Source organism: Anopheles moucheti, chromosome 2 (genome assembly GCF_943734755.1).
Source record: "Anopheles moucheti chromosome 2, idAnoMoucSN_F20_07, whole genome shotgun sequence".
In the NCBI taxonomy this organism is placed as follows: Eukaryota; Metazoa; Arthropoda; class Insecta; order Diptera; family Culicidae; genus Anopheles; species Anopheles moucheti.
This window is the reverse complement of record NC_069140.1, coordinates 33,011,542-33,145,986: the sequence shown is the minus strand read 5'-3', so window position 1 is coordinate 33,145,986 and position 134,445 is coordinate 33,011,542. Positions and strand designations below refer to the sequence as shown.

General features: G+C 46.2%; 9 protein-coding genes across 9 annotated transcripts in view; 6 read left to right on the top strand and 3 right to left on the bottom strand.

The window, feature by feature from the left end:
* Positions 1-13,760: 13,760 nt before the first annotated feature.
* LOC128308073 (uncharacterized) lies at positions 13,761-27,971 on the top strand. The gene is made up of 19 exons (XM_053045459.1): positions 13,761-14,112; positions 14,189-14,414; positions 15,990-16,360; positions 16,438-16,539; positions 16,608-16,714; positions 18,737-18,802; positions 18,879-19,107; positions 19,180-19,275; positions 19,370-19,545; positions 21,770-22,034; positions 22,102-22,330; positions 22,694-22,904; positions 22,970-23,198; positions 23,267-23,486; positions 26,357-26,435; positions 26,660-26,872; positions 26,947-27,190; positions 27,354-27,440; positions 27,521-27,971. Exons 1-19 carry the CDS (start codon positions 13,761-13,763, stop codon positions 27,763-27,765), a joined length of 3,747 nt encoding a protein of 1,248 aa, XP_052901419.1. The 3' UTR covers positions 27,766-27,971.
* On the top strand, positions 18,689-19,621 carry LOC128309200 (apolipoprotein D-like). Its single transcript, XM_053045586.1, has 5 exons — positions 18,689-18,802; positions 18,879-19,107; positions 19,180-19,275; positions 19,370-19,502; positions 19,591-19,621. Exons 1-5 carry the CDS (start codon positions 18,689-18,691, stop codon positions 19,619-19,621), a joined length of 603 nt encoding a protein of 200 aa, XP_052901546.1.
* On the top strand, positions 20,498-22,474 carry LOC128309193 (apolipoprotein D-like). The gene is made up of 4 exons (XM_053045580.1): positions 20,498-20,638; positions 21,770-22,034; positions 22,102-22,330; positions 22,414-22,474. Exons 1-4 carry the CDS (start codon positions 20,498-20,500, stop codon positions 22,472-22,474), a joined length of 696 nt encoding a protein of 231 aa, XP_052901540.1.
* Positions 27,972-41,587: 13,616 nt separating the features above from the next.
* On the bottom strand, positions 41,588-44,296 carry LOC128298628 (mitochondrial import receptor subunit TOM40 homolog 2). The gene is made up of 4 exons (XM_053034398.1): positions 43,867-44,296; positions 43,474-43,799; positions 41,995-42,219; positions 41,588-41,696 (listed from the first exon to the last, which is right to left on the bottom strand). The coding sequence occupies exons 1-4, from the start codon at positions 44,182-44,184 to the stop codon at positions 41,588-41,590; spliced, it is 978 nt and encodes a 325-aa protein (XP_052890358.1). The 5' UTR covers positions 44,185-44,296.
* A 34,406-nt stretch (positions 44,297-78,702) lies between these two features.
* LOC128298466 (hatching enzyme 1.2-like) lies at positions 78,703-79,970 on the top strand. Its single transcript, XM_053034216.1, has 2 exons — positions 78,703-79,027; positions 79,102-79,970. The coding sequence occupies exons 1-2, from the start codon at positions 78,703-78,705 to the stop codon at positions 79,968-79,970; spliced, it is 1,194 nt and encodes a 397-aa protein (XP_052890176.1).
* Positions 79,971-113,826: 33,856 nt separating this feature from the next.
* On the top strand, positions 113,827-122,197 carry LOC128310869 (inactive rhomboid protein 1-like). The gene is made up of 7 exons (XM_053047609.1): positions 113,827-114,632; positions 115,150-117,826; positions 117,905-118,129; positions 118,216-118,557; positions 118,619-118,873; positions 118,951-119,208; positions 119,307-122,197. The coding sequence occupies exons 1-7, from the start codon at positions 113,827-113,829 to the stop codon at positions 119,841-119,843; spliced, it is 5,100 nt and encodes a 1,699-aa protein (XP_052903569.1). The 3' UTR covers positions 119,844-122,197.
* A 440-nt stretch (positions 122,198-122,637) lies between these two features.
* Positions 122,638-130,713, bottom strand: LOC128309874 (proteasome activator complex subunit 4A-like). Its single transcript, XM_053046361.1, has 9 exons — positions 130,397-130,713; positions 130,185-130,325; positions 130,003-130,119; positions 129,699-129,833; positions 128,696-128,740; positions 124,387-128,618; positions 123,782-124,322; positions 123,562-123,709; positions 122,638-123,480 (listed from the first exon to the last, which is right to left on the bottom strand). Exons 1-9 carry the CDS (start codon positions 130,711-130,713, stop codon positions 123,346-123,348), a joined length of 5,811 nt encoding a protein of 1,936 aa, XP_052902321.1. The 3' UTR covers positions 122,638-123,345.
* A 1,217-nt stretch (positions 130,714-131,930) lies between these two features.
* On the top strand, positions 131,931-133,854 carry LOC128309876 (FAST kinase domain-containing protein 2, mitochondrial-like). Its single transcript, XM_053046363.1, has 2 exons — positions 131,931-133,574; positions 133,647-133,854. Exons 1-2 carry the CDS (start codon positions 131,980-131,982, stop codon positions 133,852-133,854), a joined length of 1,803 nt encoding a protein of 600 aa, XP_052902323.1. The 5' UTR covers positions 131,931-131,979.
* Positions 133,855-134,134: 280 nt separating this feature from the next.
* Positions 134,135-134,445, bottom strand: part of LOC128309875 (polyubiquitin-C) — a 3,671-nt gene continuing 3,360 nt past the window's right edge. The window contains exon 2 of the mRNA XM_053046362.1: positions 134,135-134,445. This exon is cut by the window's right edge and continues 2,190 nt beyond it. Within this exon, the coding sequence (XP_052902322.1) occupies positions 134,349-134,445 (97 nt within the window). The 3' untranslated portion in view covers positions 134,135-134,348.

Here is a 134,445-nt window from a genome sequence, read left to right as displayed (position 1 = left end):
CATCTTGTCCGCCATCTTGTCCGCCATCTTGTCCACCATCTTGTGTCCGCCATCTTGTCCGCCATCTTGTGTCCGCCATCTTGTCCGCCATCTTGTGTCCGCCATCTTGTCCGCAATTTTGTCCGCCATCTTGTCCGCCATCTTGTGTCCGCCATCTTGTGACCGCCATCTTGTCCGCCATATTGTCCGCCATCTTGGCCTCCATCTTGGCCGCCATCTTGTGTCCGCCATCTTGTCCGCCATCTTGTCCGCCATCTTGTGTCCGCCATCTGGTCCGCCATCTTGGCCGCCATCTTGTGTCCGCCATCTTGTCCGCCATCTTGGCCACCATCTTGTCCGCCATCTTGGCCACAATCTTGTCCGCCATCTTTTTCGCCATCTTAGCCGCCATCTTGTGTCCGCCATCTTGTCCGCCATCTTGTGTCCGCCATCTTGTCCGCCATCTTGTCCGCCATCTTGTGGCCGCCATCTTGTCCGCCATCTTGTCCGCCATCTTGTCCGCCATCTTGTGTCCGCCATCTTGTCCGCCATCTTGTCCGCCATCTTGTGTCCGCCATCTTGTCCGCCATCTTGTCCGCAATTTTGTCCGCCATCTTGTCCGCCATCTTGTGTCCGCCATCTTGTGTCCGCCATCTTGTCCGCCATCTTGGCCGCCATCTTGTGTCCGCCATCTTGTCCGCCATTTTGTCCGCCATCTTATCCGCCATCTTGTCCGCCATCTTGGCCGCCATCTTGGCCGCCATCTTGGCCGCCATCTTGTATCCGCCATCTTGTCCGCCATCTTGTCCGCCATCTTGTCCGCCATCTTGTCCGCCATCTTGTCCGCCATCTTGTCCGCCATATTGTCCGCCATATTGTGTCCGCCATCTTGTCCGCCATCTTGTCCGCCATCTTGTCCGCCATCTTGTCCACCATCTTGTCCGCCATCTTGTCCGCCATCTTGTGTCCGCCATCTTGTGTCCGCCATCTTGTCCGCCATCTTGTCCGCCATCTTGTCCGCCATCTTGTCCGCCATCTTGTGTCCGCCATCTTGTCCGCCATCTTGTCCGCCATCTTGTGTCCGCCATCTTGTCCGCCATCTTGTCCGCAATTTTGTCCGCCATCTTGTCCGCCATCTTGTGTCCGCCATCTTGTGTCCGCCATCTTGTCCGCCATCTTGGCCGCCATCTTGTGTCCGCCATCTTGTCCGCCATCTTGTCCGCCATCTTGTGTCCGCCATCTTGTCCGCCATCTTGTGTCCGCCATCTTGTCCGCCATCTTGGCCGCCATCTTGTGTCCGCCATCTTGGCCACCATCTTGTCCGCCATCTTGGCCACAATCTTGTCCGCCATCTTTTCCGCCATCTTAGCCGCCATCTTGTGTCCGCCATCTTGTCCGCCATCTTGTCCGCCATCTTGTGTCCGCCATCTTGTCCGCCATCTTGTCCGCCATCTTGTGGCCGCCATCTTGTCCGCCATCTTGTCCGCCATCTTGTCCGCCATCTTGTCCGCCGTCTTGTCCGCCATCTTGGCCGCCATCTTGTCCGCCATCTTGTCGGCCATCTTGTGTCCGCCATCTTGTCCGCCATCTTGGCCGCCATCTTGTCCGCCATCTTGTGTCCGCCATCTTGCCCGCCATCTTGTCCGCCATCTTGTGTCCGCCATCTTGTGTCCGCCATCTTGTCCGCCATCTTGTCCACCATCTTGTGTCCGCCATCTTGTCCGCCATCTTGTCCGCCTTCTTGTCCGCCATCTTGTCCGCCATTTTGTGTCCGCCATCTTGTCCGCCATCTTGTCCACCATCTTGTGTCCGCCATCTTGTCCGCCATCTTGTGTCCGCCATTTTGTGTCCGCCATCTTGTCCGCCATCTTGTCCGCCATCTTGTCCGCCATCTTGTCCGCCATCTTGTCCGCCATCTTGTCCGCCATCTTATCCGCCATCTTGTCCGCCATCTTGTCCGCCATCTTGTCCACCATCTTGTCCGCCATCTTGTCCGCCATCTTGTCCGCCATTTTGTGTCCGCCATCTTAACCGCCATCTTGTCTGCCATCTTGTTCGCCATCTTGTCCGCCATCTTGTCCGCCATCTTGTGTCCGCCATCTTGGCCGCCATCTTGTCCGCCATCTTGTCCGCCATCTTGTCCGCCATATTGTCCGCCATATTGTGTCCGCCATCTTGTCCGCCATCTTGTCCGCCATCTTGTCCGCCATCTTGTCCACCATCTTGTCCGCCATCTTGTGTCCGCCATCTTGTGTCCGCCATCTTGTCCGCCATTTTGTGTCCGCCATCTTGTGTCCGCCATCTTGGCCACCATCTTGGCCGCCATCTTGTCTGCCATTTTGTCCGCCATCTTGTCCGCCATCTTGTCCGCCATCTTGTCCGCCATCTTGTCTGCCATTTTGTCCGCCATCTTGTCCGCCATCTTGTCCGCCATCTTGTCCGCCATCTTGTCCGCCATCTTGTCCGCCATCTTGGACGCCATCTTGTCCGCCATCTTGTGTCCGCCATCTTGTGTCCGCCATCTTGTGTCCGCCATCTTATCCGCCATCTTGTCCGCCATCTTGTCCGCCATCTTGTCCGCCATCTTGTCCGCCATCTTGTCCGCCATCTTGTGTCCGCCATCTTGTCCGCCATCTTGTGTCCGCCATCTTGTGTCCGCCATCTTGTCCGCCATCTTGTCCGCCATTTTGTCCGCCATCTTATCCGCCATCTTGTCCGCCATCTTGTGTCCGCCATCTTGTCCGCCATCTTGTCCGCCATCTTGTCTGCCATCTTGTCCGCCATCTTGTCCGCCATCTTGTCCGCCATCTTGTCCGCCATCTTGTCCGCCATCTTGTCCGCCATCTTGGCCGCCATCTTGGTCGCCATCTTGTGTCCGCCATCTTGTGTCCGCCATCTTGTTCGCCATCTTGTGTTCGCCATCTTGTCCGCCATCTTGTCCGCCATCTTGTCCGCCATCTTGTGTCCGCCATCTTGTGTCCGCCATCTTGTCCGCCATCTTGTCCGCCATCTTGTCCGCCATCTTGTCCGCCATCTTGTCCGCCATCTTGTGTCCGCCATCTTGTCCGCCATCTTGTGTCCGTCATCTTGTCCGCCATCTTGTGTCCGCCATCTTGTCCGCCATCTTGTCTGCCATCTTGTCCGCCATCTTGTCCGCCATCTTGTCCACCATCTTGTGTCCGCCATCTTGTGTCCGCCATCTTGTCCGCCATCTTGTCCGCCATTTTGGCCGCCATCTTGTGTCGGCCATCTTGTGTCCGCCATCTTGTCCGCCATCTTGTCCGCCATCTTGTCCGCCATCTTGTCCGCCATCTTGTCCCCCATTTTGTTCGCCATCTTGTCCGCCATCTTGGCCGCCATCTTGTCCGCCATCTTGTGTCCGCCATCTTGTCCGCCATCTTGTGTCCGCCATCTTGTCCGCCATCTTGTGTCCGCCATCTTGTGTCCGCCATCTTGGCCGCCATCTTGTCCGCCATCTTGTCCGCCATTTTGTCCGCCATCTGATCCGCCATCTTGTCCGCCATCTTGGCCGCCATCTTGTCCGCCATCTTGTCCGCCATCTTGTGTCCGCCATCTTGTCCGCCATCTTGTTCGCCATCTTGTCCACCATCTGGTGTCCGCCATCTTGTCCGCCATCTTGTACGCCATCTTGTCCGCCATCTTGTGTCCGCCATCTTGTGTCCGCCATCTTGTGTCCGCCATCTTGTGTCCGCCATCTTATCCGCCATTTTGTCCGCCATCTTGTCCGCCATCTTGTCCGCCATCTTGTGTCCGCCATCTTGTGTCCGCCATCTTGTCCGCCATCTTGTCTGCCATCTTGTTCGCCATCTTGTCCGCCATCTTGTCCGCCATCTTGTGTCCGCCATCTTGGCCGCCATCTTGTCCGCCATCTTGTCCGCCATCTTGTCCGCCATTTTGTCCGCCATCTTATCCGCCATCTTGTCCGCCATCTTGGCCGCCATCTTGGCCGCCATCTTGGCCGCCATCTTGTATCCGCCATCTTATCCGCCATCTTGTCCGCCATCTTGTCCGCCATCTTGTCCGCCATCTTGTCCGCCATCTTGTCCGCCATATTGTCCGCCATATTGTGTCCGCCATCTTGTCCGCCATCTTGTCCGCCATCTTGTCCGCCATCTTGTCCACCATCTTGTCCGCCATCTTGTCCGCCATCTTGTGTCCGCCATCTTGTGTCCGCCATCTTGTATCCGCCATCTTGTCCGCCATTTTGTGTCCGCCATCTTGTGTCCGCCATCTTGGCCACCATCTTGGCCACCATCTTGTCTGCCATTTTGTCCGCCATCTTGTCCGCCATCTTGTCCGCCATCTTGTCCGCCATCTTGTCCGCCATCTTGTGTCCGCCATCTTGTCCGCCATCTTGTCCGCCATCTTGTCCGCCATCTTGGACGCCATCTTGTCCGCCATCTTGTCTGCAATCTTGTCCACATCTTGTCCGCCATCTTATCCGCCATCTTGTCCGCCATCTTGTCCGCCATCTTGTCCGCCATCTTGTCCGCCATCTTGTCCGCCATCTTGTGTCCGCCATCTTGTCCGCCATCTTGTGTCCGCCATCTTGTCCGCCATCTTGTGTCCGCCATCTTGTGTCCGCCATCTTGTCCGCCATCTTGTCCGCCATTTTGTCCGCCATCTTATCCGCCATCTTGTCCGCCATCTTGTGTCCGCCATCTTGTCCGCCATCTTGTCCGCCATCTTGTGTCCGCCATCTTGTCCGCCATCTTGTCCGCCATCTTGGCCGCCATCTTGTGTCCGCCATCTTGTCCGCCATCTTGTCCGCCATCTTGTCCGCCATCTTGTCCGCCATTTTGTCCGCCATCTTATCCGCCATCTTGTCCGCCATCTTGGCCGCCATCTTGGCCGCCATCTTGTGTCCGCCATCTTGTCCGCCATCTTGTCCGCCATCTTGTCCGCCATCTTGTCCGCCATCTTGTCCGCCATCTTGTGTCCGCCATCTTGTCCGCCATCTTGTCCGCCATCTTGTCCGCCATCTTGGGTCCGCCATCTTGTCCGCCATCTTGGCCGCCATCTTGTGTCCGCCATCTTGTCCGCCATCTTGTCTGCCATCTTGTCCGCCATCTTGTCCGCCATCTTGTCCGCCATCTTGTCCGCCATCTTGTGTCCGCCATCTTGTCCGCCATCTTGTCCGCCATTTTGGCCGCCATCTTGTGTCCGCCATCTTGTGTCCGCCATCTTGTCCGCCATCTTGTCCGCCATCTTGTCCGCCATCTTGTCCGCCATCTTGTCCGCCATCTTGGACGCCATCTTGTCCGCCATCTTGGCCGCCATCTTGTCCGCCATCTTGTGTCCGCCATCTTGTCCGCCATCTTGTGTCCGCCATCTTGTCCGCCATCTTGTGTCCGCCATCTTGTGTCCGCCATCTTGGCCGCCATCTTGTCCGCCATCTTGTCCGCCATTTTGTCCGCCATCTTATCCGCCATCTTGTCCGCCATCTTGGCCGCCATCTTGTCCGCCATCTTGTCCGCCATCTTGTGCCCGCCATCTTGTCCGCCATCTTGTTCGCCATCTTGTCCACCATCTGGTGTCCGCCATCTTGTCCGCCATCTTGTACGCCATCTTGTCCGCCATCTTGTGTCCGCCATCTTGTGTCCGCCATCTTGTGTCCGCCATCTTATCCGCCATTTTGTCCGCCATCTTGTCCGCCATCTTGTCCGCCATCTTGTGTCCGCCATCTTGTCCGCCATCTTGTCTGCCATCTGGTTCGCCATCTTGTCCGCCATCTTGTGTCCGCCATCTTGGCCGCCATCTTGTCCGCCATCTTGTCCGCCATTTTGTCCGCCATCTTATCCGCCATCTTGTGTCCGCCATCTTGTGTCCGCCATCTTGTCCGCCATCTTGTCTGCCATCTTGTTCGCCATCTTGTCCGCCATCTTGTCCGCCATCTTGTCCGCTATCTTGTCCGCCATCTTGTGTCCGCCATTTTGTGTCCGCCATCTTGTCCGCCATTTTGTGTCCGCCATCTTGTCCGCCATATTGTCCGCCATCTTAACCGCCATCTTGTCTGCCATCTTGGCCGCCATCTTGTCCGCCATCTTGTGTCCGCCATCTTGTGTCCGCCATCTTGGCCGCCATCTTGTCCGCCATCTTGTGTCCGCCATCTTGTGTCCGCCATCTTATCCGCCATTTTGTCCGCCATCTTGTCCGCCATCTTGTCCGCCATCTTGTGTCCGCCATCTTGTCCGCCATCTTGTCTGCCATCTTAACCGCCATCTTGTCTGCCATCTTGGCCGCCATCTTGTCCGCCATCTTGTCCGCCATCTTGTACGCCATCTTGTCCGCCATCTTGTGTCCGCCATCTTGTGTCCGCCATCTTGTGTCCGCCATCTTATCCGCCATTTTGTCCGCCATCTTGTCCGCCATCTTGTCCGCCATCTTGTGTCCGCCATCTTGTCCGCCATCTTGTCTGCCATCTGGTTCGCCATCTTGTCCGCCATCTTGTGTCCGCCATCTTGGCCGCCATCTTGTCCGCCATCTTGTCCGCCATTTTGTCCGCCATCTTATCCGCCATCTTGTGTCCGCCATCTTGTGTCCGCCATCTTGTCCGCCATCTTGTCTGCCATCTTGTTCGCCATCTTGTCCGCCATCTTGTCCGCCATCTTGTCCGCCATCTTGTCCGCCATCTTGTGTCCGCCATCTTGTGTCCGCCATCTTGTCCGCCATTTTGTGTCCGCCATCTTGTCCGCCATATTGTCCGCCATCTTAACCGCCATCTTGTCTGCCATCTTGGCCGCCATCTTGTCCGCCATCTTGTGTCCGCCATCTTGTGTCCGCCATCTTGGCCGCCATCTTGTCCGCCATCTTGTCCGCCATTTTGTCCGCCATCTTATCCGCCATCTTGTCCGCCATCTTGGCCGCCATCTTGGCCGCCATCTTGTGTCCGCCATCTTGTCCGCCATCTTGTCCGCCATCTTGTCCGCCATCTTGTCCGCCATCTTGTCCGCCATCTTGTGTCCGCCATCTTGTCCGCCATCTTGTCCGCCATCTTGTCCGCCATCTTGGGTCCGCCATCTTGTCCGCCATCTTGGCCGCCATCTTGTGTCCGCCATCTTGTCCGCCATCTTGTGTCCGCCATCTTGTCCGCCATCTTGTCCGCTATCTTGTCCGCCATCTTGTGTCCGCCATTTTGTGTCCGCCATCTTGTCCGCCATCTTGTCCGCCATCTTGTCAGCCATATTGTCCGCCATCTTGTGTCCGCCATCTTGTCCGCCATCTTTTCCGCCACCTTGTCCGCCATCTTGTCCGCCATCTTGTCCGCCATCTTGTGTCCGCCATCTTGTGTCCGCCATCTTGTGTCCGCCATCTTGTCCGCCATTTTGTGTCCGCCATCTTGTCCGCCATATTGTCCGCCATCTTAACCGCCATCTTGTCTGCCATCTTGTTCGCCATCTTGTCCGCCATCTTGTCCGCCATCTTGTGTCCGCCATCTTGGCCGCCATCTTGTCCGCCATCTTGTCCGCCATTTTGTCCGCCATCTTATCCGCCATCTTGTCCGCCATCTTGGCCGCCATCTTGGCCGCCATCTTGTGTCCGCCATCTTGTCCGCCATCTTGTGTCCGCCATCTTGTCCGCCATCTTATCCGCCATCTTGTCCGCCATCTTGGCCGCCATCTTGGCCGCCATCTTGTGTCCGCCATCTTGTCCGCCATCTTGGCCGCCATCTTGGCCGCCATCTTGTGTCCGCCATCTTGTCCGCCATCTTGTGTCCGCCATCTTGTCCGCCATCTTGTCCGCCATCTTGTGTCCGCCATCTTGTCCGCCATCTTGTCCGCCGTCTTGTCCGCCATCTTGGCCGCCATCTTGTCCGCCATCTTGTCCGCCATCTTGGCCGCCATCTTGGCCGCCATCTTGTCCGCCATCTTGTCCGCCATCTTGTCCGCCATCTTGTGTCCGCCATCTTGTCCGCCATCTTGTTCGCCATCTTGTCCACCATCTGGTGTCCGCATCTTGTCCGCCATCTTGTACGCCATCTTGTCCGCCATCTTGTGTCCACCATCTTGTGTCCGCCATCTTGTGTCCGCCATCTTGTGTCCGCCATCTTGGCCGCCATCTTGTCCGCCATCTTGTCCGCCATTTTGTGTCCGCCAACTTTTCCGCCATCTTGTCCGCCATCTTGGCCGCCATCTTGGCCGCCATCTTGTGTCCGCCATCTTGTCCGCCATCTTGTGTCCGCCATCTTGTCCGCCATCTTGTCCGCCATCTTGTGTCCGCCATCTTGTCCGCCATCTTGTCCGCCGTCTTGTCCGCCTTCTTGGCCGCCATCTTGTCCGCCATCTTGTCCGCCATCTTGGCCGCCATCTTGGCCGCCATCTTGGCCGCCATCTTGGCCGCCATCTTGTCCGCCATCTTGTCCGCCATCTTGTGTCCGCCATCTTGTCCGCCATCTTGTTCGCCATCTTGTCCACCATCTGGTGTCCGCCATCTTGTCCGCCATCTTGTGTCCGCCATCTTGTGTCCGCCATCTTGTGTCCGCCATCTTGTGTCCGCCATCTTGTCCGCCATCTTGTCCGCCATTTTGTCCGCCATCTTGTCCGCCATCTTGTCCGTCATATTGTGTCCGCCATCTTGTCCGCCATCTTGTGTCCGCCATCTTGTGTCCACCATCTTGTCCGCCATCTTGTCTGCCATCTTGTTCGCCATCTTGTCCGCCATCTTGTGTCCGCCATCTTGGCCGCCATCTTGTCCGCCATCTTGTCCGCCATTTTGTCCGCCATCTTATCCGCCATCTTGTCCGCCATCTTGGCCGCCATCTTGGCCGCCATCTTGTGTCCGCCATCTTGTCCGCCATCTTGTGTCCGCCATCTTGTCCGCCATCTTGTCCGCCATCTTGTCCGCCATCTTGTCCGCCATATTGTCCGCCATATTGTGTCCGCCATCTTGTCCGCCATCTTGTCCGCCATCTTGTCCGCCATCTTGTCCACCATCTTGTCCGCCATCTTGTCCGCCATCTTGTGTCCGCCATCTTGTGTCCGCCATCTTGTATCCGCCATCTTGTCCGCCATTTTGTGTCCGCCATCTTGTGTCCGCCATCTTGGCCACCATCTTGGCCGCCATCTTGTCTGCCATTTTGTCCGCCATCTTGTCCGCCATCTTGTCCGCCATCTTGTCCGCCATCTTGTCCGCCATCTTGTCTGCCATTTTGTCCGCCATCTTGTCCGCCATCTTGTCCGCCATCTTGTCCGCCATCTTGTCCGCCATCTTGGACGCCATCTTGTCCGCCATCTTGTCTGCAATCTTGTCCACATCTTGTCCGCCATCTTATCCGCCATCTTGTCCACCATCTTGTCCGCCATCTTGTCCGCCATCGTGTCCGCCATCTTGTGTCCGCCATCTTGTCCGCCATCTTGTGTCCGCCATCTTGTCCGCCATTTTGTGTCCGCCATCTTGTGTCCGCCATCTTGTCCGCCATCTTGTCTGCCATCTTGTCCGCCATCTTGTCCGCCATCTTGTGTCCGCCATCTTGTGTCCGCCATCTTGGCCGCCATCTTGTCCGCCATCTTGTCCGCCATTTTGTCCGCCATCTTATCCGCCATCTTGTCCGCCATCTTGTGTCCGCCATCTTGTCCGCCATCTTGTCCGCCATCTTGTCCGCCATCTTATCCGCCATCTTGTCCGCCATCTTGGCCGCCATCTTGTCCGCCATTTTGTGTCCGCCATCTTGTCCGCCATCTTGTCCGCCATCTTGTCCGCCATCTTGTGTCCGCCATCTTGTCCGCCATCTTGGCCGCCATCTTGTGTCCGCCATCTTGTCCGCCATCTTGGCCGCCATCTTGTCCGCCATCTTGTCCGCCATCTTGTCCGCCATCTTGTCCGCCATCTTGGCCGCCATCTTGGTCGCCATCTTGTGTCCGCCATCTTGTGTCCGCCATCTTGTTCGCCATCTTGTGTCCGCCATCTTGTCCGCCATCTTGTCCGCCATCTTGTCCGCCATCTTGTGTCCGCCATCTTGTGTCCGCCATCTTGTCCGCCATCTTGTCCGCCATCTTGTCCGCCATCTTGTCCGCCATCTTGTCCGCCATCTTGTGTCCGCCATCTTGTCCGCCATCTTGTGTCCGCCATCTTGTCCGCCATCCTGTGTCCGCCATCTTGTCCGCCATCTTGTCTGCCATCTTGTCCGCCATCTTGTCCGCCATCTTGTCCGCCATCTTGTCCGCCATCTTGTGTCCGCCATCTTGTCCGCCATCTTGTCCGCCATTTTGGCCGCCATCTTGTGTCCGCCATCTTGTGTCCGCCATCTTGTCCGCCATCTTGTCCGCCATCTTGTCCGCCATTTTGTCCGCCATCTTGTCCGCCATCTTGTCCCCCATTTTGTTCGCCATCTTGTCCGCCATCTTGGCCGCCATCTTGTCCGCCATCTTGTCCGCCATCGTGGGGGCGGAAGGGGGGGAGGGGGATGGAAGATGTTACCTCTTGAACAACATGCTCTCCTGGTATCGGAAATCTGAAAACAGCTGGTTTGTATGAAAAGTTAGTGTATTAACATTGCATACCTTACGGCGGAAAATTGGTTGCAAAGTTAGTGTATAAACATTGCATACCTTACGGCGGAAAATTGGTTGCAATGTTAGTGTATAAACATTGCATACCTTTCGGCGCAGTACCAGGAGCTACCTCTTCTATGGATGCTCTCCTGGTACTATAAATTCGGAAACTGGTAGTTTTCGAAGAAATTTTTCACGACCAACGGGAAAGCTTGTGTTTAAACATTGCATACCTTTCGGCGGTTTTTGAGCGAAATTGCTGCAAAATTTGACTCTAGCAACGGGAAAGTTAATGTTTAAATATTGCATACCTTTCGGCGGTTTTCGACCAAAATTGCTGTACAAGGTGCTACCTCTTCCGTGGATGCTCTCCTGGTATCGGAAATCGGAAAACAGCTGGTTTTGTATGGAATTTTGTACCAACCGACGGAAAGTTTGAGCGAGATGAAGGATGCTTTCCGTTTTATTTATATTACTTATTAGCGATCGTTCTCACGTGTTTGTAATAGCAATTGTGATGAGCAAATTTGTCCCAAGCTGCAGATGTCACCACTTGAAAAACATGCTCTCCTGGTATCGCAAATCTGAAAACAATTGTGTGCATTGATTTCTTCAAGTATCTTTTTTCGTGTTCTTTTTTTAATTTAGATCAACGATTTCGCGGCGATGATCTTAAACCGTATGGATTTAGAATTGGAAATTTTAAAACAATTTCAGTCTAACAACGATGCAAATGTTACCGAGATTACAGTAATGTAGTTTGATCAGTATTCTACACGGGGATATGATGAAGTGTTTGGACAGTTTGGGATGGGTGGACATAAGCTGGACCTACAATCCAGCTTCGATTAAGTAATAATCAAGAAAGACAGAAATGGTATTCCAAGAACCATGAGGTTTTAAAATCAAACGGGAAAGAGAGTTCGAATGATTGCAATATGATTTTATTCATATTCTATAACAATGTTAGCTATGTCGTAGTACACTGACAGATTGTTTGGGTAAAAACATCAATACCGGCTTGCAAACTTGCAGAAATTGTGACAATCGAAATACTAAACACAATAATCCACCACAATACTGTTACGAAACACGTAGGCTGGACATTTTCACGGTTCAATCGGGGAGAGAAAACAATACCACACCACGAGTATCGCAATGGCAATAGCTGGCGAATATTGCGGAAGTGAAAATAAGCATGGTTTCTATTCTAGCATCTAACGGTAGGATCATTTACGAACAGATGAAAAAATCCCGTTCAAGAAATAAAATACATGAACAGGTTGAAGTAAAAGGGCATTATAAGGCCATATGGTGTATTGGTAGCACAGTCGGTCTGTACAAGATAGGACCACGGAAAAATTTTATTTGGACCACCAAACCTCCGTACGCAGCACTGACTGTCCTACGGGTAAATAAAGTAAAAAAAGCCAGAAATGGTAGGCTTAAACATCCTGAAGATGTCGTGCCGATAAAGAAGAAGGAGTTTGAATACACTGCATACTTCTCTTGCGTAGCCGTGTAACCGGGCCGATATAGCTAATCAAATAGAAACAAATGTTTTATATAACCAAGGAAGATATTTTCGATCAATTTTTTTACCTTTTTTGTGATATAAATTAACTCTGCTGTTAAATTTCCAAAAATCGCACAATCAGCACAAATTGTTTGGGGCCCCCAACACGGCGAGGCCCTAGGCGACCGCCTACTCCGCCTACCGTTTGATCCGCCGCTGCGTACAAAACGGAATTCTGTTGCATAGCCCTGTAACCGGGTCGATTAGCTAGTTTAAAATAAACGCATTTGGAAAGCCACTATTTGCTAAAAATGTGTCATTCTATTGCCCATAAAGCAATCGATAATTTTGTTAAAATCATAAGAATGTCTGTTGAAAGTTTCAAATCTATCGGTTCACAGGTTGCCAAGCAGTACTTGGAACAGATTTGTAAAACTTTGTTAATTAATTTAATTCGCAACAAAGTCCGCTCAAATTTCATATTTTGCTCCACAGACATCGATTAACAGATGGAGGTTATTAATTTGGATGAGAAAAAACGAGAGATCGACTAGCATCGTCCGGGAAAGTGGAACAGCAGTAAGGTGCACCTTTCTCCAACACGGCTTACCCAAACGTAAGTTTGATTGGTGTAATTTTTGCAAAAGGAAGAATTTTCGAAATAAGTATAATTATTGTCATAAAAAGAAGGCTGGCTTAATTAAACGCTCTCTGTTTAATACGGAAAGTGTGCGTCATGTTACTCTTGAAAATGTTTAAGCATTTCAATTGCATACTTTCGGGAGTTTGTCTTTTCAATCGAAAGCAATAAGCACTCCTAAGGCTAATTACATCAAATTGGCATTAATATTTACGGTACGTAATCCGCTAATCTGTTTTAATAATGAACTAATGAAGTAAAACTTCAGTTGTTTATCTAAAAAAAAACATTACATCAATTATGTAACAGAGAAGAATTAGAAAGGCGCCTGTATTTCACAACATTAACACATCTCTTCCGAAAGGAACGCCGATAGGAGCTAATTACCCGATAAAAATGCCCCCGCGGTCTTCTTAAACTCAAGTGATTGACAAGAGTGGAGTCCACAATCAGACTTCCCAAAATAAAACAAACAAAAAACAAGCAAGGCTGGAAGATTCCCACGCGCAAAAAAAAAGGTGTTAACCACGTGCTGTGCATTGAAATCAATTTCACAAATCAATGAAATTGTCCGATAATGCATTTCCCCTTTGCCGATCGCGATAGATACGATCAAGTAGTACAACCATTCGTTCTAGAAGCTTTTAATGTTTACGTTCAACAAAAACACAGCGGTCCACGGTCCACGGCCCGATAACATGACGGTACGACAACTTTCCTCATTGATACCGGAAAATCTGATTTACAACTGATAGAGTGGTGCAGATTGAGTTGCGCGACAGGGGAACTTTCCAGAAGGATACATTCCGCCAGCTACCGAAAGCAATCCGAAATCGATTGCACCAGTCCGAACGCCCGTTGGTGGTTGGTGGTCGCTGTTCCGGCCCCGAGTTCCTTATCGATTGTGGAGTGCAGAATTACTACAGATAGATACGCTTTATCAAGATCGAGAAACGAGCTTGCTGCTACGGTTCTGGCTTACGGTATGCGGTTCGATAACAACACACGCGGTGAAGGTTCGTATAAAAGTCTTCGGCCTAGCAATGTTCACCATCAAACTAGCCAGTGTCTTCCGCCTCGCAGCACACGAAAGTAAGGAAAAACAACCTGCAACATGAACTCCATTCAATTGCTCGCCGCAGTCTTCGCGCTTGGCCTGGTTCAGCTGGCCAGCGGACAGATTGTCTCGCCCGGACAATGTCAGGACTATCCGGTGCACGTGAACTTTGACGTGGCCCGGTATCTGGGCCTGTGGTATGAGATCCGTCGTTACGAGCAGGTGTTCCAGCTTGGCGGTGAATGCGTTACGGCCGAGTACTCGCTGAACGATGACGGTAGTGTGCTGGTGTTCAACTCGATGGTGGTGCCACCGGCACAGGCCCGATCGGCCGACACTGGCCGTGCCGTGATTGCCTTCCCCGATGAGTCGCCGCTGGAGGCTAAGCTGAACGTTACGTTCGATGCGGGTAAGTCGGACGGAAATGGGTTTAGGGTAACTCTCGCAGAGTGCTTCTAACGCTTCACCAACCGTTGGGTCTACAGCTGCCGTCGATGTATCGGCCAACTACTGGGTGCTTGGTACGGACTACGACAACTATGCCGTCGTTTGGGGCTGCTTCGGAGTGGGCACTACTCTGCGTGCCGAAAGTGCCTGGGTGCTGTCCCGTACGCCCCAGCTATCTGCCCAGGCTGAGGCCGCGGTACAGCAGTACGTCCGTGAGTTCCTGAGCGAAGCCGATCTTCGTCCCACCATTCAGAACGCACAGTTGTAAGTATTTCCTCGCTGTAGAAGTACACGTTTCGTTTATTCTAATTCACCTTCTCCGTGTGTCGGTACAGCTGCTGCTCGGTTGATCCAGAAAATACCTCATACCCTCCGTGCTAGTGATGGTGACCCACGATAGGGTGCATTTTATTCCATGAATAAGAATCCCAACCTACGCTAAGGTTTAGTTATAAGGATGAACAATAAAGACATTTCTAATTGAAATTTGTATCGGGTGCTTAAATCGAATGCTGTGCCGAGAGAATTTGAGGTTGAGGTTGAGCTCTTCCCTTTATCGAACTTTTCCGTTTCAATCGATCAGAAAAAAAAACTTCACCTTTGTAGATCAAGCTCAACCGATTTCAATCTAAGTAGGCTACTACTAGGAGCTCCTACGCTCAAAGATTCGGTAAAGCGGCATCATTCTTGTGGTAAGATCAAGCCATACTACTTCAAAAACATGTTGCTGTTGAGAGATCCTCCAGTACTGCACACGATCTTCTCGTAGAAATCATTTATGGTCATCAGGTGGTAAAGTACTTGTATGAGCATAGGGTCTCGTTGAGCAGATAGGTGGAAGACCCCAAAAGAGCGGTCATCTTCCTATACATCACTGTACATCAATTTCATACATTTATTTGGGATACCTTGCGATAGTAATTTCCGCGATCTACACCTTCAAATGAAATAACTAGCGCAATGTTTAACGAAGCCATGTTGTGTCAGGTGTCTGCTACCCATTTAGGACACTTCAAGAACTGTCGTCGAAATTGAGCATCTTCCCGCTGTCTGTCTCTAACAGAGTTGCAATCCTGCTAAACTCAAAGCAAAGGTTGGTTCTTTTAATCCGCACTCGGTTGTTATGATTAGACGATTATGCTTTTGCTTGCTCAATTAATGCGCTTGATAAGTTTGCTAAATCAAAAACGCGTCAGGAAGTATACGATCAGACTGATCGTTGGGCACAACATTCGCTTACAGTACAACACACATTTAAATGTGGTTCTCATGCCGATTGATATGGCTTTGGGTACCGTGAAGTGAAAGAACACTGGAGCGATAAGAGCGATCGGCTGCTTTGGCACACACGGCGAATGAAGGGATCGTATTAATCAAGCACAAAAAAACACCCTCCCCAAATAAACGGGTGGTGTACCTGTTTGTCGCTATTTACCAACATGCTTGAGGTTAGATGAGTTAGGTTTGCTTGTGTAAACGATCGCCACCATCAACACCTGCCAGGCGGCATAATTCTAGTCGTTTCTCGCGATGATCTCAAGCTGCATCACGACGCCAAGAGCGATCTTCTTCGTCAAACACCTTTGTCTTGCTGGCCAAAGTCGAGGTGAGGTGTGATGAGGTTATCGCGCTTCGGATCGTTCTCCCGAATCTTTGCTGGCCAATGTTTCTGTTTGTTGATTGACTCCCCTCTGGTAAACACACACACACCTCACCCTGTGCCGTGGTCATCGCGCCATCGCGATCAGCGATGCGTTAAGGGTAATTTCTTTCACTGTCAGCACCCGATCGTCGATCAGTGTTGCTGTTGGTTCCACCGTGAACGGATCGCCTCTGAAGTGAAGCTGTGAACCCGAGACAAATGATTGCCCGTGTGGTCGCGATTGTGGTGGTTGGGTTTGTGGCCTGTGTTGCCGGGCTGCTGACGGATGAGGCCTGTCCGCAGGATGTGACGGCGATGAAAGACTTCGCGCTGAACGATTACACGGGCCGTTGGTTCGAAATCAAGCGTTACGAGCAGTTCTACGAGAAGGATCTGGATTGTGTCGTGGCCGAATATCAGAAGACGGCCGACGGTAGCATTTCGGTGAAGAATGGTGCATTCAGTCTGAGCAACAACACACGAGTGGTTGCCGATGGTACGGGGGTAGTATCGTTTCCGGATGACGAGACTCGTCCTGCTAAGCTTAGTGTGGCCTTCTTCGGAGCAAGTGAGTGTTCGGTGCGGGGAGGTGCCTCTTGGAGGGATACTAAAGAACTGATTCCCTCCATTCCTATATATATGTAGAGCCGGTACGAAGCAACTACTGGGTGCTGGACACTGACTACACCTCTTTCGCCGTCGTGTGGTCCTGTGAGCCGTTCTTCAAGGATCCTTCCAAGAATGTCCGTAAGTATCGCGGCAGGAATAGACAGCGAAGTGAGATGAGATATTGAGCAACTTTCTTCCCCTACCAGTGGGCTTCTGGATTTTCTCTCGCAATCCAACCTTCCCAACCGATGAGGCTGTGGTGAAGCGTGTCGATGAGCTGGTCAAGAAGCATGCCGACGCGTCCAAGTTCGAGGTACCCAACCAATCCGACGAACGATGTCCACGATCTTACTAACCTGCACGTCACGAAGCGTCACATAAATGATTAAAAGTCAAAATTACTCACAATTGGTAATAAATGTTAAATTAACACGATAAGATAAGACACTCTTGGTGAGACGATAAGCCTCCAGGTCATCCGAGTAAAAGCATTCGAATCAAGCGGGGATATTAACGTTATAAAAAGTTTATGTTTATTGAATTATACTGATACGTAAATATAGAAACAAAACACAGCGACATCAAGAATAGTGGGTAAGTTACGCTAGCTTCTGTCCACTAATGGCAGATCGTAGATCACATTAGAACACGGGACATCTAAAAAAACAGGCGTTGAATAAGTGGTCGATAATGAGAAGGGTCAACACAGCTCACTAACTCTGTATGACTTACCGATCATCTAGTTGCCTGGTGAATCGCACCTGACTACGATCGATGTAACGTCGCATGATGCTTTGGATGCGGAACATTACGTCCATGTCGGTGGGCAGTGTCGGTGTGCGGGACAGTACCCAGAAGCTTTCCTCCGACTGATCGTCACCAAGCGGCTGACAGTTCCAGACGACTGAGAACGTCTGGTAATCCGTGTCCAGCACCCAGTAGTTCGACAGATCATTAGCTGTGACAATGGACATTTCACATTTCACGGTTATATCTCGCAGTGGACACCACCTCCAATAAGCTCCAATTACTTACGAGCACCGAAGAACGACACATTGAGCTTGCCCTGAATGATCTCTTCATCGGGGAAGGACAGCACTGCCCGCCCGAGCGCATTGATCGACGATCCATTGAACAGGTTGTAGGCCGAGTTGGACACCTGCACCGATTCGTCCTCGTTCAGGGTGTAGCGTACCTGCACGCAGTCATAGTTCTCCTCGAACTCACTCTCATAGCGCTGGATCTCGTACCACTTGCCGAGATAGCTCTGCACCGCGAAGTACTGCATCGCGTCGATCCCTGTTGGACAGGCACGATCGAACACGACGCTGGCGGATACCGGCCCAATGACACACGCTACGGCGAGCGATAGCGCCACGGTCACGAACGTGGTCTGCATGATAAGTTCCTTTCGGGGGGGGGGGGTGGAAATTGCTTCTTCGCCAACTTCAAGACACACCTGTACACTGAACCATCGGAAAGGCGACCGTAAAGGCTTTATAGTTCGGCATCGCGCACCGTATCTTCCGCTCGATAAAGAAACACCATTCTCAAGCGATTGTACGTCGTACGGTCGTGATTACGAATCGTACCGATTGCTTACGCCCATCACGAACCCAACCCGTGTGGGCTACTCTTTTGCACCGACACAAACCACCCTTCACCCCCGGGAGCGTTTCCTTTCGACATCAACGGAGCATAAAATTGGTTCCGAAACGCAATGCAATTTGGGGTTTGTGCTTATCGATAAGAACCCCGTCGGGATGGGGATGGTGGCCGCCGTGGAGGCTGTTGTTGAATTTATGTAACGTTCGTTTATCATACCGTACCGCCTGATACCGATACACCCCGACCTACCTGCTGCGTCGGAACACAAGTTGGCTTCATGGCTTCCGGTTGAATGATATTTCAATTTTCGTACCGTGGTTTGTTTTTGTGCGCCGTGACTCAGTGAGAATTTGGGTTCTGGAACAAACTCGAGCCGGGTGTGGGGTTTTTGGGTGGTCGGTTTTAAAGTCATCCCCCTCTGCTTTATCGTTTACCGTTTTGATTAGACACCACGCTTGTTGCTTGTTTGACATCGACATTGATGATTATTCCCGCGAACCAAAACGATGATAGCGACGAGCATGATGATACATGGAGGATGCATATGAATCAAACAAGATTCTCTTATCACTTTCGATTCGGCCGTTATCTATGCAAATGATATAAAAAGAGATGCCCACACCGAATCCCACCGAACATCAAGCATCGGTTGTAAGCCTTTGAGAGTTTGAAAGTGAACATGTTTAAGCAATTGGTGTGCTGTGCGCTGCTGGCCACTTTGGTTCAGGGTACCATCTTCGAACGGCCTTGCCGTACGGATGTGTCGGCCCTGCAGGACTTCCAGGTGGATAGGGTAAGTGGGTGTCTCCCCGCACCAGGTGTACCAGCGCGGGCCAATTAAACATTCTCCTTCCCCGCACCGGTTCCAGTATCTCGGGCTGTGGTACGATCTCGAGCACTACGAGGCAAGCTTCGAGCAAAACACGGATTGCGTAACGGCCGAGTACAGCCGCTATGCGGATGGGTCCATCCGCGTGTTCAATTCCGCCGTCCGGCTCACGGACGGGTTGCTGTACGCGGTGGACGGATTGGCGCTGTTGAGCTACCCGGAAGCGGAGGTGCTTGAGGCTAAGCTGAACGTATCATTCTACGGTGCACGTGAGTATACCGTCCGGGAACCGGTCGTTAGTTCGCTCCGCCACTAACGTTCACCCTCGTCCCCCCGGTTAGCGAACGATGAATCGAACTACTGGGTGTTGGATACGGATTACGAGCAGTACTCAATTGTCTGGAGCTGTGAACCACTCGGACAGGACCGATCGCTCGGTAAGGTTGACAACAAGGACGCACTGCTTTCTTGTGCTGGTGACATAATACGTTATCCTGTTTTATTTTTACAACCCTCTATTTGTGGAAATAGAATACTATTGGCTGCTTTCCCGCACTCCATCCCTGCCGGCAGATGAGGAGCTGAGGGAAAGAATCGAAACGCTCAAGGAAGTGGCTGGAATCGTAGATGATGAGCTCATCGTTACGGAACACTTTGCCGAAGGGTATGCGTTAATTGAAACGGTGCTGGGATTTGGTTTCAGCAGAGTAATTCTTTGTTTCTCGTTTCTTTTGCTCTCTTTACTCCCACAGATGCAACAATAAACGCCTTAGTCTATTGTAAAAAGGATTCGTATATTACAACATGCGAAGTGTTGTCGAGAGATTTAATAAAATAAATGATTAAAGTCAACAATGAAGTTCTGGTTTGTTTTGTTGGCAGTTAGATGATTAATTTAATTAATGTTTGAATCATGCTCTAATGTAACTAAATCATTAAGGATTTACAGGTAAGTTGTATTAAAAATGGCACAAGAATAAAAAATGCGCCCCATGTCTTGTAACAGAGCAATTTAAAAGTTAAACGCCTGAATGTATGCAATGTTAAATACATTTCTTCGCACTGTGGCGTAAAGTCTACGACACGAGTGGGCATATAATTTTTAAAAAACGTCAAACACTTTTCCAAAATGTAAATTCCGAAAAGAAGCATAAGAATTATGTTTTAAGATGTTTTTTTTTTGTATTATAGAAATTATATTTCTAAGAAAATTTATAATAAGTTAAAAAATCAAAACAAACATCACTTTAAAATTCGTACCCAAATCACAACCTTCCACGTTTTTAACACATATCGCAGCTCATTAGAATTTTATTCCTTAACACTTTACCACTTTTGCACTGGCTAGACTTATCCGCGCGATAATACAACCCAATAGGCCACCGTGAAACATGGGCGCAGATACCACCAGCGTTCGGGTTTAGCTGAAGATGCTTTGCGTAATCGATTTTATCTTAAGAGACGTCGGATTTGCCAAACCATCTTCAGTGTGTCGCTGGAGTTCGACCGAAACGGATCAACGAGATCGGTGCGCGGTCTCGGTCTAAAACGTGCCACGGGTGCAAGAACACTTTTGAACTTTAGAAGAATATATTACACGACGTTTGGTGTTTTGTGTTTTGCAGTTGTGACACAGAGTGTTTTTAACAACTTTGAAAGATGATAAGTAGAGTGTTGTTCGTTTTTGCCGTGACGGTACTCGCAAACCGGCTGGATGTGGATGGTTTCTTAGTTAAGGATGGGAACTGCACACTGGCAACAGTTAATGTGCCGTACGTGAAAGACTTTGAAGTGGAGAAGGTAAGTTTGCGGTACGGTTGGCAAGTACCAAAACAGCGAAGAAAGCACAATAGCTTGAAGATGAAACATATTACGGGTGAATGAGTGCCACCGCACAAAATGTCATCTCGTTTAGGTAACCTTTACGAAATGGGTCGAAATTGCCCGCGGATATTACATAAATATTACGCTGTTACTTTCCTACCGCACGACCACTAGAGGCGACCACAGGCTTGGGTTCGGGTTTTTGGCGGGACGGTAAAGACACGGTCGGCGATGTCACCGATTGTTACGGTTGCCGTGATGCGCCCAAGTGGGCGTCCAATCGGCTTGGCTACACGGGGCACCTTGGTTAGCCTGAAATGGTGCTTCCTTAATTATGCTGCGGTGTTTCGGTATGCTCACCTCTGGACCTAAACCCCATCTAAGCGCGACCATAATGTCGCTAAAATTGCATAATCTTTGGTGTTCGATGTCCGCTCATCCGCTGCGGCTGCTTGTGTTTGATCGTGTATCTGCATCGCAGGAGATGGATTTTATGGCGCCAGTCCAGCTTGATGCGTACCTGCCTGCGCCACATGCCGTTGGTATTGAAGAAGAAAATTCGACCTCTCGATGCGTTGCGCCTGGAACTGCCTGTTATTGACGACCTGGTCAAGGCCGCATTCGATCATAAAATTTGCATAACCTGCCTTGAAACGGCCAACCCCGCTCAGCTGATTAACGTGCTTGGCAGGTGCTCGAAAGAATGCCATCTCGCGCGCCTATCGTAAGCGTCACTTTTCTCTTGATCATCTGTTGCCGCGGGGTGCTAACGATCGGTGTGGCGGGCCGAAGCTAGCTGAACTTCAGCCTTACGGACGTGATTTATAAAGACCCCGCATCCCAGCGCTAGGTGAATGGCAACGATCCATCGAGAAGGGCTTGTGGGTTTTGTGCGTCTCGTGTGGGGACGGCGTTAGCTCGTTTCGTAAAAGCCTTTCATTGTCGTTGCTTACCGGTAGCTAATGATGAACCGTGATGCCAATGCCGACCGCATTGCATTAAATGAATACCTTCGACATTGCCATTTCGTCCGTAAACCGTCGTCCGTTGTCGAGTTCAAATGAGTAGAAGATTTCTAATGTCTTTTCTCCTTCTCAACATGCCCAGTACCTTGGACAATGGTACGAATTGGAGCGATACGAGCAAGACTACGAGCGGAACATGGAGTGCGTATCGATCGTGTACCGCAGAGGACAACCAACCGACATGACGATGGAGGTTAATTACCGTGGGTATCTGCCTTACAATGAAACCACCAGTACCTTCAGCGGTACCGGGGTGTTTAGCGAAGAACTAGTACAGGACAGTACCAACGTGACGACCACCAGCTCCACTACTACGGTTGGGAAGATGATCGCTTCCTTCGGTAAAGGTAGGTTCCGCAAGGTGGATCAATAAATGGGGACGATCGCTCATATGTCTCTATGACTTCCTGACAGCTTACAATGCAACCCACTACTGGGTGGTGGATACGGATTACGTCAACTACGCGATCGTGTACTCCTGTGCGGCGTTTGCCGAGATGAACCAGTCCGTGGAAGGCTACTGGTTACTGTCCCGCACACCCAATCTGCCCAACAATCCGCAAGTTCTCGAACGCGTTAAGTACCTCCGATCGACGTACTTCGAGCTGGCCCACATCCACGTTACTAACCACACGGAGGAGCTGTAAGTAGTCAACCGGAACCGGAGCTAGAAGCGCCACCATTGCACCATTGCACCACAACTAAACACTCTCGTTTCTCCACCAGTTGCCCAACGGAACAGAAATTACCGACCGAACCGAGCTTAGTCATTTTACCGCCACTGTGAACGGGTGCGATCCACTATCGATTCGCATGGGCCCTCCTGCCACCTAGGTTAGTCCGCCATTTCCAGTGCACACAGTCCCCCGGGCGAACGAGCGCGTGTGTGTACAGCGTTATCAGTAGATAAGTCAGCGTAATCTCTTAACTCCACTGTATAATAAAGAAACGATTGGAACTAAAACAGAAAATGAAAGTGAGCTATATTTGGGTGTTCGCTCCATAGCCCGTGCCAGTTTGCCGGGAGTTGTGGTAGCGATAAGGTGCGTTTGGGTTTTGTGTTCCGTTCCATCATCATGCGGTTTGCAGCCGACGCCAGGGAGTTGTTTGTGGTGATAGTAACACTCGGTTCGATCGCACTGGGTCAACGGATCGTCAATCAACCGTGTCCAGATTCGGCTAGTCGTCCGATCGTACAGTATTTCGATCTACAGAGAGTACGTATTCGCTGTGGCCGAGTTGCACCAATTCGTTGCACTGAGCAGGTTCCTTCCATTGGCAGTATGTGAACGGGCGGTGGTATGAGATCTCACGCTACGATCAACACTTTGAGAAGGATTGCGACTGTGGTTATGCCACGTACACACCCCAAGCAGATGGATCCGTGAAGGTACAGAACTGTTGCGAACGGTTGCCCAACACAACGGTCAAATGTAGCATCGGGAAGGCGGTCGTTAGCTTTCCGGACGAGTTCCCGCTGGAAGGAAAGTTTAACGTTACGTTTGGAGGACGTAAGTTTGGCGGTATGATAAGAAGACCATGCGACATCAGACACTCACGATGTATTTGATTTTGGCAGCACCGAAAACGTCAAACTATTGGATACTGGACACTGACTACGATAACTACGCGTTGATATACTACTGTAAGAACCTTTCCGAAAGCAAGTCTGCCGAGGCGGCCTGGGTATTGTCGAAGCAGCGTACGATCAATGCTTCAGTTCGGGACGTGGTCGACAAGCTGGTGGATAAGTACTTCGCCCGACAGGATATGCGTGTGACGGAGCAAAGTCAGAGCAAGTAAGACATCTCAAGCGGCTGCAAACTGTTTGGAGGAATCAAAGCTAATAGCTAATTTGTATACTTTTAGGTGCCAATATCCAGATACTAATGACGTTTAGAGCTCATAAAGTCTTTCTTTCTCGCTTCCAATTTTCTCCAACTCCCACGAACGCCCACAACGCATTGCTCATGGAATCAAGAAACCCAATTTATGCAATATTTGGAGGAAGAATCTCGATCCGTCAGTCTGCAGACCAAACAAGCAATTGCCTGCTATTCTAAACATTTTTAAAATAAACACTAAAACCACTCTGGAGAGCTTAGATCGCTTCCGACAGCAGATTTCCAAAACAATGTAAAAAAAATGCACAACTTCAACAGTAATAAACTCAGCATCTTTAACGTTCCCTTCCTTCAAAGCTGCATCATAAGCCTGATTGTCCACAGTGCTCAACCCACAAGTCGGACCAACTGTTCGATTCGTTGTACTTCTAACGATCCACCCATCGCTCCTTTTCCTTCCCCGACCTCCATTCTGCGAGGTCGCATCGCACAAACTATGATGATGAGTGGAAAACTTTCCCAAAAACCCCCGGCAACCGAGAGCTGAGAGGAGCGATCGCGTAAACGTAAAGCCATCAGAACACTTTGGCTAATTTTTACGAGCAGTTCGAGTTTTGCAGCTGGAAGCCAAAAGCAAACAGCGGTAGAAACCACGAAACCGATCCGTCCATCCGTTGGCCGCCGGTGGCCAGTGAAACCTGGATAGGACGGGCAAAGTTTCAAATGAAAATGAAAAGTTAATGAAATCAGTACTTCAGCATCGAATTGCCAAACGGATGCGCGTGTCGTCGTTGTACGGAAACGGGGTGGAAAGATTTTTCCAGCTGCACTCTTCACTGCTGTTGATAATTAGCGTTTTTACAGCATTGGTTGAGGTTATTTTGGGTAATTTAAAGTTTGTATTTACTTCTTTAGCCTGGTTGCTGGTTTCGTGATTTACTTTGCGGAAAAAAAATTAAACGATAGTGTATGAAGATTAAATAAAGAACAGTTTATTGAATCTTTAAAACCCAACAGGTGGAGTAACAATTATTGAAAATTGAGTTATCACCACGTTCGGGGAAAGATGCGGTTTATATACAAATCGGTATTGAAATCAGTGGAGGATCAATCCCCTTGGAAGCCCAGGGCGGAATTTTTAAAGGGGGGCCTATAATTTTGCTACGGCATTATCGGTGTTAGGGAGGTATACTTCAAACATGATTTAATAACATCAGCAAAGTCTCGGAAAGAAAGCTCCCTTTGCGTACATCTCAGAGTTCTGTTGCGTAGCCCTGTTAACCGGCCTAGTAAGCTAGTCTATATATAAACGTTTGTATGCGCTAAGGAGAACCATAACGCCACTACTTGGATCAAATTTTCTACGATTTACGTACATTTACGATTCCTGATTAGTCCAACGCCTGCTACGGTTTTTCACCCAAGGAACAGTTTTCAATCGGTTTACTTCTTCGGTAACAATCAGAGAAATTTCTTAGAAACCTGTTTCGCTCATTTTGATGTTTTAGGCGATGAACAACACAATTGTTTTCAGATTTCCGATACCAGGAGAACATGTTTTTCAAGAGGTGACATCTGCAGTTTGCCCATCACTATTGCTATTGCATACTATCAAACCCGTGAGAACGATCGCTTCGATTCCATTCAAAACCAGTTGTTTTCAGATTTCCGATACCAGGAGAGCATCCACGGAAGAGGTAGCACCTAGTACAGCAATTTTGCTCGAAATCCGCCGAAAGGTATGCAATTTTTAAACACTAATTTTCCCGTTAGTCCAGAAAAATTTCTTCGAAAACTACCAGTTTCCGAATGTATAGTACCAGGAGAGCATCCACGGAAGAGGTAGCTCCTGGTACTAGCGCCGTAAGGTATGCAATGTTTATACACTAACTTTGCAACCAACTTGCAATGCAATGCGCCGTAAGGTATGCAATGTTTAAACACTAACTTTTCATACAAACCAGCTGTTTTCCAATTTCCGATACCAGGAGAGCATGTTTTTCAAGAGGTGACAGGATGTTGCACAACACATGTTGCACAACACATGTTGCGCAACATATGTTGCATAACATCTGGCATGCAACATATGTCGCGCAACATATGTTGCGCAACATCTGACATGCAACATCTTACATGCAACAACTTGGGATTGCAACTACTGGGAAGCGCGTGATTTGTGCTTGCTCGGCTGGTACTAGGTGTCACCTCTTAAAACATGCTCTCCTGGTATCGGAAATTGGAAAACAGCTGGTTTGTATGGAAAGTTAGTGTTTAAACATTGCGTACCTTACGGCGCATTGCATTGCAAGTTGATTGCATACCTTACGGCGTAGTACCAGGAGCTACCTCTTCCGTGGATGCTCTCCTGGTACTATACATTCGGAAACTGGTAGTTTTCAAAGAAATATTTCTCGACCAACGGGAAAGTTAGTGTTTAAACATTGCATACCTTTCGGCGGTTTTTGACCAAAATTGCTGTACTAGGTGCTACCTCTTCCGTGAATGCTCTCCTGGTACTATACATTCGGAAATCCTGGTGCAATTTCGTTTATACTTTAAAGTCACAAAGTCGATATTCTTCTCTGCATTTAATTTGTCAAATAGAAACAAATGTTTTATATAGCTATGGAAGATATTTTCGATCAATTGTTTCCCTTTTCGATTAATTTTTTTGCTATAAATTAATTCTGCTGTTAAATTTGGCCCCCATCTCTGGACGATGTAGATACTTTGTGAGCCAGTCCTTAAGGGACCGAACCTTTGTTAGATTGCTTAATTTCTTGCAACATCAGCAAACATTTATCAACCCTGTGTTGGTTTCACAGTGAAATGATTGTTTCTCTATGGAAGCTGCAATGCAAATCACGTTCCACTGATAAGCCCGCACAGCGAGAAGAACTGAGCGTAGATCACACACGATCACTCTCCTTTCTATCGCTCTTTCTCGTACGGCTGGTTTGACTTTGATATTGTGATTTTTGAGAGAAACTGTACTACTAGCACAAGGCGACTTGCCATCTGCCTGCCACAGGCCAATTGGGTCAATACGGTTCCGGCGTTCGGTTGTACAAGTGAAACTACCAAGTGCGACGATCGTTTGCTTTTAGCGCTAGTTATCAATAATTTAGGCATTAGACAAACAAAATAACACAAAAAAGGGGGCGTTTGTCCTGTACGTTGCCGAAAACGAAAACCCAAACACTGCGTGCATGATGAAACTGATCCCATTTTGGATGGTTACAATGGCGTACCTTTGGTGTGCCATTGGCGTGAGTCATGGTAAGCTTCTAACGACGGCCTGCATGCAGTTCGAAGAAGATTACAACTTCAAAGAGGATAAGGTAGGCGAGTGTGTGCAATCCCTCCCGATGCACCGAGCAAAAGGACTAATGCTCGGTTATTTTTTTGTTGATAGTTTGTCGGAACATGGTACGACGTACGGCGCTTAAACGATCCGGCCGTTCCACAGCACGAGGATTGTGTGGTGATGAACTATCGGCTGGGTGAAGCGGGTAGCTTCAGCATACGCCAATCGTACCAGATCGGTGATGAGAGCGAACCGATGTATCGGAGCGGTAAAGCGATTCCGAAAGTTTTCCAGGACGCCCGCATACCGAAATTTTACGAGCGTTTCAACACGACCGACCCGGCCGATCCGGGTAAGTGGCCTTCACTCCAAAATTCGGAGCTAATCATCATTGCTAGCGCTGTGATATTCAGCGGATAAAACGAACACGCACACAAAACAAAGCGCTAGCGACAAATGGTGGTCGTTTCGCAGTGATTCGCTTATCACAGAATAAACTTCCCTTTTTTTTGCAGACATCTCGATCGACATAGTCGCGACGGACTACAGCAGTTACGCCGTCGTGTACTCTTGCACCTCGATCAATTCCACCCATCAGATCGGTAAGCACGAAACATTGCGTTCGCTGTGGTCGCATATAAAACATCCAACCAACTCGCTCCGAGTTTCACGCTCGTTTCAGAATCTGCCTGGGTACTATCGCGACAACCGGCGCTGGCGAAGAATGTGGTCGAGCTGGTGAACCTCTTCCTCGAGACGCGCTTCATCCGGAAGGATCATAAATGGCGTGCCACGATACAGACGGCCGATTACTGCAAACCAACGCTCGTGGAAGATTTGATCACCCACAGTGCGGCCAGTTGCATCCTGTGTAGCATCCCGCTTGCCACCTTGCTCGGAGCTTTGCTGGTGAAAGTGTTTTACTAATGCGTTTCTTTTGTTTGTGCGTGTTCAGAATATCCTTGATGTAGCATGCATTCTCGCTCGCCCCATCTCTAGGAGCACTGGGCAAGAAGGCGAAAGCAATTGTATGCTGATGGTAGTGTCCGTTTAGTGTAAAATCAACACGACATTCGGTTGACTGATTTGCGAAGTAAATAGCGCCATAATCCGGCATCAATCTGCTGAGTGAAGACGCGACTTTGTGTTGATTGTTTGTTTGACATCCGAGGAGAGGAGTTTTTTTTTACATTCTTCTAATGTAAAATACAAATCTCGAGGTGAGAAACTGTCGCTGCAGTTGCATTATTGAGCATTAATCTGTGATAGACGATCGCAAGTGTTGCATCGCAAAATAGGTGTTGATTGTTATGTATCCGCCTGTTCCGACGTCGGTTTGAAAGGGAAAATGTTTAGCGAAACTGTTATCAGTACAGTACCAACGGTCTGACTACCTTTCTTGCCCGATTCTTGGGGTGGGTGGGTAAAACCCACCGGAGTCTACTGCAAACTAGCATTGCAGCTGATTGTATTGTTGCAGTAGAAGCATCCAAACAACCTTATCGAACGCGGCACCAGTATCCACCAAACATACGAGGAAGAAAAAAAAATCCCAATCGGACATAAACCCCATTTCCACCAGGATTGCATTTGTCGGGAGCTTGAGAAGTTGTTTGAAATTTAAATGAACCATTCACCGTAACGATGGTGGCTGGTTTTACATTCTGCTTTTTCCTTGCATGCCCACGTTTGGTTGCACTTAACGTACGGATGGTTTCGGAATCTGTGCCTTTTCCACTGTCGTTTCATTAGCATCTCAACCAAAGGCCACCACCTCCACGAACCAGGAACGCATTTCCAGCTGGTGGCGTGAGTTACTAACAAGTTCTGGCAGGTCGAAGCGTAGTAGTGGCGACACATCTGGCACGGACGCCATACCAGACAGACAAGTGACACCACACAGGATTCTAATTAATGTTCATTATCTGACGAACGTTTTGGACGGTTTTGGATACGGTTCGGTTTGCGCCATCATCACCACCACCAGTTTACCATCACAATCTTGGGACCAAGCGTGCGTGCTATGGGTTTGCCATCCCGAAGCCCGAATGGTACGATAATTAATGCCTCCGTTGGATTCGTTCAAGCGAAACACAGCTAAAGCTTCCTCTTAGCGTCCGTGAGGTGAACCTTGAATCGGTTGCACTGGTGAACCATCTTCGGTGAAATGGTAAGTTCTTTTGACTCTTATCGGGCACTCCGTACTCGGGTAACGCCGAAAGTGTCGAAAATTTTGACAGCACCGATTTTTGAAGCCTCTCAAACATTTTTCAGCTGCACGAAGCGCAAGTCCTGCTTAATGGGAGACTCAAACCAGCCAGGATGAGGGCACCGGTTCCGTACGCGACGGCGCTACGGGAAAATGTAAATGATTTTCCCATCACTTCTCGGCAAATGGCATCAGCCCCACCACCATCAGCTTGTGTACCGGGGTGGAAACTTTTTCCTTACCTTCGGCAACTGTCCAATGGGATTATTGCGGACAAGAAGTTTGCCGAAGCATTTCGGCACTAAAAGAATCGAAAGTAAGTGAGTAAAGAGACAGAAACACACACACACAAAAGCGGTAAAAGAAAATCCAAATGCAAATCAACTGGGTAGGTAAAAGTTGGGCCCTTTTTTTTGTGGTGCTGCCGTTGCTCGCTACTTCCATCTTTGCGGAGGGTTCCGATACGTACAAAAAGTCCATCACTGGAAGGACTTCCACACGCACCACGACGTAGTGTTACCCCGTGTCAGGTCTTTGTATGGTTTTTTCTTTACCATTCCCTTCTTGTTGCTTTACCGAATTCGATACAACCGTAGAAATCGACAACTTTTCGCCCATTTCCACAGGTAAATGCCGGCACCGAGGGCGAAACACCGATTTGAATTGTAAACGGGATCGCTTTGCACGAGACGAATGGAAACGATGTTAAGATCACTTACGAAGCTGGTGCTGTCGATCGAGCCGGCCCAGTGCCAGAAGCGAACCCCCCCCCCCCTCCAGAAATGAGACTGTAATTTCGGGGTTTGCCATCGTGGTGAAGCGTGTGTACCGCATTGCAGCACATCGAATGGGAAATTCGGCAAAAAAGAAAGAAAAGCGTCAACGATACTCTACAACACAACCGCCCATGGACGCGCAGCACGACTGTGCCCACTCATTTTGCATTGCGATGTGATTTGAGTTTTTTATACCATAACTTTCAACATCACCGGAACCCTTTTCGGTCGGTCGGCCATGTCTTGAAGTACGTAAGAAGTGTACTTTTTATTTAATGGATCGGGAAAACAGCCCGAAACATGCGCAGGGAAAACTGTTGCAGGGAAGTCGTCGTCCGTCGTCAAGCAAAAGTTTCAACTCATTCCGGCAGCAGCGACAAAAAGAAACGCACAAAGAGGTATCCATTTTTGTCCATTCACATGCAGGACGAAACCAACCTTGGGTGGAAGCAACAGCAACAAAAAAAACACAAGAGCCTTCCATCGTTGTGCTTCTTTAACTCAAACCCTCCAGTAGCGTATGTCTTCCGCCCCCAAGGGTATTATCTATTGTATTTTTGCATAATTTATGGTAAAACCAGCTCCTTTTCCCAACCGTAAGTAGTAGCGTTCGCGTTTTCCCTGCTACTTTTCCCTCACTCAAGTTTTCCCACTCCTTGTGCGACCAACAATAAAAGTATAAAAAGAATAAATGAAAAATCGGACAAAAGTTTAGTAAATAAAAAAGAAAGACACAAAATGGCACATAAATCCGGTTCGGTTAAAGGAAAGCAAAAGTGCTGGAACACTGAAAGCGAAACGAGCAGGGGAAAGCGAAGAAAGACAAAGAACAGAACAAAATGAAATAACATCACACAGTAGAAAAAGTACACTCACACAAGGGAGAGCAGAAAAAAAGAGTAACCGGTGCGGTGAAGTGAAAAGATTTTAATCTACTTTACATAAATTATGTCACAACATTTCGCTGACGGTACAACACCTGGCAGCATTCTGCTTCATTCACGTGTCCACTTCACGCTTTAGCCAAACAACGGTTCGGGGGCCCGAGACCGGCTCGCGAACGTTTCGTAAAAGTAATTTGTCGTGTAAAGCGTGAAGACACTGGCAGCATCGCCCACCGGTCCAAGTGTGTGCGAGTTGAAGATTTGCATTTCAAATGCTCCACCATCGAACTACCTTGCAACTTGTCTTTCTGGCTCAGGCGAATCGTCCGCACCGATCGTGCCTAAGTTTATCGCTTGTGCGACCAAATGCTACATTTAAACGGGCATTACCATAATAAAAACGATTAAAATATCCTTCCGGTAGAGAGCAAGCCGGCAACCCCCTGTGATTGCTTTCCATGTTTTCATTAGCAATAACATTCGATACAGAGTCACACAGACACTGTAGACCTGCCTGGCTGTCCGCTAACACAACACACATTGAGTTTTCGAAAGGGCCCCGCAAAAAAGGCCCTACTCCCTTTTCTAAGCCTCGCTACCGGGACGGGTGTATAGGGCCGATACAAATGACCCACCGCCGTAGCAAATCGCATTACGGAGTGCACCGCCTGTTGGCCACAAAATTCGATCTACCTTTATCCTTCAAAAACCCTCACCGCGCCCTAAACGCTTGATTATCTTTCCCGCAAAACAACAGATTGTACACTTCTCAAGCGGATCAAACTGCACACGGCCAACCGAAACACATCCGAACACCACCCCACACGATTTGGGTTGTACCGAAATCTCAATTTGTTTCCCATCTACATTTATGGCTAGCATACCGGCGTTTGCTGTTTTTTTTCCGCCCGAAACACCATAAACGTTTTCCTTTAAATTGTAACAGACACAGAAGCCGTAATTTCGACGACCATCCGGTGGAAATTCTCATCGATCAAATGCAATTTATTAGGGAGCAACCGGCATCCAACGCCAGCATCAGCATCAGGAAACTTCACAGGTGAGTTATTAATTTTTAATTAACTTGCCCATCCACATCCGTGGAGTGCGGGAAGGCTTTTGTTCTAATATTTCAACAAACTATTTAGAAGCCCTGACACGCGCCCATTCGATGAATAAAGCATATTTGTGTGCCCACTTTGAAGCGAGAGAAGAAGCGCATTTTTTTTATTGCCCGCTTATTGGGCGCATGGAAACGTGGTTCGGTAGGAGACGACCGACCTAGAGGCGTCGGAGTCGATAAATCGTTGGCATTTTAATTAAAATTTAATTCATTATTCTGCCGTCGGTATTCATTATGATTTCTACGAAATTAGACCAATGTTTGGGACTACGGGTAAATTGGATTTAGTTTTTTGTTATGCTGAGCATCGCGCTTCTAATTGGCGTTTGAGTTGCTGTTGCTGACAAGCTTCTTAGTAGTGAAGAACAATTTTAATTTAGTATGATAATAAAAGGTGCAATTTTGCTGTGCAAAGTGTATAACTTTAGGCGGGTGAATTGTTTTTTTTCTCGCAGTGAGAGCCCCGTAAGATATGCAATCCACACAAAAATTGCGCCTAAAGTTATGTTAGCACACAATAGCGAAAGCTAGCAAAACGAACTGGTGGAGTGATCATCACATCGATCACACTCAATCGGTTTTGTACGTAGCGACCAGTAGACAAACTTTCTTCACTTGCATCTTATGCTGATTTTAACGGTCCAAACAATCATTTGCTGGCAGCCACACACTTTCGAAATGGTGAATTATTTAACAGCAACTGTACCGCTCGACGCGCTGCAAACTTTTTGACAGTGGTTTCGGCTTCGGATTAGATTCAATTTGTCCCGAAGACACTTGCCGCACGCACATGACACCGAATGAACCCAAGCGCACAACGCTCCGGTTACATTCATTTAATCAGCTAACTTCGTCTGACGACCGTAGCGTCGTACCGAAAACGGAAACCGGAAGCGCGAAAGACACAGCCATCTTACGCTACCATGCAGCCTGGGGTTTTGAGCAGGGCTAAGGGATGGCCATCGAGGACGTGCTGAGCACGCACATCAGGGATGGTAATTGAATTTAACGTGTCGCCAGAGATGAAGGACATCGCATTTTCCACAGAGCAGAGTGGCAACATAATTAGTCTCTGCCGCCTTGACGCACACCGTCCCCGGCATGATGAATCGCGGGCAGCTCTCGGTTTCGAAAGTAATTCATAATTCATCGGGGACGCATCGTCTCCCACGTACATTTCGGTTCCGTTCGAAGCACTGGAGAAGAGTTGTTGTTGTCGTCGGACGCCCTTTACCGCCATGGTGAGCCTCGAAAGTGGCTCTTTTAAAGAATTGTAACTCACACTCCAGGCATGGAGTACTGCACGGCAGCAACCGTACCGCACCGCAATCTCGTGCTCGCACTTGACTTGGTGTACGTTTTTAGCGTGGCATAAGCATTTTTCGCACAGTTTTTGTCGCTTCCACTCGTGTGCCTAAATGGTTGGAGCAATACTTTTTTGCTGTACTTCATCTCACCATTTTGAAGGATTAAATAATTTTACCACTTTATGGTAAAGACGTTAAGAGGAAATGAAAGCGTTAAATAACGACAAATCAAGGGCAAACTTACAAGCGCATAACAAGGGAAGTGATTACAACCTGTTACACATCGTTTGTGGTAATATGTTGTTGTTGTTTAATAAGAAAAGGTTTTACGAATATGTTAGGCACTACTAAACGTTTACTTTGCTATAAAATTTGTGCGATTCGATACCGACATTTAAACACTTCAAACATTGTGCTTTGCTCAGTTTATATAAATAGAAATGCATTAAATCGTTTAATTGCATTCAGCCAGTCTTGAAAAGGTGTATGCTGCATTGTTGATTGCATACTTTTAGGCGTTTTCCCAACCACATCTCCATCCCATCGGTATTTTATCCGAGCGAACATACCCATACATGTTTATAGCAGCTTATTTTTAACGGAAACTCAGAATTCAAATTCTATATTCATAACAAACAGCGTATTGTCCTTTATTGTGCTCCATTCTTGGTACCGTACATAGCCATGATTTGGTAAATAATTCTAGTTTATTTAAAAAAACATCCACAGTGCTGTTGTTTGTGAAACCAACGCAGTGAACTTCCTCTTCAACAACATTGTGTGTGTGTGTGTGTATTATAACAAGCACAAACGCATTTCCCCGACCACCTGCTGGGAAAGCTTAAGCTAAAGGAAATTTTCTTTTATACTGCCGGAAAGGTCGAATCAGTCGGAAGAAAATTTTAAGCGCTAGCATCTGTTATGAGATTGTCGTAAATTTTTCCGCTTCTCCGCGCACACTCGAGGAATTCATCCGCGCGGTAAGTGTGTACGCCGCCGGGGCCAGGTTTCTTTGAACCTGAAGCGTGGACGCTCGCAGCCAACGCGCCAGCGATGCGGTAAAGGAAAGAAAAGCACTGCTTGCGGTACCGTGTGGCACCCGCATAGACACAAGCCCGGGAAAGAAACCACTGCATGTGTGTGTGTGTGGAAAGCTTTGCTCCCCCAATGTCCATGTCCTTCGCCCACGGAGGGAACCGGAAGAAGCGTAATGCCAATTCCTTTGAAGACGCATTTTCGCTCGAGGGATGCAAGAAAGAAGCGAAATAGCCCTCCCTCATCCGCGACGTAACATAATTGTACCGTCGAAGCATGACGAGTGAGCGCCGTCAAGATCCGGGCCTTGCTGGAGGAACGATCGCTTCGAACGATGTGTTCCTAACCGTGCGCTCTCGTATGCTTCGATTATTAGCTTAGCCCGTTGATGCGATACACGGTTCAGAAAACCTCAATCATAACACAAACGATTACGAAACATAATCAAACGAGGCTGTCCCGACGGGCTTGGGTGACCCCATCCGCCCATTTGGTGTTCAGCCCACGGTGGCTTCCCGTACCACTGAAGCCGGCGCAAAGTCACAGTCAAAACTTGAAGATGCTCTCGACTGAATAATATGTGGAAATTTATCTGCCCAGTGCCGGAAGCTTCTTCCTTACGGCAACGCTCGGGTACTGCCGGTACCATTAGTCATAAAAGTGCTTCAGTTGGGGATTTATATCGTCTACGTGCTTCCGCTGTCGAACGTATCCGAGGTGAAATAGTATCCAATCCTTTTCAGTGCTCAGCACCATGCACGAGCTTGTCTCGAATGTCTGTTTGCTCTCGATACAGCATGCTCGAGCGCAACGTGCACTGGCGGATCATCAAATGCATTTACTTGGTGCAGGGCGGTAGAGAGGATCACAATCTTACAGCACGACACAACCGTACGGTGCTTGCATGCTAATGGGATGTATTGATTGCATTCCGGATGCTTTGTGTGAGGGGACTCAAACAAAACAGTAGTGGAATATTATAATTTTTTTTCAATATAAATTATTTTAAGATTAAGAAATCATGTATCAAGGCCTGTAAAACAATTTTTCATCTATATTGCAATGTGGAGTTAAACCCCGATTGTTGAATTTGTTGCCTATAAATTGAAAAGCAATTTATTCTGTATTCCAAAAGCATTTTACCTAAATTGTTGAAGAATTATTAAAAATAACAATAATGAATGCACTCGTCATGTACTTGTGAATTCTGTAAAAAATATGTTGTATAGTATCTACAACTAAATAAATGTTTTCAGGAATCGTTAAATACCGATCAACAAACGGTAGAGTGTCTTTTACCATCTACTCCTTAAACTTAGAGCTTCAAGAAATAGAAAAAACAAGTATTTTAAAAGTTTTTCCCTTAAGTACCCACCCAATAAAAAGCGTATTAACCCTTGTACTACTAGTACCTATTGTATTTATATTATATGTTGTAGAATTACGTCTTTTTAGCATTTTCTTTCCGTCGTTTATAAAATTGAGCTAATGGTTGAACATCGTAATGGTTGAACATCGTGTTTTGTTTGCTAGATGAATGTGTCATACAATTTGCATACTTTTAGGCGCAATTCTTTTTAAATTCACCACTCTGAAGTTTCACCGCCGTCACGAAGAATGTGCTTCCCGACTACAGGCATCGTTTTCGAATCGGGAGCAAAACCGCGGGATAATTCATTCGCTTTCCTTAGACAAAATATGCCACCACGCTGTCCCATTAGCTGGCCAATTCTCCGTTCGTAATTTTTACTTTCTTTCCACTGTGTGGCAGTAACCCTTCACAATGTGCTTCTTTTTTGGTCCTCCCTCCGCTGGTGCCATCCTTATCCGCGTGGGGTGTTTTGTTTCCTTTATCGGCATTCTATCAAATTTAATTACCGACGAAACGCTACACCGTAAGGAGGGGGGAACAAAAGGCGTCTCCTCTCATTTCGTCAACGTTCCAAAGCCAGTCGTAAAAATGTTCGCCCGATGGTGTTCCGACTGAATTTATCACCCGTTGGGCTTTCGGGCAGCAACGGATAGGAATAGCCTGGTTTTTTTTTGTGTGTGCCATTCGTGGAGGTTGGCAAACATGGACACATTTTCGGGAAGAAATTTATCGCTTCATTAAATTTTCACCAAAAGAAAAATCGAGCATCGTGAACGACAAACGGTGGACCGGGTTGTCGGGGAGAGGGACGAAGACTCCGGGATGGTGTTGGGGTGTTTTCTTCCGGCACAGGCAGGTGCTTTTTTTACGAGACGCCAAACTTTGCCTTTGCACAATCTTTTCTCTACACGGAAAGGTGCTGAAGTGACGTGGGAAAATAAGGAGCAACGCCAGATAAAAGCTTACAAATGAACCATGAACTGAATGGGCGTGTGGAGGTGATGTAGCACACGTACCGAAAAGAAAACTCGACGTGTAATGCCGGAAAAGCGCTTTCTCATCGTTTTGGTAGCAGAAGGTGGGATGAAGAAAGAGATAGAGCAAGGTAGAAAAAAAAAACGTTCAAGAATGTTTAGAAACGCACCAACACTCAAACACTTACACACTTTCGGCCGATTTTCACCACTTGTCCCGCTGTCCTCACTTTCCGAGCCATTTCCCGCCCCGTTCCCACCCTTCGGTGGCGGGGATTAATGAAGATAATAAATGTTTAATTTTTTAATCGCACCAATGAGAGTAATTAAAGAATTTTCCCGTTCGCAGGGGCCACTAAACTTGTTTGGAATGGTCGGTTTTTGTTTCTTTCTTCTAGCAACTCCCTATTTCATCATCCTCGACCTAACGCGAAAAGAAAAACAATCTCGGCTGGCAAAACACGGCGAAAAAAAATCCAACATTTGTTTGGTGAAACTTTGTTAGGCACACAAAATTAGACAAAAAAAATGGTGGGCTGAAATTTGGTCCCCACAATGCAAAACAATGAAACAAAACACATTGCGTGGGCGCTAGGTTTCATAGCGATTTGGGGGGGGGGGGGATGAATTTGGCTTTGCGTTTCGCGTAATAGTCCTTACGTTTCCGTTACGTTTTCGCTGTGCCATGAAGCAGCGAAAGATATTAAACTCCACCCAAACACGTTAACGTTTAATCTTTAATGTTTCTTTCCCTTGGCTCTGCGTAAGACGAGACGCCACAGATAACAAGCGCCCAAGGAACGTGTAAGGCAAGCGCGGATGGATGTGGAAGGTGGAATGAAGGCATAAATAACGGTGAGCCATAATTCTTAGCGCCCAAAAGCCAGCGACAAAAGGGGTAACAGATGAATAAAACTGTTTTAAAACCAAACAATACTATCAACATTACAGCTCGATGGGGGGGTGCCGTTTAATTGTGGTCATAATGCGATTATGTTGACATTTCCTGTGCGCCATGAACTGGAATGTGACGACGGCAACCACACGACAACGAGCAATATACAAAGAGGGGAAAACGATCACAAAATGTTTGTCAGAAAAGTTTATGTCGCGGTGGGTTTTATTTGCGATCTTCAAATCATGATGCATCGTTGAATTATTTCTTCAATCAATGTACCTATCCCTTCTGTAAACAACCTTGCAAAGATGTTCGAAGAAACCTCAACGGTGTTTGATGTGCAAACATCTAGAAAACGTAGGACAAGTTTGGAACGAAATTAAGATAATTACAGCACCCGAGCTGGGTGGGAAAGCATACTGGAGCTTTCTTCAAAAACCACTAGCTTACCACACAACTTCAGTAAAGAAATTAAACAACGAGCACTAAAGAGTCCGGGCTTTAAAGGAAAACTTTTTTCATCCACCTGATGACATATTGGCATTGGTTTGAATATTACCAATACCGTCCCACCCGGGGTGGAATACCCTCCCTTTAAAGTGATGCTTAAGTGAAGGCAAAAACCCTTTTCGCCCACACATAAATCCCTGCTCACCCATCCGCCCGATCGATGGAGCGTGGTCAGTGACACATGTCGGCTGTCCATTTTTGGCCACGCCATTTAAAACTGCATCCAGTTGGGAAGGTCGGGCGAACGGCCAAACGGCCATAGGGGGAGAGGAGGTGGTGAAGAAAAAGTTTCCCAAACGTCACCCGTAACTAAACCACCGGAACCGAGCTGACATACAAGTTTTGTGCCGGTACGGTTGGACTTCTGCTACCAACTCCATCGTCAAATAGCTCGTTTACGGAAGCACCACTCCCGGAGGCCACACTGCAGTGTATGTAACACAAAGCCAAAGCTAGGCAAACTTTTTCCCAATCTGGCCCGGCTCGGCCAGAAAAGAAATGTTATGGGTTAGGTTATTTAAGGGGGACACTATCTCTCTTGCCGGTGAGATTGGTTCGTTCTCGCACTGAAGGGGGATTTTATCGTTTCAAGCCGTGAGCTAAATAAATCCCTTTCAGTGGGTTTTTGGGTCAAATTGTGAAACAAATGCCCAACATATTACAGAACTGCTAACACAGCGACAATGCCTGCCAGCATTGACACTTCAAACCAATCGGGCAAAACATATCACGCGTCGGTGGTAGTATATTTGCCTACCGATTTAATCTAAATTCCATTCTAAGCTTAATCAATCATACATCGGCTCGTGGCACATTAGATAAATAATCAATAGATCAGACCTAATAGGATGTAAAGAATTGATTGTGAAGCATTCTGGTGTGAACAACCCAGCATAATCACTAATCATGCAAAAAAGCACGATAAACAAAGAAAAAAACAAAACTTGCACAAAAGCACAATGGAATTTGATACCACACCACTGATATCTAGTTAATTTTCATCGGATCGTTTATTAAATTCAATTTCCAACGGGTAATGTTCGGCCGGGTCGAGAGGTCATCGATGCTGAGTGGGGAGCAAACCACCGATAAGCATCAATTGCCTCGCTTTCCACCGCTTTCCCAAATACCTGTCTATAGGAAAAAAGGGAAATCATTACCACTTCCATGGCACTAATCGATTGGGAATTAGAGCACCATTGCATTGCACTATTGACGAAATATCTCAACAACTCTCTCACGGATACGCACGGATTCCATTAACCAAGCGTATAACACTGCGAGGTGTATAGGGGTGAATGGAGTCACACAAAAAAACTGAAAGCTTTGCCAACCCTTCATTCCATTTAATTTAAATCAAATGCAGCAATGAAACCACGGACCTGGAATCAATTAGTGCACATGATTGTCTGTTTTTGCATGTCACCAAACGGAATGCTTGCTTCCGGCGCGCACTGTTTGATAAGTTATTTGCCAAAAATGCCAATTATCTTGAGTTTATTGCTCGCATTTACCCAATGCCCAAGAAAAATATTCGATAACTACGGGGTTTTTTTTCGGGTTAATTGAAAGTTGTTTGTTTGTAGCTACAACATTTAAAAATAACGTGTCTCAGATGTCCTTTTTTTGGAAATTATTCCATTGATGCTGGAAAGACCAGATGATGATAAGTCGCACCTCATACCCCAACACAGGTTTTGAGAGAGACGAAATCATCTTGTATGTATATAAAAAAAACTAATCGGTAAGTGGTGGCATCAAGGAACTTTCTAAGGCACGCGTCGAACTCTACTACACTTAAAACAATTAATCTCCTTTGTACTAATTCCGCGATGTCCGTTAAAGATGTCTGCCGAGTACCATTGATTTGGTAATGGTCTACCAGCTGTTGGGACTGTTTCATGCATATGGCTGAGTACACAGAAAGCAAAAGCGTGTGTGTATCTTCCGGAAAAGGAGAACGTCCTGAGACCTTGCCGGACTGCAAATAAAACGACGGAGCCCTTGAGTATCCCTCGAATGTCCACTTTAACGCGTGCGTGTCTCAAACTGTGTTGTCTCATTCTTTTTTTTTTCAAACTAATTAATAAACTAATTCATCATTCCTGTAATGATGCGTAAATTCAACGATTATGCATGCCACTTTAATTAATTAACGCATTAATAAATATGGTGCATTCGTTTTTGTGTTTGAGTACAGAAATTGCCACCACACTGTAGAACGACCTGACAGCGCGAATCTCAACATTAATGTTGTTATCGTTACTGACCTTCTCTGCTCAAAACACCTGTCGTGACGAACGAAGCTGGGACTATATAGAGCTTATATAGTTCCCGTAGTCACAAACGCCTATAAGATATAGATTTTGTCCATAACTGACGATTTTTGGCTCCTTATGTGTGTGAAAGGACAAAGACCACCAGGCTCCGGTGGGCTGGTCAAGTCATGAGAATGACACCGGACGACAAAGCCCGTAAAGTTCTTTTAGGTCATCCATATGGACAGAGGAAGCCTGGTGGGTCCAAACTGAGATGGAGTGATGGCGTTGACGTGTCCCTACCAGAAAGGCAGGAATTATGGATCGATTGGCGATGACGGTAGACGATGACCAGTTCAGTAGACTCCTACAGCAGGCCAAGACTGTGGAGCAGTTACAACGCCTGAAAAGTAAGTAAATAATCTTGAGGCGGACGAAAGAATAAGTTTAATAAACAATAAACTATTGATGATATCAAAGTGCAGTTCAATGTGAAACAGTCATTTTCCAAAGATAAAAACAAAATGGGGTAACAATATGGTAAAACGCATTGCATAACTTGAAAATTATTATGAGTGTAACGGGGTGCAATAGTGTCATTTTATTTAAAAATGTTTTATAATGTTTTAAATTAAATGTTGAAAATCATGAATTGACTTGAAAAAATACCTCATTTGTTTAGAAACACCAACAAATGTAGAACAAGAGCGTGTATGCGCCAGTAGGGTGGATTTGAATTTGAGCAAGCAACCTTTCAACTAATGCCGCTTCGTGCTCCGGTCAGGGAACAGGCAGCGTGGTGGCGTAAGGGTAAGCATTTGAAATTAAATCAATAGAAATGACCTATTCCAACCCTTTATCTGTCACTCATATCTCGTACACTGAACCGACGAAATGGATATACTGCGAGGCACCAACGAAGCAGGAGGGGAAACACAGATTATGATATTCCAATTGGTTGCTATGGCGTTGCACAAACCGCCCAAAACGTTAACGCACAGTGACAGTTTGTGGGTGGTAATGGCGGTTACGGCAAGCTCGCACGTACCGTAGGTTTACTTTTTCTCGCGCGTATCACACAAAAACCACCCCAATATCAACCCGAACCGGATCACCGGTGGATCCGTTGATTCGGATGAGCTATCGGACTAATTTGCGCCACACGGGTTGCAGGAAGTTTGCGTCCCGGGGTTTTGCGGTTGTGGGGCCGGATGGAAGGTGTGAAGAGTGCCTGCCACTGGTGTCATTTAATCTTCCCATCGTTCAACTGCACGCCACCGACACCAGCGAATGCGTTGATGCTTTTTTCGATGTTCCTCTCTCTTGTCCACTTCCAATCTGCGGTCGTATCGATCGTGTACCGGATTGGGGTCAAAGCTCGGTAGCTGCCGGGTTTGGTCGGCTCACAGCAAATTAGAATCCAAATCAATCCGAAATCCACACTGGAACGTGTTTTTCGGCGCGCAAAACAACAAACTCACACAGGCGGTGAATGCGGCCGGCGTAAGCTTTCTGCATTCGATTTTCGCGCGATATCCATCATCGGGATGTGTCGGTCATTAACATCATCGTCACCGGGACCATCCACCCGGTCCGTGGCGTATGTTGTGGGTGCAGGGGTGGAGCGAAGAGGTGGGATTGAATTTTTCCAGCCCGGTGCGCATGAAAAGAGAACCAATGGAATGAGCAAGTGACCCAAACGCAGCAGGGGCAATTCGGATTCGATTTCCGATTTAATTGCTCCGAAATTTACCAGCCCCCGGGTTTGTGCATTGGGAGTGTCCTTTTTTTTTTGTTGTTTTGTACTAACCTGCCGTAAGTGAAGCCGATGCTCCAATCGGAATCGAACGACCCACGGATCACGGTGTCCGCGTGCTCCAGCCGATAGCAGACGCTACCGAGTGCTCGGTTCTGGCGCTGATTCACAATCATTGACGAGCCCATCTGCAGCGTGTTGGACACTTTTTGCCAGTAACTCAAATCGAACGCATCGGGAGAAACTGTGGCGGCCAGTGTGTACGTTTCCCGATTATATCTGAAGTGAAACCGGTTACGGATTTATATAGGAACATGTTAGATTGCTGTAACTGAGTGTTGTACTTTCAGCCGAGATTGATTACAAAGTATCCACGTACAGTGTTGCACCATTGGGGCGACATATCAATTTTACTCGGTATTTATTTTTCGTGAGACTTTTCCCTGGGATTTTTATACCAATTTAAGGGCATTTTTAACGAGCACTGGGAATTTTTAATAACATTGAATATTTGAATTTCTGTGAACAGGGGACCGCAATCATGTTACACTGTTTTTTACAAATCTTGAATCATGTTTGTGCTTATATCTATATCTGCATTTTATTTGTACGATTTTTAATTAAAATAGGAATAAAGTATTTTTTTTCGTGGATTTTTCTCGAGCGATGCAACATACGCGAGTAAGCGGACCAAAACGAGTCCGCGTAATTTGTGCAAATGTGTGTTTCTATTGTATGTGTAGGGTTGGGCTACAATTTTGAAGCAGTTTTTAAGTTATTATTTATTAATTTATTTATTCTCGCACTATGAAGGCTTTTGCCACGCGTTTACGATTTTTATTTAAATTAACACTAGAACTACCGGATTAGTTATTTTAATTGGTGCGCTTCATAATATTTAGACTAATTTCCCAGCGCTTCGCCATATATCGCCTTTATATCGTATCACCATCCAATAACAAAAAGTCATTTCCCAAAAACCGCGTATCCAAGGACCGCGTATCTCGGGAACTGCCTGTATACGTAAACCGCTTGGTACGGTTCTAGCGTTTAATTGTTTTACAAATTTTGTACACAAATGTCAGATTTGTTATGGAAAGAATTGACAATTTTGCTTAAAATATGCCAATTATTTAATATACTTTTAATATTTTTGTTTACTCTTGGGTCTTTTGTTTACTCTAGAAACCCCAAATTACCCTCTAAAATAACATCACTGACACACCGGGTATTATGCTAGAAAACTTTTCTTATAACAAAAATTACCCTGATTGGTAGATCACTACGTACGAGCAGGCAACACCTCGCAAACTAACCACAGGCAACAAACGATTCTAAATGCCATTTTAATCCATAATTAACAACCCATGGTTTGCAATTATCTAGCAGTGTGCAACATACAACGCCAGCAATGTCGTACGACGCCTCTTAACCTGTAGCATTAATCCGCTGTATCCCAGCGTGCACTTATCTCTAAGTAGCCGGTGGCTTTCCCCTGCCATCGTCCCATTTTCCCTCTCCCCCATTACCTACCTTCCAGCAAAGGCCACATTGGTGTTATATGTGCCCCGGTAGCACTCGCACAGCAACTCCACACCGAAGCACAACCGATCGTTCAGACTGACCAGATGATCCACGCTGACCCGGTACGTATCGGCCGTGCCCGGCGTACTGCAACGCACAGTGGACGTCCGACTGCGGCCCGTATACTGCAGCGAAAGCTCATCCACGAACGGGTCCGCGCCCGGCTGCAGCTGTAGCGCTAGCTCGAGCCCAACCGAACGGACGGGCCGGTACAGCATCAGCAGGTTCGCGCACAGCGTACCCGGATTCACATCGAACGCTACAAGTGGTGTGGTCTGGAATTAATTCACGGCGACAGCACGTTACGTCGTGGCGAGCTGGAAGTGGGATGTAGCATCTTACCAGCACGCTATCGCTGCATCGTCGCCGGAAGTGTCCACCGAACCGGAAACCGGTCGGTGTCACGTGGCTCAAGCTCCAGCTGGCTCCCATCGTACGGTTAACGCCACAGCTCCGCATCACGTTCAGCTGGAACCCTTCGAACCAGTGCGGCCGCAGGTGGTTGATGCGCTCGTGCAGATTCGCCATATCGCCCGGGTTCAGCGGCGATTGCCGGACGCCCGACGTCCACGCGAATGGCCACGGAAAACGGGCCCCGTACCGTGGATCCGGCTCCGGTACGCACGATGTCCCATCCTGTCCGTTGCTTTCCATCTTCATCGTTGTGCACCTGCTTTCGCGAGGGGGTTATGTTTGTTCGATGCTGGCAAAGGCACAAAACAGCGACTGATGAATGAGCGATTTCACAGCCAGCTAAGATGGCGACGAGCCAACTGCGATGCAAGCAGCTTTCATCATCCGGTGGGGAGGTGTTTTTTTTTTGTTGTTGGCACAAACAACACACAATTCAATTTAGCTCAACACCAAAACACGTCTCGCCAACTGGGATCGGTAGCGAAAAACAAAAAAAAACGCGAACAGCTTTTGTTTTTGCACCCCACAGGAGGACTCGCCGGGGAGCAATTTGCATAAGTAAGCGCCAAAGTGTCAACGTGCCAAAACTGACACCGGTGATGACATTTACGACGATATGAACCAATGGCGGCCAGCTTTCGATTGCGCAGCATGCTTTCCAATTCCGTCTGTTCCGAAGTGCAACCATTTATCAAAATGCATTTTTCAATATTGGCACGAACAGAAAGGAACTCCCCGATCTCTGTGCACCGCACTGGTACTGGTAATGCTCGAAAACGTCCGCATTATCGAGTGTGCGGACGGGCAAGTGCGAAGTACCACTGCAGTAAAATGATGAAAAATCACTTCAACCTGGAAACACAGTAGCAAATTCAGCGCCCATGTAGTGAGCGAGCAGTTTTTCTTCCTCCGAGGCATCCATTGGAATTCGGGCGCTGAAACGAAGGATAAAACAATAAATGCCACCACACGGGGTGCGCACTTGTCGTCGGGCAGCGTGAGGATGAGCTTAACTAAATCCAAAAAAAAAAGAAACCCTTTCCGTACCGCTTGTGCACATTGCTCGATGCAGATAAACAGTATTTCTTGTGAGCGATTCACACGATTCGATGGACCATCGACAGTGGTTGGGGAAAATCTCATTCTTCTTGTGGCACGACCCATCACACGATGGTACAGCGGTGGACATTTGATTCAAAAGGAAGTTTTAAAAATTTAGAATTGATGCTCTATTAATTTGTATGATAGAATATTAGAAGTTTGGTAGAAAATTTACACAAAATTTATTCATATTTCGTTTGGTTAGCATATTATAATAGACAGACTAATAAAACCATCAATTGCTTAACTTTGTTTCAATAAATTTTTGCTCCAATTTTAAGAGCTATATTTTAACTTTAATTTTCTTCCTTAACTCTACTAACTTTAATTTTTTTTTCTATCTGGACTTGTGGTCACAATTGTTCCAAAACCCCGCCAAAAATGATGTGGCTTTGTGATGTCGATGGCCAATATTTTAGCTCGGATCAAATTTTGATCACTATTGTAGGCAATTTTACTTTGTGGCTGTTTTGAAAAATGTTTGAAAGCTTAATAGGGTAACAAGGGTATTACTACGTATTAAACTAAAACAATGTGTGAGAGATTATTTAACATGAAATATATCATTTATTTATATACAATGCATCTTTAGTACACTTTTCCAATGATTCAACGTTTCATTTTACATGTATACCTGCTTTTGTGCTATCTATTGAGATAAACTTCGTACCATTCCGATTGTCCGGATCATATCGTGCCGTGTTATCATATCAAAACGCATAGACAAACTAAAACCTTCACCTCACTAAGATAATTTATTATTTATAAAATATTTTTTTGATTTATTTATTAATTTATTTTGATAAGACTTATAAACGTTTGACTAGAAATTTAACAAACTAATAGGTGAATAAAGCTAAGTAATTTTACTGTTTCAAACAATTTCATAAATGTATTTATTAAAACTTGCAAGAAAAATACAGCCCTTGCATATCCGGAGCTACACCAGCTCCATGCGTGGACGATCAGAACAACACTTTACGGGGGTCGTTTGGTGTCATTCTAATGAACTGACTAGCCCACCGGAACCTGGTAAATGTAATTCTTATCTTTTGACATCTTTGTGTGATCAAAAACTACCACAAAATGTTTGAGACGACCACCTTTCCGCCTGAACTGAACCACTGTTCACTGTTTCGTTCAAAGGAACAAATAAAAACAAAACCAAAGGGCGTAATATACAGCATTTCATCCCTGCTTTTTTCGTCTGTGTGTGTGTTTGCTAGCTGGTAAATACTGCTCTGGAGCTCTGGCCCATCCCGTCCGATGCTAACTGAATTCACAATCAACGATGCATCAATTGAGCGAATGGTCAAGATGCTGGAGCGCAGCGTGTCCGTGCGAAAAATTTCCATACCGAAATCGTGAATATTTTATTGTGATTTTATCGCCCGAATGTCTGCAATTTGTACTGCCACATCATTCTCGCAGTGGGCATTATTAATTTTTGCCTTTTACTTTCTTCAATCAAAGCTCACTGCTTCATAAAACAACATATTGCAGAGGAAAACACGAGGGACAGTTAGAGGTAAAGCGCTGAAGTACACTTTCATGTTCATTAAAAAGCATTTCTACATCGTTCTGCCATTCGATGTGGCGTGTTTCAAAGTGTTAAATATTCGTGTACTTTGTGCCATAAAATCGCGCGAAACTATTAAATGTTAATGAGTACAATTTAATTGTAACTTCATTGTGTATGTGTGTGAGTGTAAGCAATTTCACCATTAACGGTGCAATTACACAGTGCTTCTTAATGTACACCCAACGCGTAAAGAGTGCAATTAATGTGCGCTCATCGGAAGTAATCGTACGTGCAATGATGCAACTGCAGCAACGTTGTGCAAATTTCGCCATAAATTTCCAATCCAATTGAACAGCAAAACCGCCACAAAGAGTGGGACAATTGTTGCCTTGCTGGTTACCCTGGTGAAATCAATTCTCAATTTTCCAGGGCCATCCAGGAAGTTAAAAAGGCAAGAAAATAGACGAACCGAACAGTAAGCAAACAAATAAAACAAAATATGATCAAAAGAACAGCACGTCAAACACATCCGAGCCGCGGCATTTCACCGTAAAGCTACGCCATTTTTATGAGCGAATTATATTGATTTACGTACGGGGCGCGTTTCGGCAAACAGCAAATTCGTACTGGGAGCTTTTCGGACATAAAACCCACCCGCCCGGAACCGCCCAAAACCCCCATCCGGTGACGGCATTTTAATTGGTCCGCATGAGAGAGAAGGGAGAAAAAAACAACGATCCCCGTGTCCGTGGTCATGGCTCGTTCGCTTGCTGACCGTTGCCCGGGGTTGGTCCATAATACGAAACGACATTTCCGCTTTCCGGTTGATTGCCGTTGTTGCACATTACTCATAAAATGTCGGCTATAGCTGGCCGGTTTTCCCGCACCATCCTCCACCAAATGTCAACCGCGGAACCTCACCCGACCGCAGCCTGGTTGGTTCAACAATGGTCAGGTGACCTACTTTGGGTGTGTGGGGGGAGGTGGGGAGGCTTTGAGTAACGGAAACGTTGCCCGGCCGGCCCGGGAAGGGATACGTTCCGGGTCGATTTAATGACACCGATATCCGGTCCAAACGGTGGTCCAGTAACTGGGTGAACGCGTGTAGAGAAGAAGCATAAAAATGGCGAAAATCACGAACACACCCCAGATACCGAGACACGGCTATGAGCCGCCCAAATGTCTGTGGCGCGTACCGACTGCTCCCTGCGGTCGATTGTCCGTGGCAAATGGTCCGATCCAAAAGCGACGATCGGCAGAACGCGCGTCCGAACGGAAACTCGCGCCAGGCTCGGTAAAGTTCAACGGCAGGAAATGAAAAAGCCATTTCCTCTGGCTAACGTGTGAATGCGTGCAGTAGTGAAGGGAAAATTAGTTCCAGCATGTTCTGGAGGACATGTGTGTGTGTTCTTTATTCTTCCCGCCTGGTTGGAATTCTGACACGCCTAAACAGTGCACTGTGCCTGTCCAGAAGAACCGTTTCGACTGTATAATTGAGCCATCAACACGCCATTATGCCCGGGCACTTGATGCCACTTTCATCTGCATAAACACACACTTACTTCATCGCTCAAAAATTGTCCCCATTACCGTTTCTGCTCCAACGCTTTACAGCTCACAGCAAAACTCACCTCACCCTGAAACAAAAGTGCTTGCGAAATACTAAAACTGAAACTTTCTAATGCCACGTCAAAGCACAAGCTCTGTTTCGGCAAACCTTTCGACCTGATCACCTCATCCGAATGGGAGATCGTCCAACATAAAAAAACAAAACGGGAAAGTTTTTCATCTGTGCTGAAAATTGCAAATTGCACATCAACCACCGAGTGTGTGCATGTGTGGGTGGGTGTATGCATGTGGACGATAAACTTCCAGCATCGACAGCAGAACTTTCCCATGCAGGCAACTCAGCACAACCATCAACTCCTCTCATGACCGATGTGTATGGATGTGTGTGTGTGTGCTTGAGTTGCATAAACTACTAATAAACATCATCGCAGTAGGCAGAACGGGCTGACACGGGCCATCCGACACCACTACCACTATGCAAATCACGATCCCTACCCACCCCTGTACCACGCAATTGCATTGGATAATTAGAAATGTCCTTGCAGCATGGGCACCCGCCCCGGACCCAGCGGACTCGATCATTTTTACCCGTAACATCCGTTAATGGTAGCGCCGGGCCGTTCGGTCCAGTGCAGCCGTAGAAATTGTTCCATCATTTACCCGGGGCACGCTCGGCACTCGTAAACTGTACCGCACCAACAATGAAACTTTGATGAACGATGGGAATAATCGTGTTTTATGATCATGACGGTATTAAAAGTTGTCATCCGCTGTTCGTTGACCGTGATAGTTGGAGCCGTGATCCTAGCCGGTAAGAAGTTCGTTCCTATACCTCGCATGGGTTCAGGTCAGTTTTTTTGATGGATTAGGCGGCGGAGATGGAGGGTTTGCGTTCGCATCCGGGGTATGGATGTGATGGAACTTTTCAGCAAGCGACTCAAAACGATCGCTCGCTAGGTAGTTAAAGTTTATACGATAGTTTACAGTTTGGTTGCGTGGCATTATTTTGAGCAAAAAAAAAAGAAAAGAAAAAACCAACGGACAGAAACGTTTTTATTTTTCCTACATTATTACTTCACTGTTGATTCGCGCTTGAAATTGATTTCATTTTGAGCGCCATTTTATGGACGGCTGTTAGTGTTTGGTTGGGTGGCGTGATAGAGGAAAACAATTATCATGTGAGATGGGGATTAGTAACAGAAAAATGGAGTGAAATAATAAAAAAAACAACTGTGATGCACTGTCGCTTTCAGACGAACAGGAATGAGGTAACCTACAGGATTTATCATTAATGTCGGACACCTGCTAATGATCTAACTTTTGCACTAAAACAAATGGTTTGATTCTAGGGATTTCCATACGAGTTCCCTTCCACGTAGCCGGATAGACAAGACCAGTTAACTTGTCAGTGGAGGATCAATCCCCTTGGAGGCCCAGGGCGGAATTTTTCAAGGGGGGCCCATAATTTTGCTACGGCATTATCGGTGTTAGGGAGATGTACTTCAAACATGATGTAACAACACCAGCAAAGTCTCGGAAAGAAAGCTCCTTTGCGTACATCTCAGAGTTCTGTTGCGTAGCCCTGTAAACGGGGCTAGTAATCTAGTCTCTATATATAAACGTTTGTATGCGCTAAGGAGAACCATAACGCCACTACTTGGATCGCCATTAGCTGGTACGAAATTCCATACAAAACCAGCTGTTTTCAGATTGCCGATACCAGGAGAGCATCCACAGAAAAGGTAGCACCTAGTACAGCAATTTTGGTCGAAAACCGCCGAAAGGTATGCAATGTTTAAACACTAACTTTCCCGTCGGTGGAGAAAAATTTCTTCGAAAACTACCAGTTTCTGAATGTATAGTACCAGGAGAGCATCCACGGAAGAGGTAGCTCCTGGTACTGCGCCGTAAGGTATGCAATGTTTATACACTAACTTTGCAACCAACTTGCAATGCGCCGTCAGGTATGCAATATTTATACACTAGCCTTGCAACCAACTTGCAATGCAAGTTTGATGCTTGCAAGAAACTTGCAGCAAGATGGCGCGCAAGATGGCGCCCAACTTCGTACTTGCATGCAACAAACTTGCATGCAAGCTTGCATGCAAACTTGCATGCAAGTTCTTGCAAGCAAATTCTTGCATGCAAACTTGCATGCAAGTTTGTATGCAAGTTTACATGCAAGAACTTGCATGCAAGTTCTTGTATGCAAGTTCTTGCATGCAAACTTGCATGCAAACTTGCATACAAACTTGCATACAAGCTTGCATGCAAACTTGCATACAAACTTGCATACAAACTTGCATGCAAACTTGCATGCAAACTTGCATGCAAGTTTGCATGCAAGAATTTGCTTGCAAGAACTTGCATGCAAGTTTGTTGCATGCAAGCTTGCATGCAAGTACGAAGTTGGGCGCCATCTTGCTGCAAGTTTTTTGCATGCACCAAACTTGCATTGCAAGTTGGTTGCAAGGTTAGTGTATAAACATTGCATACCTTACGGCGCATACCTAGTGTATAAACATTGCATACCTTACGGCGCAGTACCAGGAGCTACCTCTTCCGTGCATGCTCTCCTGATACTTTAAATTCGGAAACTGGTAGTTTTCGAAGAAATTTTTCACGACCAACGGGAAAGTTAGTGTTTAAACATTGCATACTTTTCGGCGGTTTTCGACCAAAATTGCTGTACTAGGTGCTACTTCTTCCGTGGATGCTCTCCTGGTATTATACATTCGGAAACTGGTAGTTTTCGAAGAAATTTTTCTCGACCAACGGGAAATTTAGTGTTCTGGTACTGGTGCAATTTCGTTTATACTTTAAAGTTACAAAGTCGATATTCTTCTCTGCATTTAATTTATCACATAAAACAAATGTTTTATATAACCAAGGAAGATATTTTTTATCAATTTTCTACCTTGTAAATTGATTTTTTTTGCTATAAATTAACTTTGTTGTAAAATTTTCAAAAATCGCACAATCGGCATAAATTTTTTGGGGCCTCCAACACGGCGAGGCCCTAGGCGACCGCCTACTCCGCCTACCGTTTGATCCGCCGCTGTAACTTGTGATTGCCCTCATGAAAACTGTAGCCAGTGCTTAGAAGTGAGACATTAGGTGACACTGCAAACTTTTTAGTTATATCCGATCTAGCGGCCCGGTGGCATGATGGTAGTGGCGCCGGTCTTCACACGAACGTACCGGACCGAAATCCCATGTGGATCAATCCGCCTAAACAGAACTTTAATCCAGCTACGAGTAAATACATCCAGAGTTAGAGAAATCCAGGAATGACAGGCCTAAACCTCTCTTGAGATTGTTGTGCCGATAAAGAAGAAGAAGCAGTAGTCTTGTGCTGGTCGCTTGACAGTAGACATCATCCTGAAGTGTATCAACAACATCTAAGGATAAAGATCGTAGACATAATGCTCTCTTTGTTTTCCTTGGAAGTTGTAGCAATTGGTCAAACAGTGAAGAAGTAACTGCACGAGATGGACTTGTTTGAAGATTCCGTAAGTTCTGGTGAAACGTTTCACCTAAAATGGTTAAGGAAAACGTTTTCTAAAATTAAACAATCCTCCGAATGGTTTGTCTTATTTGAAGATTATTACTTTTTCGGGTGAATTTCTGAATTGGCAGGTGGATCTAATGCAATAGTTTCGAAGTAAAAGCACGGAAAGGTAGTTCATCTCAATTAGCGAGAAAACGTTAAACTAAATACCAACTTTTTTATTCAAGTAGCCTTTGCCAAGCTGCAGAACAGCTGATGTTTACCACACAATATTACGTCCTGCAGGACAAAAGGATTGAAGCAAACTTAAGTGAATTCAATTAGTTTTCATATTTCCTCATCGCCATTCAAAATCAGTTCATTTTGTTTTGCATTTGTATGCATTGCCTAAAGAAAATCTATTTATTTTTTATATTGTAACTGCTGTATATATAGTGTGACAAACTCTGGTTCTAGGTCTATAACTGTTTTTGCGAACACTGGTATGCAATAATATATAGAATTGGTACAAACGGTTTCGGAAATATTCTTCAAATGAATAGAGATGGTTTACACATTCGTCTGAACTTATGCAATTCACCGAACAGACCACGATGTCATTCGTTGTAAAATAAACTAAACTAGCAGAATAGAACGTAAAGCCAGCACCCGTACGGTTTGTTAGGCACATTGCACAGCTTCCATCAACCTTCAATTTTCGCTGTTTTTTTACCGCAATCATCGTATGGAAACTAACTCACTGCCTGCGGAAAAAACCACTTATGAAGTGTGGTACCCGATACCTATAGTGGCCAGATTGGTTTCTTTACACAAAAAAAATTTTTCCTTGAATTCCCACAGAAAATACACCAAACTTTTACGCGTAAAGGAAAACGCCAACCTGGAAAACCGTTGAAGAACCTTACCGTTTTACACGGTTGAATTAAAACAAAACGAAACGAAACTCCAGTCAACTTGCCACGGAGTGCCCGAGTGGAAGGCAACATTTTAAAAGAAGTTAAATTACACACAACACCAGCATTGCGGTGGGAATCGGTACCGGAAATGGTGTAAGTAACTGGCACAAAACAAGTGCATTAGCAGCAATCTCCACCACAACCTGGCGCTCCCTTGCCCTTTGCTTGCACGAAACCCCCCGGGGAGGAGTAATGCTGTGAATCGGAAAAGTTTTTCCATTACGAAAGCTTCAGCATCTCGCGCGTACTGCTGACACGGTTTGGGCTTTGAATTGTACCATGTTAGGTGTGTGTGTGTGTATGTGTGTGCTTTTAAACATCTCACTTGTGTTTTGAGTTTTCAATTTTTGCCGCACGAGAGCAGGTACGATGGTGTGCACGAGCGAAACAACCGGCAAGGATTTGTTGGTACCACAATAGGGACAAATAGACAAACCACCACTGGTAACTGGTTGGTTGGTTTGACGCTAAGCAACACAAACAGAAAGAATGCAAAGTGGGAATTGTTTTTGATGAAAACATTACAAATTAATGTTGCCTTTGAACGGGGTTTTCGCTTTCCTTGTAGTACATGAAGGTAGGTAAAATAGGGGGGATTGCTTTGTTACGGTAATCTATTAGTAAGTGGAAAATGATTGTTTTAACAATCTTACAAACTTGTTTAGTTGTGCAAATAATTATATTATGCTATACGGTTTGCATACTAGCAGGCGCAAAATGGATTTCTTATAGTGATTTTCATATAGGGTATAAGATTTTTCTTATTCATTTTATAGAGGCTTTGTGGCTACCGACTGATATTCGTCTCATTGCTTTACATCTTGTGTACATTTATTCCTTTGTTTTCCCCAGTTCCCTTAGTTCATCACAATTTACTCCATAATTCAATATCCTTAACAATGTTCAAAATTTTGCTTTCAGTTTTATCGTTTTTAGCTAAAATGGTATCTTAATTATCTATTTTATTTTTTTCTGTATCTTTGACATATTCTGTGCAGTCAGCAAGGATATATGTAACTGTTAAGATCCGTCTTGTCCGTTTTCAGTAACCGGTGACTGTGCGTGTGTCGTGTATGTCCAAATCTTAATCTGGTAGGGATTGCTTGTTCTTTGCTACTCCGGTTGTTCTCATTCTGAAGCGATTGGATCATTCTATTCGAAATCATAACAATTGTATTATTTAATTCCTAATGAGGTCTGGTCAAATAAAATTATTGTAATAGATAGAAATTCAAATCTTGTAAGAGACGTTGTTGTACTGTAAGTTTGAATGTTTCAAAGTTCTGTTTGCACCTTGTAGATAATGATTAACATAAATGTTTAAAATATCTAATAAAACAATCATTGGTTACTACCCGAACTATCGGACTATTAGAAATCGTAAACCTCTCTTATATTACTTGTGTAGACGCTACGTTTTAAAACTTGTGAAGACGGAATTCCATAGTCGGATATTCAACCCTGCATGTAAAAGTCTGGATATGTGCAAATGACAGAATTTGTTTACAGACTCGTTTAATTACGCTGTAGTTTGGCAAAATTTGAAAAATTTCATTACGAATACAGAGTAAAACAAAGAACAATTTGCGCAATATAAATCGGCGGTAAAAAATCACTCGTCGGGAAATTTCACCCAACAGCCATGTGCATGTGCTTTTTTGGTATTAACTGAATTAAAGTTTCAACTTAAATGAACCGTTTTTAATTTTTATTATTTGTTCCTCCAAAAGCCCTAAACAGACCCCCCCTTCCCACACCCCCGCACGGTCCTTCAAAATTGCCAGCTCGGATACACACATTGGTGGTATGGGTGAATGCCAGCCACAACAAACCACTCGACTCGAGCCGGTCGGAATGGTTGTCGTCTGCAGTGCAGTGGCAACCCGCTCGCACCCGGTTCCACGCCCCACCGACCGAACCGACTTTTATGTTAATCTCCAAATAACAGCTGGAGGACAGTTCGTTTCGAAGGTCCCTGGCACATGCAAATGCAAATCCCGTCCCAGTCGGAACTTTCACTTTCTTCCATTCGACGGTGACGCTCCGGAACGGTAGCCGACAAACGTACAAAAGGACCCGGGTTTTGGTCGGAAAGTGTAATCGTAAATAAATCCCAACCCACCACCGCCGGTGGTTTCACGTGATTCACGGAACTCGTCGGCAGAGTGCTTCATCGTACGGTCGCACACATCGAGATGAAGGGTACATGTGGGTTTTATGTGACGCGATCGGCAGCCATGGGAGGTGGCAGCGTATCGTTCGTCGGATATGTAGCCGCACCGGATGAGTCTGTGGTTTTCTTTCGAATGTTAAACTTTATACAATACCGTACATCCTCGGTCGCTTTTCGACGGTTTTCGTGTACGGTTCCGGCTTCCGGGAACGACGCATCCGAAATTGCTTCAACTTGAGCAATGCAGTTGGGGACAGAGAAAACGAGCTTTGCACGAGGAACAAAGTGCAGTAATTAAAACCGCCAGACTGTCTCGTCCATCTTCACGATGGCGTTCGGAGTAGTCCGTTTGTTCAATGAAAAAGCAGCATTAAGATAGTAAAAAAGATAATACATTTTAGTGAAAAAAGAACAATATACGCGGTGTTGGAAATATTTTCCAGCTGATTTTTTTAGAGACAGCGTCAAACAAAAAGATGCGTTCTACTCAAACACTCCAATCCGGTTTCATTTTCCAAACATCACCCGATACAATATTCACTACCAAAATAAGCCCCAATCCGTAACGGCTAAATGTGTGCGATAAAACGGGTCACTTGATACTTCGGCATTCCATTAGAAGCAATTTTGCAGGATACATTCCGGCTGATTTCGAAACGATCTTCATCCCGATCGGTGCGTCGAAAAAGGGATACCAATTAACCAAATTGTACGCCCATTTATCGTCACCGCCACCGTCAGCAGTTGATTTTAATTTCACCTAATCGCCATTCGACGGTTATTTACGATTCCATTAATCGACAGCACACCTTCCATTCGATGTGTTCTTTTTGGGACGGAGGGCTTTTTTTCTCACTCTCGCTCCAAGAACCGTATTTAATCATGTCACTGTGAAGGAAAGGTTCATTAATGATTTGCCGGGGTGGTTTTAAATTGCAAGCCGTTAAATTATTCACACCCATTTTGCTGCCAAAGGAAACAACAAAATACATCTAATACAAAAGTAAGAATAATGCGTTAGCAGCAAGTGTTTCATGCATTCAAACCCCAACACTATAACTCAAATATAATGTTTTAAAATCACAAAAGAAAATACTAGCTTTATATCAATGGCGCCTAGAAGTATGCAATCTACTCTGGATCATAAAACTTTATACCAGCTTTAACAAAACTTCTGCACACTAATAAATATAAAAACAAGTAAATAGTATGAATAAATGTGATTAAGCACATGCAACAAAAATTCTCCGTATCTAAATAAAAGCAACAATATCCAGAACGACGCCTAGAAGTATGCAATCTGCCACACAAAACTGCTTCACCATTTCTCGTACTGTGTTGCTTATCCTGTGGGGTTCATCCAGTGGAGGATCAATCCCCTTGGAGGCCCAGGGCGGAATTATAGTTGGGGCCTCTAATTTTCAAAACGATGCAGGAGAAAAGGGGGACATTGAGGGGACTTAAAATGAGACAAGGCGAAAAGCGCAGTAAGAAGGGGCCTACTCCGCCTACGGTTTGATCCGCCGCAGGGCCGTCCCTAACCATGTTCTTCAATGGCCAGGGCCATCAACATCTTCGAATTTAATATCGGAACCGGCTATATCACTACCAACTCCAGTTACCACTGTAACTGTACTCTTCAAAATGGAGCTACAATCATACGTGCGCCAACTTCGAGAAGCTGCACGTGGTGGAATTTACAACTACAGCATCCAAGGAACACTTTGCCATCGAATTGGTTCGCTCGCTGTGCTTCCGGGGTATTCGCCATGCAACACTCAGTTATACTTCTTCGATCTTAACTTAACTTAACCAAACACTCAAGCACCAGCATTTGGTGGTGAACTTAATCGCTATTGTCTATCCTGTATCCTGGGTATTTATCATACGCAATCCACTAACATGGCTGTTCAGTCATACGTATGAACGCGTGTCTGTTCGCGATGAACTGCGCCTTTGCCTCCTTTCACGTAAACCAGGTATTGACCAGTGCCGAAACAACACACCGACTGCAGGTGAGATGGGTCATGTGTGTTTGTGATGATATCACCGTTAGCACGGAATATACACGGGAGATTGTGCTACATCATCGTGCTACAGGATCCTTAAGGCCAGTGTATGAGACCAACCAGATGATGTGTCCTCTACAGTACCCGTTCCTGTTTCGACGGAGTGAAGAGGGTTTTCCACCACTCATGGTATGTATAAGATACACCGCCGAAGAAGACTGCCGAAACAATCGAGCACTGGGACAAACACAGATAGTGGTGCCGTCATCAATGAGTATGATCCCCAGATGCAGCCGAATGCAGAAGAAAATTCATCCAATCAAATTACTCCACGTAAATATGCCGCGTATATGTTGCATATCCTGGCGGGAGATCGCTCATTCTCTGATGCATTGTGAAGGGTAGTCACCCATCATACGTTTTGCAATACAGAATAAGCGAGTTACTAAGCTGTGAATTTCGATTTTTTTGTTTATTTATTATTTAGTGGATTGTTTAACATTGTGTATCCCATTAAACAAACAACGCAAATTGTATATAATAATAATAATTTGTGTTATGCACAGTCGGTTAGATTTGCATAGCTTTCAGCATTTGAAAACAATAATGCTAGGTCAAGTTTTTGTGTTGAAAGATTACCTCCATGATCATTCGCTCACGTCGATGTTTTAGGCGATGAACAAAAATTTACGGTTGATTTCTGCGGTGAGCTTCTACTTACTGAACTACTTCAACAAATTATTATGTTTTATAGCATTCTTTGATCCATTAGGCCAGTGCCATCTTGTCCGCCATCTTGTCCGCCATCTTGTCCGCCATCTTGTCCGCCATCTTGTCCGCCATCTTGTCCGTCCGTCATCTTGGCCGCCATCTTGGTGGGGGAAGGGAGGGAGGGGGATGGAAGATGTTACCTCTTGAAAAACATGCTCCTGGTATCAGAAATCTGAAAACAGCTGGTTTGTATGAAAAGTTAGTGTATAAACATTGCATACCTTACGGCGCAGTACCAGGAGCTACCTCTTCCGTGCATGCTCTCCTGGTACTATACATTCGAAAACTGGTAGTTTTCGAAGAAATTTTTCTCCACCAACGGGAAAGTTAGTGTTTAAACATTGCATACCTTTCGGCGGTTTTTGAGCAAATTTGCTGTACAAGGTGCTACCTCTTCCGTGGATGCTTTCCTGGTATCGGAAATCGGAAAACAGCTGGTTTTGTATGGAATTTCGTACCAACCGACGGAAAGTTTGAGCGAGATGAAGGATGCTTTCCGTTTTATTTATATTACTTATTAGCGATCGTTCTCACGTGTTTGTAATAGCAATTGTGATGAACAAATTTGTCCCAAGCTGCAGATGTCACCTCTGGGAAACCATGCTCTCCTGGTATCGGAAATCTGAAAACAATTGTGTGCATTGATTTTTTTTTAATTTAGATCAACGATTTCGCAGTGATGATCTTAAACCGTATGGATTTAGAATTGGAAATTTTAAAACAATTTCAGTCTAACAACGATGCAAATGTTACCGAGATTACAGTAATGTAGTTTGATCAGTATTCTACACGGGGATATGATGAAGTGTTTGGACAGTTTGGGATGGGTGGACATAAGCTGGACCTACAATCCAGCTTCGATTAAGTAATAATCAAGAAAAACAGAAATGGTATTCCAAGAACCATGAGGTTTTAATATCAAACGGGAAAGAGAGTTCGAATGATTGCAATATGATTTTATTCATATTCTATAACAATGCTAGCTATGTCGTAGTACACTGACAGATTGTTTCGGTAAAAACATCAATACCGGCTTGCAAACTTGCAGAAATTGTGACAATCGAAATACTAAACACAATAATCCACCACAATACTGTTCCGAAACACGTAGGCTGGACATTTTCACGGTTCAATCGGGGAGAGAAACCACACCACGAGTATCGCAATGGCAATAGCTTGCGAATATTGCGGAAGTGAAAATAAACATGATTTCTATACTAGCATCTAACGGTAGGATCATTTACGAACAGATGAAAAACTCCCGTTCAAGAAATAGAATACGTGAATAGGTTGAAGTAAAAGGGCATATAAGGGTTCACGGGGCGGCCAGATGGTGTATTGGTAGCGCAGCAGGTCGGACCACGGAAAAAATTCATTTGGACCACTAAACCTCCGTACGCAGCACTGACTGTCCTACGGGTAAATAAAATAAAGAAAAGCCAGAAATGGTAGGCTTAAGCATCCTAAAGATGTCGTGCCGATAAAAAAGAAGCAGTTTGTGTACACTGCATACTTCTCTTGCGTAGCCGTGTAACCGGGCCGATATAGCTAATCAAATAGAAACATATGTTTTATATAACCAAGGAAGATATTTTTGATCAGTTTTCTACCTTTTTAATTAGATTTTGTGCTATAAATTAACTCTGCTGCTAAATTTCCAAAAATCGCACAATCGGCACAAATTGTTTGGGGCCCCCAACACGGCGAGGCGACCGCCTACTCCGCCTACCGTTTGATCCGCCGCTGGGTTCATCTCATCCATACTTAAATGTGCTGTCCATAATAATAAATGACCAATAATTCAAAACTGGTTGTGAGAGAATTCTGCGCAATAGACTTGCAAACCATTAGCACATTCATCACCGGAAGGCATTCCCTTCACTCACACCGGTGACCCGGACCAAAGTAACTCAAGAGCCAATCATCTACATTATCATCAGCGATAAGATACACGCTATTAGCTACATTCCCGCAGTAGTCACGCTCATCAACTTGAAAGCATTTCCAGACCACCTCCCAAAAGCTTCCCCAAACTCTCTCCCGTTCAATATTTGCCCTAGACCGGTCGGCACCACCAAAACTGAAATCTACATGAAACGGTCCGATTCCACCGAAAATTACTTATCATTCGTGTGCGTTCCATTCGCAAAGCCTTGGGACCTTGGCCTCGCGAGCAGCAACTTAAGAACGGGGCCCGAGCACCGTCCCCGGGAATGGTTTTTTGGAATGCGGTGCCACCGATATTATTTATTCATGGTAATCATCGATATCTACTACATTCCGCGGCCTCGAGTCGCCCCCGGGAGGGGTGGGTTTTGAATGGTGTGGACGTGCGAAACGAACCGAAACCTCCCGCCAGCAATAAGGACGCCGATCGTAGGCACCATAATAATAGGCAATAATGACGAACAACTCTCATCATCAAGCCGTGCTTCACTGTCACGCCAGCATCAACCCCCGGGGGTTGGTCCCAATCCATCAAAACTCCCCGAAAATTAGCTCTCCGTCTAATGGAACGCGTTGCCCTTCAGGACCCAGCGCTCCCGGTGGATCGTTTTTCTTTCCACCGCGAAACGTTACTCGTATGTGGAGCTTAAATCACACGCAGCCTCGCGGCAATGGCGGTGGTTCATAAGCATAATATTAACATCTACTTAAGCGGCTGTTTTAAGGAGAACCGGCAGACGTACCCCGCCCGGGCTTCGCTACTGAACGCGGCGGGAGCAATTATAAATTATTCAAATACATTTCGCCGATCCAACCGGAAACCGGAGCGAGATGGGCGGGCCGCCGGTAAAAGTCTCCCGGCGGCTTTGTCACCATGATGAATGATGAGATTTCCGACCGTGTGCCGCGCGGATTGGTACGAAAGGATAGCAAAAGGACCTTGGCATGCGTTTACTTTGCGGAAAAGACATGCCACGCCAGAAGACAAACACACGCAACGCGGGACCGGCGAATTCGGGGCGTTGCTTTGCGGGGCATGTGAGTGGCGTAGTCAACATCGTAGCAGGCAGTGAAGTCACCTTCACGGTAAGTGCGATCAGTTATTAGTTTTCTCGGCAGCATCATTCCAGTGCCGGGACGGGTTTTCACTTCAGTTTACATAATATGTTTGAAAACGCCAAATTTCCGAAATGAAATGCATCACGGCAGACGTTTGATTAGAAACTTCAACAAAAACCGAATCCTGGTACCGCTAATTCGTTTCCTCATTTCGGGCGGTTGGGAGCGCTCGCGCGCAGACATAAAATTCAAATTAAAATGTGATTTTCAGCATGGAGGCGCCCAGTCACCCGTGAGCTTCTCCGGCTGGTATGTGTGATGGAATGCAAATATATTTTCTATTAAATTGCCCCCTATACGCCACCCTCCCACAAAATCCCTCGTCCCACCGTCAGCAAGCGCTTACCGTTCTATTCTAAAACAAAAAAGTGGAAACCCCAGTTAGCCATTCAGGTGGAGTAGATTTAAAATGCAAATTTTATGTCCTCCACTGTGGTTAAACGGACGCTGAACGAACTCAAATGGCATGTAATCTATTCCATATGAATGTTACCAGTGTGTCACCGAAAAGTTCGGCCAACAGGGCGTGATGGAGGAGGAGACATTTACCGAAAACCGCATCATTTATGCAATTCCAACCAAAAAAAAAGAATACGGTACCGGCCAACCGATGCGACAACAAAAAATATGGTTTTGTGCAGCCATAGATGCCCTCCAACAACAAGCATACATGCGCTTTGCACGCGCTTCGCAATTATCATAATTGATGATTAGTTTAACGAGTATTATGACGATGATAATTAACCATCGCTTTTGCTGAGGGAGTCGATTTAGCGACAGCCACATCATTAGTGTAGTGCGCCAATCCTCGGCTGATAATTAAACTTGCACCAAACCGTGTCGCTGTGGCATCAATGGTGATAATAAAAACACTTAAAAAGGGGAGAGGGGGGCGAAGAAAGGACAAACAGACAAGCATTATTTCTCAATAATAAAGTTGCCTTTCACAAAATAAAACACACTTCCAAATGGCGCCCTCCTTGAGGCTTTGTGAGTAATATCCTTGATGGAACAGTTCAGATCATGGAACAAAAACAGTGCAGTTCACTGCAACTCTTACCAATCGTTTCAAGTACTTTGGCACTGCAACGCCAGCTTTCTTCATTTACCAACATGGCTAATGTAATTACAAGGGGTGAATCAAATTTTTACCCTTTTCCTAACGACAATATATTTCACGATATCTCATTTTCAATTAGCATACGGAAGCGGAACTGATGGCCAATTTGGTAGAATTGCCTGCGCCCACAGGCAGTGTGATTTATTTTCCAAACCCACCCATAGTTCATCGGGGGCGTTCGCATGGTACGGTGAAACCATGTTTGCATATCACTTCAAAACTCGGTTGAGATGTTTTACTCTCTTCGAGGCAGTTGTTTGTTTTTCCACCGGTTGGGTGAAGAAATTGCGAACGAATGAGTTTTTCAACGCAGGGCACAGATTTTGCAAACGTTTTGCATGCAAAAGTTTCACTTTCATTACCCTAAGTACCACCACGCGTGCTCGGCCAATCGCAAAACCCCTGGGGGCTTGGTGCACAAATAGGCAATTCAATTACTCCCCGGATTGCTGCATTAGCTAGTGCGCCGCATTTCAGCTGCTGTTCCTGTGTTTTTCCACCCTGCGAAACTTGGGAAAACACACTTCTACCCCGAACGAAAATCCTGCTCCACCGAGCTCCAGCGCTCCAGCAAAGTGACGCTCACTTTCTGCCTTTCGAAGCCCAAAAAAAGCAAGAAAAATTAAATGGCTTTACGTACAAGAGCATACCCGTAGCATCAAAAAGCACTCCGTATAACTAATTAAAGAAAATGTATCTCTTCTTACCTTACCGGGTAAAGTGTCGCGGAGGGGGTGGGTACATGGCACAGACACCCTTCGTCCGGAAGATCTTAAGAGCAATGGCTAATTATGACAAATTAATGTTTTGCCGCAGTCAAATTTGTGCCCGTGGGTGCTCCCGGCGGTGTCCTGGGCGGTAGACAAGGTAAAAATTTTGCCTGCGCCCAAAAGTACCACTCCAGACAATTGGTATGCCTTTTATCGTTTTTCGTTGCATTTCGCATTACATGTCTGACGGTGAGATACACGCAGAGCGAGAGAGAGAGAGAGAGAGAGAGAGAGAGAGAGAGAGAGAGAGAGAGAGAGAGAGAGAGAAAGAGTTTTGCTGTCTTTCCTGTGTTTGATTCATGCCCGTAACTTGATTACGGAGTGCAATGTTTTGCTTCTTAGTCGTGAGTATAATTCCCTTTTTTGTGCAAGAAATGTATAACGTTGTAGACTTTTCTTTTGAAAAAGAAAACCAGGATATCTTTTGTGAAGTACAGTTTGCGTCTCATTTCAATAATACCTAGTCTTTTGAAACGTTTTTATAAGATGGGTTTGTTTTTTGGTTTTAATTATTATAATTACAATTTACTTGCACTGCACTTTCGGTACCATCGGTACTGACTCATTAACCAATTTGTGCAAATAGATATTGCTTGGATGTGCATTTTACTTTTATGAAGGAGTTTTAAACAAAACTCCAGTTGACTAAGTATTAAACATACATCAACAAGTTTTCGAAAATGATAAATTTATTGAAGCGTAGAAAACCACTAAAATTATTATACTTGCATCCCAAATTTCTTTTTTACATGAAGTTTCAATATTAAAAATTAAATATCAAATTATTAACTAATTAAAAAAAAGTAGAACGAAGTATCACTCATTCGCGTGAGTGTTTATTATGGGATGATTGGACCATAATTCCCTTATAATTTCAATTTCAGTGCTTATTTTTCTAATCGGTGTTTGTAACATTTTGTTTTATGACTTTTTTATTTAAATACAAAATCCAAAATCGTTATTTAGACACTTTAAAGTCTATGCCATATTGATTCCAAACAGTTTCAAGCATACTTTGATCAGGTTGAAATGTCGTCTCTTGAGTTTATTAAGAAATTAAATGGTTGTATTTCACCGGAACATTACTTAACATTTGGCCAGCAAAATTTCATCGTTTTAAGGGCCTTAGACCGTTCTAGATGTTTATAAGCAGGCCATTTCGATCTAGTGATAAGATGCTTTCAAATGGTTTTTGACAATGTTGTTATCTTTTAACCCACAAGAATGAAGAAGTAATATCTTAGAGATCCCATCTAGTACATTCGATTGGCCACTGTTTATTAGAACTCTTTTAATAACACATTATATTATACAATATTTAAAATTGTATCCATCACGAAAAAATCCATCACATTCATGAAAATCGCATCAATTGAAGAAATCAATGGAATCAGTGGAGGATCAATCCCCTTGGAGGCCCAGGGCGGAACTTTTAAAGAGGGGCCTATAATTTTGCTACGGCATTATCGGTGTAAGGGAGATGTACTTCAAACATGATTTAACAACACCAGCAAAGTCTTGGAAAAAAGCTCCTTTGCGTACACCTCAGAATTCAGTTGCGTAGCCCTGTAAATGGGCCTAGTAAGCTAGTCTTTATATAAACGTTTGTATGCGCTAAGGAAAACTATAACGCCACATTTTTTACGATTCACGTACATTTACGAATCCTGAGTAGTCCAACGCCTTCTACGATTTTTCGCCCAAGGTATAGTTTTCAATCGGTTTACTTTACGGTAACAATCAGAGAATTTTCATAGAAACCTGTTTCGCTCATGTTGATGTTTAAGACCATGAACAACACAATTGTTTTCAGATTTGCGATACCAGAAAAACATGTTTTTCAAGAGGTGACACCTCCAGTGTGGAATAAATTTGCCCATCATTATTGCATTGCATACTGTCAAATCCGTGAGAGCGATCGCTAGTGTAAGGAAGATGGATGAAACGGAAAGCATCGTTCATCTCGCACAAACTTCCCATCGACTGGTACGAAATTCCATACCAACCAGCTATTTTCAGATTTCCGATACCAGAAAAGCATCCACGGAAGAGGTAGCACCTTGTACAGCAATTTTGATCGAAAACCGCCGAAAGGTATGCAATGTTTAAACACTAACTTTCCCGTTGGTGGAGAAAAATTTCTTCGAAAACTACCAGTTTTTGAATGTATAGTACCAGGAGAGCATCCACGGAAGAGGTAGCTCCTGGTACTGCGCCGTAAGGTATGCAATGTTTATACACTAACTTTGCAACCAACTTGCAATGCAATGCGCCGTAAGGTATGCAATGTTTATACACTAACTTTGCAACCAACTTCCAATGCAAGTTTGGTGCATGCAAGAAACTTGCAAGATGGCGCCCAACTTCGTACTTGCATGCAACAAACTTGCATACAAACTTGCATGCAATCTTGCATGCAAGTTTTCGCATGCAATTTCTTGCATGCAATATTGCATGCAAGTTTGCATGCAAGTTTGTATGCAAGTTTGTATGCAAGTTCTTGCATGCAAGTTCTTGCATGCAAACTTGCATACAAACTTGCATACAAACTTGCATGCAAGATTGCATGCAAGTTTGTATGCAAGTTTGTTGCATGCAAGTACGAAGTTGGGCGCCATCTTGCAAGTTTCTTGCATGCACCAAACTTGCATTGCAAGTTGGTTGCAAAGTTAGTGTATAAACATTGCATACCTTACGGCGCATTGCATTGCAAGTTGGTTGCAAAGTTAGTGTATAAACATTGCATACCTTACGGCGCAGTACCAGGAGCTACCTCTTCCGTGGATGCTCTCCTGGTACTATACATTCAAAAACTGGTAGTTTTCGAAGAAATTTTTCTCCACCAACGGGAAAGTTAGTGTTTAAATATTGCATACTTTTCGGCGGTTTTCGATCAAAATTGCTATACTAGGTGCTACCTCTTTCGTGGATGCTCTCCTGGTACTATACATTCGAAAACTGGTAGTTTTCAGAGAAATTTTTCTCGATTAACGGGAAAATTAGTGCCCCGGTCCTGGTGTAATTTCGTTTATACTTTAAAGTCACAAAGTCGATTTTCTTCTTTGCATTTAAATTATTACATAGAAACAAATGTTTTGTATAACTAAGGAAGATATATTTTTTCAATTTTTTACCTTTTCAATTAATTTTCTTCCTATAAATTAACTCTGCTGTTAAATTCCCAAAAATCGCACAATTGGCACAAATTGTTTGGGGCCCCCAACACGACGAGGCCCTAGGCGACCGCCTACTCCGCCTACCGTTTGATCCGCCGCTGAATGGAATGTATGGAGATCATATTCTTCCCTTTTGCCTAGTTCATGCATAATATTTTTATTTATATTATACATAATGCCTAAAATTTACAGCCTTGTTTGTATTATTTAAAAATATGACATAATGTAATACAATAAATCAATTAAGAATTGTCCTACATCCAAACAATAGAAATTGTTGTAGAGATTCAACCTCATTACCCATAGAGACTGGGAACGATTTGGGAAAATAGGCAGAGAGCCTATTGAGAGAGAAAAGTTGTAGTACATCTGAAAAAAAAAACACTGGTGCGGTAATGACAACCCCAAAAAGGATAACATGTTGTCTTTGGGTTAAATTTTAAAATGGGGCAAATAAATTCCAATCACGATTAAACAAACAATCGATACCACAACACAGCTAAACGACTCTTTCCATGCCATTCGATGGCGAACCATCGCATCATCGACCATTTTATCAGCATGCTAGTGTTAGCTCGTTATCCTTGATGTAAATTGCCATCATCACAAAACATGCGCACCCCTGCATGCTTAGCTGTGGGCTCAACCACCACTGGATACCGTCACGGCAGTGGCCATCGAATCGTCTGCAACTGAAATGACCGAAAGAGTTGGGTGACGATAAATCAACCGGGTGAGGATAACGCTTGCAAATGAATGGCGTTACATTTTTCCATCCATTGGCTAGTGTGTAACCTTCCGTAGGAAATCAGTACATGCGTGTGTGTGTGTGTGTGTGTGCAAGTGGCAAAATCAGTTCGGGTTTAGTCGGATATAGAGGCGATAAACGTTTACAACCTCCCAATGCTCCGGCGTGCCCTTTCGCTGTTGATAATGCTGTATCAGGACCGTTTGGCTTTTACCGGTTTGGTACGAAGTTTCCAACTGTGTGTATCTTTATTCAACCCCCTCTTATGAAACGGTCACTCCTGCCAAGGACGCACCATATCCGAGATGTGCATATTAGAAGCGTTGTCTGTTAAGGTTCCCTTTTTCCCATCGAGAGATAATTTATCGGGTATGTCCTACATTTATTTACCTTTCGGGTGTTGCTTTTGAACCGGAATCCTTTCGAAAAAAAAAAACGGGACAACAAACTAACACCCTTTGGTCGGCTTACTATTCACAAACGTGTATTACTTTTACCGAAACTACATCGCTCGGTTCTTTTCCGGTGCGGTCGGTGTCAGATGGACAATTTTGCCTAAAACCTTCGGCTCCATCCGTTTGTAACAATGGAATTTTCATTGTTTTTGAGCGAATCGTTTTGCTGTGGTGTGGCAGAAGCACACACAGCTGGGTTCAGAAGGGGAAAAAAGCATCCCCAACCGTCCCGCCATCGCTGGCAAGCAATCCCGACATCACCCCAAGTGGAACGTAAAAAGGGGTTCATTATTCTTACATTTTATTGCTCTGGCCCCGGTGAAATCGTATTAAAAATAATTTATAGGTAATTGGCGTTTTATTGTTTGACTTTTATCTGCCAAACCACCCGTGTGGCCCTATTGCGAGAGCAAATCTCGCTCGACCCTAAATCTTTCACGAATGATAAAGGAACAGATAAAGCAAAGAGGCAACTCAACTGGAAGCGCATCCAGAGGTCGAAGGGAAGAAAGTTTTCTCTCCTCGGCGTGTTTGGATTCCAGACTAAGGAAGCCCAGCCGGACCCTCAACCCCTCCCACCAAGAGCATACGGTGAATGAAATGGCCAATGAGTTGGGGTGGCGGAACCGATCTCTCCATTCATGAGTCAGTTTTTTTTTGTTCCTACCTCCGTCCCTCCCGAAGAGGGTGGGGCGGTAAAACGACCGGATACGGTAAACCGAAACGGATCAGTCAGGAAGGCGAGGACACATTTCCATTTTTCGCCCACATCCCTGTTGATAAGGGTTTCCGTATGTCCTCGCCACCCCCATGCCCTCCCATCCCCATCAGTAGAAGGATGGGAGAAGTGTTAGAGGTTTGGTGACCCGGTTTGATGTCACTCTGATGGCCCAAATACACACACTCCCCTTCGTGCGGTTCCCGCCCCATTCACCCAATCCGGCGGAAACTCGATTGAGAACCGGCCAAACGAGAAAAAGGGTATCCCCATATCGATTTCTTATTCATGACGGTCGATACTGGGAGGTGGGCAACATACACACACACACACACACACCTCTCCATTGATGATGGGGATTTAGCAAATAAAAGAGCATGCAGCTCAACCGGGCCGTCGGACGGCACCCGGAAATGGAATGGATGAGCTTTAAGCACACTTGAAATTAAATTTGTATCCAATTTGATGAAAGACATTTCCGATTTTGTCAGCCCAATCCCGAGCTCACCGTTTCGACAATCGATATTCGAGGATTCGAGTGGCCAATTGAAACATTCATGCGTCAGCCTGAACGAAACGCTTCCGTGCCGGTTGACAACATCGCAATTCGAGTTGAGGGCTGCATCTCTGATTTCTGGTTGCAGGGGTTTTCCAAAGCGTCCAAAGACTTGAATTTTATGGTCCTTTTTTACGTTACTTTTAGTGTCAAAAATGGTTGAATCAATTACAGTGCGAAATGAAAAAGGAAGCACACTTTTAGGTGCAATTTATTCATTTCTCATTTGCTGAGACAGTTTTTTCTGTTTAATTGATTCATTACTGATGAATAGTAGTTCTGTTTCGTAGCCTAAATGTATGCAATGTTGGGAGCAAAAGGTTTACATGATATGCAAATTGCATACCTTACGGCGAATCGTAAATCCGAGAAGGAAATCAAATTTTGTACTTTGGCAAAAAGGCAAAAATTAAATATCAATTAAAGAAACGCCTAGGTACTGTTATTATTGTTATAATATATTTTTATCAACGGCAGAACGTACATTTTATACCTAAATTTATTGTACTAGCTTAATTGAACAAAAAAATGTATAGGGTTAATTCTAATATAATGACGATTTTTCAAAGTAGGAACCGCATCGACTAACTATTTCCATATTTTTATTACCCTAGAAATAATATAGAATAAATCAGAGTTGTTAAAATGATTGTAGCGAGACAAACAGCATGACTCTACGCCTAGATCTATGCAATTTAAATTCCGTTCTGGTTCGTTCTCCGTTAGCTTTGCTAATCTTTTAACCACTGCTGCTACGTTTTTTTTTTCAATAAGTTTAACTTGTAAAACGTTAATCCTCGAGCAAGATTATTCCACCAATGTCAATTCATTATTTATAAAAGACTTTTGTGCAGTTTTGCCCACTTTCTTCACATTCCGGTTTTTGCTATTCCCAATCAAGAGAGCATAATTCGATTACTGATTGCTTCCCATCTGGTATGCAAACAGACCCCGCAGCTTGAAACAACAACAACGAGCAAAAAACCCAATACGCAATACAATCCCAAAACCAATTTATTAAGCACCGCCCGATGCAAATGCGCTCGCACGAATGCGGACCGAATGTTAGGAAAAGTATTTCCTAAAGCAAGCGCACCGGATGCAACCGTGTTCCACGGAACACTGGGAGCAAATAATGAAGATTCTACCCTTAGTATCATCGTCCCCTATCGTAACGATTACTGATATCCTTCGGTGGAGTTGAGGAAGTCGCTTCATAATCTTGTGCCAAACACATACACACAGACCAGTGCAATGTCTATCTTTTTATGCAAATGTTATCAAAGATTGAAATATGAAAAAGCTTACCCACCAACCGCCGTAACGAATCGGATAACGGTGCGACATTGCGCCTCGCCCGGACCAAACGAGGGGATGCAAACGAACTTCATCTTATCTAGCACAGTTCCCTTGAATTGGATGAAATAACAGCGGAAGAAACCCTATCTGGTGCGGATGGGACAAAGAACAAACCGAAGTAACCGTGGCGTCTGGGTGGAGATGAGATGTACAACACCTGGGCATCTTTGAAAAATACGAAGGGTCGGTCCATAAGCCATCCATTGTGTGCTTCATCCGCCCAAACCGGCAGGCACTACAGCAACCCCAACGCCAAAGCTGCAAAGGGCAATAAGGGCAATACTTTCCGCTGGCAGTACCGGGAAGTACCGAAATAATCTGTCTGCTAGCCGCCGCGTCCCCTTTCGTTCTGGGGCGATGTTCTCAACGCCCAGTTCACCCTCCATCCCGATGAATGATATTTCGATCATATCAGAAATTAAATATAATCCGATTAGCTTCACCACCGTGCCACCCCTGTCCTCCGGCCCGATGTCGAGGCTTTTATGTCTCCCATCCGCCCAGGCCCAAGACGCCGACCCAGCGAGTGGGGATGATTATGGAAACTGTCTACTTCCTGTAGAGTGGAAAATTTGTCTCTAAATCCCTGGTAGCCCGCTGCCCTAGTCTCACGCGTTACCCGCATCGAACACAACCCCGGACGATGGGTTTGGAATGGTGCAAATGTTTCGTTTGCCAATTGCAACCGTTCTCAGCTCAGCACGGCTTAAGTCAGCAGCAGTCCATTTTGCCGTACGAATGGAGTTCTTTTTCGGCATGCTCGACGAGAGAGATCGTTGCCGGTGGGTGGGTGGACTGTGAAAGCTTTTAATGGGAAATGTGCGGATCATTTCATCACTATGGGAAATCGGTCTGATTGGGCCAATTATCTGCGATCCTGGGCAACGGATGGGATGGCTGTATCATTTTCCGTTTTTTTTGTTTGTTGTTGTGTGCTTCATGCTCATCCTCACGCTTTTAAGTTACCTGTTGCGACCGAACCGATATCTGATGGTTGTACGATCGTAAACACTCTTAATGGGAAATACATTTCATCTTGCTGATGGTACGATTTGTTTATTGTTTTCCATTTTCTAGACGTTTCTCATTGATCGCCCCTTCCTTTACCTCCCCGAAAGCTCACTTATTGCAGTTCCACTTACGGTGGGACGGAAAAGTTGATTATGAACTCGTTGTTTTTTGTACTTCCACCGTTGCCAAGCTGCCACCCATCGATCATTGTGAAACAGTCCGAACCACAACCGACAACAACCCGGTGCCGGTCGATTGTTCATGAAATTAAAAGAAAAGCACTCCTCGGTGCACTTTTCACTTGGCACAAATCGAGAGTTTAATTTCCGGTCATGCATTGTGAACGTTCGCTCACATAAAGCGGCTCAGGTGGCTTCCCCGTAGCACCGGTGTCGGAACCGATGTTGCACAATATTGCAATATACGCCGTTCGTTCCATCCTCTCGCACGTCCAAGAAACCGCCCTTGTGGGTCAGTATCTATCCATCGTGCATCAGGCTTCGGCATTGCTGCTGAAACCGAACCGTAAGCCTCAAGGGCTTTTCGGAAGCCATCCTGCACAATAGGTACTGGGCCGTGTGCTGACCGCCACCCTGCCATTTCCAATCGAAAATGTGTATGTGTTCGTTGAAATTCAAACCAAAGAAAAAAAACTGCCCACATTCGATGGACGAAATGTGTCCGACAAACTGTGTCCCGGCTGACGATGACTTTTCCTTGATCCCTTACGGTACAGTCTACGGTAGAAAATCTCCGGATCAGTTACGAGTGCCCGAGGATTAGATTTTCCACTCGAACGAACTGTTAAGAACTGTAGGTCCGTTTCGGTGTGTACCTGGCGTGGATACAGTTCTTGTGGTTTTTAGTTTGATTTTTCCTTCGTACTTTTTTGTCCGACAGGGTTTTTTCGGTGGTCGATGCTATTGGGAGAAACTACTGATCATGCAGAAGGGGCACAGGGGGGAAGGCAATATTGTACTCTTCATAATCCAAAAGAACGGATGAACGAGGAAAATCAGCTTACCCGAACAAATATGTCGCAACGGATGAAACCTACCTGTATCACGCTCGTGGGATGTAGCGTGAAAAGGACGCTGGACGGAAAATCTACAAGGATGTTGACTTCATGCTTGGCGTGTATGTCAAACGTATGTGATTTGCAACGGGTGCTTAAGTAGGGGTATTAGGAGGACTAATTTTTTTTTGACATCGAACATAGTAATAACGAATATGTTTGTGAAACGATTGTTTTTAAGAATCACCATAAATGTCACTCGTGTAGTAGTACCTTAACGTGTAAATGATGAGCTGAAGTGATATCAAATACGTTCAAATATTCCAAAAGCTACTAATTCATAATAAAATATCCCAGCGTCCATTGCTCAGCTTGGCTTTAAAGTATGCAGAAAAGAATTCTCTTTTTCATCGGAAGATATAACACAAAATCATTTAATAACTCTACTGCTACTTCAACTGTACTGATTAAGCTGAACAGGTAGCAAGAGATCAGTAAATGGCAAACAAAAAAGAAAAACGAGATTTTAATAAAACACAACCACAGTACAAACAAGCCCTTTCGCAACACTTCGCAAGGATTAAATCCGAAACCGATTTGTTACTCAGCCTTGTTTGCTTAACGCTGCCGGTGCCGCTTCTTTGACCTAAATATTGCGTTATTATCCTTCTCGAAGCAATTCGATACTGTCGAAATAAATTTGCCCCACCACCAGCGGAGACCAATCACGTCACCATGCCGTTGTTTACACTGCCCCGGCACCTGGTTACAGTAATGCCCTGTGCAGTGTAATAGCTCCCTAATGGACCCGATGCATGTAACCCGACACCATTGCCATTGGACGTGCAACAAACCGCACAAACTCGTTCGAAACATGGAAATATATCCGTAACACCGTACCGGGGGAAGTGTGTAACTCAAACACAAATTCGGTACCATCTCCAGGGCGGCACTATGCTTTCTTCCACTTTTCCGATTCATTCATTTATTACTTGAAGGATATTGTTCCTAGGAAGGATGTCGTAGCTGATCCCTGCTGCTTCAGCTCTATCGCCACAACAGGAAGACCAATCAATGGAAGCAAACGCTTCAAGAACTCGGCTGATCAAACACACCGTTGGGCTGGGGATTGCAAGCGAAAAAAATAAAATCAATTTCCTTCACTCTTACCGTTGATCCCTGTTGCTGTTGCGGGTGAAGTTCGGTGTAGGTCCCCACTTTCTGTACCTTCGATGACGATATTTACGATGTACATTTCTTTTTTTTTTTGTTCGTTTTCACCATGCTAGGCTTCGGTTCCGATTTCCGGTTTCCGGTAAAGGTCGACTGATTGCCGCTGGCAGGTAACCTGCCACAGGTCCCGTAAGCCATCCACCAAATGAGACGAGCTGTTGGTACTGCTCGCATTTCCAATTTGTTCGAATGCCGGACAGCGCAAACATCAAAGGTAAACACATCGGCCAGTTTCGGTCAGATTAAACCGTTTCCCAGCAGCGGATGTGGATAAACTGTTCGCTTTTTTTGTTTAGTTTTGGAGGCCGCAGGGTAGCCTAAAACCTGCCGGAATCGTGCGGACGATGCGGACGGTTCCGGTCGGTAGGAAGCAAGCGAAAAGAGTAAACAAATTCCTTTTACGGAAGCTCACCTACGTGCGGCGCTGAAAGGGATGTGCTTCATGGCTTTCTCCTACAAGTGCGGACTGTTCAAGGGAGCTTTGCAATCTTCGCAAGAAAAAACACACACAGGTTAGTGATTAGTAAGGACCAATTTGGTTTGCCGAACTGGTGAAAAATGATTCTCAAATCAGTGAGCAAAGCCTAACTTGGCACGGGAATGTAGTACTGATTGGGCAAACATTTTCTTTATGATGGAACATAAAATTATAAAAGCTATTGGTGTTGCTAATTAAACTGCTCGAAACTTCCTGCAATGGACCCTTTTGTCCTTGACCAACCATTTAATTATGCTAATAAATTTCTAGATTTGTGTTTTTTCGGCCATTTGCTTTACTTTGGTAGTATTTGAGCATGTTTTTGTTTTTAATCACTGCTTCTTGGTCACTGGAGTTAATGAACATATGTGACAAAGAACAGGTGGAAAACGTTTATCTTCTTGTCGTAACAACCTACAGCTGCGTCATGCCCGTCGTTTATGTTTCTGAGTTTAGTTCCATAACTGAACAATTAGACCACGTAGTAGAATAGCCATTCCTTGTAAAGGAGAAACGGTCCGAATGCAATTTGGTACCAGCTCAAATATGTATAAACCCGGGGCTGCTATAAGACACACTGACGGGCCACCAATACAACAGTAGGCGATTGAAAAGGGGAAGGAGACACGTCCTAGATCGTGATCTTCTGCTGGACCGATTCTTCTCGCTATGAATCGTAAAATCGTGATCATCATCATCATAGCAAGAGGAGGATTAAGGGAGTCTCGAATTGTAGCTGCAAGACGTGCTTCCAAAATACATTTTATTATTAACCAACCAAGAAATAGTGAAGTTTATATTTGGAATATTAGTGAAAAATTAGTTGATGCTGGTTTATACAATAAACTTGTTGAGTAATGTACATCTAAGCCTTAAAGTCATAACGAGCAGAATAGTTTTGATACGAAAGAACATGTTTTAATGTATAAGGATTTCTGAAGAAAGATTTTTTTTAACAAAAACTTGCGTAAACACCTAGTTAGTTCAAACAAGTACGGTTATGCTCATCTTTCGGGTGGACCGATGGTATTTTTGATAGTGGCATCGATTTTCACATAAATCAGGCCATAATCAGGTCCAAAATCCCTTCCGGATCAACCTTCCGTAGCTAGGACTAACTATCAAGCTGTACAAAAGTCAAAGAAAGCCAGAAATAGCAGGACCTTAGGTCTCTCGGGGTTGATGTGTCTGTAAGAAGAATGCCTATATTTTAATGTGGCAGAAGCGTGGTCATTGTTTGCAATTAAATAATTCATAAATATTGGAGACATTTTACTACATTACGCGAACTATTATTGTATGTTTTGAAGATTCACATTTGCATAGAAATTTAAATGTTTCTTAACAAAACTGAGAGGTTTTATTAGTTTCATATTCAAGTAATCCTGATTATTAGATTGTAGATATTATGATAAACAGTTAGGGGCCCCATTAGATACCACCAATTGGGACCTCGAAAAGAGTAAAACCGCCATTGCTCTCGTCGGAGTTGAAAACTTGAATAAAGATCCCTCTACAATAGCACCGATAACGACCTATTTATATTAGTCAGACCAACAAAGGCTAAAGTAGTAGTGTTCAAAAAGGGGGAAAAGGGATAAAAAAAGTCGTTGTATCGCTTCGTGTTGCTCAATAATGCAATACAGCATTTCAACAAAATTTCCCTTTCCATTTCCAACACAATGGCAAAAAATACCCTCAACTTGTGGCCATTCATCCGCAAGTAGATAACTTTCTGCAACACAAAACTCAACGAAATGAGAAATCAATCAAACAACGAACGTTGTTTAAGGAAAAGCGGGTTTCTGTCCCCCAGCTTAACTTTGATTCAAATTTCCACAACAAAAAACTCGGATTTGGAAGGAAAATTAACAATATGAAATACAACCCACACAGAGAAGCGTAACTAAGTTGAAACTTCTTGTCGTCTCTGGTTGTTTGTGCTCGCGTAGAGAACGATGGCATTGTATCAATTAAAAAACATACACGTATGGTGGTGTGCCTCTTTGCCATACGCTTGAACACTGGCAACAGTAACTACCCCAATGGTACGTTCATTCAACCGATACTGATCGGTTCTTCCGAGTACAGCAATGTACACAACCGTGTTACAGCTTGCGTCGTAGCAAATCATAAAAGCAAAGCATTTACAGCTACACGGTATGACCATCCGTTCCGAATCAGTCACAAAACTTTCCCGACGGTAGGGGGAAAAAAATCGGTTCAGCAGAAAGCTTTCATAATTGACTTGCTTTTGGTTCGATGGATTCGATTTGTTCGGTTCACAGGTGCGGAGCGCACGGTTCGGATTTGCTACACATTGGTTACGGCGGTGCGGCCTGGTTCAATGCAAATTGAAAACTTTATCTGTACCGTTAAGCAACGGCAGGTGAATCCGTTTTACATTGCCATCCTGTATTCGGCGGATGTGGTAAAGGCGTACAAAAAATATTACCAACCGTCCATTTTGGCGTATGAAGCACCCTGTCACCTTCATCATCGCTGTCACTAAATTGAGCACTGAAAAGACGATGCACAGCCGTACCCGTAACACGAAGCCGTAAAGCGAGCAGACAGCAGGATGCCTTTTTTATTGTTGGCACATCTCTGGTCACGCTTTATTCTCGGAATTTAGCACACCGGCCCTGGTGCATCCTGACAGCGCCATGGAGACGCCTGGTCTTTGACGAGAATGGAAGAGTTCCACCAACAAATTGGAGCTTTTTTGGATGCAAGCAAGAGGCGAAAAAAAAACCACACACTCCAACCCCGAAACAAATCGAATCAACGGCAGCACACTAGCGGTGAACAGCCAAGCAGCGATTTCAAATGCCAGCGAATGTTGGATTTATTTTGACTACAGCTTTACAGGCCAAAGCTAACCGATTGGACCGTCCAACCGTCCAATCGAGAACGGTGTTTTCCTTGCTCGGCGAAATGGATTACTGGCTGGTGATGATGCTTCAACATCGCCGCTGTGACGATGCAACTTCCATAAGCGGTTCTCGAGTTGTTTACACTGCACTCGCCAAAACGCGTTAGAAAATCTCGCTTAGCCGATTTCGCCCGTTTGGTGTGTTGTGCTGGGATTGGGGGAGAAGAGTACAGTTTTTTTTGTTAGCCACATAGCCAAGATGTGCAGTACAAATAGCATTCGACCAGGGTGCTGTGATTTTAGACAGTTTATTCTTGTATGCTTTTTTTTAAAGACCTGGGGGAAATGGGGCAGAGTTATTGCGTAGCTTCTGAGAGCGATACTTAGATTAGATGCACTTATGAAATGTACATACAAAACCACTCTGGAAGGATCGAATGAATGGAACGCAATCACGATTAGGTCCCATTCATTCTGGTAGAAAGCTTTTCAATACGCTTATTGTACACATTCCGACATCTTAGCAGCTTTTGCGCTCCGTTTGAATGAGTCTCTTACTCTCTATCTCTGTTTCTCTCTCCATCGATGAGATATGCATAAAACCTTATCATAAAACACTACCATGCTTTCAAATATGTTCACGTCAGCTTGTCAAACGCAAGTTCTTGCTCGTACCAACCCGCTTCAAGTATTCTAATTCCGTCATGTGGACGAGCATCATCGCCAGAAGCATCATAAACGGCGCGAGGTCATCAGAGTTTCTCTACCGATGCTCGCCTCATCGCCCTCAGGACGCTGTGCTTCAGAGCTCTTCATCCAGGTACTGTGCTAGTGCAGCAACCTATCGATTGATGTAAGGCAAAGTGACAGATATCAAAATATTGGCCCCCGGTACGATGGGGCGCCCGAGCTTTATCAAGTACGACGTGAGATGACAACCAGACAAACAACCGGTAAACACACACGCACACGACACCCGGCACCCTTTCGCTTTGCAGGGTTTGAACGCATCGCACGTGAAAGCCACAAGCCGGCCACAAGTGTAGAGGGGACAGTTCGATAGAAGCGTCACCTCGGGCACATCGACTACCTCGTACGATCGTCATAATAGACAATCTGGAAAATTCGCTCTGATTTGATTATACATATTTCATCTGCAGTCATTCATCCATTCACGAACGTGTGGCACACTCGAACCGGTGTGGAGTGCACACTCGCACATAAACAAATACACACACACACAGACCCACCCTCAAATGGGGTAAAAGCTTCGCTCCAAACCATTGTCCCCTCGTAACGCTGGTATGTGTCTTGACTTCGAAATCTGGCCCTGCAATCGTTTCCTTTCCCGTTTTGATCGCCTCGCATCCTCTCCCACTCGAGTCGCTCCTGTCAATCGAGCAATGACAGTTGACACAAAGATGCGGATCCCCACAAAGAAGGCATTTTCAGTGCATGCGATGCGGTGCGGTGCGGTCATTGGACATTCGAGCACACAGTGCATACGTGAAGAAGCCCCGGTATGCTGTCGCCCAGGACACTCGTACTGTGTGGTTTTGGTGTTTGGTGAACGGAAGTGAATAAGAGCTCTTCATCGACCAACCCCGCGTGTCCCATGGTCCATGGAGCTACCAACTTTATAGGGATCAGCATCTGCCAAATTTGACGTGTGTCGCTGCATAAAACCATTCTTTTGGTTCGTCTTACTCACGTAATGATATCACCCGAGGGTAGCCACAGCTCCTTCCTATATCGTGGTATGATTTACTTATCTGTGTCTGCCAAAACTTGGCCCAATCTGGCCCGGGAATGACAATCGAACGATGCAGTAAGGGAGCGATGCTTATGATACGTTACCCACTACCCGGAGGGACAATCAGAATGCATTTAGCCGCCCACTCGGTCCGTTTGACATCCGACAAACCTTCGAGAGGGTGGTTTAATCCGGTCCATTTGTCAACTAATTCCATTCGGTCAAAGATGAAGTCGGACAGTTCGGTATGGTTCAGTAACAGATACATAAGTGTGAATAGGCCATGTTTATAAAAGAAAACACTTCCTTCACGCCTACGTAGTAACATTTTACGTAATATACAGAAATGTTTTAAATACTAATCTACTAACCTCGTTCCTCGATGCTTGCTTCATTGCAGTCCATTTTTGTTGTTAATTTCCAACGCCATCAGCATTTTATACATTCCGAGCAATGAACTTCACACCGCGATCTTCTTGCATTGGCTTCTGCTTCGCACTGACAAATGCGAACGAGCGTTTTATTTATGTTTTGTACTTGAACAAATAAATTTTGCTTCTAGTCAAACGTTCTCTTCAAACAGCGCGAGAAACGTGCAAAATAATTCCAATTCATTGAACAATGATTGGGATTGAAGATGGGAAGAAAGTTATTTTTTTATTCTCCCATGGTGAGATAAGTATGTTTCACTTATTTTCCCAAAACACACACCCAGCTGATGCTGCCACAATCGTTGCAATTGTGCAATCGAACGGTATAATAATGGGGCACGATCGATGGAAACCCGATACAGACGAACGGGAAGCCGTCGCTCGTGCTATGGCTTGCGGTAAAGGAAGTTTGTTAGCCATCGGCACACTGCTGCTTGCCTGCAGTTGGCTCGAATGGGCCGAAAGTCGCATGGTGCCCAGCCTGGAGGTGGGCCGAAAGTTGCGTGAATCCCGGGCAGCCGGCCGTGTTGCGGCCAAACCGGGCGGCAAGGTATACAGACCGCCCAAGGCCTGGGAGATGGGGTTGGGCTTCTATAAGGAGGGCGACATCATGGAGCGGGCGCCGCGTCAAAGGAACGGTGTTGCAACTTCCGTCTTCCCGAATGCCCGCTGGCCAAATGCGGTGATACCGTACGTTATTACCGGCACATTCAGTAAGTAAACCACTGTTAAGCGTGACGGACGAACGGGTGTTGATCGTTGATATGAACCTTTTTCCGTTATGTAGCTGCTGCTGAGCAGTCGACCATTCAACAGGGTATGGCTCACATCGCTGCCGTTACGTGCGTCCGGTTCGTGGCACGCTCGTCCGAAGCCATCTACCTGACGATCGGTAACGGCGATTCTGGCTGCTGGTCGTACGTGGGCCGCAGCACACGCAACAGCGAGAACCAGGTTAACCTGCAGAGCCCCGAGTGTGTGGACATCGGTACGGTGGTGCACGAGTTGATGCACGCGACCGGTTTCTATCACGAGTTTACGCGCCCGGATCGCGATGAGTACGTGTCCATCGATCGTACCGCACTGGCGCCAGAGTACCAGTCGGACACATTCTTCCAAGATAACTACGCTAAGAAGGCCCCCTACGAGGTGGTTCTGTTTGGCCGACCGTACGATTACGGTAGCGTTATGCACTACTCCAAGTATGCGGCAGCTGCTAGCCGGGCAAAGGCGGTCATGAACAATCTCAAACCCTGGACCGGCGACTTTGGCAATGATAATGGGCTATCGCCCTCGGACATTATCGATATCAATTACATGTACTGCAACGGTACTACTACTAGCACTGCGAATCCCACTACTACCAGCACTGCGAAGCCCACAACGACTACTACCAGCACTGCGAAGCCCAAGACGACTACTACCAGCACAACGAAGCCCAAAACCACTACTACCAGCACGACTACGACGACCACGACTACTAAACCCGTGACTACTACCACTAGGGCCCCAGTCACCAGCACCACGGTGCGGACACTCCCAACCCTTTTCCCAGACCGTACCGGCATATTTACAACGCTCATTCAGGCGCCATTGATTCGGTTCCTTGAGTTGCTCCGCTCGTTTCCACTGCTCAATCTGTTCAACTTTGGATGAAGATCCAGCGTGGATTAACCGGCAACATTCGTTTTTCCCTTCGTAATAAACAGTAAGCAACATCCATACATCGAATTGCAAATAAAGTCGTAGAAATAACAGAACGAAAACGAAAACCCGTGGCCGCAGCTCGATACATCCATTGGCACGATTGTCTTACAGCTGTGTTTTTTGACGCACTTGAACGATTCAGTTGTGTCAATACGGGAACCTGCAACGCTAACGCCATCATCGCTGTGTTGTAACAATGACACTGGTTGTGTTGAAGATGTGTCTATTTGAAAACAACATTTGGTGAGATGAATAAATAGAAGGGAAATTTAAAAAAAAAAAACCATTTCTTGAAATTTGCAATTCATTACAAAACATTAAAGATCGCAGACTAACAATAATTGAGTATTTAGTTCGCAAAAACATTACAAACTAACAAATCGTATTTATGTTACACCAAACCAAGGATGTTTCAGCACAGATCATAATGTTGACCAATCGATGCCTACTGAATCTTTCGATAAGAGTCATTGAGGTCTTCAGTGTCATTGGAATGAATAGACGATTTCTCAAACATTCATGAGTATCTCAAGAACCTCAAATATCCGAAGATGCATGAAGTACTGAAGATTTTTGAATATCTAAAGATTCATCATGATTCGAAATCCCTGAATCTTTACAGCTCCACGAATCTTTGGTGATTCATTAATCTTTTGATCTCCATTCACAGACAGGTAAGTGATTCAGAGTCATGCAATCGTTTGAAAAAATCAGTTTTAAACTCACGAACATTAATATTGAGTGCAAAAGGAAAAAATACCCCTTGTGTGCAACATGTCGGACCAAACAAACTTCATCTGGAAAAACACGCTAGTTGGCAAGGGTAATCCCCGGCACATGTTTCTGAAGGCCCTGCCAACTTGCACGGTGAGCATGGTGCATCGTACGGGTAAACATTTGCATACACTAACCATATGCGCAAGAAGTGCAAAAGTCAATCCGAATCCGGGTCAAACGTGCACAGCCGATTGCACTTGTCAGTAAGTTTGTTCTAGAGATAATCGTTTGAGAAAAAAAAATCAAAGCAACACTGATGGCAAAAAAGATGAAAGCAAACGTATCCACCACCACATAGCACGTGTGCTTAAAGGGTTTTGTGACTAATAAGATAACTTTATCATAGCACCCGCAGCATGCCATGCTTCTTCGAAACAAATGAACCAATTGTTCGAATATATACATATTCAATATTACACAATAATGAACGAGATTGTGTTACAGTTTCCCGTTTGAGGGCGAGAACTGAACAGCCAAAATTAAGCCGTCTTTGTTAAAACCACATATTAACATCCGTGGTTTATGCAGCAGGCAGCGCTTTCTTCTTGCTTGAGATGCAACCGTTGCCGGTTTGACACTCCGGTGGCATATGCAAGCGTTTAGACGTTTCTTCGCTCAACTAACCGTCTGTACGTGTGTGCCTTTCCTGTCATTTCTTGAAATACCCGTTCTCCCCTAGCTGGCACGCTAAGGAACCGACGGAGCTACCAAACCAAACTACTTCCTGCTGCTACGTGGAGTTGTGGAACGTTTCTAGAGACTGTGTGCGTCCTGTGCGTCCTTTACTAATCCCTGTTTACAGTGGTAATAACAAACGCAAACACTCGACTAACACGCATCAAACCACAGGTCCACACACACACAGACGTAACCGCGATTCCAAGCTGTTCCCTTTCGCACACAAACACATTCTTCAGCAAAGTATAGCAAACCAGGACATGCAGCTAAACCTTCCAGGATTCAAACAGCAAACGGTGCTGTTCTATAGCTCGGAGGTGAGTGAAAGATGAGCGACTTGTGGGCCACGGACAGGAGGGCTGTAGATTGTTTACCCAGTTATTGAAATAGATGCTGTTGAAATTGAATATACATATTCCGGTGCCGGATCTTCAAAGGCGTGTACACTCTAGCCATCCCGTCATCGTCGTACGTCGTCCATTGGCCACCTTCCGTTTGCGCGTACTGTTTGCAAAGGTCACACGAGGTTTCGAGATTTGGATATGTGTGTGTGTGTGTATACCCTTTCGGTTCGGTGGCCATCACTGTGTTTGCGGACCTGCCTCGGTTCACGATTATATTATATTCCTTTGAGGAGGGAAAAATGTGCCGATGGCAGAATATCAAACGGATAGAATTAGAATGTCGTGTACGGTGTCATTATGAATGGAAGGAAAATTAACTCTTTGAAGAATATTTCTTTCGGGTTTTGTTTGCAATCGAGCATTCAATATGGTGGAGTGGAGAGCACAGTGTCGGACAAAACAAGTGCAGCTGGATACTGCAAACAGCATGGATACAGTGAATACAGCAATTGAAGTCGAAGATAAACTGAAAACATGGGTAAGAGAGAATCAAGTTATACGATTTGGGCCAATAAATGTGAAAAAATCTGGATAATTAATCCTTCAGTGCAAGAAATGTGAGACATCGCAAATTTGGTTCGTTTTTCTTCAGTAATTTATAACTGATATCGCACGACAGGACCGGTCCAACATCCCATCTCGACCAACGCAACGGAAATTACTATCCGCTTACATGTAAGTAAAGTCAAAGAAATTCAGAAATGGCTAACCTAGACCTCTTGAGATGGTGAGGTGGTGAGCGCACTTTCGAAGTCGTCTAAAATTTCTCCTATCTTGGGTCAAAAGCACCGAAAATAACATTGATGTTGAAATACGCGCTAGAGTGCTGGCTGCCATCCGGTCATTCTACAGTCTGAGTAGACTTCCGACCCCGTATGTGTGGACAGGACAGTGGAGGAGCCACCACAATAACTGAACTGTACGGCGAACTTACTGTCGTATGGCGGATTAGACTCGCCAAGCTGCAGTGGGCTGGTCAAGTCATGAGAATGACACCGGACGACCCAGCCCGTAAAGTCCTTTGGGTGGTCCACATGGACAGAGGAGGCGTGGTAGGCCCAAATTGAGATGGTGAGAGTGATGGCGTTAACGTGTCCCCCGAGATGGCCGGGATAATGAATTTTACAGATGAAGGCGCTCGATCGTTAGCGATTTGGAGGACTCAGGCCATTGTTCATGGACATTTAACTTTCGATTTTCCCTCACATAAACTGACGATATTAATGGATTCCTTTAACCGATTCTGACAATCATTGCCTCCTCTCGGATTGTTGTTGATCGACGATCTTCACTATTCTTATTTCGTATCGTTTGTCCAATTCCTGCAACCAGTCATTTAGACAATGAACGTGATGTTGGCGATTGGTGCACAATGTATTTGTCGCATATTTTTATTTTGAGCCCTTCTTCTGTTCAAATTGTGCACAAAAACTTGACAGAAAAACGTTTTAAACATTCGTTACACAACGTTTTTATAAATTCACTTTGTAATTGGAGCTAATAAATATGCTTAATATGCTTTAAATTACCAACAGTTTCAGATGCCGTTTATTCGATCTTCTCAAGGAAGATATTCTTTCGATAAATCTGTTCCAAAAGTGACCCAAATTACCCGTAATATTGGTCATTCAAACAAGATATATAAAATGATGAATGAGGTTATTATCGCTGCTCTTGCTGTAATTTTAAAATCGGTTTAAATATGCAACAGTTTACGCATTTACCGTTGTTATAATGAGCGCATTGTAGCGAGAATCCACATTCACAGACCACAGCAGTAACCAAACGTCCATCCTTCGGTGATTGGTGACGTGTGGTGTACACATCACACACATACACATACGTCCGGTAGCTAGGATTCCATCCACAATCGGTCACACCTCAGCCTCAACCATGTCAGGCCCATTTCCGGGTCCAACCACAAACACATCATTGTACTAGCCGACTGTCGTTTTTCTTCAATCGTCAAATTCAATTTCCACATGAATCACAAATCCACACTGAAATCCCCACTGTGCCCATTGCTGCCATTTGCAGGCCCTGGGTCGAACCCGGATTGGTCCGATACTGCTGTACGCGTCCGGTACGAACTAGCCCCCAAGGTGGAAAACAGAGAATTGTGGCTCTGCCCGTCACTCATTCCCTTACTTACTTGTCAATCACATGCCGTTTGACGCCGGTGTACAGGGCTACCCATCCCCATCCCCGTACCTTGCGGTGGCATAATTCTGACCGAGCGGCCATTATGCTGATGCTGATTGAAATTTTTCGACGCAAATGTAATCTTTACCAAACTTGAACCATCCCTGCCTTCATGTTTCGACCCACCAAACCGACCCTCCCAATGCCAGCCAACTTGATACAAGCGCACATGGCAAAAGTTGATCAACCGCACGATGTTTTATTTAATCTGATGCTCGCAAAAGTTGAAATTAGTTTTCTTTCAACCATTTTTATACCCCATTTATCTCGAAGCTCAACGTTGCACGGTTGCCAAAATTTCTTGAAATTGCTATTTGCGAAAGCGAAAACTTCTTAACACACATTACCGCACACCCACCCGTTCACATACCATCCCGTCCGGTTTGGGTGCGATCCTTTTCTTCTTTCGCACATCTTCACCCACCCACACACACGCGCATACTGTTACAATTAACATGAAATATCCCTTTCCACCTTGGAAACACATGGCAGCTTCAGTGAGCTCCTTATCGTAACAGTTGATAAACGGCAAGAGGCTGAAAAATGCCGGAAATTCAATCCGGGATTATCGGTCGGTTCTCGGTTGATGCTGGCAGCGCCAGTGTCGCTATCAGTAGTTTAATTAACGAACCCCTTTTAACCCGCGCCATTAGTACAGTTCGAGTGGTTTTGCAAACCCCTGCGAAGAGGCGAAGAACTCGGAGAGATGGTGAGCCTGGGGAGGATAAATTCAATTTGACCCTTCTCAAATCATCACCTTCGCCCGGCAAGCATTGGAAAATCGGTTTCCCACGGATGCTCCCGGGACAGCCCGACGTACCATGTGGTGTGATGAAATTTAACCACTTCCTGGTGTCACATGGCGAGTGTTCCCGCAATCAGTAACTGACATTTAATTGGATTTAATATGTTAATCGTTGGGATGCTCGGTTCCGATCATAAAGGGCACGAGATGCGTTGAATATGATCGTCCATTTGCAGGAAGTTGAAGGAAAACTGTACTTGAACCGTGGGTTGATGCTGCTGGGGGTGAAAATTACACTCGAGCTCCATGCAGACATGCAGAACATCTTCCGGAACTTTCTGTTTAAATTGTCTATGATTCGTTTACACTCTTCGCTCGTAATCTCGAATGCAGTTCGGGGCCGGTGCATGATACTGCTCAACCTTTTGTTTTCCGACCGGTGTCAGAAAAGTCATCGAAAACATTCCGTACCACACTGGGCCACAAGATACGACGGGTTGCTAGTCTTGTTTTTGCTTATCTTCGCCACCCAAACCGAACGGCAAGCATCACAGTAACAGCACAGTGCTTGTTGTCGCTCTAACGATAGCAACACAACCTCCCTTATGTCCGGCAAGTAAGCAAAGAAAACATCCTCGGGGACCTGTGAACTCGTGTTTCGCTACAAGGTTAGAACTGCTGGGAGGGGGGATAAAGAGTCACCACTCAGCTACTAAAATCATTGGTCATTACTGTGCCATCCCGCCTGGGGGAGTCATGATTCAATCCACTTCCGGTTCACTCGCGCAAATTGAAAATAAAAATCACTTCCCAACCGATTGTGTCCCCTGACAGGGAAAAGTAGGCACAGGCACATTAAGCACACAAAACAGAAAGTGGACAAACGTCTACTACCGTTTGAGATGAAAGTTTCCGACACATCCAGTGGATCCAGAAAATGGACCAAATCCAGCAGGACAGACTTGCGGATGGCACTGTGTTGGCAATTCTTTACCCATCCAGGTCGTGTCATTTCCGGCTAGTCTTTGAAAAGGAAACCCCCACTGCCAAGATTTCAGATGAAGTGATGGAGGCAGTGGATGGAAAGAAAATACGCGTACAGGAAGACGGTTTCGGGCCTTCCGAGTTGTAGTCAACGAATACATACGAGGTTGCTTGACGCCGAGTACAATCCGGCCGTGAATTGCGTTCATGTTTCTTCAAGACGTGCCAGTAATGCGCGAAGGAAGGACGAGTAATTGCATCTTTTGGCCAAACAGGAAATAATTGTCCATTCTTTTCGGGAATGGTACGAGCATTTACCGGTCCCCCGTCACCAAAAGACTAAGTGTTGCAAACAGATCTAGCGAAGAAGTTGTGAAGAAAGACGACACAAAAAAAACGACACTCGCCCATCACTAAACTGCAAACGATAAAAGAGAATTCTTAAGCACATGTTTCTGGCCCCTATAAAGAAACTTTGGATTTTTTTTTGTTGCTGTTGGTTTGCTGTATGTCCCAATACCTGACTGGTTTCACCAAACTTCGCCCCCAGCACTTCAAAGTGTGCGAAAAAAGAGATCCATTTAATAGATTCTGATTGTCATCGTGGCGGAACGACACTGATGAACCGGATGCAATGGCCACCCTCTCTGTCAGCACAGGGTACGTTGCATTTTGTCCACAGCCAGCCACATTCGCTGCCTCTTCCGCGCAGTTCGTGGCAGCATCAAAGCAAAAAAGGGGTGTGAAGTTGGCACAGATCGCTTATTTCTTTTGCACAGTAAGGAGGTTTTCGGTTCCACCCGGGCCAAAGGGATGGGCGTGAAGTGATATTTACGGAAACTTAAATATGTCAGACTGGTAGTAATCGATTGGTTTGATTCTTGCACTTCAGCACAGGGTGGCTCTGTGAGTTCATACGGGCAAGGGTAACAGTTCAATTATGTTATTTAGTAAAGTTGGTTTGATTCAGCCAGAACCTTAGCGAACGCTACCCGGAACAAAACAGATTACTATTTACTAAGGAGGCCATGACCAGCAACTGTTACTCCGTTCTGACCTCGAAGGTTATTGGAGTTTTCAGGGTGGCCAAGGCTAATCTACTGCTGGTCTTTGTTAAGATAGGAAAAGACATAAACCTGATCGACTATGTAAAACTGTTTCACTCACGTTTTACACATGCAGTTGCCTTATGGCTCAGACACACGCTGAGAGCTCGAGCGAGGTGAGAGATTTGACAACTAAATTTTCTACGATTGAACTGTCATCATCAGCTGACTGCTTGCACCTGTATCCGGCAGAATAGATAAGCAAGATAAGAGGTCTTCTTCGTCTGTGCGCGTAATATATTTGCTTGTGCGCTACAAATAAAGATGATAACCAGAACCTACAGTGTTCAAAATATAAACAAACAGCCGACCGTCATTTTGCTTAAGCGTTTCGTTTGGCGTTTGAAGCGTGTAACTGTCAAATTCCGGGGCTGAGCGATCTCTCGTCTCGCTCGAGCTCTCAGCGTGTGTCTGAGCCATTATAATTGTCGTTTTGCTCACCATTGCGCGTTTACTGATAAAGCTGTCAAAGTTGGGATGTGCACTTTATTAAAGCTAGGAAACAGTATTGGGTTCTTCACTAGCTGGATAGGAACTCGTATGGTAAATCGTTGAAATTTGTTCATACTTTTAATGCTCATATAATTCTAAGAAGGCCAACACTTAGACGATCGTTTAGATAATCAGGCTATCAGCCTATATTTTCTTCCTTTTAATCAGGTGTGTCACCATTCTACCATCATCCAATGCATCCAGCATCATTAGTAAACTTTTGATAATTTATGAGCAAATTGTATTGATATAAATATTTCTACTTCTTTCTAATTTGATCAATTCTATGGAAAATACGGTCTTATTAGAATACTTTGCCAGTTTTATTCTTCCTCTCCATACTACTACATTCCCAGCAAATACGTTTTCAATTCTCATTCCTCTGCAAAATAATGTGATCCACCCTGTACCGTAGTGGTGATTCGCTTGTTGCTTTTGTGTCGGTTCATTTAGATTCTCTTCTTACTATTCACAATCTCTTTCATTGCCTTTTTTCTGTCCCTCTCTCTCCCACGCATTTGTCACACCAAAGTTCTTTCATCCGTGCATTTTCCGGCCATTGTCAGCCAAGCGACTGCCGTGCCTCGCCTACTGTCAAACGCCGAACCAAAAGGAAACTCTATTAAGATCCGATTTTCCATTTCCCATCAGCCTCAAATCCGGTCTTTGACATCATCGCCCGGAAGCACCGAAACCGACTCCCCGGGAGAAGATTGATTCTGCACGACCCTAGGACGATTGTGTGATTTGATTACGTCGTCTATTTGAGTGCTTCTGCAATGGCAGTCCGCGTACGGTTGTGCCATAACGAAGAGGAAAAAAATACTCCCACCGTTAGCTTGCAGTGAACGCTTCTTGTTTCTTCGTTTGAATTTAGTTTTTTTTCACTCTTCTTCAATATTTGTGCAAGCAAGGGGTTCGAATTTTTTAGAACACTTCAAAACCTGTCTCATCATCATCCTTAGCATGCTTAGAGGAGAAAAAATACACGAGGAATCTGCATCCTTTTATGTTAACAAAGAGAGAAACCCCCGTTTTCGTCACTTTTACCACCTGGCGTCTCCCCGCTGCACGCGATGATTCCCGCTTGATCGTTGTGTTCGTTGTTTGCCGCACCGAAAACAAAATGCATGTGCAATCACCACCAGTCCATTGATGACAGTGAACCGTCAACAATAGATCCATTAGCAAGCAGAACGTAAAAACCGAGTATCTTTCCCCCGGAGGCCACTGCAAACGAACACCAGCCCGAAACCACACAATCAATGGAAGGGACTTCGAACGGGGTGGGGGTGGGCTGCAAATTCGCAGCACAAGATTGTTTTGCTTGTTTCGAGAATTTTCTGTCCATGCAAAGTGCCGTACGATAAAGGACGAAGAGGGACAGCAGCAGCAACAGCAGAACAAAAAATGCTCCCACATCACATCGAGTTACTGGCACGGGCAACGGAACGTGGCAATGAGCTAAAGTCAAAGCTCAAAACACACGTTGTTTGCGTGTGGCGTACTAACTGGAAAACAGTACGACAGTACCCCAACGGTAGTATGGCGTTTTGGTAGCAGCAATCTTTCTTTCACCTTCTAGTCTAAAGTGTACGAAACGAAACAAGAAGAAAAAGCACTGGCTGAAAACTACGATCCCTAGAGTGAGTGTGGCGCTATTTTGGTTTTCAATCAGTCCCAGCACGGGGGGGTGAGAGAGGGTTTATGGAGATGGTTTGCTGAATAAACCGACCATAAATTTGAGTTGAGGAAGATTTAATAAAAGTACATAAATTATTCACAAACTTCCAGCCCGAGACCGATCCGCGTGTGTCAGCCAGGCGTGTTTGATCCCCTGATAATAGACGCATTTCCTTCCCATAGTCAATGCAATGCCGCGCTAGGAACGGTAACAGCCGTGGGGATTTGAATAGGAATGCATGAGATTTTGCTTGACTTTTTTTGTTATTGTTTCTTTTTGGCTGTTTCTTTTTTTTTTTTTTTTTTGCTTAGGCCAACATGTGAATGTGCGCAAATGTGATTTTCAAGTTTCGTGGGATTTTTTTGTGTTCGTTGTGCGCATAAAATTGAGTATACAAAAGGGGTTTGTTTTATTTCCCGGGACGGGCATTCGTAGCAAGCTGTGTTTTCTAACCGATCTTTTGGTAAAATAAATACCACAGGTAATATTTATTACAAAATGGTGGTCAAAAATAATATTAACAATTTATGTTATATTTATAGGTATTGTTAAATGAAATAAATTAAAGTTTCTTCTGACGGTATAAGACAAGAGCAGAGGTACATCGTGCTGAATACTCTTTATTAAATTAACACTTTATTAAATGACTAATTTCAGCTATATCGTTAAGTATTTACGGGTAAATATAGAACATGTGCCTTAAGGAAATAATGTTTTGTAAAACAAAATCGGAGGAACATCTTATCTGAGCTGTTGGTATAATTTAGTTCCGAGTTTTCTGGGCCCTAGCGAGAATATGCATTTCCCTTTCCTGATGAAAATTCTTGTGATGTTTGAGTCATTAGTGAATTATTTCCAAGTTCAACTAAAGATCACAACTTGAATGTTTCTCATTTTCGAAATTAATTTGTAATATTCTCAATTGACTCTTATCTCTGTATGTTCCACTACAAATCTAGCTTCAAGATACCGGAAATGGATGTAGCTTTCAATTTTAAACTCAAAAACCCTGTAAATTGGATGATTTTTTCGTATATTTTTTTTTAATACCTTGATCAATACTAAATAAATACTAAAAATTTGTTGATATTTATATAATACTATATCTGAAGTCAATCAAAAAAAATATACATCATTCTCCCATAGTACGTGATGTATTTGCTCTCCACCCGCCACCAACAACTCAGTCCGATTCTACTATTCTGTGCCGATCGTTGTGTTGGCGCTTCGCGCACGATCCATTCGCCAAGTGTCAGAGGAGTCATTTCGCTGTGACGCAGCGAGCCTTCTGCACCGAAAGGCGAAAGCGAACGTCGTCAGAAGCCAACGTAGCCGGAACATTATGATGGATCCTTCCTATTCCCCAACCCCCACCCGGCTAAAGCCAAATCTAATATGTTCGCTCACAGGGCAACGCTACGAATGTCCAGACGAGGAAATGGGAATGGGTTGTGTAGCATGGTAGCACGGTGTATCGTTTTATTTTACTTAAAATATACTTTTTTCGTGCGCGCTGCGACCCTTACGGTGTTCTAGGCAGTTCCGCTTTGCCAACACGGCTCGGTACACATGAATCCGTACGACAATTCACATTCGTCCCGGAGCCGAATCCCGGTGCTCCCGTAGACCACCCCTGTTGGGCCAAACGTCACTTTTGACTGCCGACAGGCTTGTGGTGTTTTTTTTTTTATTGTTGTCGTGTGTATACTCGTTGGAACTCGACGAGGTTTTCGCTGGTTTTTGCTTGTGCGCCCCGTGTATGTATACACCAATTCAGTCTGTTTGCTGTTTTGTTCGGTGTTCCGTACAGAATTCATATCTTCATGTTTGGAAGATCCCAGCGTACGTACACATACGTCATGCTGGTTGGGCGAGGCAGGGGATTTTCTTTTCCACCTCCCCTCGGAGTGGACGGATGAAATCTTCCGAACGTGATGAGAAGAGGTCAGGAGTCAGGAGTTCTTCTTTCTTCAGAACCCTACAGCATACACACATACGTATCCCGGGAACACACGTACCACATTGCGTGCGACTGCCATGGCTTATGCGGCAAGTCACGAGCCAGATGAAGAATTGCTGCCTAGCAAGTGGTGAAGAAAAACTCATCCATCTATCGCCCTTAGCCCGGTCCCATTGTGTTGTACATGGGCGTCACAAAGCAGCAGCAGCGCCAGCACCATGACCCCCGAGAAAAAGGGGCCCCAAAACACGAAACAACTCCAAGCGCAAACCTGGTAGACAACTTGCACACTCGATCGTTTGTCTGTTTACCGAGCAGTTTGTGTTCTGATTCAATAACAAGGAAATCTGCTGCTTCTGGCTGCTACTGCTGCTGCTGCTGCTGCTGCTGTTTGCTGCAGGCCCTATTTCCCATGAAGCTACCCCGAAACTGTGGAAACTCGTCGTCATTTTTTGTTGTTGTTGCGTCCGTTGCTCCGTTTTCAATTTGCCATCAACACACCCGAGCACAACCGGATGCAAAATACTTGGAGTTCCAGCTAAATAACAAAAAAACAAAACCCCACACAAGGGAAACTCGTTCCTGTTGGAAGTTTTGTGTTTTGCTCGGGTGTGTACACACGGCACCAGTACAGAATGGGCAGGACTACGGTTAGAACACGCGTGTAGTACAACCACCATGGCCATAAAGAGGGAAGGGGGGGGTTCGTGTGGGGTTTGCTGCGTTCTATTTAGTGCCTTTTTGTCCTTCGCATGTTCGCTGTGCATGTTTGCATGATCTATTGCGCTGGAATTTCCACACATGCCAACGGTGTATTTGTGCCGAATTAAGGCAAACGTCTGTTAGGTATCTTGGGATGTATTTTTTCTTTTTTTTTTTGGTATAAGGGAAAAGATTTTTTGCTTTGCTACGAAAGGGTTTGTTAGTATTCAAAGAAAGATCTGCATAAATCCGGCCTCGGGCTAGGCGATGGACATGAATGGTGACGCAAATATGGCAGTTGATGTCGATGGTAATCTCATTGAAGGTGAAAATGGTGATTGAGTGCGCTTCCAATTCTGGCACGGCAGGTGTACTGCTGGCCAAACGACTGGGAAGCTTGACGAGACACCATACACATTTGTACAAACAATTCAAGTAATCAACCAGTTTCTTCAACCGCTCGGTGAATATTCTTTCCAACCATGTACTCATTAGGGGAACTTTTTTTTGTCCTTCCTTCTCAATCACGCTATCCGTTCTGCCAAAGTTTTCTGCTCGTAATCTACTTTGCACCATCTTATCACGAAGCATATCAACTTTCCATAACGCCTGCAAGTCCATTTGCATAACATGCCGGGGGGAAAATAAAGTTTCCCATAATTCTCCCACTTTCCCAAACACTTTTACCTCGCACAAAACCAAAACCTGCGCCGCTCCATGATGAACGTCAGCACATTTTTATTACAGTCAAGAATTTACATTCACTAACGTTCGTTCGTTCTTTCCAACCCGCTCCGAAGGATTGATGGACCGGTGGCGGAACGGCATAAAGAAAAGTCGGGGCTAAAGTGCAAAATCTGTTTATGCAAGGAATTACTTCACTCGGCAAAGGCAGCGAGTCAATCCATGGGTTCTGCGTCTTGGGAAGAGGAGGAAAAAAAAGGCCGAGCGAATCAGCATATAAGCACGTGTGGATGAGAAGGGGACAGGGTATGTGGTGCCGGGCTCGATCGTTCAAGATCTTTTCCCGGGTGTGCCTCGAACGCTTCCGCTGCATCGGACTTTATTCGGCGCTACGGAATGGGGTAAGATGTGTTGAATTCCGGCTCGGAATAAACCTAGTTCCCATCCATCTCGCCCGGTGCCATTTCATCGGTGAGAGATTTCCATTTCCACCATTCATCCCATGCTTATGCTTATGAATAAGCGCCAAAGAACAGGTGAAACGCGATAAAGACGGGGGAAAGGAAAAAATCCCACTTTCTCTGCTGATCAAAGGATGCGATGGGTAGGTCGTTCCCAGTTATTCCTCTCCCCCAGCCAATGCCTTCTTGATCTAATTTAAATTCAATTTTCATAAATGCCGTTCACATGCTTCTCTGGCCCAGCGGCAAACCGATTACGATGACGTTGAAGGTAAGTGGTTTAGCAGCAAAACGATTCAAACACGGTGCGGGAACGATTACTACTCGCAGTGGTGCGCACACTTCATGATGGATTGTAGCGCAAGCATTTATCCACCCCAACCCGATAAGCACCTTCCTTGGCCCTGGATGTGTATTGGGTGAGCTAAGGAGCATTTACCCTCTTCGGATGAACTGCTTTGGGGGTTGCGCTGTGAAAAGCTTGACGCCTGAATACGCCCGAATGTAGGCAATGTGATTACACCGAAGAACTTCATAGCCTTTAAATAGCCAAGTTTCAGGGAGTACCCTCTCTGTTTTAATGAAACTACTCATTTTCCAGTGGGCACCGAGGCGGCACTGGGATACACAATCCCAGCAAATAAAAACCAACATCCATACGGACAACGAACCCCCAAAAAGTAGCCGATAATAAGCAAAATTGGCTTACCAAAAAGCGTACGCAAATGGTCATGAAAATAAAGGGGGTCAGAATGTTTTGGGGATGGGGATATAAAACCCAAACCCCTTCGCATACTGTAGGAGTGTGAAATTTCAAAAGCTTTTTACTAAATACGATTCGGAAATCTTGTTAGTGAGGTGAGGTGTTGGTCCAGACCTGCTCTCCCCGAGGAGGGGTGTTTTGTTTTGGTAAAAAGGAACACGATTTAGACTTTAATGTTAAACCAATATACAGCGAGCCCTTTTGAATGAGCTTTGCTGCCCTGCGTTCCCTTTCAGTGGTAGCATCCAGTAAACATCATTATCGAAATTGGTTTTCACACACTGAGCACTCCGAACGGGTAAACGCAACCCCTTGATAGTAAGGGAATCCAGCACACACCCCAGAACGACGTTTCCCACTGGTCAGAACGGAATTTCGTTCGAACTTCCTACCCGAAACCCGTTTTATAGTTTTAGCAGTTGAGTGCAATCCCTACTTTCTCGAGCGGAGAAAGTTAGTGGAGAAAGTTAGCAATATTCAAATGGGTGGTGGGTTTTTGTTTTCTAACTCCATTTTGTGGACGTGCCCGTGCCGAGTGTGCATCGGTTCTAATCTCATTTCCTTTTTCGGTCCCATTACGGTCCCTTAGCCTTTTGAAAAGATGCCAATCGACGGCATCTTGTGTCTCGCTGAGCATTCACACAAACGGCATCAATGATGCTGATCATCAGCATTTGGTAGATGTGTAAAGGCGTTAGGGTTAATATATTCCTTGTAAAACAAAACATACTTATTTCACCACATCATTGGCCGCACACTGCAGCCACAACGTTCCTTCACAGGGGCAGAAAAATGGACAAGGCCACAACACCAAAACACATTTGCCTAATTGAATCATGCTGCATTATGCATCATCTCGCCACTTGCCATGCTGCACAGTTGGGATGCAACCCTCTGCAGCCAGCAAAGATTAGCCAGCGGATTAACTGAACTCGTTACTACAGTTTTCACTTTGTCCACCATGCGACCGTTGGATGGGATCCAAAAAAGAGATGAATTATTAGCGAATGGGAAGCAGATAGCAAGAGCAACTCATTACGGATAAGCAAAACGGTTCCAATGACCGAAAAATAGAACAACAACAACAACTACAACCCACTTCCGAACCAAACAAAACATGAACCACAACAGGGAGCAAAAATTCCTATCAAACCCTTGCCCCAGACATGCCGTAGTTTCGTAGTACTTAAGAAGCTTCTTCCCATTTTCCAGCTGCTTGATTAAAAGTGATTCTCATCCCTTTGAAACGTTCGGTTTGAGTATGAATTGTTCCCCGGTGGGGGGTTGCCAATTCCCTCCAACAACAATCTACGAAGACACTCTTCTTTGCGAAGACGAGACAAAACAAATTGCTTCGCGGCAGATAAGCGGTGCAGCAGCAGCAAACGACGACGGAACGATTCGCCACAAATCGCTGGCGCTGAAAAGTTTCCCATCGAACACACCGTTCCGTGCCGGAGACAATGAGACAATTGACAATTGAAAGAAAATCCTTCTGGTGGGAATGAGCGTTCCCAGCACCATCGTACTCTATTGTGTGCAAAAACATTGCTTAACTAATTTTCCTTTCTTAAACTTAAACTTAATGAAGCGGTTCGGGAATGTGCTTTCTTCTGCTTTCGCACTTTTTTTTTCGTTCTTAAGAGTTGGCGCTAACGCTGGTTCGTGAACGATAAAGGGACCGGTTTAGTGATGTTGTTTTTCTTTAATTAATTTGATCGAAAAGGCGAGGAAATGTTGAAAAGTTTTTCTGCACGCTCTAGCCCGGCTCTAGCAAATTTAGTTTCGAATTAGTGAAAAGTTCCCCAAAAAGGTTGTCAAATCCGAAGATTGGTTTACCATTAGTTGACGATGACGTTGGCCTTCCGAAACGAATCAAATCGCCGTAAAGTCGTGGTGTTTTTTTTTTCGTTGATCACGAATTATCTCCCAAAATAGTTATTCGTAATAATTTTTCGGGTTCCACTATGGAAACCAATTTACGAGCGCATTGTGCAAACTGACTTAATAGGGCTTGCAATAAATCTTGCTAAGCCGCTTTAACTCGAGGCACTGTGGCTCTGTATTGCGGTACAGCCCCACTAATCCTGGTCACGGCACCAAATCTTAACCATCCAAAAATGACACCGGACGCAACAGCACGGGCACGGAATAAGCAACCGAAACCACAGCAATCTGTTGGGAAAATATTATATTTCCTCCCATTTTCCTCCTTTGTCTCCTACTTCCGTCTGTACCACCCCAGATCCCACTTTTCTATTAAATGTGTTTTATTGTTTTGTCATTTACTGCCGGGCACGTAGAATGGTTGCAACATTATCTTACCATTTTGCACGGCACGTTACGTTACGCCATGTACGAACGAGAAAATAGGAGTGTACGGCTATCAATAAATGTGTATGCCCACCCCTTGACAGTGGCCATGTTTTTTTTTCTCGGTCCATCTGCAATGGTGATTTGTTTTTTCTCGCTCCGGAGCATTCCGGTACCTCCGGTGCCGGACGAGGAAGAAATGAAGGATGACCATGCGAGTGGTTGGGCTGGGCAGCCATTCGTATGGGACGAGTTGTTGAGGAAGCGAGTGGGTAGGAAAATTTATAATTTATTGGCACCTTGATTTATTGCGCGACTTGCAACCACCAACACAACGCCTTTCAATCTTACTTTTAACAAACCCCATCCATCCATCCATCCGGTGACTCCATCCGGCATTTGGAGGCGCAAGGTAGCAGCGGGGACCGGTTGTCTTTCCGCATGGTGGCGCATAAATCCGAACACCAAAAATGACACGTTTTCTCCATTAAATATATGCTCGCATCATACAGGCGAGCAAACCGGTACCACCAAAGGGGGCAAAGATGTTTTCTTTTTTACTCCGGAAGCGATGTACGTGAGAGCATAACGCCTCAGACGCATTCCAAAGACACCGCTCGTGTAAAGATGATTTTTGCCACAAAACAACACATAGACACAGTCCGCACACATACACAGAGCGGCAAGAACGCTAACCACTTTTGCCAGTTAATGCACAAACGTTTGTGAAACGATCGGGGGGAAGCGAGAGAAGAAAAACCGTTACAACCCTACGGCTCAGTAGTCACAAACATCCCTTAGCAGAAGAAGCAATATATAGCATCAAACACCCCTCCGGTTCCCCAATACTGGAGGCCAATCCTTAATGGGTTTCCTCATTTTGCAACTGCTCGATGCATGTTCATGACGTGGTGCGAGATTATTGCTACGTGCAAAACGTTTTATTGCATTGCAGGTGTATTTGAACGGCTTTTTTTACCTTGGTCTTGTTGCTATGTGCTTTGCTCTGGCCGCCATTGTTTTTTGTGAGAAAAATCCGGTAGAATTATGAACGTTTGGAGAAATTGCATTCCTGTAGCGAAAAACGTTCCCCCCTAGTGAAAGATAAATGGGTTATCATGCTCTGCGTTGGTTTTAAATTGGCTTAAGGAAAATGGTAGCAGATTAAGTGAAGGTTACATGTTTTCATAATCTTGAAAGTGTTTAAGTTATTTACACGAGAGAAACACCAGCATTGTATAAGATTATTTTTTTAAGATATTGCAAATCACCTATGAGCCAGTGTTGTTATGCGATTTGCATAACAAAGCGTGTAACGAAAAGCAAATTGCATATTTTCAGGCGTAACTGCTTTGACTGTTTGTTTAACGAAATTGCATGGTGTCTCATGTTGCATATTATCTGCTCATGGCTTCTACTAAATAGTGATGATACTAAATTGTTTGTTACCAAGTATTTTATGTCTAGGTAGTTATGACCCTTGGTGGCAGATTTGTGAATACTTAAATCAATAAATTAATATTATTATTAAAATGATCCTTAACTGTACCTATGTAAATAAATTTAAAATTGTATAATTTATTTATTTTATATTTCCATGATGACGGCTTTCGCCGTATTATTAAAATAGTATAATAAGTTTAGTATTAAATACTTTAATACAAATATCATATAACAGTATTCAAAAATGTTTAACTTACGTGATGTCCTTGTGTATGTGTGTATTTATTTCTTTAACAAACGAGAAATATGGCTTAACCTGGTTAAGGTCTGCAACTACAACGCTTTGTTTTGGCATTTGTCGAGCAGCTGAACGAAAATTCATTAGGAAAACAATTTAACCCACAATTGCTATGGCCTCTGACTAGCTTAAAGTATGATTTGGCGCCAAATATGTAATTAAATTTTAGTGTATTATTCCGTTTTTCAATACCTTCGCATGTAAGAAATCTTCACCAACGAACAGGTATAAGTTCCTCCCAAGCGATATATTCATCCATTCTCATTACTCACTGGGTAAACATACCTTCTCATTCAGCCCGGAAAACATATTCCCACGATTAATATTGCTGTAAGGGCCAACATATCCAATACACTTACGAGCTTCCTTTGCATCACGTGAGTTAGCTCGAAAAAAAAATAATCTCCCCTTACACAAATATATGACTTACAAAATTATTCCAATAAACGCCAATTGGTCATGTTGCACACCCGGATGCACAAACCACCAACCAGCTGTACAACCTCATCTTACGGCAAGCCTCCGCACGATGTGTTCTGCTGTTGCAAAATTATTGGCAACCAATCCGTAAAAACCCCCAACACGCCACCGATACGTGCCACGGCGGAACGCAAAGTGTGAACCCAAACGCACACGAACGCGCGCCGACACAAACGATGCAAATAATAAATATTTTAACCCGGGAGAAAAATTATGATGAGAATTTACCTCAGCATACCGGCATTTGCCAACAAAAAAAAAAAAAAGCCCGGAACCGGTTGATGGTGTGGCGAAAAATAACCATCGCACCATACCGCACGCCCTTTAAATGGCTACCAACCACGGCGCCACTAGCGTGAAGCTCTCGCTACCCTGAATGCTGTTGGTCTACCGTAACTGTCTCGGTTTTTTTGGCGAGTTGAAGAAATGGAAGCAGGCAAAAGTTCGAGCACGGACCAAATGGTCGGATTTTCAGTTGGCTCCGCTACAAATCGCACCGCGCCCCGCTTTGCCTACTTCCCACCGTTGGCAGGCATATGTGAACCGGGTGGTCGTGACAGATTTTCCTCGCTGCTTTCCGTATTCTCCACAACCTTTCGCAGGAACTGCACAAGGAGGGTTAACAAAAAAAAAAGGAAGAACACCGGTAACATACATATTTCACACCGCAGCACGGCATGTAAGTATGGTTTGCTAACCTACCTGGGCACGGCAAATCCTAACACCCATTCGGCAGCAGCAGCAGCAGCAGCATGTGGCCATAAACTTGCAAACTTTATATCAAACTTTATGTTCATATTTAGGTAATGTTCGGGGTAATTTTTTTGTTTTGCTTTACCTCCTTCACTGTGGTTCCACACCGTGGCATGGTACTTTCGTCCCATTACGGACAGTATGAAAAATGCCAACACACAAAACTGGCAGCCACAATCGTAAAAACATGTTTGTGAGTATGCACGCATACATTTGCACCATATCCGGGATCGACGCGCCTTTAAACGAAACTAACCACTACGGGCCAGTATACACGTTGGCAGTCGGAAAGGAAAAAAGAGATCCCCAGCAGCATGAATAATAGAAGAATTACATCCGTATTATGACCATTCCGAGATTTCCATCTCGATGTGTACTGTCCACGGCGTACCAGGCGTCTCCATTTCCATCTCGATGTGTACTGTCCATGGCGTACCAGGCGTCTCCATTTGGGGCTATTTTTTTTTAAACAAAGCAACCATTCCGTTTCCTGCAATGGAAAAACAATCCGTAAAACTATATTTACATAAGATCCCATTTTCCTAAATGCTGATTGATTAACGGATCTCTCCCATTTGGAGAGATTCATCATGAAAGAGAGCGATTCGGTTTGAGGCTTATTTTATAATCTTCATGTAAACACTTCACCAGCAGCCATGATGTACATTGATGGACCGGAATACCAAAGTAAGCTAAAGGTTCGCCCAAAGGGTACTCTTTTAAGTGACCGGGTAGACTTACTTTGAAGTTGGTTTCGGTTAAAATACGATGTACTTTTATCCCTGATCCAGGACATTAAATATAGATCAATACCAATGCACCCCACTGCTTATAGACGAAACGAAAGAGCATCCCGAAGTAGCCGTTTGGAATGGCAGTTTTTGAGCTTTGCACCATCGCTTTGCATCGATAAGTTGCACTGTGGACCATGTGTTTGTCACCACCACATTGCGTATACCACACGGTGACCCATACGGGAACGCACGACCGAGCGCGTTGCGTGTTTCAAAAATAAATAACCCAATCAAAGCCACGATGGTATAATGATAAAACATGACAGTTTTGCACAAACCGTCATCCGGGCAACGGCCACACAGTTGCCCGGACCCATGTCGGCGTCAGAAACGTCAGAAAAAGTGATCGATTTGCAGCCGAAGAACGGTGAGTGAGAATGGAAGGATTTATATCACCAAACATCTAACTACTTCATCAGCATAACGGCAGGAACGGCCGAACAGCGAAGCCGATTGCTGATCACACACGCAACCGCCACCAGCGCTGTATGATGGTGGGAAGTGATAGAGTAAAGCATCAGCACAAAAAATTCGCCACGCACAATCAAAACCATCGATCGTTCTGCTTTATATCGTCGCTAGCTCGTCTCCATGGTTGCCATACAGTATCGGGCACCTGTCATACGGCGCATCAGCGGATTTTGAATCACAGAACCCGTACGTAACACAGCAGCACCAGCGGCAGCAGCAAACGGTACCCCACCTGGACCGGTTGTCATATCAAAACCATCATCCCGGCTGTGCGCATGGTGTGCATATGGTGTGGGCATTTCGATCGACCACCCGGACGAGTTGGACAGACAGCCCAGAATGCCCGACGAATATATCATACTTATCCCGCAACATTTAAACCCACCAGTGACAGTAGCGCGAGAGACGGATTTTTTTCCAGATTTCGGTGGCGGTGTTCCCATGTTGGCAAAAAACAGCAAAAGAAAACAAAAAAATACTGCTAACTATGCATATGCTGTTAGCCAAAAAAAGTGGATTGGTGATGAATGCTTCAAAAGGAAATGTATGTTTTTTATTATGATGCTCTACTCAATGGCACACCTTTGGCGTGCGATGTAGTTGGCCATAAAGCGTTCCAACAATGTTACCCGAGTTTAAATGTAGACACATATCGGAATGATTGAAGCTTAAATTTTAGCCTAGAATAAAGGAAATGAATCCGAAAAATCGAGTAATAACTTATGGGAAATATTCAAAAAACCGTCTCAAAGTAAGCATATTTCGAAAACATGTTTGTTGTGAGATCAAACTATAAATAGGGAAAGTCTTCGACAAGTATAATAGTGATTAATAATTGAGTTAACCGACCCAAATTATTGTACTCCTAAGGATACATTTGTATCATTTATCAACTGCACTTTTAAAGTATGTCCCCTGAAAAGGCTGATAATTCTTATCGTTTTGGTAACAACAACATAATTGAATTTACGCTATTTTTAAGCTTTTGGCTATTAATTAAGCTTACAAATAACTAAACTTTGGTTATCCAAATATGGAAATTTGCATCGTTTGTATGAAGTTTAGATTTTTCTTTTCTTCTGCTTCATTTGAAAAGCTGACCATTCTCATGGTCCATTCCATTGGTTCTTGTATTTTACATTCCTATCCCGTAGTTTTCCTCGATATCGGTTTAAGTCGATATGCATTGATTAACATGGGCCCAAACTGGGCCTATTGCAGCTGGATGTTTAGTACATTTATTTGAACCGCATTCGGTGTGTCACAGAGAGTGTGTAAGGAACGCACAACAAAAATCATATGAAAATTTGCTCCGTTCAACATTTTGCTATACGGATTGCATACATTGAGGCTGCTTACTCGATCAACGAAGCGTATTTCAATATATTTGTGACGTCTTCTTTTAACAACCATTTAACGGAAAACGTTTTTCTAACGAATTGCTTTCACAATTAAAAGCGAACCAATTAAACTGCCTAGATTATGGTCATTAAACCGGAATTTATACCGGTCGTAAAGATTATTTTGCGCCATGTATCAAATCTTCCGTGTGTCTGCTCTCAAAATGCCATCAAAACGTGCCACGGAATGATACATTCCTTCCATCAGCACACTTTCCTTGTGCCACATCGGCAACCCCGAAAATACCACCAACAGTCCGCCCCGCGATGAAGAAGCCAAAAGTTACAAGAAACTCACCAGCAAACCAGGAAGCTTCTGCTTGCCAATTCTACACACATTCCCGGATGTAACCCGAGCTACACGAAGCGTACGGTGCCAAGTTCGTGTGTGCGTGTGTTTTACCCACCACCCTAAAAACAAGGGGCACAGGTTCGGCAGGAAAAAAATGACGCCCGGCACTCGTTCATGTCCGCATCATCAACTTTGGTGCGCGTTGGCGAGACAAATGATGACATTTGGAAGGAAAGTGGAAGAACTGTCGGGGTGAGAACGACAGGCCAAAAAAAACTTTCTCATAACTTTGTCTCGCTCGTACGTATTTGGTTTCTTTTGAAACAAAAGGCCAACTCTGAAGAAAAAGGAAAACCTAACACACACACCATGGTCCCGGGCGACTTTTGCTACCGGAAGCCGGAAGCACGGGTGCACTAATGGGTTCGGAAGTGGGCAGAGTGGCGTTGGTTCGTTGTTTGATTTATGATGCTTGCCCGAGTGCTTCCGGATGGATTAATATCGGCCAAGGGGGGGTTGGGTGCGTTAGTTTTAGCTCCCATTTTGCCCTGGGATGTTGCGATTAGTTGCGAATTTCTTGTGCGTGCGTATCATTTCCAGCACACAAGCCCCACGTTGGTGAACGTGAGTGATCGTACAGGAGCATCCACAGACGGTTGCACAGCACTCACGAAGAAATGAAAAACCATTTTCGTTTTTCATACAATATTTTTTTTTGGTCCTGTTGGGCACATCAAACATTACGACATACTTATCGCCATCGAAAAGTGTCGCCCCAATGGGCCAACACGGTGCAAAAAGCACCGATATTGAGCAAAAAAAGTTGTATAATTAATTAGGCACGAGCATTTGCCGCTTTTCGGGACAAAGGAGAACAAAAAACACACTCCTCCCCTCCCTTTAGGCTTTCGGGTGCTCATTTACGAGACCATCTAAAATTGTTGTGGATGCCATTAAACGGCCCAAACGGCCGAATCGGAACCATCCCGTTCTGGACGTTGGAACGCGCGCTCACGCCACGCCAAGCACGGAGACGGTGTGACGTCGAAAATGAATTTCCGAAGCAACAGCTTGCGCCCTCCATTATTGGAAGCCGGCTCGCAGCGATTCCCGTGGGTGGAAGGCTCAAAATTAGAACCGGCCGAGCACCGGTGAAGCAGCGTTACCGTGCATTTCCGCGTTTTGCTGGAGCTAATGAAATTTCCACAGTTGCCACAGCCCGGCTCGCAATTATCGATATTTACGACGGTGATGCTGAATTCAATTAAGTGTCTTTTCTTGCACGGGTCTTAGATCTTTCCGCTGCGTGTTTGGCGACATCCATCCGCCGTCGGTGCACCGTGAGCTCTTGGCGTTCGCCAATCGCCGGCAGGGATTTCAATTACTTATTAAAATAAGCAGCCATATCAGTCAGCGCGCGCCAAGAACACACCGCCCCGATCACACGGTGCACGTGCCTTCCCTTTTGGCGGTGGCACGGCGCCCTACGACGCCCATCAAAAGGGATGAAATATAACACAATTTTCGCCCCGCAATCCCAACCCGAGCGGCAGCCGGACGCAATCGTGTCTTCCGTGTCAAGTATGGCTGTGAACTCGGTGCCCGCTGGCACTACCTCATTCATCGAATATCCCATTATACCGGGTGACATTCGATTCCGTCTGGAAAAAGGGGGTGGATTTTTTTTTCTGTGCTCTCAATTCTCCGCTCGCTGCTTCTAAGGCATCCCGCAGGGTACGAAAATTCCATCAAAATCAACCAAAGCACTCCGATGGTTCCGATGGTGCTATCTATCTGCTTTGTCACCGAGGTCGTGTGTTTCCGTGGTAACGAAATTGTCGCTCGCTTTTGTCTGTCGTTTGCTCAGCTATTTGCCACCCGTATGCAGGCAGAGTGGGGTGCAGGGAGTGTTTCTTCGGGGTCGAAGGTTCGAGAAGCCCGAAAGCGGACGTTGAAATTGAAATCTTGCAGGAAAAATGGGTACTTTATTTTACCACGGCAAGTTCATCCTTTTGGGTGGGCAAACGGGTAACGCTCGCTTGGATGTCCAGGTGACAGTCTTGTTAAGGCCATGGTAAACAAGCTTTCTGGCAAATTCTTTTAAAACTGATTGTTTAGTTGATTCATTTCGTTCTGGGGAGCGCATAGTAGAAGGCGACTAATGAAAGGTACAAATTGCATTGCGAAAACGCCAAAAGTTATGCAATCTGCGTGTCAGAAAATCTCCTACAAACCCTCTAACAAGGTGGACACTTGGGTAGTATCTATTGAAAGTAGATTATGGCTATCGAAAGGGGGAAAATAGAAAGGAAACTGCTTCGATCTATCACTGCAATATAGATACAGTTCCTAACCACAGAAGAATGTACCGGATTTGGTTCGCCTTCGTACCATCGCGGTCCCCTAGAGTTCCTTAAGAAGCGGAAATCTCACGCAACAAAGGCAACATTTATGAGATTCAGTGTTATAAATTTGCATTCTCTATTCACAGATTTTCACAATTTTTTAATACTTAACATATTATTTTCTACAATAAATATTATAAATAACGATTTGAATTATCACAAAAGCTTATACCTGCATAAACAATTCCTTTTTCTTATTTAAACATAGAAAATTGTGTTAAATAGACACATGTTTGACATTATGGTGAAGGTCTCATTTTTCTTCACCAACTCCCAATAATACTCTGCCAAACGACACAGTCGCGTAGTTCGTGTGTATGCGTGTTTTCTAATACTGTAACCAATCCGTTTTCCGGAGTGCAGCCACAATCGTAAGTCTGCCCGTAAGTGTTCCAGTTCCGCCGGTACCGGAGAATAGTTGAAAACCCAAGAAAATGTACCACATCCTGCTGCACATCCCGTTGGCAACCCGGGGTGCCGTTTTCCTCTGCTCGTAAAAATCACACCATTTCAAGGCGAATTTGGAAGTCCCCACTGTCTGACTTCCCGGTTGCACCCTGCATGACGCTCTTGTGCATGACACTAGTGCCGGCATCAGCGGAAAACTGCCACTGTCATCCGCAATGCTTTACTTATTTGTCATTTGCCGGCGTTCACTCACTGGACCGAAGCAACGAGCAGCAGCCGCAGCAGCAGCAGCAGAAACTGCTGATGGCAAACGCTCAGGGCAAACACTGAAATACTTACTTCCCTTTTCCTGCTTTTCTTCCCCTCCAACCACCCCTCTCCTCCGCTCCTTGTCTCTTTCGCTGAATGGGAAATGGGAAGTTTGCACCGAAACCGAATTTTCCGACTGACATCGAACAAGCAAACGAACTTATGCGATCATGGCCAGGTACGGGTGGCGTACGAACGATCGCACCGCGGTCGCTTCCGCAATATTTTGTAGAATATTATTTCTAACCGATTTTCGCCCCTGCGGGATGAGATGCTTTTCTGCGAGTACGACATAAGTTCCGCTGCTGGTGCCTCGAGTTTCCGTCCCCCGGTTGCTCACTCCACCAGTGAAGGTGAATTTTTTAACACCTTTCCACTGCTGGCCGTAACGGCTCACTCCTGGGAAGAAGCAAGAGTAAGGAGCTGTATGGAGCCATGCGGGGCTCCTCGGGTTCTAGAATTTGCCCGAAAGCTCATCTTCGAAATTGACATCCCACGGGTGAAGTTTAGAAGACACACTACCAGGACGGCAACCGAATGCAAGTCACGGTCGACGGTTTGAGCTCCGTTCCGTAGGTAAGATTCGCGATAGTACCACCTACCTTGCAAGACGACTAGTCGCGTGGTGGTAGTCCTTTCTTTCATTTCAGCATTGAAAGCGCGAAAAACGATCGGAAATGGTCAACAAATATCAAATCCATTGACAATTCAATTTCTTCCGTGTCATAAGCACACACACGCTCTAGAAGGTTTCGTTCGTTTCTGGCAGCCATCTAGCGATTTCCACAAGCGCTTGATTTGAGTTCACGATTTCAATCTTCGTTATGATGTGCTGAGGCGATGGAATGTGCACGATCGGTGCAAAACTCTTTAGTACCATTTGCTGCTAACCTTTCTTCAAATTCGAACGTTTTCGTGCAGGTGCAAACAGGGAATTCAATTGTTGAAGTAAATTTATAGTGAACTACAGAACTCGTTACCGTGCAGCATTTGAAAGGTTGTCGATCATTTAGAGACTATTACCGGCGAATGCAGGATACGGGCAAGGTGAGCGATGTTTTCAACAAGCTCGCTTATTGCGATAGCTTTCTATTCCCGATTCGATTGCTTTTTTTATTTTTAGTTTAATACATTGTTAAATCAAAATTTGACTCAAATCAGCTCTTGTAATCCAATATTCTCAGGGCTCATATATTAAGACACATCAGCAGCAGATGAAAATCTCCACTCCATTTCACGAGGAACGTTCATGTATTGTGTCAAATCTAATACGCCATACAGTATGAAGGATAATTTACTGAAGATGCATATTGCTTAAGATTATTTTCCAATATTTTGTCTTATAACAAGTAACAAACCACATTAATGAAACCCCAGGTTGTTCCTCCTATGCCAGTGGGGTTAAGGGTATCTACATTACTTATAGACTTACAATCTGGCATGATATCTCATCACCTGTGCGTGATATCTCATCAAACAGTTTAATTAGCAGAATGTCAAATGACCTTCACGTACAGATCAATTACACGCTGACCTTCACGTACCAACTGTTAAAAGCGTCATCTTAATACAGTGTAATTTATGATAAGTACTTATAAATAACATTCTAAAGTTATTTAAATTTTCGTGAAAGTGAAGATGTCGGAGCTACTCTTTCACTATTTTTTCGGCCAACCTCTATTACTTCAGACAATCAGGTAATCTGTTGCTCGTATGTCTTTGTCAACCGCAATAGACGAATTCAAATTAGTGACTTCTTGACGTAACGACCTGCTAGATCATGCCGGTCATTTTCGTAGCCGGACAGTCAGTCTTTGTCAGGGCCGAACGGTCGGGATTGGATTTTGTTTCGATCCTGTCGTGTGGGACCGGCACCGATACCAAATACACTATATATTATTAATGATTATTGATATAATCTTACTACTTTGGGAAGCTTACTTGAAATTTGAAAGGATTCTGAAGAGCTACCATTGTATCAGAAAAAATATCCTTTAAAAATATGTCATAGTTAAAGTAGAATAACCATACCACCATGATTTGATCATCTGTTTGATTTTACAAGCAAGCAAACACCAATCGGTTACCTTTGAAATTAACTCATCCGTGTCCTCATTCTCTTCCAATGAAACAATTCGTACATTTACCGAAAAGTGCAAATCACGTAATCCTGCTCCATTTTTCGAAAGAAACACTTTCTTTAGTCCTTTACCGATTGCCGCCGATGTATCTTCTTGCCAGCCTTTCAGCGCTTGTTTAAATACATCTTTCCTTTTTCTCCCCTCCCCATCAGCTCATTGCGGCTTAATCTGCGTACAGTGCTGTGCAGAAACTGTGAACGCTTTCCCGAATTCGCTTTCCCAATGCAAGGGAGAGCAGTGAAGCAAAACTTGAAAAATAACTCCTACCTAATCCTTCGCTAGCACCAGCGTAACAACGAAGCTACAGTAGCAACAAGCAACACTTGTTCAACGCCGGAAACTTACCCTCGATGCTCTCGGTCGAAGCGAACCACCGAAACCACCGAGACCAGCGAAAAGTCGAACGACGCCGAAAGATGATAATCTCCGCTCTTTAGCACTTCAGATCGCGTGCTGGTGCTGTCCATTTTTCGGTACCGGTAAGCGTAGTACTGCCGTACGCGGGCACGGTGGTAACATTAAGTTTCCTCATTTAACCCACCGTGGCCTTCGACGAAGCCATTGATAAATATTTATGTACCCTGATAGGTTTCTTTTTCTTCCCTTTTGGCCCAAGTGTCCCATTGGCGTGGGTGAGTACAGCAAGTACCCGTACCACTCGAAAGACGCCACCCAGGCACAGACTCCGCCACGAACGCGAACGACGGTTTGGGGAACCGAACCGAACCCGAATGCTTTCAACAGTGGAAAATCGCCACCGAAAGGGTGTACGTGAATCTGGACGATTCAAGAGCGTAATCCTCATTTGCCGGCCAACGATAATGCACCGTAATCCCATCGAAACTGTTTAAATTGATAAAATACGGGCCCGTGTTCGAGTTCGTGCGCCGGATTGCAGCCAACCAATGTTCGGCCATGTTCGCATGGTTGTTTTTCGCTGTCGCAAACCTGCTAACCGGGTTGCTAATGGTTATAAATTTGCACGAAAACGTTCCTATCTGCAGGCAGCATACCGTCTTAGGTGCTTTCAGAAGTTGAGTTCCGAACGGCAGACACTGGAGCAGCACTTCAGCCAGCTGGTCATTGACATCACCGCTCCATAATGCGCAAAGAGCTGCCAAACCGGTCGGACAAAGTTTGGCTGTTGTTATAAAGTTTAAAACTCGCTCCCATCGTACAACCCGTAACCCGCAATGCAACGTGTCGGTTGGTAATTAAAGCAGCGAACGTAATACTATTACAATCGTTCTGTAGCTTCAATCGACCGGATCCACTATGCGAGCGTCCCCTGTTTGGTCTGAGCCCTCGGGCACCAAGTTTTTGTCACCAGCCCGAACAGAAATCCCGCCATCCCGCCCATGCTGCAGGATATTGGTGAAAGTTTCTTTCCGAAATCTTTCGTTCCGTTTGGCGAGTTTGTTCGAAAACTGAAATTTCACAACCCTCCCTGCGTTTCACCCATACCCCCGGGTGAGTTTCGGCAAAGGATATCATTATTATTATTATCACTATTACGCTCATCGTGGACGCAGTAGTGCTCTCGAAACTATTAGCCCGAGTGCATTGGCAATATCTCCGTTCATCGTCTGGCCGTGCTTGAAACTTTCCTCGGAACAGATTGATATGGAACGGTGGGAAAAAGAGGAACGAGGAAACCAGAAGATGGGTTTGAAAACAAAAACCTTCACCACGCTGTACCGGTGGCAGCTGCAGTGAAGCTCGAATTCCATTAGATGTCACCCAGCTGACCTGTTCCGTTATCGTCATCGTTGTTCCGTTTTGCACAGCTACCGGACCGGGGGGAAGGGGAAGATAAGGGACGGTAGGTGAAAACAGTCCGCCATCGTGAAACTATCGTGGTAATGTGCGCCAAAGTTACGATTTTCCAACTTTTCCGATTTGATTTACACTTGGCAGAGGTTATTATTGCTAAAGTTTCACGTTGTTCCTCTACTGCGCGTTCGTTGCGATTGGTTTCGTTTCACGGTTTGGCCGGTGTATTGTGTATCGCCGTGAACTGTAGCTTGCTGATACCAAATTTGCTACCGTATGATTCTAATTAAAGTAAGGTAAAGTAAGAGAGTACAGAAAAAAAATAGTTGTTGGTTATTAAAAAAAAATCAACAATTTATCATAAAAAAAAATTTTAACTCAAACTAAATAATAAGAAATCAATTTAGAGTTAAAACATTTCTTTTATCCAACCATATTTTACGAACTTAAAAGTAATCAACACCAAAAACGCCATCTTTTATCCAACAAGGGGAAGTAGAACGTTTATTTTCAGTTTGGAAAACTTTCCCCGTAAGCACTTTCCGGTAAAGAAAAACATTTCATCTGTAAAGTTCCGTAAAAGCTTCCCCGTACGAAACGTCGAAAGCTCCACCGCGATGTAAACAAATAGCTGTCAAACAGCACGTGCCAGCCTAACATCAACTAGGCGTCTCCATCGGCCCAGCTGTCAAACGTTCAGTTCAGTGGAAACCCATCGGCCAAAAGTTTCGCGCAGTGCTTTTCCACATGCACCCACCGCCCACCAAACCTTACCCCTTTACCGTACCGATACTGGTGCTGGTGCTAGATGAGAATCATTTGAAAACAATCCACACCCAGCCCCATCTGCACCGCAATGTATCACACCAATACATGCGCATGCTGTCGTCCGTACAACGTATGTGTTACGTGCGACGGAAGCAACCTCTGCTGAACGCTTTCGGTATGAAAAGGGAGAGTTTACTAAACGTTGCGCCTGTATGCGTCGTCTGACGTGTTGCCCATTTTGGTCCTCTATGGTAGATGGCGTAGTGTTACTTTAATCGCAAATGGCGAATTTTATAGGCCAAAGCGCAAATCACTGTTACTAGGGGATGAAACACTTGAATGTATGTATGTGTGTGTGTGTGTGGGTATGCAGGCACAAATATTAATGTCAAGCACACTGGAACACACCTTTCGACCGAACAACACAAACACCTCGCCACCGTACAGATGGTTTTGTTTTTGTTCGCGCACATACACATTCGTACGCGATATTACAGTAAAGTGCAAATAATAGAAATGATTTTAAACCTCGTAAACTGAAAAAAAGGAAATGGAAAGCTTTAAAATCCGTTTTATTTAATTTTTATACAAAAAAGTGACTGCCGGTGGAAGTTTATATTAAAAAGCGTTTTTGCGAGTTTTAGCGAAGTAATTGTGCATGGGGGCGAGTTTTTTTGGGATAGGCAAAAAATTACTTTTACCCATTCATTTCACCATACTGCCTGGTATAACGGCAGTCACACCAACACCAATGCGTTACTTGTTCGCCAACCTCCCTCACCCTTCCCTCCCATCCCTCCACGTGGTAAAAGACGGAAGGGTGTGTGTTTGTGTGTGTAAGAAAGAGAGAGAGAGCGAAAACGAACTCAACCTCGCGCAACCTCCGTTCCACAATGGCGCACCATCCTCGTGTGCGCGTAACAAAGATAGCCCGTACGGATTTCACACTGAAGTGCCATTGCCCCCCATTCCCCGACAACCCTCCCCCGCTTGTTGTACACTGTTTCGGTGTGTGCGTGTGCGAACGGTGAAGTGTTTCCCTTCGAAACAGGGCAAAGGAAAAACCAAGTGACGTTGAAGGCTTTGCAGTCGGAATAGCGCCACGGGTGAACAGCAAGCGAACAGGGAGCGCAAAATTTTCCCATCGAAACGCGCCCCGGAACACAAAAATCGAGTAGAATAAGAGGGATAACAAAAGATACACCCCATCGGATAGCGATATTATTCGGTGGAACTATATTCGGTGCTGTGGTCTATTGTTTAGCTTGGCCAGCGAACGGTTTTGAGGTTTTTCCCCTGCAACGGTACGGTATAACCAACGAGTGTGTTCCCGTTGTGAGCTGTGATGTGGAAATTGCATTGCAGTGCGAGGATTCGGGGTAGTCCTAAATCTGGTGACCTAGGGTTTGCTTTTCGTGCAGTTTCAGTGCAGTGCGGTGTGATATGTTGTGGAGGGGTGGGGGAAGGTGAAAATTGTTCACGGTCAAAACAATAATCGCCCCACGGAATACACGCCCGATTTAAAGGTGGCTCACCAATGGAGAAGCAGCTTTCACCTACCCCACCAGCACCCGCCTCGTAGTGAAAAACCCAACCGCTAATCAGTGGTGGAAAATCTTCCTCATCGCCGAACCCGTACTAAAACGTCACCGAAATTTCCTTCCCCTACCACCCCCGTTTTTGATTTCCCTTTTCACCCTCTCCCCCCTTGCCCCTCACCTCCCATAGCACCAAGGCGTTAAAAAAGGGGTGGGGAGGGAGTGTTTGAATGTGCACGCTGTTTTGGGTGATTTTCCTTCCGGAAGCTTTCCCACCCACCGCTCACCGTTTTCCGTCATTTCAAAATCTTGGGATCCCCAGTAAGCTTGGGATATCCCTGTTTTTCGCTTTCGCTTAGTGGATCGGGGAGAGAGGTGGGGGAGGAAGAGGTAGCCTAGCATATTTTCCGTGGAATAAGGTCATCAGCATTGGATCGATTCTAATCATCAAATTGCAAATGCCCCACGTCTTCCCGGGGATTTTGCTTACCGCTTTTTCCTGACCAAGCCCGCACACAGGAAAAAGGATTCGCCAAATTATTCAATCGTGTCCATTGAATTCGGGTTCGCTGTTTGAAGTTAAGCTGCTCAGTAAAAGTCCTCCGCAATTCCGCAAGTGACACACACATACACACACACACACACATCGTGCATGTGGAAGTGATTCCGAAGTAATGTGTCCAACGGGCGAAGGGCGAAGAGAAAGTGTGTGATATGAGGTGTATGAAGGAAAGTCGTGAGGTAGCGGGGTGGTTGGAAAATAAACAACCAACAACAACAACAACAACAGCAGTGAACTCCAAAAACCATCCGTTTTCCCGTTTTTTTCAAACGCAACCTGTCCTGTCCTGTTGGCTGTGTTTCGTTCTGTTTCCCTTTTTTTTTGTGTTCGAAGCTGACGTACTTACCAGCGCTGAATAAAGGATTAATCCAGTGTTTCCGTGCTCCCGTCGGTGTGTGTGTGTGTGTGTGTGTGTGTGTGTGTGTGTGTGTGTGTGTGCCCGTGTCCGTATGCGTACCAGTGTGCGTGTAGTGCAGTCGCTGTGTTGGTTGATGTGTGTCACGTGCAAGGTCTCGAAGCGTTTGGCATGCTTTAGTGGTCGTGTACGGGAATGCAGCTGTGCGGTGGCGATGGTGTACTGTGCTGCCCCAGGCGGGTGTGTATGTGTGTGCCCAGTATTCGGTCGTCATTTTCGGGATGTTGAGATGTCCGACAGCAAGAAGAAGACAGAAGAAGAAAGCAAACACCAAAAAAAAAAACACACAACGTTAACACAACAAGGATGTGCTGTAATTTGTGCTGTAATGCACAAATTTTGTGCAAATTCGTAATACAAGAAGATACGCCCGCATTCGTTGCCGCATGCGAGAAAAAAGGAAATCACCACTCCCCATCCACCGGCTACAACATAAAGTCGTAAAAAAATTAATTTTGAAACCAACGAAAACAAAGGGAAGAAAAAAACCGTAATCGCTTCATGTTTATTACCGCGGTGTTATGTTTATTAGGGAGAACGTCAGATCAGTGGTCCGTGGACTACTTTGATGTTTACTCAAGTGCGCCCAGTGTTCTTTGTGCGGAGCCGGAGCTTCTATCGAAACCGGATTGGTGGAATGTGCTAAATGTTCGCCTCTTTGTTTATCAACGGGCTAACGGGATGGTGCGTTTGTGTTGCAGCGGAAGGTGGAAGGATATTTTTATCCACCCAGTACTGGTGGATGCCCCCAAACGTTCATGTGTGATGAATTATCGTCCGGAGCGTTGGTTTACGCTGCGTTAGTTGGTTTATGGATGGTCGTTTACGGGGCCTGTGTGTGGGCTGGAATTTGCTCTCTCTATCTTCCCCTCTATCTCGCTCTTTCTCTCTTTTCTCTCGTATGACGCGTTTATTTTTATCGTTTCGAGCAGGTGCTGGTGTAGTGTTGGCAGAGCCATTCTAGTGTGCGCTTCAAGATGTGGTACAAACCACAGGTTATGAGGCGATAGCAAGAGCGCAACATCGTCGGCATCACCTTCATCGCACGGCACACCAGGCGTCTCCATCGGCGTCGGCAAAGGTGTCGATATTGACGACGGCGCTGAAAGGGAGCCAAACACATCAAAGCAGCCGTCGGTTATTAGCAACACCGTCACCACCGCACGCGGCCACGCGGTTGGTGGATTGATTTTCTCGGTCGTCTGTGCCCGACACCTCCTTCCACCGGACTGGACTGGGTAGTTGTCGAACCGTCGTGCCGAGGGTGCGAACAAAGCCACACCGCGAGTCGACAAAACCGTCACTAAGCAGTGGAAAAAAGCCTCGCCTTAGCAAACATAAAACACCCTCAACCGTGAATTGGCACGCGAAACGCACACAAACACGCACACGCGGTGCGTAGGTATACAGAAGTCCTGGTGCCCTCACGCAGCAGGGGAAAAACGTTCACGGTGGAAGGATTCGCACGGGAGCGTAACGCACAATAATGCCACAGCGAAAGACGGCGGCGGAACGACAGAGTGCGGCGCGCCGTACGACGCCCCTATAGCGGGACCCGGCGGACCCGGGCCCACTGAATCCTTCCAACGGGACCTACCCGATGGAGGACGGTGCAGAGTACGGCCATGCCGGCATCCAGCATCATATGCCCTCCCATCAGCAGCTATCCAAAGAGCTGACCCAGCACCATCACAGCAACCAAACCCAGCAGCAGCAGCAGCAGCAGCAACAACCACAGCAACATCACCGTAACCATGCACACCAATCGCAGCAATCGCATCACGCGAAGCTCCTCCAACAGCAACAACTCCAGTCCCAATCCTCGCAACAACATCATCTCACGAACGTTCCGCCATGGTACGCTTCGTCGTCCGGTGGGACGCTCCGTTCGGCCGGTTCCGGCCGGCGGGCATCGTACGGCCACAGCCATTACGGTACGCTGCAACCGCAACAGCAACAACAGCAACAACCACAACAACCACAACAACAACAACAACCCCCCCTTGCTTTACCACCTTCAGCCGTCAGCTATCACGATATGGCCGACACGGTTTCGATCGGCAGCGGACACTCGGCCCAGCGCTACATCGAACAACACCCAATACAGTCGCAACAACAGCAGCAACAACAACAACAGCAGCAACAACAACAACATCTTCGTGGAGTCGAGGGGACGATGCTCGGTCGGACCGGTGGGTTGCTGATCGATCGACACGGCAGCACGGACCGGTTCGGTGCGCTGGATGATCCGCTCAGCACGAGCTGCCTGCAGCCACCGTCACCGGCACCGAGTAACGACCACTACGTGATGGGACTGCCCGCACCGGCACCGGTCAACCATCACTACACCGACAGCCGGCACTACGGCACGATACAGCGCCGGACGGCGAGCCCCTCGAACATCAGGTACGTTCATTTCACCCCCGGGGTGATTGGAATTAATTGCCTCCTCCCCCTCCCGTGAAGTTTGGATATGTCGATTTATGGGCCACTTCCAACGGTTGTGGGATGAGCGCTGGGCTATAAACATCTACCCGCCACACACGCCGGACGAACGTCTTTGTGTTCGCGGGGATAACGAATGAATGTCAGGTGTAGGACACGGTGGGTTAATAGAATCTAGCGAAGCTTAACTCATCCTTTATTCAGGCGGATGCGCTACTAATCCCGCAGGTGGAGCCACCGGTGAGAGTATTTAAGAATAGCGCCACGCGATATCCGGGGAGGTCCTTTACGCTTTACGCCGTTTGCCATTGTGTCTTTGTTCGGGAGCTTTGGGTGGGAAATAGCGGGAGGGAATCCAGTTCCCACCCCTATTGGGCGAGGGTTCATTACATTAAAAATGTCACACATACATACACACCAACTAATCGTGGCTTTCGTTCTTTTTTCCCTTTTTTTGCCATCCGCTTCCCTTTTGCAGATATCGGCACAGCCTCACGGAGAACTATCGGGACATTTCGCCACAGTGCGACCGGTACGTACCGCCGCCGGCTCACTTCCTCGGTGCGGACACCTACGGCTACCTCGGCTCGAACGTGCACACCCCGATCAAGCGGTACGTGCCGACACCGCCCCCGCAGGACCCGCCCTATCCGCCGCTGCCGGGTAGTGCCGCGTCAGTCAACGCCAAGACGCAAGCCCTCATGAGTGCGCTGATGCTCGGGCAGGGTGTTTCCATGGCGGGTGGCCCATCGCGTGGTCCCTCCCATGCCCACCACGGTCCGGCCCAGTATGCGTACGCGACCAGCACCCTGCCGTACGGGTTTCGCGTAAAGAGCGGGAACAGTGGGAGTGGCACCACCGATCCCACCACCATATCGCCCCCGAAAGGGTTCGAAACGCCCGACCACCATTACGGGGCCAGCAACACCACCACCACCAGCAACGGAAGCGTCAATACACCGTCTGCCCGCGTTCGGCCGCCCAAGTGCCCGCCGTCCTCGCTCGGGGGTGGGCCCACACCGCACAGTACCGCCACCCTGCCGCACACCGCCGGTGGGCATGTGTCGCGGAGCAGCAGCCGCCACTCGCAGGCATCGATCGGCAGCGGCAGCAACAGCTACCGGATGTCGCGGACGTCGAGCGCGGAGTTTCTGGATCAGCCGCGCCCGCCCAGCTACCGGGTGTCCACGCCGGTGAGCGTGATGAGCGAACCGAACGGTGGCAGTGCGTCCTGTCTGCACTGCAGCACACTGCGCCGGACGACCGGCGTGCATCAGACGACGCAAACGACGGGCCCCATCAGCCCCCAGCCAATGGCGCCCGGCGATACGGCCAGCTGCCATTCCGTGCCGGCCAGTCCCGCGTCACTCACCTCACCGCCGCAGCTGACCGCGGCATCTTCACCCCATCCCCAGTCGGGTGCGGCGCTGCCCCCGATGCATCTGCCACCGGCGACCGTGCAAGGCAACGCAGCGGCACAATCACAGCACTCGCAGACGTACGATAGCGTTAGCGAGAGCGGCGGGACGCTCGATCGGGACGGTGGTGCCACGATACCGCGCAACGCTAGCAAGCATCAGTTTGCGCCGCCGAGCCGCAATGAGGCGCCTTCGATGGAGAATCTGCTCAGCGCCAGCAGCAGCCGATCGTTGCTAATACAGCAGCAGCAGCAGCAGTACAGCAATACCCTGCAGCAACCATCGCAGGCGGGTCCTTCCACAAGCCAGCAGCCGTCGACCAGTGCGACGGCAACACCGGTCCAACTAGCACAACCATCCACAGCACAACAATCAATACCACCGCCGCAGCCACCGGCAGCCAGTCCGCAGCAACCGAACGTCCCGGCCGAGCCGCTTCCATCTCAGCCGCCACAGCCAGCGCCCTCACCGCACCAGCTACTGCCCCAACCACCGATCCTGATGCCCGCCCCGCCCGCCATCCTGCCGTACCCGATGGCGTCCCATCCCGGTCCCTCGCTGAACGATTCGCCCGCTTCGACGCTGCAGCGCAGCAGCAACGCCCAGCTCCTCCGCATGCCCCAGTCGAACCTGTCCTGCAAGCAGCGCGCCAAGGAGTACGTGCGGCGCGAGACGGCCAAATTTTTCGGCGTACCAATCCAGGACGAAGCGTACGAGCGGACGAAGTGGGACGATCGGCAGCGTCGGTTCGCGTGCCGGCGGTTCGGTACGTTGCGCGACGATTACGACCGGGACGGGCATCCGCTGCACGGGAACGGACCGGGCGGGGTGCATCACCATGCGAACGACCATCACGGGCAGGGGGTGAATGGGCACGGGGCGCCGGTCCCACTGCCCCCGTCCGATCGGCCCGACATTCTGCCGGCCCAGAGCCAGGACGAGCGCGAAACGGAGCTGAGCCGCCGGCAGCGGGCCAACCCGCATTACGCATCCGCCCAGGACCAGCAGGGCGAGGTGTACCTGATACGGGCGGAGCGCAAACCGTCCGTACCGGCCGTCATCTGCCGGGGACTGCACTTCCTGGTGCAGAGCATCACCCGCCGGCGGTTGCGCACGCACAAACAGTGGTCCCGCAGCTTCGCACCGGCCCACGTGGAGCTGACCGGGTCGGACGGGTCGGACGGTGCGGAGGTGCACTGTGATGGGCTCGCCCCGATACAGGACGGTGAGGCGTTCTTCGACACGGTGGGCGTTGGTCCGCAGGACCGGGTGCCGCCGCAGGGCGGTCTGATGGCGCACGACAATTCCCGCCAGCTCTTCGTGTCCGACGGGGATCGGGCGACCGGCAGTGGCATTATCAACGGCTGGCGAACCAAGTCGGCGGAGCTGCATCAGGCTGTCCAGGCGGGTCAACAGGGGCAGCAGCAGCAGCAGCAGCAAAACCCGGACCAAGCTGGAGCCGCCACCGGTGGCATCTACGGCCAGCGCATCTCCTCCCACATCCTGGACGGCGTGTTGGACAACTCGCTGCGGCCGGTACGCAACCGGGTGAAGCTGTTGCGACCCAACCTGCTGGACGAACGGTACGACTACCGGCCATTCTTCACCTACTGGCTCAACACGGTCCAGATCGTGGTGATGATCCTCTCGCTGATCTGCTACGGTTTCGGCCCGATCGGGCTGGGCATGGAGTACCGGTCGGCGCAGGTTCTCGTGACGAGCCTCAGCTTGCAACAGGTACCAACAGGGGATGTGGTGTCCGGCAAAAGGTCCGCTCCAATAATGTCCTCCAATGTCAATCTTTACCCCCAACAGGTCCATCACCAAGAGCCGCGCAACATTTGGATCGGTTTGCGTAGCGCCGATCTGATACATCTCGGTGCGAAGTATGGTGCGTGCATGCGACGCGACACGAAAATCCTGGACGTTGTGTCGCGAACGCGCAAGCACGAACGGGAAACGGCTTGCTGCATACGGAATGACGATTCCGGCTGTGTACAGAGCTCCCAGGCGGACTGTTCGATCCGTGGTTGGCCGTCGGTAAGAAGGCTTTACGAACGGAATTTCGAAGGGGAAACTGACAGTGTCTTGTCCTTTCGTCTATTTTTTGTCTCTCCCTCCTCCAGAAAACGATCGCCACGTGGAAGAAGTGGTCCCCGGGTGAATCGGGCCCGGGCGGACGCATCTCGGGCAGCGTCTGCGGGCTCGATCCGAAGTACTGCGATGCGCCGGCCTCTATCGCACCGCACGAATGGCCGGACGACATCACCAAGTGGCCGATCTGCCGGAAGAACAACCAGCTGTCGCAGCGCTTTCGCTTCAAGGACCACACGGCGGAGCATATGGTGTGCGAGGTGATCGGTCACCCGTGCTGCATCGGCGTGTACGGCGAGTGTCGCATCACGACCAGAGAATACTGTGATTTCGTGCACGGCTACTTCCACGAGGAGGCATCGCTGTGTTCGCAGGTAAGCATCCCAAAAACACCGGTCGGCCCGTATCTTCACGCCCTCTCTATTCTCTGGACAGGTCTCGTGCTTGAACGATGTTTGCGGCATGTTCCATTTCATTGCCGTCGACTACCCGGACCAGTTCTATCGGCTGTTTACGTCGCTGCTGCTGCACGCCGGCCTGATACATCTGATCGTCAGCGTCGCCTTCCAGCATCTGCTGCTGGCCGACCTGGAACGGCTGATAGGGCCGCTGCGGACGGCCATCCTGTACATTGGTTCCGGCATCGCGGGCAATCTCACGAGTGCTATCTTTGTGCCGTATAAGGCGGAGGTAACTGGGTCTCTCCCCCCCCGGGTACCGTGGACACCGTAACGCTAATGTGCCTTTCTCCGCTTTTTTTCTGGCAGGTTGGACCGCTGCCTTCGATTGCGGGCGTGCTGGCATCACTGATGCTGCAGCTCGTACTGTGCCACTGGAAGAGCTTGAAAAAACCCCACATAGCTATGATCAAATTGCTAACCCTCGGCTGCACCCTGTTCGGGCTGGGGACACTGCCACTGCAGCAGAACTTTACCGGGCTGATCGCGGGTCTGCTCACCGGTATAGCACTCACGCTAGCATTTGTACCATTTGTGAACGTAACGAAACATAGTCGTAAGAGTAAGGTAGGTGTTGCCGGCTGACGACGACTCACACAAATCCTGTGGAAGCGACGCAACCTGAATGTGTCGTTTTTTTTTTCTTATTGTGCTGCCCTTTTCAGATCAACCTCATCTGGACGTGCGTGACGCTACAGTTCGTGCTGTACGCGATCATGTTCATCATATTCTACGCCTTCCCGACGCTGTTCGAGTCGCTTAACTTCATCGACGGCAATCAGCTGATGGACCCGAACGCCGGCCATGGCTATCACGACCATTACAGCCTGTACGATGGTTACAACAACTACAACCCGCTCGGCGGTACCGGCGGCCATACGCCCGGTGGTGGCCACAACCACAACGGGCATGGAGTCGGCGGTGGTCCCAACGGTGGAAGCGGATCCGGAACGGCCGGTGGCAATCACATCATCGGCACGTACAACAACAATTACAAATCTTCCGGTGGCAATGTAATGCACAACCATCACGATTACACTGGCGGTGGTGGTGGTGGCAGTGTTATGTCCGGCGGTCCCAACCGGAACAGTGCGGGCGGGGGCCGCACTTCCACCGGCAACAATCTGCTAAAGACGGTTGGCCTGTGCGAGAAGGGCCAGTGTGTGCTGAGGCAACCGCGGCAAACGGACACGAATGCATGACGTCGATGTTTTCTGCTATTCACCGCACTCGAGCTATGCTTCGTCCTGTTTGTGCTGCTCGTGCTGTACGATGTGGACGACTTTCAGATTGTGTACCAGTTCGTACTGCATTGATTTTTATGGCATCGACAACAAAACAAAGACCCCCCCCCCACGTTAGATAAAAAAAACCGCGTTTGCCGAGCAGCTCCCCCGAGCAATTCATTGTGATCCCAGGTTGCTGCTGGTTCTTTCCTGCAAAAAAAAAGCAAAAGAACATTTCACAAAACTGCGAGAGAGAGAGAGAGAATAACTCCACATTGTTAGAATTGCGCAATTTCAATTGCGCCGAACGTTTAAATCAAGTTCCCTGGTTTGTTTTTTCTTGGGGGATATCGATCGATGAAACGAGGTGCAATTTAATACGAATTAAGCGGAATTGTGTGCATCATATGACCAAGGTCCCAAAAAAACAGAGCTAGAACCCTATCCCTATCCCTAGAATCCCTCCCCATTCATGCAATCAATTACCAACCCCCCCCCGTGTGCATCGCGTACCATTCTTATCCATCCAGTAGCAATAATCGTATCGTTATCCATTAATCTACCCACGAGTACTTTAAGTAATCAGCAAAGCTAAAATCAAAACAGCAAACACATACATGCAAGCCACCGGCAAACGTATCTCCACATCCTTCAATATCTTTTACATTTCGGTCACTTTCCCAAAAGCCTGGCAGGGAAAGTGACCCGGTTCGAGAGAGGGGAGTTGTCGCGTTTAGAAGTGATGCCCAACGAGCCAGTTGTTATTTAGTTAACACACACACACACACACACACACACACGGGAACATTCTGTCCCGTGGGTGGGGGGGTGTGCCGCACTGGAAGCTTTCGGTTGTACCCAGTCTGTTGTTTTAGTCTGATTTTAAATCTCTTGTTACGCGTATCGATTTATCGTCCTCACAATCATCAATCGCCGTGTGATAGCATTGTTAAATGATCCTTATGTTACTACATATCCATCTACTTACTTCGCCCCATTCCCGCCCCTTCCAATCGTGTGCTCCACAACTGTCAGCGAAGAATAAAAAAAGTTGCGCGACAAAAACGGTGCGCGCTGCTCGTGTGGCACAAGTTCGTAGTGGAGTACAGAGACAAGCAAAACAAACAAACAAAAAAACAAACGAACCCCGAAAAGCAGAACGATAAAAAGTAGAATAAACCCAATAACAGCAACAAAAAAAAAACTGAAACAAAAAAATAAAAAAATAAATTGTAGCATTTAATAAGGAAACAAAACGAAACACAACGCAACGTGGTGCCGCGGTTAGTTTTGTTCAGCACGCCAACAACACGCAACCACAAGTGGCTGGAGTGGTGAACGGAAGGACAGTTTTTGCAATGAAACTAAAAATAACAAAACAAAGGGAGGAAAAACAAACCCGTAATATAGTAATTAACACATTAGAAACATTATCCAAACAGATGAATAGATGCAATGGAGAAAGCGTGCGATGTGGGAGTAGAAAAAAGAAACAAAACAAACGAACAACAACAACTGCAAATAAAAACCCGAGAGCTAAAACGTAAAACAAACAGTTGATAACACTTACATAAACAGAACAAAACGAAACAAAAGAGAAGAAACACACGTACACACACAACAATCTAGGCAACGTAATGTAATAACTCTAGATAAGCGATACCCAATTCATAGAATTGTCCCTCAGTTAGTGAAAATGAAAGAAATTAATGATGAAGCAAAGAACAAAAAAAAAACACATGAATAAACGAACCACACAACTACAGACAGCATCACACACAAACACGTAAGTAAAGTAATTAATAAACACACAAATCTAACACACTTAACCGTGGGCGAACCATTTTTTCGAGGTGGCTGTTGTAGGGAGGCAGAGAGCGCTGCGCATAGGTGTGTTTTGTGGACACAGAAGATTGCGCATGCTGTAAAGCATTATGGTGTAGGAAGGAAGGCAAAATGAAAAATAGCAGAAGGGAAACAAATACTTGCACCCAAAGAAAACTCTAGAACTTATCAATAAACTTTAGAGTTAAGAGTGGATAAATAGGAAAACAACAACAACAACACACAAACACACACATACACACAAACACATTTGTTAATGCAGCAAAGAAAGGGAATGGAAAAGGGTAGCCGCCGGAAGCTTAGGATGAAGCACACAAATGCGTCAGAAAGGTAAACAAAAATCCACTTACACAGGGTGAAGGGGTAGAAGACGGGGTGGAGCAAAATTGGTGACGAAGCAACAAAAAACAAGAAAAAAGAAAAAACCGGCAACGGAAACCAGAACAAAATCTTATGTAAGTAAATTCTAATAATAAAACCTCTATTTCGATTTAAAAAATAAATAATTTGTCTTTTGCATCAAACAATGGTGGCTTCAGTTCCCAGAGTTCGCTGACGATTCGTCTTTGACTCGCACCACGCGTTGAGCTCGTATAACAATGGAGGAGAGAACTTTCCGCCTGCTTCTGTTTTGATTTTTCAGCACGGCGCAATGGAGGCGCCCAGTAGTTCGTGATCCACTGCTGCCAGGTCGATATTTTTACTTCGCATTCTCCCCATTTCACCCTACAGCTCGAACTAGACTTGACTTATTTTTGTTTCCAACGCTGAAAATGATACTGGATATCCACACAACAAATAACGCAGGTCTTCGGATGCAACAACGCACATTACTCATGAACTTTGAACAAAAGGGAAAAAGAAACCATTTTTTGAAACTCATTTGAAAGAACCAAATGATAGCCACAACACTTTGCATTCGAATTCATTGTTTATTTATTGAACACCCTGCTATACAGGTGCTCTCCGTCACCAATTGTCTTCACGGTTCCTTTGCTGTGTACAATTCTATACCACCTGAACACAAATCGTCACCAACGGCAGACCGCTTTTAGCCAACTATAGTAAAACAAATTGGCGTTGTGTCCGTGTTAATTAATATGCATATGAAAACCAGCCCCCTAATCTTGAAACGTTCTAACAGCTAAAAATGATGGATTTGCGCGACGAGAACAAGTGTCTGCAATAGGTTGGAATATATTCAGCCGCCTTCTTGTTGTTATTGAGCTACCCTCCCTAATTTCGATCTAACTGATCCGAGCTCAACGAATCCCTTCAGCTGAATAAAAGTGCCTACAATGCGTTGTTAACTCGTGTTCTACTATCGACTAAAGTGTATGTAAGCCGGGCCACCCCCGAATTGGCATAGCAGGGTTGAAATGTTTCTATTCGCAAATCGTCGTATCGAAGAATAATGCTACTGTCGGCATAAAAGTACAGTACAGAGGAAAAAAAATGGAAAAATCAATTGGAAAACTACATAACATTCCATATATACTATTATCTGTCACACCGTTCCGACCGGCTATTTAAAGCTAGAAGCGAAAAACGGTACGCTGAAGCGTATAACGTAGCGCACATTCAAAAACAGGTGCATGAAAGGAAAACAGTTGCACGTTTGTGGTGCGTTTTCTTACGCGTAGTACGATGGTGGAATCGTAAGGTCACTCAGCACCGCTAATTGATCTTCGGTGAACTTTAGCTGATGCACTTCCCAGTTATCGTGATGGGTGCGCTTAAAGTCGCCCATCGTTTTTCTGATTGTTGCCTACGAATGAAAAATAAAACAGAATGAAATATGCATAACAGACCCCGTGGGAAGAGTCCAATCCGTCACGCGTCAACTTACCGGTATAGGTTGTGGATCGTTTAGATGTGCACCGAGATGCTCAAAGACATTCGGTACAAACTCAGGCACTTCGTACGGATACGCAGCAATAAAGGCACACAGTCCGAGCACGCCGGTATGCCGAGCTAGTACGGCATTTGCTTCCGCACTGTGGTAAGAAAGAAAAAAAAAAGACAATACGTTAGCTGCTGTCTACATCACCAAAACAACCTTTACCTACTTGTCATTTTTAGCCATCTCGCTCGAACACGAATTCGGGGCCGTTTCCACTCGGATGCGTTTCGTGCGTATTATCTTCGTGCGGCATTTGCGTTTAAACATCTCCAGCAGCTCGTCGGTAGCCGTTAGGAAGGAACAGTGCAGCAAACCGCACAACACCTCCGCCGCCTTCTCGCGCACCTCGATCATATTGTCCCCGAGGAGCCGCAGAACAATCTCCTGCACCTTCGCCTTCCACTCGGACCGGCTAAGGATGATCGTCATGTTGTAGAAAACTTGTATCTGCAGCACATCGATCGCAGCACGTCGAGCCGACCAGAAGGGCATTTTGGACACCTCGTCGATTTTGGCCAGCGCCACGTCCATGCAGTTTGGCAGTGTTAGCGCTTGCGATATGAAAGTCAACAACAGTGTGCAGATTTTCCTCAACTCTATGTCCTGCTCGGAATGTTCCAACCGGCAGGCTATCGGGAGCAGCTCGAAGTATTCCTGCTCGTTGCCGTTCGAGTATCGATGGATGGTGTGCGTGACCCAGTGTGCAACTGTAGAGAGAGAAACATTTCATTAAACTCTGTCCATGCGCATCCGATAACGCGTGGTACTTACTTGTTTTAAACAACCGAACCGCTTTCACATATTCACTGTCCTCCTGTGCAGCAGCCACCACATTAGCGGCACCAGCTTCCACATTTCCAGCACCATCATCTTCCACCGCTATGCGCTTCTCCACAATCGGTCTCGGTGGTTCCGGATCTTGCTGCAAAAGGATGGCAAGCTTTGGCATGACGAAAGCAATCATTTCACTACGCCGGGGGGAAAGCCCACACGGTTCGTAGCCCTCGAACCGAAGATCGGCCTCAAAGATGTTGATCAGCGTGTTCCCTAACCGATCGCGCAAATTCTGGAACGGATGGTCCAGATGGGGCTTCAGGTAGTCCAGCAACCGGTGAGCGACACTCGACATCCGCCAGACGTGCTGATTGAAGGCACCCTGCAAACAGTACAACCGATTGCAATCGTTGAAGCTGTTGGCGTCCCGCAACGGATCTTCCAGCAGCACCTCGTGCAGCCAATGCTGCTTCGACGGATCCATTGACTGGGCCGCCGTTGCAAAGCACATCCCCCAGTACGTGTCCGTATCAACGGTGACCTTCATCATGCCCAGGCGTATCAGCGGCACTACGCGCGCATACATATCGCGCGTCATGTCGTACGGCCAGTGCTTGGCACCGCGCATTATTCCCGTCAGCACCTCCACCACACACCGATGATTGCTTTCGACCTTGTTGTCTTCAATTAACCGCGGCATATGCACCAGAAAGCGGTCCAGCAACTGATCACCAAACACCTTCATCAGCATCTTGATAAGTAACATCCGCGAGCTGCTAAACTCATCCCGTCCCTTTTTCTCCTCCAGCGACCAGAACCGTATCAGCGTGTCGACGTTCTGCTGCTCGTTGAAAAACTCGAATATCGTACGTTCGTGCTCGCTCATCTCATCCATCGTACGATTTAGCTTCGGCTGTTCCGCACTCGGTGCGTACATCTTGAAACCTTTCGTCCACCCGAAACATCCCTCGGACGTGTACATATACCGTGGTTCGTCCCATTCCGCCTGGTTGGTCGGTACCTTCGCTACGTCATACTGTAACCACATATTATCCTCTCGATAGCCGGGCGCCACGTTCGATCCCGGATTCGGAGCAACCGTTTCAGCCGCCGCGGCAGGTGCATTAGGTCCGGCCGCGATACGGGCAACAATTTCGAGCGGATTCATAACGAGTTTCTTTTGCGGACGCTTCTGCTGACGGAATATGCCCAGCACCAGCTGAATGGCGAGCTTGCGTTCGATGACGGCATCGTGAATTAGATTCTGCACGGCCAGCCGGGTAACGGACGGTGGATGTTCCGCATACGGGTGACACAAATTGATCAACATCACCGACGCGAGATAGTGATACCGAAGGTGTAACCGGCTCGTTTCGACCGTCTGAACAATGTCCGCTACTAACTGTTGGAGCAGCGCCACGTTACGCTTGTTTTCGCGCTCTCGTGCCTGCTGTCCGGCCACCAGATCCAGCTCGTCCGTGCGTGTCCGCAGGGCAAGTGCCCGTTCCACCACCTTCTCGCCAATGTCCACCTCCAGTAGATAGGTCGGTGACTGACCATCTATCAACTTCTTCAATCCATCCACCAACCGCACGATCGATGGTTTCTCCGACAGCTTCGAACGCAGTAGCGCCGGCCAAATGCGGGCCAGATATTGCCAGTTGTTTTGCGTGATCAATCGCCCGCGACGTTTGATAAACAGCAGGCATAGTATACCCTTGACCTGCTCGTGGTGCCGTTCTGCATCCAGCTGCAAACATTCGACGATACGATCGGTCAGGAGCGGATAGGCGTACGGGAACAGGTACAGCATATCGTGCAGTTTGGTTTGCGCATCGATGCGCACCGTCGCATAATAGGATACCGACAGCTCGAGCAGCTTGTTCATAATTTCCAGATGGGTCGCAGTGAACAGCGGTAAGCTCATCTCGTCCCGGCAGTCCTGCTGAATGATAACGCGTGATACCACCACGGCCCGCACATCATGCTTGCACCGTGTCAACTGATACGTCTGGAACCGTTTGGTACAGTTGAACGTTTTCAGCTGCAGCTCGTACGAACCGTTCGGGTGCTTTCGTAGCAGCACCTTCTCGTACAGTGTGATGATCGCTTTCAGCGTTTGCGTGTCGTCTTCCGATTCCTTTAAAATGTGATCCTGCAGACGCGATATCGTCCGTATGATAGCCTTCCTCACATTCTCCCCGTTCGGCATGCATATTTCCAACCCCTCGAAACCAAGCGTCACCTTCAGCTGTAGTTCCTTTAAATCTGCACATGTTTCGAACAGCGCGATCGGTTCCTCATCTGTCCAGTTGGGCAGAAAGTTGTAGCATCGTATCAATGAATGCACCAGCATAACCGTACGATGCAACTCCTCCCGGGGCAACGTCACCTCACCAGCACTGTGACGGTCGAGCTTTTTGAGCAAAGCCGGCAGATAGCGATGCATTATCCGCTCGCACACCTTAAGTGCCGTTTCGTCGGGTATGCGCCACTCAATCTTGCCATCCGAGGCCATTTTTTCACCCCATCGCTGCACCGGCACTACCTCGGACAGTGGCTTCTGGAAGCAGTCGGGACTGTTGCGTACATCCATGGTTTGCAACGTTGACAAGTTGCTCATGAGATTGCCGACAATCTGCGACACGTAGCGTGCTACACGCTTGCACTTGAACCGTATCAATCGGTCAAGCGTCGGTAGCACATCGCCTATATAGTTCCGAAACACGAACGGATCTCCTCGCACCAGGTTTATCAACAGCACCAAATAGTACAGCAGCTCGTCGTTGTGTTTCTCCAGCGACTCAACATCGTCGTGCTCCGCCATGTAATCCTCAATCTGGCGCAGAACGTGGGGTAGCAGCACACGCAGCACTTCCTTACCGTGGATGCGGGCAAACAGTCGCACCAGACAACCGACCAGCTGGCCGGCCACGTTCGGTTCAAATAGGCGCGTACGGACGAACTCCATCACCTTCTTCGCGGCGGACGCCACAATCTTTTCAGACGCCTGTCCAAAGATGCCGTGCGTGCACGTCTGCACCATCGGTTCCAGCAGCGATTCCGCTTTCGACCGTGCCATGTCCAGATCGGACTGTTCCATGCGCACATTGTTGGTTGAACTGTTATCGATCAGTAAAAACAAACGATCGAGATACTGCAGCGTGAAGTTCTCGAAGTCTGCCGTCTGTTCGCACAGCAGCCGATCGTCATCTGTCAGATTTGTGTGGTACTGGCCCGCCTGCGAACAATCGATGATCGGTATCAGGAACGCTACCGACGTCAGGAAGTGGAACGTGATGACCGTTTTCATCTGATCGTTCCCATCGATTCCGGGCAGTGTGGCCAAAAACAGCGGTATCACATGCGTACGGCCCTCGGTGTAACCCTTGTGGCCGGAAACAAGCGCTCTCGATACACCGATCAGCCCGTGCAGTGCCGCCGTCAGTTTCCGCGGTTCCGTCAGTGAATCCAGACTCATGTACACCCGGTCGATAATGCTTGGAATTATCAGGGCTGGACGAAGATCGGCTAGACATTGGAAAATTTTCCCAACCTCTTGCGCGTTAAGGCGCGAATACATCGCCTGTAAGGCGGCCGGTTTCATGCACTCCACAAACGCCGTAATACATTCCTCCGTCAGTTTGTGTTCGTTCGGTATCGGCCGTATATGGTGCCCCTTACGATACCGCTCGATAACGAGCCGATCGATAAAGAACCGAGGCAACATGCACAACAGTTCGCCCAACATTTTCACCCACTTGCCCGCGTTTGCCGGATGCAGGTATGTCTCGATCGTGGACATGAATGTGTTAAGATACTTCTGCGCACTGCTGTGCGGTCCCAATGCTGACACAATCCACGTAGCAATGGCATCCGATGGCATCCCGTTCGCTCGGCCACCCGTCGTATTCCGATAGTGAACGGGGAAGTTGATCGAGCGCGTTATACGCGCAAACATGGTCGGAATGTGTGGCTCCCAATCAATGTGACCCAGGTTCTTGTGGCCAACCACCGCGTACATCGTCATAAAATCACCCGCCCACGGTGGATTGTGGTACCCGTTCCAGATGGACATAAGCTTATCGAACCACAGCTCGTATCCCTGCTCGTAATTGAGGAAGATGTTCAGTATGGTGACAACCTCACATCCACTTCCATTATCGAGTGGCTGCAACTTGGACAGCAGTTCGTCCAATATTTCTTGGGTGGCCGAAGGTGGGAAGTAACTGAAACAGAAAAATCAAAAGAAAAACATTACCAACTAACTATCCTGGCAGCCGGATTTGAAAGGGACAATACTTACGGTGTACACACCTGTATCGCACACTGCAAATTGCCCTCCATGGTTCTGTGGGAAATGATGGAAACAAAATGATTGATTTGAACACATTAATATTATGTTAAAGCAGTGTACAAATAATAATAAGAACTTGCGATGCCATTTGACCACACACTCTCGCAGGATAAATCTAACCCTCAACAGAAGCGTAAATACCACAATACATCCATCCTTTTTTCATTGTAACCGATGATGTAAACAAGTAACTAATGTAAAGTAAGGAATAGCATGACGACGCACATTATTGGTTAATATTACGAAACGAATGTTTACATGGTATCGTGCGTATATCAGGCAGGTGTAGCAATTTTAGTCAACAGAGTGAGAATAGAGAGTAAAAGTACGAGCCATGATTCTTCTGTAAATGAATTTCTCGCCCATCAACATGAAACCACCGTTCTTAATGTACCTGTTCCTCGTGTGTGGATGATTCAAGATACTATGATTATGAAGAATGTGTCGTTATCAGTGGAGATAAAGAACTCATTGCCATTTTCCCACGAAATCTTTGCTTTCTTTGAGATATGCCCACAAGCAACGATGCGCAACGATGAAACTACAAACAGCAATCCGCAAACTTAACAATCCGCCAAATGGACACATGTTGGACATGTTGAACTGTTAACGAATTCATCCTTCGTCCCATGATAAGTTACAGAACTAAATTATAATTCCCATGCCCACACCATCTTTCGTTTGAATGTCTTCTGTTGGATCGTCTGTTCGTATGCCTTTCGCCCCAAAAATGACACGCGTAAGGGACACCGACAACCCACCGCGAAAAACCGTTACACCATTTTAAATTCACAAAGAAAGAAATCAAAGACACGAGGGTTTTACATCCACCACATTCCAAAATGCTAAGCCCACAAGCCACATTCGCCACAGGGACGGGAAATTAGGGTTGGGGTAAAGGATTGAGAAGGAAGAGAAAACGATAGCAGTGCAATTTTTATAAACGATTTACGTTTTGTCCAGTCCATCGGCGTCCATCTCGATACCGAGGTACTGTGCCACGGTCGACACATCATAGCCCATCTTCTCGGCGGCAGCGGCAAGCAACAATGTCAACGGTGAGTTAAGGTTATCGTTTTGGTTCTTCCTGCAGATACGCAAATGAAGGAACGCGTTTACTAACCCGTATAAACGAATGGCAGCAATGCCCCCGGCCAGGACTACTAGGACTTTCGAACCCAAATATCGGCAGGATAGTGCGAAACATACTTATATATATAAGGTAAACTAACAAGTTAAAAACGCCAGTTACTTACGATGTTGTGTTGAACAGTTCGCCCTTTTTGCTCAACCGCGACACTAGCAGATAAAACAGATCGTACAGCGGTCTCCATTCGATCTGCAAATCATCCGTGCTGAGCCATTCGCGTTTTCTGCAGGGGAAGCAAACAAAATAGTTATTTATTTGGAATGGAATTTGTTCTCCAGAACAACATACCTGAGCAGAAAAAATATGGCTTCACTGATCTTGTTTATTGCGTCCGGGTCGAGTTTGGGGATAACCAACATTTCCAACAGCAGCTGCACAAACTTTATGTGATCCTCTTTGGAAAATTTCATGCCATACAGTTTAATGTAGCTGTAACGGAGGAAAGGAACAATAGAGTAAGAAACGAAACGTCAAAGCGACCAAATTCCTATTCCACTTACGTCACCAAGTTCCGGATGCTCATCATGACCGCAGGTCCCATTTCGCGCATCGCCACCACTTTGCCCAGGTTGTTCTTGATGCTTTCTAGGTTGGCCTGCGATTCATCATCCAGCTTGTCGGCGTACGGGAGAAATTTGTTGCAGAACAGTTCCTTCTGTGGCTTAAAGCCGAGCTTCTCGTGACGCTCGTTCCGCTTGGGTCGGGTCTGTTCGATTCCATCGTTGCTTTCTTCATCAACCACGTTCGACGGGGTGGTATCTGTTTCGGCCAGCGCGCTTAGCGAAGAGCACGGCTCCGTAGACAGTGACTGTGCCATCGTCGTTCGATTACAGACGATTGTGGTCGGCCTGTCCTATTATTGCCCGCAACTGTTCGGGCTAGTGGCCTATATTGATGATATCCAATAGTCAATGCTTCCTTTTCGTTGTTCATGCACATAAACTCAATCTATACTCTTGTTTTCCAAGGTCTGGTCGTCTTCAGCGCAACCTTCGATCGAATCTCTAATTTATGCTGCACACTGAAAGCAACCGCTTGCTGCCCTGTGTTTCGTTGTATCGTTTCCACAAGTTGTGTGTCTTCTGTACACCAAATGTATTGCGCTTCACACTATTTCTAGGTCTCTTCGCATTTCACCCCGAAACACATCTCCAACGTGCTAGAGGAGGAAGTTTCCAACCAAAACTGTACGGACCCCTGTAGGAGCTATCGATCAGCTTCTGAATGGTCTTTTTAACTTGCTTTAGCTCTTCTTAAAGGAACCAAAATGCACTACGCACGCAATGACTGGACAAATTAGCTAGTCTCGGAATATCTTTTGCGCTGGACACAAACACACAACTAATCTACCGTTTACGAATGCAAAGTGACAAACTCAAGCCCTCTCTCGCTCGTTCTGAACAGTCATTACGTACGACATTTTGGCCATCTACATTTATGTCAGTGTTGGGGACATTAGCAGTGCTGCCATCGCGACGATTTTGGAACACTGTCACAGGGTGGCTGAATGCGGCGCGAATGCAAAACAACAGCATGCCCCATTTTGTTTCGGATTACATTTTAATTTAGTTAAACTTATCTAAACTATTTGAGTATGCTTCCTCGATTCATGAAACAATGAGTTTGCCAGCCAATTAGTAACATTCTCCTGAAAAATGCATGACATGATTTTAAACTTAGCAACTAACGCCACCTGGTGTTCGGTACGAGAATGTAAATGGTTTTTTTGTAGTGTGGATTTGCATTATAATGCCGGCAAATATCCGGTTTTAATCATAACATAACTCGTGAAACAACAAAAGAGCGAAAAATTGTTGTGTTGTAATTTACGAGACTTTCAAAAAATAAATAAAAAAAAATATAGATTGACTCAAATCAGCTGTACTGGCAACACTTCTAAACTGTTATCATCTTTGTTTGACAGTTTTCATATGATCAACATGCATGTCAATGTTTTGATTACCAAAATACATGTTTCTTTAAAAAAAATAATAGAAAATACAATTCGGTCCTACTGTAAGCCCTGTAGCACGTATAACTATTATCTAATAGATTCCATTTTATTTTAGTTGCCCTTTTGAACATGCTTCGAAACAGTTTATTTGTACGTATATTTGGATTACATCGAACCATTGGCCGGTTGTATTGTGTGACCGCCGGGAAGGAATTACAACCCACGGATGGTTCGTCCTACTTCAGTCTGCTCAAATCAGCAACCGATGCAAAAGAGGTGTTAGAATTTCTTCCCACAATTACTCGCACCAAGCAGGATCGAAACGTGTACACCTTGCCCGCATTAAAGACACTGTTCGAATTGCAGAAAAACGGCAAAAGTACCTTACGTTCCGACCAGATCCTGAAGCACCCACGGTTTGCGGAGCTATGTCAAAACGTACGGCTCGAATCGCGCACCTTCCTGATGAACGATCTTACCGAGTGTCTGAAAATTCTAACCTTCCTCGGAGTGCATACAAATAGCGAGATCATTACTGTGTTGTTACAGCTAATACGGCACCAAATCAATGATGTAACGTTAGATCATATAGTATTTTTGAGCTTCATTCTTAAAAAGCTCGATCGAACACCGCTCATCGAAGCGTTACAGATTGCACTGCCGATGTTGCTTCAGATACAGATCGGCTACAAGCTAGACCACGAAAATGTGCCGCAGTTGGTAGATCTACTCGAATTCGTCTCTCAGCACAAAGTAAACGATCGGTCTGTGATGAATGTTGTCAGTGCGTTGACACTGCAAGGGACGAACCTTTCGCCGGAGCAAGCCATCAACGCATTAAAGGCATTGTCCAGCTTTCACGTCTTCCCGCCACAGTATGAGAAGCTGCTACAAAATGTGTTCACCGTTCTGGAGCGCGATCTCGATCACGTACCATTCAAGATGCTCGACTATGTGCTGAAAAAGGTGCTGGACAAAAATTTTGATTACTTCCCCATGTTTTACTGCGAACCGTTCCTGAAACGATGTGCTCAGTACGCAATCGATCACGATGTTGGACTGTTGAATGCGCTGTATGTGTTGAAAAAGCTCAACAAAATATCCTTCCTGCACATCCCACTATTAGACTACATTGCCGCACACGCCGACAAGCTTTCGATCGTGCCAACGTCGGGCATCATCACGATCGTGGCCGGCTTCTCCAATGCCAATTACCGACCGAGCAATTGGGAAAGGGTTAAGGGAGAAATTGTACGCAATACTACCATTACCACCGGTTCCATCCCGTGGATACGTTACAATCTGGAGCTGCTTTCGTTGGACATCTTCAATCCACAGCTACTGTCATACTGGCTCAATCCACAAGCGCTGGATGCGAATATGGCACGCAATGTGCTGGTTGATTATCTGCAGCTTACTGAGCTGGGTCAAACGCTCAGCTTGCTATACAACCGGCAGTACCAAGGTCCATACCCTGCCAAGCAGTACGTGGAGAAATCGGTGATGCTGATGTTGCAAAACAACGATCATCCTTTGCTGAAACCACTGCAGTTTGCGTTCGGTGGTGAAGAGTATGTAAGCACGCAAGTCATTACCGAGCAAGGTCACGTCCTTGACCATGTGATCGTTTTCGACGCGAATGGTAACCCGGTTAAGACGCGCGTGCAATCTGAGGAAGGTTCAAACGTGCGGTTGGAGGACATACGGCAACCGGAGAGCAAGCTGTACGTAAATAATACAGTGTTCTTTTTTTAGATGGACGTTTTTCATTACTTGCTTTCTTCATCCATTCACAGTGTTGCTGTATTGTATCTGCCGAAGAGCTGCTACTCTATTAACGTTAATCGATTACGAGGACGATTTGCGCTGCACCTCAGAACTATTCAGGCTCTCGACATTGCTCCTGTCGCCATATCACCTGTAATATGGAGTAATCTTCAAGAATCGGAACGAATTCCATTTCTTCAGCGTGAGACTCGAGAAGCATTACGACAGCCGATTTAGTGCGAATAAATAAATGTTAGTTGTAGTGGAAAAGTCTCTGATTCATACGTGCATATCACAAATAAACTGGACAGCTATAGGCCCCTCAGGGCTGATATTTCTTTTTAGAGAACTTCTAGTTTCAGATAACCAAAGCAAGGATCGCCTATTTCGTTGGATCATTGTATCGTAAATAAATGTTATTTTCTCTCATGCTCAAGCAAGAGATCGACGATAGTGGAGGCCGATTTAACTGAGACGTTAGCATAAACGAAACCAAATTCAATAAAACAAGCTCGAATTCTAACTCATGGCATCTCTTTTATTGGAATTATCTAGATTTTTCTGCACCTCACGTTACACTACAGATTTTCTTGGCAACGTTTAATTACACAACCACGATATGTGTCTGTATTGCACAAACACGACAGCATGCTGCATACATTTAACCAAGAAGTGAGATTAATTTAGACGTCCTCAAAAGAAAAAGAAGCCGTATCGATGATTCGTTGGATTCAGTTTCCCCCGCGGAGTCGAAGAACCAAGTGCAGGGTCGACTCCTTCTGGATGTTGTAGTCGGACAGGGTGCGTCCGTCTTCCAGCTGCTTACCG

What these genes read in the sequence shown, in the direction of transcription:
- LOC128298628 (XM_053034398.1), bottom strand. Translation starts at nt 44,184, where the DNA reads ATGAAGATGGAAAGCAACGGACAGGATGGGACATCGTGCGTACCGGAG. An exon ending in AATGTGGCCTTTGCTGGAAG is followed by an intron (nt 42,220 to 43,473) that starts GTAGGTAATGGG and finishes GTTTCACTTCAG; the next exon opens with ATATAATCGGGAAACGTACA. An exon ending in ATCGGCTTCACTTACGGCAG is followed by an intron (nt 41,697 to 41,994) that starts GTTAGTACAAAA and finishes AATCGAATGCAG; the next exon opens with AAAGCTTACGCCGGCCGCAT.
- LOC128309193 (XM_053045580.1), top strand. Translation starts at nt 20,498, where the DNA reads ATGATAAGTAGAGTGTTGTTCGTTTTTGCCGTGACGGTACTCGCAAAC. An exon ending in AAGACTTTGAAGTGGAGAAG is followed by an intron (nt 20,639 to 21,769) that starts GTAAGTTTGCGG and finishes CAACATGCCCAG; the next exon opens with TACCTTGGACAATGGTACGA. An exon ending in ACTAACCACACGGAGGAGCT is followed by an intron (nt 22,331 to 22,413) that starts GTAAGTAGTCAA and finishes TTTCTCCACCAG; the next exon opens with TTGCCCAACGGAACAGAAAT.
- LOC128309200 (XM_053045586.1), top strand. Translation starts at nt 18,689, where the DNA reads ATGTTTAAGCAATTGGTGTGCTGTGCGCTGCTGGCCACTTTGGTTCAG. An exon ending in AGGACTTCCAGGTGGATAGG is followed by an intron (nt 18,803 to 18,878) that starts GTAAGTGGGTGT and finishes CACCGGTTCCAG; the next exon opens with TATCTCGGGCTGTGGTACGA. An exon ending in ACGGAACACTTTGCCGAAGG is followed by an intron (nt 19,503 to 19,590) that starts GTATGCGTTAAT and finishes TTACTCCCACAG; the next exon opens with ATGCAACAATAAACGCCTTA.
- LOC128309874 (XM_053046361.1), bottom strand. Translation starts at nt 130,713, where the DNA reads ATGGCACAGTCACTGTCTACGGAGCCGTGCTCTTCGCTAAGCGCGCTG. An exon ending in GCCATATTTTTTCTGCTCAG is followed by an intron (nt 130,120 to 130,184) that starts GTATGTTGTTCT and finishes CTTCCCCTGCAG; the next exon opens with AAAACGCGAATGGCTCAGCA. An exon ending in GCGATACAGGTGTGTACACC is followed by an intron (nt 128,619 to 128,695) that starts GTAAGTATTGTC and finishes TTTCTGTTTCAG; the next exon opens with TTACTTCCCACCTTCGGCCA.
- LOC128309876 (XM_053046363.1), top strand. Translation starts at nt 131,980, where the DNA reads ATGCTTCGAAACAGTTTATTTGTACGTATATTTGGATTACATCGAACC. An exon ending in CGGCAACCGGAGAGCAAGCT is followed by an intron (nt 133,575 to 133,646) that starts GTACGTAAATAA and finishes ATCCATTCACAG; the next exon opens with TGTTGCTGTATTGTATCTGC.
- LOC128298466 (XM_053034216.1), top strand. Translation starts at nt 78,703, where the DNA reads ATGGCTTGCGGTAAAGGAAGTTTGTTAGCCATCGGCACACTGCTGCTT. An exon ending in CGTTATTACCGGCACATTCA is followed by an intron (nt 79,028 to 79,101) that starts GTAAGTAAACCA and finishes TCCGTTATGTAG; the next exon opens with CTGCTGCTGAGCAGTCGACC.
- LOC128310869 (XM_053047609.1), top strand. Translation starts at nt 113,827, where the DNA reads ATGGAGGACGGTGCAGAGTACGGCCATGCCGGCATCCAGCATCATATG. An exon ending in CGATCCGTGGTTGGCCGTCG is followed by an intron (nt 118,130 to 118,215) that starts GTAAGAAGGCTT and finishes TCCCTCCTCCAG; the next exon opens with AAAACGATCGCCACGTGGAA. An exon ending in TTGTGCCGTATAAGGCGGAG is followed by an intron (nt 118,874 to 118,950) that starts GTAACTGGGTCT and finishes TTTTTCTGGCAG; the next exon opens with GTTGGACCGCTGCCTTCGAT.
- LOC128308073 (XM_053045459.1), top strand. Translation starts at nt 13,761, where the DNA reads ATGAACTCCATTCAATTGCTCGCCGCAGTCTTCGCGCTTGGCCTGGTT. An exon ending in CGGACAGGACCGATCGCTCG is followed by an intron (nt 19,276 to 19,369) that starts GTAAGGTTGACA and finishes TTGTGGAAATAG; the next exon opens with AATACTATTGGCTGCTTTCC. An exon ending in GACCGACCCGGCCGATCCGG is followed by an intron (nt 27,191 to 27,353) that starts GTAAGTGGCCTT and finishes TTTTTTTTGCAG; the next exon opens with ACATCTCGATCGACATAGTC.